Raw genomic sequence first — 144,179 nt, 5'->3', positions numbered from 1 at the left:
GCAGGAGCAAGTCATGAGAGTCTAAGCGGGGGGTTATGGAGGCCAGTGACTGGTCTGTGGCATCCTGCCTAGCTTCCAGCCCGGTCACCGCTGCTGTGACTGAGGAGAGGGACGCCTTGAGCTCCGCCATGTCGCCGGCGCGGCGTTCCTCCATGCGCGCCAGCTGCGAGGCGAGCTCCTCTCTGGTGGGAAGGGCCTGGAGCAGGGACCGTACCTCAGTGAGCAGGGCTGCAGAGGCCGTAGAGTTCAGCGGGTTCTGCTCGGTGGCTGCCGATGGCGTCATGTCGTCTCCCTGTGGGGTGCGGAGGACAGCGGGTAGTGGCTGGCTTAGCTCCGGGAACGCAGGAGCAGTCTTCTGTGTGGTGCGGCGGGTAGCAGGCGCGGCGGCCATCTTGGTGTGCTGTGGGGAGGACGGGGAAACGCTCGGTGCCGCCCAGACAAATTGGTCTATGGAGTGGCAGGTGTGTTCTTGCCCCCAGTGGGCATAACGCTGAGGTGGTGGTGAGGGGTTAAGTCCCGTTAATGTAGCACGGGGCCCGGAGCTGCGGTCAGGCGCGTCTTCACTCGGCCATGCTCAAGCCACGCCCCCCCCCCCCCTCTAACTTACTTTAATGGGGAAGTACAAATCTGCAATAAAATACTCAAGCTATGTATTGTTGCTGATTTTGCTGTGGATCACCTGCAAATCTACTGCATAATTGCAACTATACATAGTTAGTGATATTATTGAAGATTTTATTTAATTATTAAAAGAAGTGAAAATGCCAACCATCCAAAAAGACAGCCGCTCAACAAGAGTGTGTGAACATAACCTAAAAATGTCCAGCAGCTGATAAATAATATTTAGGAAATCCAAAATAAAATCTGTATCATGTGGTACAGATTGTTTTTTCAAAATTCTCTTTTTGCAATTGATCCAACCCATATTAACTAGACACATCTGCCCACACTATACCACCACCACCAAAGGCAACAGTGACTGATGCATAGCGCGCTCCCCTTGACATCTCCAACATAATTTGCAACCATTATTTCTGCTCAGCATGAATAGACTTTCATCAGTAAACAGCACTAAGGGCCCATTGGTCCCTCATCCAGCGTAGGTGAGTGTACAGGATGTGCCGATGATTTCATGCTGCAGATATCAATGTAACTAAATGATAAGACACAGCATCAGATCTGCAGCACACTCTATACCTGTGACAGACATAGAATGGTAAGTGTATATAAGGCCAAATTCAAATATTTACTACATTTTTTTTCAAAATCTTTTTATTGAAAATATTTACAACACAATGTCAAGTTAATAGTCCACATTGATAGTTTAGATGGAGTCACAAACAATGCACAAGGCAAGCCCTGCGAGAAGGACACACAACACCTGAGAGTATACTCCTCGCCACCGAGATAAGGGACATAGAAATTGTCCCTCCTGTTCATATCAGAAACGTTCCAAGCAAACGACATAGATAAATAATAAGTGTTTGTTTTTTTTGTTTTTTTTTAAACATTCATATTAAACTATATCAAAATCCTTACCCCAACTGTAGTCCACCCACCTCCCATATCCTCCCCCCCCCCCCGCCAACCCATCCTCCCCAACCCCCTCTTCCATAGAGCTCCTGCTAACGGTTTTCCCTCCTACCTAGATTATTCTTCAGCGCCTCCTTATTGTACCACTCTGTGTATCTAAAGACCAACATTAGTTCCTCAATTTCATCTGATGTATAATGATGTTCAATAAATGCTCTCCATTTCCGAAAGAAACCTTTTGCGCCCTTTTCTTTATGACGTTCTGTCTCAAGTCTGTCCAAATGTAACAGTTGATTCATGGTATCTTTAATCTCTACTAATGTCAGTACTGAAGACTGTAACCAGTGCCTAAGGAGACACTTCTTTACTACCAGAAGAAACGTGTGGACAATTAGAACTGGGGTATGGTTCAATTCCAACCCTGGTGTGTCTAGCGAAAGAATGTGGAATACGCAATTTGGGCGGTAAATGGCAGAGTAACCTTCCATACCTGTTTGGCATATGCAAATGCTTTCATCCAAACACTTGTCATCTCTGGTAAGGACCAAAGGCCATGTAAAAGATTCGCTCTATCCTCATTGCAGGATTGACAGGCTCTCTGTATATGACAAACCAAAGGTATAAGTCACCCTATGAACAATTCTAAAATACATCTCCCGCCACTGTTCATTCACCATCGCTTTACGTACTCCTTCCCATCCATTATAATGCCCAAGGGGAGATCCTTATTATCCAATTCCCTGGCCCACTTTTGGAACACCTCATCCTTTTCCTTTTTCAGTATCCGCTTTCTCAGTGTAGGGTATAGTGAGGAAATAGAGGCTGCTGTGTGCTTGGAGCTCATAAGATCATCAAAATCACCTGGGGCCTCTGCCGCTGCTTACATTTTTTTTATTTTCCACCAATTATGTTAAAGATAATTTGTTGAGCTCAAAAAATAACAAAAGAATGGAATGGAACAACAGTGGAATGCTACATGATGCATCTGGCATGCTCATCAATCCGAAAACCAGACTGTAGCGCCAGATAATATGAACTGTTTTCTTTTTATTTATTTTATTAAAAGAAACTACAATTTATGGCCTATCTGGGAGATAGGTTATGACATTCTAAGAAAAGGCTGTAGTGTGCCCATACCGCCTAGTGCAGTAATTGCTATACGTGACAACTTTCCAGAAACAAATGGATCTTACACAAAGTGGTTTGCAGATTATGCATCAGGTGATATACCAATGTAAGTACATTTTTAGACAAACATTTAAGTTTAATAAAAATTTTGTTTAACATCTTTTAATATATTTTATGCTTTATATGTAGCATGAAAAGTGTTTTGTTCTTTACAGTTATTTATTTAACCCCTTAAATAAATGTACATTGTTAGCGGCGTTCAGAAGGGGGCTACGCGGCGACCCCGCTCTGAACCGCCACAAACCTGGGTGCTATCTGCAGCCTGGGACTGCAGCAATTAGTGGGCACGGTTTGATTGCTGTGCCCCCTAATTAGCCATTTAAATGCAGCTAATATCAACCAGAACAACGCCCCAAATCGTCCGTCCTAAACGCAAAAGATCCCAAAGAAATGTTTTGCTGGTAATGCGGTCATGTGATTGTCCGCGTCAGACTCATATACATCATGTGACTATACTTTGCCACATCACTTCCGGTATTGTATACCTGTGGTTATGCGTCACTTCCGCCACCATGTGACTTCGATCCGGATCATGTGACCAGTCCATCATGCTGTTTCCATGTACGGGCCGCTCCATCAGTGACATCCACGATGTATCTTGTTACGGTGAGCATAATCACTTGTGGGGGTACCTTCCTATTGCTTTTTGTGGGTATTTAAGAGTGGTTTCCTCCTCCTGCTCTATATTCCTTGATAAAGCGAACGCAAAACGTGCGTAGGGTGAGTAGGTAGAGGGGACATCGTGCATGTACATTTACCAGTAGTAGATATACACATATACATTTTATTTTATTTTTTTATATTTCACTTCATTGATTTTGTTTTTGTGGATTTGCAGTGGCCCTTATTTAATTTAGGCTTGAACCTTTTTGGTCTGATATTGTAGAATTGTTAGCACAATAATATTACACTTTGGATCTTATCCACATTAGTTTAATTGCTTTGTAGCACAGAACTTTATATATTTAAATTATACTTGGTTTCATCTGTCACCTACAGGTATCTGCTTGCTTTGACACACACATACATATATATTTATTATTAATATGTGCAATATACTACTATTTAATTGATTTGTAAATACATGGTATTTATTTTAACTCATGTCCCCTCTCCCCATTTTTTGTGTATGGTACTGTTTCTTCATCTCATTTTTTAATGTATTTTTTAATCATGTAATAATAAAGATTTATTGTGATATATTCTTTATTGTCCAGCAAAACATTTCTTTGGGATCTTTTGGGTGAATTCCTTTTCTCTTTATGCTTATTTAAATGCAGCTGTCAAAGTTGACAACTGCATTTAAATGCCTGTTTTCCTTCCATCAGTGGTGGTCTAGTTGGGGAACCAGCACCCCCCCTGCGCCATGATCACAGAGGAGTGGTCCTAGCTTGTGAGCCGGCTAGGGGTCTGTGCCATAATGGCGCTGATCCCGACTCGGCAATCTATTGCTCTCGGCTGCAGCAGATTGCTCTATACTGCATAGATCTCAATGAGAAGATTGCTCTATACTGTATAGATCTCAATGTGGTTATAGCAGAAATCCCCCAGGGCGAGTGTGAAAAAAAAAAAATGTTTTTTTTTTTTTTAAGTTAATAAAAAAAAATCCCCTCCCCTAATAAAAGTTTAAATCACCCTTCTTTTCCCATTTTATGGATAAAAAATAAAAACAAACAAAAGATATTTGGTATCGCTGCGTGCATAATCACACGAACTATTAAATTATCACATTCCTGATCTTGCACGGTAAACAGTCACATCAAATTCAGAAATATTGTAATAAAAAGTGATTAAAAAGTTGCATATACGCAAACAAGGTACCAGTAGAAAGAACAGGTCATGCTGAAAAGAATGGCACCTCACATAGCCTCATAGACCAAAAATAAAAGCGTTATAAACATGGTCATAGAGCAATATTAAAGGGAACCTGTCACCCCCCGTACCGCGGTGACAGGCTCCCGACCCCCCGTTAGAGACCCCTATACTTACCTCATCCCGCCGGGTCCCGCTTCTGGATTCGGTCGGGTCCCGGAGATCTCAGCCGCTGCAGCCCGGCGCGCGCGCTGAGAGATGAGTCCAACACCCATAGAGAATGACAGGAGAGTCCAGCGCTCCGTCATTCTCTATGAGCGTTGGACTCATCTGTCAGCGCGCGCGCCGGGCTGCAGCGGCTGAGATCTCCGGAACCCGACCGAATCCAGAAGCGGGACCCGGCGGGATGAGGTAAGTATAGGGGTCTCTAACGGGGGGTCGGGAGCCTGTCACCCCGGCACGGGGGGTGACAGGTTCCCTTTAACCCTTTCTGGACAAGGCTAATTTTCATTTTTGAGTTTTCGTTTTTTCCTCCTTGTAAGGCCATAGCAGTTGCATTTTTACACCTACAGACCCACATGAGCCGTTATTTTTTGCATCACTAATTGTACTTTGCAGTGACATGCTGAATTTTTGCATAGAATATGCTGCAAAACCAGAAAAAAATTATATGCGCAGTGAAATTGAAAAAAAATAAATTCTTTGGGGGGCTTTGTTTTTACGCCGTGTCCCCTATGAAAAACTAATGTTCCTAAAGTCGGTACGATTAAAACGATATGTAACATGTATAACTTATTTTATTTGATGGCTTGTAAAAAATTCTAACTATTGTTAACATATACACTACCGTTCAAAAAAGTTTGGGGTCACCCAAACAATTTTGTGTTTTCCATGAAAAGTCACACTTATTCACCACCATACGTTGTGAAATGAATAGAAAATAGAGTCAAGACATTGACAAGATTAGAAATAATGATTTGATTTGAAATAACATTGTTTTAACATCAAACTTTGCTTTCGTCAAAGAATCCTCCTTTTGCAGCAATTACAGCATTGCACACCTTTGGCATTCTAGCTATTAATCTGTTGAGGTAAGGTGGAAAAATTGCATCCCACGCTTCTAGAAGCAGCTCCCACAAGTTCGATTGATTGGATGGTCACTTCTGGCGTACCATACGGTCAAGCTGCTCCCACAACAGCTCAATGGGGTTCAGATCTGGTGACTGCGCTTGCCACTCCATTACCGATAGAATACCGGCTGCCTGCTTCTGCTGTCAATAGTTCTTGCACAATTTGGAGGTGTGTTTAGGGTCATTGTCCTGTTGTAGGATGAAATTGGCTCCAATCAAGCGCTGTCCACTGGGTATGGCATGGCGTTGCAAAATTGAGTGATAGCCTTCCTTATTCAGAATCCCTTTTACCCTGTACAAATCTCCCACCTTACCAGCACCAAAGCAACCCCAGACCATCACATTACCTCCACCATGCTTAACAGATGGCGTCAGGCATTCTTCCAGCATCTTTTCATTTGTTAATGAAGATGCCAGTTGGGGACCTGTGAGGAGTCTGTTTCTCAAACTAGGGACTCTAATGTGCTTATCTTCTTGCTTAGTTCTACTCTGGTTAGAGCCTGTTTGTGCTGTCCTCTGAAGGAAATAGTACACACCTTTGTAGGAAATCTTCAATTTCTTAGCAATTTCTCGCATGATATAGCCATCATTTTTAAGAACAAGAATAGACTGTCGAGTTTCAGATGAAAGTTCTCTTTTTCTGGCCATTTTGAGCGTTTAATTGACCCCACAAATGTGATGCTCCAGAAACACAATCTGCCCAAAGGAAGGTCAGTTTTGAAGCTTCTGTAACGAGCTAGACTGTTTTCAGATGTGTGAACATGATTGCACAAGGGTTTTCTAATCATCAATTAGCCTTCTGAGCCAATGAGCAAACACATTGTACCATTAGAACACTGGAGTGATAGTTGCTGGAAATGGGCCTCTACACCTATGTAGATGTTGCACCAAAAACCAGACATTTGCAGCTAGAATAGTCATTTACCACATTAGCAATGTATAGAGTGTATTTGTTTAAAGTTAGGACTAGTTTAACGTCATCTTTATTGAAAAATACAGTGCTTTTCCTTCAAAAATAAGGACATTTCAATGTGACCCCAAACTTTTGAACGGTAGTGTATATGTTCCTTAAAATAGCTCTATTCCCAGGCGACAACGTCACGGGGGGGACGATCTCCCCACTAGACCACCAGGTATGGGCTGCAGTAAGTCTTCAGATGCAGCTGTCAACTTTGGCCCACTCTGAACTCCCCCTACCGCACGAGGACGTACAGTTAAGTCCTCGTGCGGGAAGGGGTTAAGGAACATTTATTTTTTTAAAAGCAACCAAGTAAAATAAAAATGTTTACACAAGTTACATATCGTTGTAATCGTACTACCTTGAGGAATAAGTATAATAAATCAGTTTTACCCTAGGGCGAACGGTGTAAACAAAACCCCTCCAAATAAAAAAATTGCATTTTATTTTCAATTTCACCAGACATTTAATTTTTTTCTGGTTTAGCAGCATATTTTATGTAAAAATTCAGCCTGTCATTGCAAAGTACAATTAGTGGCGCAAAAGATAAGGGCTCATGTGGGTCTCTAGGTAAAATAATGCAAGGTGTTAAAGAAAAAGATTATTCAAAGACAAATTTAATCAAGAAAATGTCAAACTTATTGGTCATTATTTAGCAGCTTTTTTTTTTTTTTTTACAAATCAATTTCTGATTTGACATGTTTGAATATTTTGCAACATTCGAATGCTTCATACAAGCTAAACATTTTTTATTGTTATTTATGGACTTCTGTATATAGCACTTGTAAAATCCAGAACTTCTTATAATAATATGTAATATAATAGTGCAATAAGAGTCACAGATATTGAAAATGTTCTTTAAAATCTTCTCTAAAAATGCGCAATCATGGCTTCAGGATCCAGCGTTGGCACAGGAGCAACAATGCATGGCAGGGAGTTTCTTCCTGACTGTCAGTCAACCTGCTCTGGATGTCTAACACATTCAACCACTTGATGCATTATTTGCAAAAGGAATTTTTGTGCTGTCAGATAGCCTTGAATAGAGATGAGTAAAGTGCAGAACAAAGTGAATCTTTATTCGCCAGATTCAAAGCGAATTCCCACCGATTCAGTAAGGAAATTCACAAAAAGACAATAAAAGGGCGGCCAAACATGCTGTCAGGAGCATCAATGGGCTGGAGAGCAATTTAGGAACAGAGAGGAGAGGATAGGAGGGCTTATTGTGGGCGATATCAGCACCTCACACTCTATATTAGGTGGTTTGTTAACGGAGGTGGCCAGTCAGCTGTGTGTGAAGGAAAAAGCAGGATGGCAGCAGGCAGTTAGAGCAGAGCAAGGGGAGACAGAGAGGAGAGGAATGGTGGAAATTGGATGATTGATTGGCTGACTGACTTTTTTAGATTGTGATTTTCTGATTTTTTTTACACTTTTACAACAAGATGGTTTAACAAACTCCCCTAATAGTAATAGTCCTAGTATTGTAGCTACTATAGTTTTGCCTGTTTTAATGAAATTCATTAAGATTTGATTAGCGAATGCCAACAAGATTGTGACTGTAAATTCGCCAAGAGAATTTCCCGCTGCTTCTCTAATTTCTAACGTTAACCACTAAGTCACAATGACCTTTAAGGACGGAGCCAGTTTTCATTTTTGCGCTTTCGTTTCTTCCTCCTCATGTTTAAAAGGCCACTGCGCTTGTATATTTCCCCCTACAGACCCACATGAGCACTAATTTTTTGCGACACCAATTATACTTTTTAAATACAGACTTAATTTTTCTATGAAATATGCAGAAAAAAAAACAGGAAAAAAATTATATGTGCAGTGAAATTTGAAAAAAAAACCGTGCAATTCCTTTTATTTTGAAGGGTTTCCTATTTACGCTGTTTGCCCTATGGTAAAACTGACATGCATCTATGTTCCTCAAGTCAGTACGATTACAACAATATGTAACTTGCATAACTTTTATATTATTTGACGGCATTTACAAAATTCAAACCTAGAAAACTAAATGTGTTTAAAATTGCTCTATTCCCATCCTTATAACGCTTTTATTGTTTGGTCTATGGGGCTGTGTGAGAAGTAATTTTTTGCGTCCACGATCTGTTCTTTCTTTTGGTACCTTGTTTGCGCATATGTGACTTTTTGATCACTTTTTATAAAAAAAAAATCTGGATTTAATGTAAACAAAAATGCGCAATTTTGCACTTTGGCTTTTTTGCGCTTACGCCGTTTACTGTGCGAGATCAGGAATGTAATCATTTAATAGTTCGGGCAATTACGCACGCTGCGATAGCAAATATGTTTATTTTTTTATTTATTTTTATTTAATAAATGGTAAAAGGGGGGTGATTCAAGCTTTTAATAGGGGAGGGGAGTTTTTATTAATAAAAACACTTTTTTTTTTTTTTTTTCACCAACAGTAATTAGAAGCCCCCTGGGGGACTTCTATATACACAGCACTGATCTCCCATTGAGATCAATGCTGTGTATATAATAGAGCAATGATCCATCAAATCGGTGCTCTATTATAATGGTCTGCTGCAGACCATCTACATGGATTGCCGAGCCGAGATCAGAGTCATTCCGACGCTGAGCCCTAGCCGGCTCATTACAACGGATCTCCCCTCCGCGATCGCATCACGGGGGAAGATCCCCCACTAGACACCAGTGACAGGAGGCACACATACTATCCAAATGCAGCTGTCAGCTTTGACATGGCTGGGCTGTTATCAGAAACATTGAATTTTTTTTTTGTTTAACAGTTTTGTTTTGAGTGGCAAACAAGTCAGTTTCCCCATTTGGGCTTTATGATCTCACATGTATAAAAAAATTAATTATATATATATATATATATAATTATTTTTTTTATACATGTGAGATCATAAAGCCCAGCGAATGGTACCTGAATGAAAATTATATATATATTTTTTTTTTTTTTTTTTTTTTTTTTCAGATACCATTCGCTGGGCTATATTGCTCTACGGCAGAGAAAGTCCACTAATTGGTTTTCTGACCCTTTTAGATGTGTTTAGAGAAGATTTCCTCTGATCATCTGAAGATCCTGGCAGAGATTGCCTGCAAAACTCTATTTGGTTCCTTTCTGCTTTTTGATTAACCCCTAGACAACCCATGACGTACAGATACGTCATGGCAGCCTGTCACCAGACGACCCATGATGTACTGGTACGTCATAAGCTACTCCATAGCAGTTAGGGGCCAGCTGCAATCAGCATTAATAATAGGCTGCAGTGATCACGCTGGAGCCTGTCATTAATACCGTAAATGCCGCGATTAAGTGTAAGTGACAGGAGCAGCTCAGCTCAATCAGGACCTTCGCAGTCACACAGTCCCGATCGATGTGCCGGATCGGCAGAGGTCTCTTACCTTCCTCATGGTGCAAAAAATGGCACCCCTCCAGCCCCGTAGGCGAAAAACTAAAACCGTTATAACTGTCACAACAGGGCCATTTTTTGAACTGAAAAAAAAAAAAAAAAAGGATTTAATAAAAAAAACACAAAAAAAAACAAAAAAACACACATTTGAGAATCTGTGTAAACCTGCATATGGTTGTGTTCGGACTGACCTATAGAATAATGGTATCATATTACTTTTACCATATAGTGTATTACGTAGACACAGGAACCCCCTAAAAGTTGCATTCTTTTTTCCAATTTCACCAATTTATATTTTCATAAATAATATTTTTGGGGTTCCATCATAAATGTTATGGTAGAATGAAAGGCACCATTACAAAAGTACACCTGTTCCTGAAAAGGCCCTCTAGATAGAAAACTGAAAGTGCTAGTGCTCTTAGAAGAGGAGTAAAAAAAACAAAAGCAAAAAAGTTAAAATTGGCCTTGACCACTGGGTCATTTTTGACCGGGTATTCAAGGGCTTAAAACTACAGTTGTGGAATTGTCTGAGTAAATTTTTACGTGAGTATCTGACACCAGATGTTTTGCCTGCTGAAGTACCATCCAGACAGCTCTTAATTCTTTGTAATTTTTAAAAGGGGCTCTTAGATGAGGCGGTCATTGGCCCTAGAAGTATGCAGACCCAACATGAGTCCTGAGCTCCGATGCTGGACTCTGGATCCATTCAACACCCATGTTCAGATTGGATTGCTTTTTCTATTCCTGGAGAGAACTTACTACCATAGATGGGAAGTGAAATTTTTCTTTAAGAGAAAACTGGGATCTGTCCCAGGGAGGGTCTTTGAGTCCGAGTGGAACTGACCCCACTGAACTGCTAGCATGCAGGATGTCACTGTGCCCAGTAGATCCATGGCTTCTCTAATGGGTACAAACTTTTTCAGTTGTAAAGTTTTTACTCTTACCAGAATAGATTTTACCTTGCAGAAGGTCTTTTTTTAAACCTTGTGAGTGCAGTAACATGTCCAGGATTTTTTTCTGTGGCTGGGGAACAAGTATTTTGTCATTTAATATCCATTTCCAGTCCTGCAGGCAATGGATGGTGCGGGATGAGTAGAAGACAGTAGAAGATGAGGGGCATTTGCTGTAAAAATGTAATCTTCTGGATATGGGATTATCCCTATGTTTTGCACTTGCAGTACCGAACAACTTCCACCATTATTTTAGCAAACAGCCTTCGGGCTGAAGAGATCTCAAACAGGAATGCCGCAAACTGATAAAGGAGTACTCTGCTTCTGTGAAGGATGGCAAAGCACAGAAATTTTTGATGGTCCGGATGTATTGAAAAATGTAAGTATTTCTCAGCGCCGCTGAGATGAGTCCGAAGCCCATAAAGAATGAATGGAGTCGTCATTCTCTATGGGCATCGGACTCATCTCAACGGCGCGCGCGTGCGCACAGCTTCGAGCGCTGATATCTTGGTCCCAGGACCGGCTCCAGGAACGGGACTCATTGGAAAGGGTAAGTATCCAGGGGCTGCACTGGGGGGGTCGGGCGGGCTCTGTGCCTGCATCCCCGGTGACAGGTTCCCTTTAAATGTTTTGATGAATAGGAAATACTTTCTCTTTTTTACGTTTTGGACCCTCAAACATAGTATCCTGCATAGTTTTAGGTTGCTCATTTAACTCCATTACAGCTCTGACCATTTTTAAAAGTGTATCTCTACCCTCAGATGAGGAAAAAAATCCACATCTTCGGAGGCATTTAGAAGAATTTCAGAGACCTCAAACTCATCAGATGAGTAAACCTGAATCAGAGGCTATAATAATTCTCCCTCTTTTTTGCAAGTGGGGGTTCAGAGGCATCCGCAAGATAAGGTTCGTGAGCCAGAGTCTGAGAATCCTTAGTCTAGGATTGACTGGAAGAAATGTTTAAAGGGTACCGATCATATAAACAAACCTCTGACAACATGTCAGAGGTTTGTATCGGTTTGGGTACGAGTGCTGAAAACCCTGCCGATTGTTAGAATAAAATGGCAGGCACGCACAGCAAATGCTCTGCGACTTTATCAGTCTCACTGCTAAATTAGCAGTGGATGAAATTATAATGGAGCCTTATGGAACCTCCGGTAATCGCTGTACCGAAGGTTCCATAGGACTATATTATAATTCAGTCCACCGCTACTTTAGCAGTGAGATGGAGATGAAGAGGCAGAGTGTGTGCTGCTGCACTTGTCTGTCCCTTCATTCTATCAGCAGGGTTCTCAGCACCCGGACCCCGACCGAAACAAACTTCTGACATGTCATTATAACATGTCAGAAGCTTGTTGAAATAATTTATACCCTTTATTATTATTTATTTATTTATAAAGCACCCTTTAAACACACTAGGGAAGGCTAAATCTCTTGATGAATGATACTTCTCATTTCATCAGACAGCCAATTTTTTTGTGAACTAATTTGTTAATGGAGAATTTGCATAGTTGCTTTTTGTAGGAGTCAGACAGTTTAGTATTTATTTGCAGATGGCTGAGTAGGAGACTGCTCCACAGAATCACCCTTGGAGGTAGCCTGCCAGTCCATGGCTGAAGCAGAAAACCTAGGGTTACACGTGCCAGCTACAGCCCGATCATTTTAGTAAGATCGACCTATTAGATAACCAGGCAGTAAGGGCGTTAGCGATGTCCATGCAGCCCTTGCCCAAACACCTGATACCTTACCTTTCCTCACTCTCGATCTTCTCTCCTGAGCTCTGCAGCGGTACCGGCCTGTGACTGGCTGAGCAGCCTGTCAGCTGAATACAGCGATATACGTGTTTATATAGCTGTTCTACTGTTTTACTATATTTTTATTGACAGTAAAGCTTTTTTTTTTTTTTTTTTGCAAATAGGTATATCTAAAATGGCCCTATTGTGACTGTTCTAATGCTTTTATTTTTTCACCTACGGGGCTGTATAGGGCGTAATTTCTTGCACCATGTCGTCTAGTTATTATCATCATATTTGTGTAGATCGGGCCTATTGATCAATTTAATTTTTTTATGTATAAAGTGTAATTTGAAACAAATTTCCTTTATCGTTTTTTGTTCACTGTGTAGGAATAATATTGTTTTATTTTGATAGATTGGACCATTAGGCCCACTATGACATAATAGGTTAATTTTATTTTTATGTGTTTTATTTATAATATGGGAAGAGGGGTAATTTAGACTTTTTTGGGGGGGCTTTGGCATATTTAAAAAAAAAAAAATTTCTGTGATCGGGACCCCCGCTGAGGGGTCCATTTTGGTAAGTTACAGGAGCTGCTCCTGACACTTAACCCCTTAAGGACCGGGCCTAAAATGGCCTTAAGGACGAGGCAAATTTTATGAATTTGACTTGTGTCACTTTAGTCATTAATAACTTTGAGATGCTTTTACCTATCCGGCTGATTCTGAGATTGTTTTCTCGTGACATATTGTACTTCACGTTTCTGGTAAAATGGAGTCGATACTTATAACAAATCTTTATGAAAAAATCCAAAAATTACGTGAAAAATTGTGAAAAAATTGCATTTTTCCAACTTTGAAACTTTTCTGCTTATACAGAAAATGGTTATGCCACATAAATTATATATTAAATAGCATTAGCAACATGTCTACTTAATGTTGGCGGCATTTATTAAACTATCTTTCATTTTTTTTAGACAATAGAAAGCGTAAAATATTAGCAGCAAATTTCCAAATTTTCTGTAAAATTTCAAAATCAGATATTTTTAGGGACCTGTTCAGGTTTAAAGTGTATTTGAGGGGACTATGTTAGAAAGCTCCACAAAGCACCCCATTTTAGAAACTGCACCCCCAAAACTCTGCAAAAGCACATGCAGAAAGTTTTTTAACCCTTTAGTGGAGTCACAGAAATAAAAGCTAAGTATGTAAGAAATTTGAAAATTGTAATTTTTTGTGCAGAGATTTTATTGTAATCCAATATCTTTCATAATTATAAACCTATTACCAGAGAAATGCACCGCAATATTGATTGCCCCGTTTCTGCAGTTTATAGAAATAACCCATATGTGGCCCTAATGCGCTATTTGACGCAACCACAAGCCTCAGATATAAAGGAGCGCCTAGTGAATTTCAATGGCTCCGTTATATTTGGTCATTTTTGACTGTACCACTTCAGGTTGGCAGAGGCTCTGGGGTACCAAAACATAAAAAACACCTCTAAAAGGGACACCATTTAGAAAACTACACCCCTCAAGGAATGTAACTAGGGGTGCGGTGAGCATCTGGACCCCACAGGTGCTTCACAGATTTTCAGAACAATGTGGCGTGAAAAAAGAAAAAAAAAATTTTTTTACACTAAAACGTTCTAGCCTTCAATTTTTCATTTTCACAAAGGGATAAAAGGAATAACAACCCAAAAAAACGTGTAGCGCAGTTTCTCCCGAGTACAGAAATACCCCACATGTGGACATAAAGTGCCAAGCGGGTGCAGGACGAGCCTCCAAAGGGAAGGAGCGCCAATTGGCTTTTGGAAGCTGGATTTCACTGGAATGGATTTCAAGGGCCATGTCGCATTTACAGCTAAAAATCCTTCAAAATCCAAATGGCCCTCCTTCCCTTTGGAGGCTTGCTCTGCGCCCACATGGCGCTTTTATGTCCACATGGGGGTATTTACGGACTCGGGGGAAATTGCTCTACACATTTTATGTTTTTTTCTCTTTTAACCCCTTGTGAATGAAAAATTTAAGGCTAGACCAACATTATAGTGTAAAAAATTTTATATTTCATTTTCACCCCACATTGTTCCACATTTGTGCCCGCCACCAGTGGGGTCCATATGCTCACTACACCCCTTGTTACATTCCCTAAGGGGTGTAGTTTCCATAATGGTGTCACTTGTGGGGGGTTTCAACTGTCTTGGCAACACAGGGGCCTTTTACATGCAACAAGGCTCTCGAAATCCATTCCAGCCTCCAAAAGCCAAATGGCGCTCCTTCCCTTTGGAGGCTTACCCTGCACCCGCATGGCGCTTTATGTCCACATGTGGGTATTTCTGAACTCAGGGGAAATTGCTCTACACATTGTGTTTGTTTTATCTTTTAACCCCTTGTGAAAATGAAAAAATCAAGACAAGATCAATCATTTAGTGTAAAAATTTTACATTAAATGTTGGTCTAGCATTGATTTTTTTTTCCATTTCCACAAGGGGTTAAAAAAGAAAATGAATGCAAAATGTGTAGGGTAATTTCCCCTGAGTAGGATAATACCCCACATGTGGATATAATGTGCCATATGGGAACAGGGCAAGCCACCAAAGGGACAAGCGCCATTTAGAGTCTGGAATGGAGGATGGAGGCCATGTCGCAATTACAAAGCTCCTGTGCTGCCAGGACAGTAGAAACCCCCCACAAGTGACCCCATTCTGGAAACTACACCACATAAGGAATCTAACAAGGGGTGCAGTGAGCATATGGACCCCACATATGGACATTTTTTCATTTTTACAGCACAAATGTGGCCGTCACCAGGGGGACATATCCCCGCTGCCCCCCTTGTTAGATTCCTTATGGGGTGGTTTCCAGAATGGGGTCACTTGTGGGGGGTTTCTACTGTCCTGGCCACACAGAGGCTTTGTAATTGCATCATGGCATCCTCTAATGGGAATGGCGGCCATACCTAGTTGGGGAAAAGGGACAATTCTAATTTATTTGGGGGTATTAGGCCAATTATTAGCTTATAAGGTTGAAAATGACAGGTGTCCATCAAATTCAACCTGTGTTGATCCAGAGGAAGGCAAAAAACCCTTGTAAGGCAGACAGTAGCCTCATCACTGGGAAAAAATTCCTTCCCGACTCCATAATGGCAATCAGAATAATCCCTGGATCAACGTGACCCCTGAAATATTAGGAATAAGGGACAGAATTTAGACAATGTAGAACTCCAATGACGTGTGGTATGCCTTGAAGCGATCCAGTATGCAGAGGCCGGGGTGATCAGGACAGGCGTCACACTGGAAAATGGTGTCCTTCCTGATCCCCCTGTTACGCCACACTCTGCACTTCTTCTGGGGTCTCCCATTCTCCTGTGTGTGGCGGACGTCACCTGGAAAATGTTGCCCTGGTGCGATACGGGGTCCTTCATATCCAGAAGTGCTGGGTCCGCTCCATGGCTGCTAAATATTAGGGCTCTATTACTGCTTCTGATATGTTCGGATCGTGCCGCAAGCTACAGTAGCTCGGGCAGCGAGGGACCAGAAGAGGGGGTGCTGGTATAAAAGTTATCCCCATACAGGTGGTGACCAGCAGTGGGAAGATCAGTTCCCGAACGATCTTCCCACTAACTCCGAGGATGCGGGCTGGATTTGGGTGTCCCTTCCTACATACACTCTAAGGGTACGTGCACACTGCGGAATGGCGAAGGATAACCCTTTGTGCATTCTTCAGCTGGCACCCGCCGGCGGACTGATGCGGGCGCGTGTCTCCATCCGTGTCATAGACTCCATTCTATGCACGGGCGGATTCCGCTCTCCGTCCAATGTGTTCATTCTTTGGACTTTGGACAACGGAATCCGCCCGTGCATAGAATGGAGTCTATGACACAAGCGGAGACGCGCGCCCGCATCAGTCCGCCGGCGGGTGCCAGCTGCGGAATGCACAAAGGGTTATCCTTCGCCATTCCGCAGTGTGCACGTACCCTAAATCTGTAAGTGTACCCTGAGGTACTCTCACAGAGTTTGTAGAATTTCACGCCATACCGTCATCTCTTATTGGGACGGTACTGGCGGAAAAGACGTGTCTGGGGGGGGGAGCGTACGCTACGCTACCCCAAGACACGTCACTGGATGATGAGGATAAGTATGAATGGAGGAAAGAAGGATCCCCCCATTCATCCTCACTGGCTGTTTCGGTGTCGGAGGCAATAATAACGTATGCGTCCGACACCGAAAACACCCTGGGGGCCATCTTTATACGGGGACTAGTATATGGGGTATGTAGATGTGTAGTGGTGTAGTGTAAAACTTTATTTCGTATAGTGTAATACGCCAAGAAAGGAGTTGCTGATAAATGCCGCACTTATGTGCGGTACTTATCAGCAAAACGTGGCTGTAGGATATAGAAAAAAAAAAAAAAACACCCTACGCCAAAAAGGAGGAGTTGCTGATCAGCGGCGCACTTACGTGCGATAGGGTGCGGAAAATAAATTTAAAAAAAAGGAAAAAAATTTGAAAAAAAAAAACAAAACACCTTTCTTCAACCCTATAGCTACTGATGTGTATTATATACACTTATCAGCCGCTAGGTGGCAGTAGGTCCCGAATTCCGGAAATTGCCGATTGGAGCCGAAGCCGGGACTGGCGGAAATACCCGAAGACGCGACGAAGAAGAGGACGTGATCGGGACCCGGAAGAAGCGATCGGGACGCCGGGATCAGGTGAGTATGTGCCAATACCTGCTGGGGACACCTCAGCTACCTAGCTGAGGTGTCCCCAGCAGGTATTTAACACTTTTTGGGGACTTATATCGCCGTGATCGGCTGGTCGGTCCCGGACGGCCGATCGGGACGTGGCACCTTGGCCACCATTACTTTTAACAGTAATGGCGGTCGGTGCCGTCCTCAGACAGCACCGACCGCCATTTTTTTCAGATCGACACTATTGGCTGATCTGAATTAATCAGCCAATAGCGGCGATCGTCAGCACGGGAGGGGTTAACCACCCCCCGTGCCGACAAGCTAGGATGGCCTGCTATACATTATAGCAGGCCATCTTCCCCGATCGCTGCGTGTGTACACACAGCGATCGGGGAAACCGCGGGTGTAAATGTACGCCCGTTTGCGTTAAGGCACGGGTTTTGGGGGCGTACACTTACGCCCGTGGTCGTTAAGGGGTTAAAGGGTTAATGGCGGACAGCTGCTCAGCTCCTAAACTCTCTTCATAGCTCGGTACCCCGGTGGGGTGTACACGCACGCCCGCTTGCATTAAGGCCCAGCCTGCAGGAAAGTAGATGTATGCCCGTGGTCATTAAAGGGTTAATGATATGACTGTAGCATGAACGTTTTATGTTTTGCATAAATTTTACTCCCATCTGTAATATATATATTTTTTATATCTGTCGATATTAAACATCTTTCCTCTTCCTGGTAGACTTAGAGGGAATGTGTCATCAGAAACGACTTAGGCCTCATTGACACTATGCATGCCACGATGACCGGAGGAGGATCGCAGCACACATCCCCAAGAAGTGGAGCGCCACCACCTCCCTGCAGCAGAGATAACAGGAGCGCATAATGTGCACTCCTGTCATCGCATCTAACTGCTCACCTACTCCCCCGATTCTGGCCGGCTTACACACTATCACCAGAAGTGGCATGGACTACGCTGGTTTGTGCTGGCACCAGGAGAAGGCAGTGTAGTCCACGCCACTTCTGGTGAACATGTAAGCCAGCACAGGGGAGTAGGTGAGTAGTTTTCAGATCCGATGACAGAAGGACACATTATGTATCTGTGGTGATAAGGGGAGGCTGCTGTAAAGTGATTCTGTACAGCATCAGGTGACATCAGTAGATAGATAGCACCAGTATAACACAATAGCAGTTGTCAGCAGAGTTCTGTAAAGTTTCACACTCATCTCAAGAGGACAGACTCTGTCTATTGTAATCTATGTCCATGAGTCTTGCTGTAAAGCACTGGTGTTAAACTCAGGCTCTGAAGCGGTTACAAATCTACATTACTCATCATGCCTGGACAGCCATAGAATGCCACAGAATATTGAAAAATAATTAGCTAGAAAAAAAAAATTGTATCTGTTGCTTATCAGTAAAAGAAGATTTAAGTGACACATGCCCTTTAAGCTAAAAGACAACTTGCAGAGCAGAGGATAGGGGACAAGTAAAAATTTGAGGGGGTTAAACCCCCCATATCGGCCCGTGGCTCCATTGTTTTTAATAGAGCAGAGTGTACAGCATATGACCCACGGCTCTATTTATTCCTATGGAGCAGTCGGACAGAGCCGAGTGCTGTACTCTGCTCTCTCTCTGGCGCCTACCTAGAGAATGAAGGAAGCAGAAGGCTCCATAGGTCTGAATAGAGCCACAGGTCACGTGCTGTACCTGCGACTGTATTCAAATCAAAAAGGAGCTGCGAGCCAACATGAAGGTCACCGGGGAGGTCTGGGGAACGGAAGTAAGCCCCCCTGCGATCCCTTACTTGTCCTTTACCTGTGGATAGGGAACAAGTCATTTTATCTTAAAATACCCCTTTAATAACTGACAGATATAGTGTAACCCCCCCCCCCCAAACAAAAAAAGCTCATACTGAAAAGTCATCTGAAATCACAGATACATTTTAAAGTGGGACCGTCATTATAACTTTTAAAATGGAAAACAGTGAATGTGATATGAAGCAAGTTTGCAATTTACATTACTTACATACTTATCTGAAATTCAAGTCCAGTCTCCTGAAGACAGCTTTTTAGTCTTGTGCTGGTTATTACTGTAAACTCGCTCATAGGGCTGGGCGGTATACCGCAAAAATACCGATACCGTCACTGGCGTCGGTTAACCGACCTCAACTTAGCCAGGACGGTATCTGCGGTATTTTTGCTTTTCTATCTCCCTGTTAGAGTGCCCCCTCACTGCGCCCATCCTGTGAGAGCGCCCCCCGCACACACGCACGCCGCCTGGCATTAGCGCTGTACATTATGTGCAGGGGCGCTAATATCAGAGCGGGAGGTGGTGGAGGAGCAGCAGTGTAAGAAGGCCCCGCCCCCCGCAAGTCCCGTCCAAGCGCCCGCCCTCCTTACCCGTCCGGTCCCGTCTGAGGCTCCTCACCTGTCCGATACCACCCCACCCCCAGCGGTCCAGTCCCGTCCGATGCCCCCCACTGGTCCCGTCCTGTCCGAGGCCCCCCACCTCTCCCCTCCGAGGCTCCTCCCCCACACACCCGGCCGGCGAACACTGCCCATGTTTCCTGTGTGTGCAGGGACGCCGGCGTGTCAGAGCTGGAGGAGCAGCATTTGGGGGCGGCTGTCCTGTACTTCCCTAAGTAACAGTACAGGAGTGTAGCATAGGAGGAATGGATGGGCTGCAGCAGGCAGGATAAGTTATAGGAGACATCCTGCTGCAGCCCATTCATTCCTCCTATGCTACAGCCCTGTACTGTTACTAAGGGAACTACATTTCCCTGTATAGTAATACACCCCTGTCCCCCCTCTGTATAGTCATACACCCCTGTCCCCCCCCCCCCCGCTGTATAGTCATACACCCCTGTCCCCCCCCCTGTATAGTCATACACCCCTGTCCGCCCACCCCGCGTGTATAGTCATACACCCCTGTCCGCCCACCCCGCCTGTATAGTCATACACCCCTGTCCGCCCACCCCGCCTGTATAGTCATACACCCCTATCCCCCCTGTATAGTCATACACCCCTATCCCCCCTGTATAGTCATACACCCCTGTCCGTCCCCCCTGTATAGTCATACACCCCTGTCCGTCCCCCCTGTATAGTCATACACCCCTGTCCGTCCCCCCTGTATAGTCATACACCCCTACCTCCCCTGTATAGTCATACACCCCTATCCCCCCTGTATAGTCATATACCCCTATCCCTCCTGTATAGTCATACACCCCTGTCTACCCCCCCCCCCGTATAGTCATACACCCCTATCCGTCCCCTGTATAGTTATACACCCCTGTCCGCCACCCCTGTATAGTTATACACCCCTATCCGTCCCCCGTATAGTCATACACCCCTGTCCACCCCCCCCGTATAGTCATACACCCCTATCCGTCCCCTGTATAGTTATACACCCCTGTCCGCCACCCCTGTATAGTTATACACCCCTATCCGTCCCCCGTATAGTCATACACCCCTGTCCACCCCCCCCGTATAGTCATACACCCCTATCCGTCCCCTGTATAGTTATACACCCCTGTCCGCCACCCCTGTATAGTCATGCTCAGTGAGTTTTTTACTTTTTTGATATTGACAGTTTTTCATAGCAAGTGGGTGTGGTTTGCAAAAAGGGGCGTGTCATAATTATCGTTACCGCGGCTACATGTGCGATTAATCGCGATATTGATTTTGGCCCATATCGCCCAGCCCTACTCGCTCATCTCTAGTAAAAAGCATTATTGCCTAAACTAAGCATTGCTCAATATGCAATCACATAGCATAGTGTAGAACATAAATAAAAAGTTTAATCTGTTCGCCAAAGCTTGAAAAATATTAAACAAGGTGCACAACTTGTGGCCATCAAGCTGTTGCAAAAATATACCGTATTTTCCGGTGTGCAAGATGACTTTTTAACACCAAAAAAAAATCTTTTAAGAAGTCGGGGGTCGTCTTATATGTGAGTATGGTTTCTCCGTAGTGTGTGTGTGTGTGTGTATCAAAAATGGCCGCATCCCCACTGTATGCGGCGACCACTAGTAGTAATAAAAAAAAAAATTAACTCACCTGGGGCACGTTTCCGACGCAGGCAGTGTGGAGTGCACTACCTGCGCCACAGACGGGGATTGCCGAGCGTCTCATTGGAGAGGCTCGGAGACGCTCTGCTGCCGAGATAGATTTGGGAGAATGAGAGAGGCGCCGAAGTTCCCGAAGCCGCTCTCATTCTCCCAAGGCTCTCCCGGCAGCTGAGCGTCTCAGAGTCTGTCTGATGAAATGCTCGGCTGCCTGGGAGAGGTTCGGCGGCAGGAACGGTACTGGAGGCGCGCTGATGCCGGGAATGGGCCCCAGGTGAGTTAAATGTTTGGTTTTTAAAATTTAGCTGCAGTTAACCCCTACCTGACCACAGCAGGGCTGCGGTCAGGCAGAGGTTAACATTTTCCAGCGTATAAGGCGAACCCCTGACAATCTTCTTAAGAGTCAGGGGCCATCTTATACGACGGAAAATACAGTAATTTCCATGAACAACTATTATACCAGAACTTGGGACATTTCACCAAGATTACAGTTTAATCTTTTAGGTTTAGTGTCCAGCAGTAAGAGATCTGGGAGTGCTGTCATTGGTGAGAGTACTTTATAAATTTTGAATGTGCACTCCTAGAGGGTCGTGCCTGGTTAAAGCGACTCTCTACCCACAATCTGACCCCCCCGAACCACTTGTACCTTCAGATAGCTGCTTTTACTCCAAGATCTGTCCTGGGGTCCGTTCGGCAGATGATGCAGTTATTGTCCTAAAAAACTACTTTTAAACTTGCAGCCCTGTACCCAAAGGGAGTATTTGTGCCCTAACTTTGCACCCCCCCCTCTGTCCCTCCTCCCCACCCTCTTCATCATTGCACAGGTGCTTAACGATCCAGCCCATGTGCCGTGCTGACACAGCTGATGAATAGGAGGCAATCTGCCTGGAGCATTCCTAAAGATGAGGAGGGTGGGGAGGAGGGACAGAGAGGTGTGCCAGCCTTATGCATACACAATCTAGGCCACGCCCATTGGGCACGGGGCTGCCAGTTTAAAAGTTGTTTTTTAGGACAATGACTGCATCACCTGCTGAACGGACCACAGGACAGATCTTGGATTAAAAGCAGCTGTCCGAAGGTACAAGTGGTTTGGGGGGGTCAGATTGTGGGTACAGAGTCGCTTTAAAGTCAATAATAGGTAAGGAAATATCAACTGCTCTCAAGACTTATATATGATTATGATTTTGTATTACACTTGGGCAATTTAAAAAGTTCCATATTATATAGATTCGGCATTTAGACATGAAGAGATACCATGGGGCCTGGCGAAGCGTGGTCTGTCTCCATGGTAATTGAGGTGGATGATTTCAGTGGGATACCAACACCCTCGACACCCCCCTACCATTTGGCGGACATGTGGTTTGTGCGGCTATACAGAGGTGACCGCCCCTGCACAGAAGAGCAGCTCTAGTCCCACACATGTCCAACCCCTGGAGCTCACACCCTGATTGCTCCCCTGCCCCCTATTTACTGCAGGAGAACCGCACTCAACTATGCTGCCAAAAGTGGAGTCCGAGGTTCTGGCACTGCCCTAGACAGGGAGCATGGCCATATACATTTTTTTGCTATGGGGGCCCCATGAATCCTAGCTACGCACCTGCCATTAATTGTTCGTATACCATCACTGGACATTTCGGTCCAAGTACCTCCTATTTCAACAAGTTATACTGGGTGAAAAGGAAGATTCTGCTGATCTGTGTGTTAGAATGCAGGAGATGGCCAGAGCTATGGTCAGAGTAAACATAAAAGGAATATATTTTCCTGTCTGATTTAATTTTCTACTTCCATTCCATTTTGACTAAGCTAAAGTGTTTAGAGATATGCTTTACAGCAACCACACGGATAACAGTAAACAATAGTCTGGAGGTAATTTATTGACTTCTATGGGAGAGTGTTGTAAGCAGGCTCTGTGAATAGGTCATTATGCAGGGAGCAGGAGCAGGGGGGGCTATGACCATCATCTATTATGAATAGTATAAATAGGGAATTTTGTAACTGGTTCATTGTAATCCGGTCTGCAATAACAAACAAAAGACTGATGAAAAAAGTTAACTTTACAAAACAAGAAGTGTTACTAAGGCCCCATGCACACACATCAGAAAAGTTATCCAGGAACTCCAGATACATTTTTAGAGACCCACAGGGTTCTGGTAGGCACAGTCACCCTTCAGGAATTTTCCTGAAATGATTCAGTTATAGAAAATAGATAAGAAATTATAGATCCTGTCCTATTTTCATCTGGAATTCTGGCACAGTTGCCAAATAGAAGCATACGGACAACTCCAGATATGAAACACAGGCGAAAAGATACATTTTGTCCTGCAACCCCATTCACACTAAGCTGGAGCATGTTGCTATTTTACATAGTTAATTACATAGTTAATACAGTTGAAAAAAGACACATGTCCATCAAGTTCAACCAAGGAGGGGATGAATACAGGGAAGGGGGAGGGGTGATGGGTTCTATACATATGCATTTATATTATTTTGGTCTAAGAACTTGTCTAGGCCAGTTTTGAAGCCCTCTACTGTTTTTGCTGTGACCAGATCCTGTGGTAGACTGTTCCACAGATTCACAGTTCTCATGGTAAAGAAGGTGTCAGGACCAGTCACACCAAACACACAGAGACAGTAAGCCCTGAGCTCAGCCCCTCCCACTGTCCCTACCTAATTGCCGCAATCTGCCCTAAAATGGCAGCGGACAACTTGGCGGCGATCCCTGGCCTGGATACGTGAAACAGTAGACAAGACAAAACGAACAAACACAATAAGAATGGTCGACAGTCCGGGTCACAACAATCAGGCAACGCAGTACAAAAACACAATCCAAAAAGCACGGTCAATAAATAGGCAATATGATCAGGGGCAGGCAGCAAGCAAGGGAGGTCAAAAGAAACTAAGCAGGAGTCAGGAGAAACCAGAAAACAGAACACACAAGCAGGCAGAGACTAAGTCAATAACCGGCAAGGCACAGGCAGAAGCTGAAATCTTAAATAGGACACCAGGAACCAAGTCCAGAAGATGATAGGAGGGACCAGCTGTCAATCACTGAGGCAAAGGCAGGTTAACCGTTACATGACCAGGGAAGGTTAGAAGCACAGACACGGGTGGGGCAGGGAAAACAATTAGCAGACCAGAAGAAATAAGACACAGTTCAGACAGGGCAAAAACAAGGCAAACAAAACACAGAATAAATGGAAGATTATGGCCAAAATCGCAGTCTTTGGCGCAGAGGTCGACTCTTCGCAGCAGAGGGTGGTACTGATGTCTTTTCAGGCGCGATCATGACAGAAGGCTTGTCGCCTCCGGAGATTGAACCTTTTTTTTCTCCAGGCGGAGGCAGTGCCCCCTTGTCCTTTGAGAAGGTTTTACCTGGAATATCTTTTCCCCATATTTATTGTAGGGGCCATTTATATATTTAAATAAATTAATCATATCTCCCCTTAAAGGTCTCTTCTCCACACTAAACAAATGCAATTCTTTTCATCTCTCCTCATAACTAAGATGCTCCATTCCCCTTATTAGTTTATATGCCCGTCTTTGTACCCTCTCCAGCTCTAGAACGTCCTTTTTATAAATCGGGTTCCAAAACTGGACGGCATACTCCAGATGAGGCCGCACCAAAGCTTTATAAAGCGGTAATATTATATCCCTGTCCCGAGAGTCCATGGCTGTTTTAATGCATGACAATATCCTGCTGGCCTTAGAAGCAGCTGACTGACATTGTGTGCTGTTCTGTAGTCTATTATCTACAAGTACAACCAGATCCTTCTCCATCAGCGACTCTCCCAGAGTAACTCCCCCCAGGACATATGATGCATGCGGCTTATTAGTACCCAGGTGCATAACTTTACATTTATCCACATTGAACCTCATTTACCAAGTGGACGCCCAAACACTCAGTGTGTCTAAGTCATCCTGTAACATCTGCACATCTTCCATAGACTGTACTGTACTACAAAGCTTGGTGTCATCTGCAAAGTAAGAAACATTGCTGTTAATTCCATTCTCAATATCATTAATAAACAAGTTAAACAGAAGGGGGCCCAGTACTGACCCTTGGGGTACACCACTTATTACCGGGGACCATTCGGAGTAGGAATCATTGAACACCACTCTCTGGGTACGATTATTAAGCCAGTTTTCAATCCAGTTACACATTAAACTTTCCAAACCAATAGACTAACTTACCCATCAGATGTCCATGAGGAACGGTGTCAAACGCTTTTGCAAAATCCAGGTACACAATATCCACAGCCGCGCCGCCGTCCAGGCTTCTACTTACCACTTCATAGAAACATATCGGGTTGGTTTGACAGCTTGTCCTTAGTAAAACCATGCTGGTTATCACTTATATTCCTGGATGTAGTCCCTTATAAGCCCCTCAAATAGTTTCCCCACAATGGACGTTAAGCTTACGGGTCTATAGTTACCTGGGGAAGTTTGAGAGCCCTTTTTGAAGATCGGCACTACATTTGCCTTACGCCAGTTCCTCGGCACAATACCAGTAAGCAAAGAATCACTGAATATTTTTATACAAGGGTAGAGAAATTACAGAACTGAGTTCCCTAAGAACTCTGGGGTGTAATCCATCAGGCCCTGGAGCTTTGGTTACATTGAGTTTATTTAATTTATCTTGGACCATATCTATAGTAAACCAGTTCAGTACATTACGTGTTAGCAGCACTGGCCCCACCCACCTCAGTACTGGCCCCACCCACCACAGCTCCATTCTCTTTTGTATATACAGAACTGAAGAACCCATTAAGTAACTCAGCTTTCTTCTGATCCCCAGTTATTAACTCCCCGTCGCCATTATTTAGGGGTCCTACATGCTCTGACCTTGGTTTTTTTGCATTAATATATTTTAAGAATTTTTGGGGGTTTCTTTTGCTATCTATAGCTACCTGCCTTTCATTGTGAATTTTTGCTGCTTTTATTAAATTTTTACAGGTTTTGTTGACTTCTTTGTAATGTTTAAAGGCTACAGCTGACCCCTCTGATTTGTATTTTTTTAATGCCCCTTTTTTCTCATATATAGCCCTTCTAACCTCGGTTGGATTTTAACCGTTTATATTTGTTACCCATAGGATTATATTTGGCAGTACAGTTATTTAACGTGGATTTGAAGATTTTCCATTTATTAGCTGCATCAGTATGTGACAGCAGCCGCTCCCAGTCTATGCCCTGAAGTTTAGCCCTTAACCCAGGAAAATTGGCCCTTTTAAAATTAAGAGTTTTTGCCCTCCCGACATATTTTTCTTTTCTACACTTTAAGCTAAAAGTCACTATATTGTGGTCACTATTACCCAGGTGTTTATGGACAGTGACATCCCCAACCAGCTCAGCGTCGTTAGTGCACTGCTATTCTGATGAAGAGGACCTCTGTTCCTCGAAACGCGTAAATATTGTGCACTTTTAATAAATGTTTTTACTTTATTCAGCCTTGAATTGGAGTCTTTTGGGCAGCGCTAACTTTTATGGATTAGCCATGCACCATTTTTGTACTTAGACTAGCCTTATTCCCACGGGCCCCTACTTGGGAGCATCCTGTTTGGGCTATCCTAGTTGGCTTGCAGCCCTGCACTCTCCACCGAAGTGCCATATCCTGGCATCTTCTGAAGACCTGGTACCCATTTGGGTGATATGCATAAAGCCCAAGGGGCTTGAAGGTGAGCACCCCATCAGCACCTTGCATTTTTAACTGACTTGTTTGTACGGTATCACACGAGGCGCTGCTGCCTGGCTTTTTTCTCTCTCCCTTGTCTAACATTCGCAACAGATGAATCTCCCTATCCACTGCTCTTATCCTCCCCCCACAGGACCCTTCTCCCCCCACCTCAATGTTCTGTCCCCTCTCTAACCTATCCGCCACTATATCACACACTACATTGTCCTCCCTCCACATCCCTAGTTTAAAAACCCCTCCAGCCCTTCTAGTATTCTCTCCCCCAGCACAGCGGACCCCCTTCCATTAAGGTGCAAATTATCTGCGGAAAACAATTTGTACCCCAATGAAAATTCAGCTCCGTGCTCTAAAAACCCAAACCCTTCTTCTCTACACAACGACTTGAGCCATGCATTTAAATCCCTAAGCTCCCACTGTCTTTCCTGCGATGCGCATGGCACAGGCAGTATACAACCTTAGAGGTCATTCCCTTCAACTTAGCACCTAGTTCTCTAAAATTATTTTTAATAGACTTCCACCTACCTTGTATCCTGTCGTTGGTTCCCACATGGACCACGACAGCTGGGTCATCCCCAGCCCCCCCAAGTAATTTGTCCACCCTTTCCACCACATGCCGAACCCTGGCACCAGGGAGACAGCAAACCATTCGGTTGAGGCGGTCTTGGTGACAAATTGTTCTATCCGTCTATCTGATTATAGAATCCCCTACAACCACTAACTGTCTAGGCCTACCTACAATACCATCCCGCCCACTACTAGTTGGACTGTTCCCCCGGCTGTTTCTGACACGGATGCCCTTGCATCATCACCTAATTTTGCTTGGGTATACAGTAGGAGAAGTGGCCTTCCTTTTCTTGGATCCCTTACTGGTCCCTCTAACTACATTAACCCAGCTACTTACTTGGGCCTCCTGATCTATATCACCACCCTCCATCACTACCCCACTAACTTCCTGCTCAGTGAGCTGAAGTTCCCTCTCAAGGTGGCCAAGTTCCCTCAGTGTTGTAATATGCTTCTCCAGATCTCTAACTCGAGCTTCTAGATGGGCAACATGCTCACATCTGTCACAGCGGTACTCATCCTGGAACTATTGCTCCAGTTGTGCGTACACGCGGCAGACTGCGAACTGAATGAAACCTTCCATCTCACTAGCCATCATCCTCAGTGCAACAAAAACAGTGAAAAAGAAAGAGATTTAGCACTTACCAGAACTTGTAACTCCTTTTTCAACTCCACTTATTATCAACCACTTGTCAGCAACCACAGCAGTGAGCAAGCACACACACACAGTGAGCGCTGAGCCTTGATTTAATCACCTGAGATCGATTAACCCCACCCCAGGTGCAGAGCAGACTAGAGAAAAAAAACTGGACCTGTTTAACCCCTTAACGACATCGGGCGTAAATTTACGCCCTCGCGCCCTGGTACTTGGCGCATCAGGGCGTAAATTTACACCCGATGTTTCCCCGATCGCTGCGTGTTCACACACAGCGGTCGGGGAAGATGGCCTGCTATAAATCATAGCAGGCCATCTTAGCTTCACGGCACGGGGGGTGGTTAACACCCCCCGTGCTTACGATCGCCGCTATAGGCTGATCAATTCAGATCAGCCAATAGCGGCGATCGGAACCTTTCCGGGTCATCGGCGACCCGATGACCCGGAAAAAAATGGCGGTCGGTGCTGTCCGAGGACGGCACCGACCGCCATTACTGTAAAAAGTAATGGCGATCGGGCCGGTGGCACGGCGATCAGAGTCCCACAGAATAGTAAATACCTGCCCTGGACCCCTCAGCTAGGTAGCCGAGGGGTCCACAGCAGGTATTTGTACATTACTCACCTGTCCCGGGCTCCTGATCGGCGTCTTCCGGGTTCGCGGCATCCTCGTCTTCGTTCGGGTCTTCGGCTTCTTCCGTGACGTCACGTTCGGCTTCTCTCGGCTATTTTCGGCTCCAGCGTCGGCTCTTTCCGTATTTTGCGCTCTGCTGCCCTCTAGCGGCTGATATGTGTAATACACTTATCAGCAGTTACAGGGATGTTCAGAATGTAGAAATTTTTATTTTTTTTTCAAATTTTTTTTTTCTATTTTCCGCACCCTATCGCCGCTGAGTGTTGATCAGCATCGCACGAAAGTGCGCTGCTAATCAGCAACTCCTCCTTTTTGGCGTAGGGTGTTTTTTTTCTATATTCTACTGCCACGGTCTGCTTATAAGTGCCGCACATAAGTGCGGCATTTATCAGCAACTCCTTTGTTGGCGTAGGTTTTTTTTTTATACTTACTGTAAAAAAACACGTAAAAAACACTACATTACACCACACTACATTGAATAAAGTTTGACACTACACCACTACATACCCCATATACCAATCCCCGTATAAAGATGGCCCCCAGGGTGTTTTCGGCGTCAGAGGGATACGTTATTATTACCTCCGACACCGAAACAGCCAGTGAGGATGAATGGGGGGGATCCTTCTTTCCTCCATTCATCCTCATCATCCTCATCATCCAGTGACGTGTCTGGGGGTAGCGTAGCGTACGCTGCCCCCCAGACACGTCTTTTCCGCCAGTACCGTCCCAATAAGAGATGGCGGTATGGTGTGAAATTCTACAAACTGTGTGACAGTACCTCAGGGTACTCTTACAGATTTAGGGTACGTACACACTGCGGAATGGCGAAGGATAACCCTTTGTGCATTCCGCAGCTGGCACCCACCGGCGGACTGATGGAGGCGCGCGTCTCCCCCTGTGTCATAGACTCCATGTTATGCACGGGCGGATTCCATCATCCATCCAAAGAATGAACACGTTGGACGGAGAGCGGAATCCGCCCGTGCATAGAATGGAGTCTATGACACGGACGGAGACGTGTGCCTGCATCAGTCCGCCGGTGGGTGCCAGCTGTGGAATGCACGAAGGATTATCTGTCGCGATTCCGCAGTGTGCATGTACCCTTAGAGTGTATGTAGGAAGGGACACCCGAATGCAGCCCCCAGATGCCCCCTCCCCCCCCATCCTCGGAGTTAGTGGGGAGATCGTTTGGGAACTGATCTTCCCACTGCTGGATAAAGGTCACCACCTGTACGGGGATAACTTTTATACCAGCACCCCCTCTTCCGGTCCCTCGCTGCCCTGTAGCTTGCGGCACGATCCGAACATATCAGAAGTAGTAATAGCGCCCTAATATTTAGCAGCCATGGAGCGGACCCAGCGCTTCTGGATGTGAAGGACCCCGTATCGCACCAGGACAACATTTTCCAGGTGACGTCCCCCACACTGGAAAACAGGAGACCCCAGAAGAAGTGCAGAGTGTGGCGTAACAGGGGGATCAGGAAGGACACCATTTTCCCGTGTGACACCTGTCCTGATCACCCCGGCCTCTGCATACTGGATCGCTCCAAGGCGCACCACACGTCACTGGGGTTCTACATTATCTAAATTCTGTCCCTTTTTCCTATTTCAGGGGTCACGTTGATCCAGGGATTATTCTGATCGCCATTATGGAGTCGGGAAGGAATTTTTCCCCTGTGATGAGGCTACTGTCGTCTGCCTTACGAGGGGTTTTTGCCTTCCTCTGGATCAACACAGATTGAATTTGATGGACACCTGTCATTTCCAACCTTATAAACTAATAATTGGCCTAATACCCCCAAATAAATTAGAATTGTCCCTTTTCCCCAGCTAAGTAGGTATGGCCGCCATTCCCATTAGAGGATGCCATGATGCAATTACAGAGCCTCTGTGCGGCCAGGACAGTAGAAACCCCCCACAAGTGACCCCATTCTGGAAACTACACCCCATAAGGAATCTAACAAGGGGGGCAGCGGGGATATGGCCCCCTGGTGACGGCCACATTTGGGACGTGAAAATGAAAAAAATTGTATTTTTTATTTTCTCGGCACATGTTCTACGTAAGTGCCCGTCACCAGTGGGGTCCATATGCTCACTGCACCCCTTGTTAGATTCCTTATGGGGTGTAGTTTCCAGAATGGGGTCACTTGTCAGGGGTTTCTACTGTCCTGGCAGCACAGGAGCTTTGTAATTGCGACATGGCCTCCATCCTCCATTCCAGCCTCTAAATGGCGCTCTGTCCCTTTGGTGACTTGCCCTGTGCCCATATGGCAAATTATGCCCACATGTGGGGTATTTTCGTACTCAGGGGACACTACCCTACACGTTTTGTGTTCATTTTCTTTTTTAACCCCTTGTGGAAATGGAAAAAAATCAAGGCTAGACCAACATTTAGTGTAATTTTTGTAAAATTTTTACTCTAAATCATTAATCTTGTCATGTTTTTTCTTTTTCACAAGGGGTTAAAAGATAAAAAAAACATTTAATGTGTAGAGCAATTTCCCCTGAGTACGGAAATACCCCACATGTGGACATAAAGCGCCATGCGGGTGCAGGGTAAGCCTCCAAAGGGAAGGAGCGCCATTTGGTTTTTTGAAGGCTGGATTTGGATGGAATGGATTTCGAGGGGCCATGTTGCATTCAAAAGGCCCCTGTGTTGCCAAGACAGTTGAAACCCCCCACAAGTGACCCCATTATGGAAACTGCACCCCTCAGGGAATGTAACAAGGGGTGTAGTGAGCATATGGACCCCACTGGTGACGGACACAAATGTGGAACAATGTGGCGTGAAAATGAAATATTACATTTTTTACACTATAATGTTGGTTTAGCCTTGAATATATCATTTTCACAAGGGGTTAAAAGAGGAGAAAAAAAACAAAATGTGTAGCGCAATTTCCCCCGAGTCCGTAAATACCCCACATGTGGACATAAAGCGCCATGTGGGCGCAGGGCAAGCCTCCGAAGGGAAGGAGCGCCATTTCGTTTTTGAAGGCTGGATTTGGATGGAATGGATTTTGAGGGGCCATGTTGCATTCAAAAGGCCTCTGTGTTGCCAAGACAGTTGAAACCCCCCACAAGTGACCCCATTATGGAAACTACACCCCTCAGGGAATGTAATAAGGGGTGTAGTGAGCATATGGACCCCACTGGTGACGGGCACAAATGTGGAACAATGTGGCGTGAAAATGAAATATTACATTTTTTACACTATAATGTTGGTTTGGCCTTGAATTTATCATTTTCACAAGGGGTTAAAAGAGAAAAAAACACACAATATGTGTAGAGCAATTTCCCCCGAGTCCGTAAATACCCCACATGTGGACATAAAACGCCATGTGGGTGCAGGGCAAGCCTCCGAAGGGAAGGAGCGCCATTTGGATTTTGGAGGTTGGATTTGGCTAGAATGGATGATGAACGCCATGTCGCATTTACAGAGCCCTCGTGCTGCCAAAACACTGGAAACCCCCCACAAGTGACCCCATTCTGGAAACTGCACCCCTCAAGGAATCTATCAAGGGGGGCAGCAGGGATATGGACCCCTTGATGACGGGCACATTTGTGCCGTGAAAGTGAAAAAATGAAATTTTTCCCTTTCACGTCACATTGTTCCACATTTGTGCCCGTCACCAGTGGGGTCCATATGCTCACTGCACCCCTTGTTAGATTCCTTGAGGGGTGTAGTTTCCAGAATGGAATCACTTGTGGGGGGTTTCCAGTGTCTTGGCAGCACAAGGGCTCTGTAAATGCGACATGGCCCTTGAAATCCTTTTCAGTGAAATTCAGCTTCCAAAAGCCAATTGGCGCTCCTTCCCTTTGGAGGCTCGTCCTGCGCCCCCTTGGCACTCTATCGCCACATGTGGGGTATTTCTGTACTCGGGAGAAACTGCGCTACACATTTTTTGTCTTTTTTTGCCTCTTATCCCTTTAAGAAAATGAAAAATTGAAGGCTAGAACAACGTTTTAGTGTAAAAAATAAATATTGGATTACAATAAAATCTCTGCACAGAAAATTAAAATTTTCAAATTCCTTACACACTTAGCTTTTATTTCTGTGACTCCCCTAAAGGGTTAAAACACTTTCTGGATGTGCTTTTGCAGAGTTTGGGGGGTGCAGTTTCTGAAATGGGGTGCTTTGTGGGGCTTTCTAACATACAGGCCCCTCAAATACACTTTAAATCTGAACAGGTCCCTAAAAATTTCTGATTTTGAAATTTTACTGAAAATTTGGAAATTTGCTGCTAATGTTTTAAGCTTCCTATCGTCTAAAAAAAATGAAAGATAGTTTAATAAATGCCGCCAACATAAAGTAGACATGTTGCTAATGCTATTTAATATATAATTTATGTGGTATAACCACTTTCTGTATACGCAAAGAAGTTTCAAAGTTGGAAAAATGCATTTTTTCACATTTTTTGGGTTTTTTTCATAAAGATTTGTTATGAGTATCGACTCCAATTTACCAGAAATGTAAAGTACAATATGTCACGAGAAAAAAATCTCAGAATCAGCCGGATAGGTAAAAGCATCCCGAAGTTATTAATGACTAAAGTGACACTGGTCATATTCATAAAATTTGTCTCTGTCATTAAGGCCATTTCAGGCTCTGTCCTTAAGGGGTTAAAGGGGTTGGCCACTTTATAGTAAAATTGGTCAGCACAAAGTATTAGTAAGTGTGCTCACTGTATATACTGACAGCAGCTCCCTGTGTACCTCATAGAGCTAATATCAAGCTCCCCTTCACCAGGCTGTGCTGTGCTGCCCTGCTCTGTTTTGTTTCAGTCCACAAAATGGCTGACATGGAGGAGCATGTGACCATGCTCTGTCCCCTGTGTCCTCCATAGACATATACAGGCTCAGTGGCGGACACAGGGGGGCGGGGCATGGTCACATGATCCTCCATGTAAGCAATCTTATGGACCAAAACACCACAGAGCAGGGCAGCCCAGCCTGGAGGAGGGGAGTCTGATATTATATCTATGAGGTACACAGGGAGCTGCTGTCAGTATATACAGTGAGTACACTTACTAATACTGTACACTGAGCAATTTTACTATAAAGTGGCCAACCCCTTTAAGCAGCTATGGTACTAGCTATCTATGCACTGCAGCAATGCACACCACACAATTGCACAAAAACAATATATCAGTCACTCCAATCCCACAGAATCACCAACAACTCCTTTTTCAACTCCACTTATTATCAACCACTTGTCAGCAACCACAGCAGTGAGCATTGTGTGAATATCAGGCAGTGCATGCTTAGAATGGTATATACTGCTTGATAAAAGGGACCATTCCAGTCCAGAAATATGTTGATTGTACATTTAACACTAAAGTGGTTGGCCACTTTATAGTAAAATTGTTCAGTGTACATTATAAGCAACTATATGGAAAAATAGAAAATATAAAGAACACTCACCAATAAATGTCTTTCATATACGTTTGCAAAATCCTTCATCTCATGCTGGGATTTTTTTTTAGCACCATAGTAGTGCTGGTTGCTGTTTCTCCTTTTTTGATGGTTATAAGTAACTGTACTCACCATGTCCCGCCCACCAATGTCCACCACTGGGCCTGTATATGCCTATGGGGGGGGGGGGGGGGAGACAGAGGGCAGGTCATGGTCACAAGCTCCTTCATGTTGGCCATCTTATGGACAGGATCACCACAGAGAAGGGTAGAACAGCCTGGAGGAGGCATCTGGTTTTACTTCTATGAGGTACATAGGGAGCTGCTGTCAGTAAAGGAGGATTCCATTTTACTAGAGGTGAGTAAATTTACAAGAACAATGAAGCAAATCTCTGTTAACTCGGCACTCCACTCAGACTGCTTCCATTCCATTTAAGGCACTGCCATTCCTTCCCAGGTGCTGGGAAAAGCTGGGTCTAGTCCTGGGAAAATGGACTGGAAAGTTTGGTTCATTAAAACCATATAGGTCTCTATACACCTATGCAAGGTCCTTAATATGATCTGGTGAAATATGGGTACAATATGCCCAACTGAAACTATTCTATGACTCAACTCTCAAAAATAAGTGGAAGAAAACAAGCTTAAAGTTTTAACTCACATTTGTTTATACTAACATCAAATTCTAAAAATACAATTGACTTTATTTAGTTTCACAGTAAAATGATACTAAGGAGCAGTTCTAGGAGAAATAGTGTCTGTTTAAAAGTAGGATTCCAGAGCACTGTGATACAGTTGTTATGGGTTAAGAATCTAGAAGCTGTCAGAATGGCTAATGAGAAGCTGGATGGAGGATGCTAGTGGAAATTTCCAGGACTAGTGTCAGCATCTCAGACAGTGGAAATTTCCACTGTCAGGGCCTGCCAAGCATCCTCTGCTGGAATTAGCAGCACAATGCACAGGTTGCAAAACACAGGAGGGAGGCTGGCATTGCAATACTTATCTCTCTAATTCCACATTCACAAACCACTAATCCCTGAAACACAGGTTATATTTTTAACAACTTGAAATTCTTCACATACACTTTAAAGGAGAAGTCCGGCCAAAATTATTTTTTTGATATATTACTTATAGAAAGTTATACAAATTTCTAATGTACATTAATTATGGGAAATGCACATATAGGGCTATTTCCCTTAATTTAGTAGATCACGGAGTGTTAGAATTCTCTCAGAAACAGTGACGTCACGATGAAGGGTGTAATTCCTATGGATTGTCCAGCAGGGGGCGCTTTATATGTAAACGTTTATGGGACTTTATTGTGTCTATGGATGTCTATGTAAACTAATGTAATGTTATGTACAGTGTGCTTTATTGAATGAACACATTTATGGAATACTTTATGGAAAAGTGTCCTTGCTCCCCAAAGTATTCCATATATGTATTTAATCAGTACATTTGCAGGGCACCGAGCAGGGAGGGAGAGATTAGCAGGGAGGGAGAGATGTTCTGGTGCATCTACCTCCCCCCTCCCTCCCTGCTCGGTGCTGCCGTCGCCACCTATACGCAGTACTATTCCCCCCATCATCTGCTCATAGTGTGATCAGATGATGAGGGAATAGTACAAGGGCCAATCATCATTAGTACGCCCGCCGATCCGCCGCACTGAGATGCATACACTGAACTACTACTCCCATCACCTGCTCATAGTATGAGCAGGTGATGAGTAGTAGCTGGGTTATGCCTATCACTTGCCTGATGCCGCCGCTGATGCCCCCCTGCGCTCGCCCCTCCTTCTCCCTGCCTGGCCCAGTGCTTCCTGGTGTCTGCACTGACTATCCTTTCCCACACGTGGTGGCCGGGGACACCAGGAAGCACCGGGAGCCGGTATGTGAGAGCGATGGCCAGGCGGGGAGTCAGCCGGGATAGGGGGAAGTTTGCCGGACCCGGAAGAAGGAGGAGGGGGGAGCGCAGGGGGCATAATCGTTCCTGTGTGATGAGCGGCTCCCCCTACACCTGGCGGCATCAGGCAAGTGATAGGCATAACCCAGCTACTACTCCCATCATCTGCTCATACTATGAGCAGGTGATGGGAGTAGTATTTCAGTGTATATAGCGGGCGTATCAATGATGGAGATCGGCCCTGGTACTATTCCCCCATCATCTGCTCACACTATGAGCAGATGATGGGGGGAATAGTACTGCGTATGGGTGGCGGCGGCAGCGCCAAGCAGGGAGGGAAGGGGGAGGTAGATGCACCGGCATATCTCTCCCTCCCTGCTCGGTGCCCTGCAAATGTACTGATTGAATACATATATGGAATATTTTGGGGAGCAAGGAAACTTGCTCCCCAAAGTATTCCATAGATGTATTCATTCAATAAAGCACACTGTACATAACATTACTTTAGTTTACATAGACATCCATAGACACAATAAAGTCCCGTAGAGAATTATAACACTCCATGATCTACTAAATTAAGGGAAATAGCCCTATATGTGCATTTCCCATAATTAATGTACATTAGAAATTTGTATAACTTTCCATAAGTAACATATCAAAAAATTATTTTGGCCAGACTTCTTTAATATTAGACTTACACAAATCTAGCCTGCATCAGGGAATTCATCCGTGACCTTAGGCTCAATAAGGAAAGGCTGTTACTATTTTAGGTAAACTAAATGGTTTTTAGGGACGTTAAAATATATATATAAACTTTGATTTGCATAGAACATAAAAAACACACTCCTTTTGATCCCCACCCCCTAGGCACTAGTTGTACAATATTTGTACAATCTTATGACTGCATGTTATAGGGCAGGAGGAGGTAAGCAAATTTGAATACATTTGTGGGGGAGAAATAAGTTGACAGCACCATATGGGGGCTTTTTTTTTTTTGAAGTACCCGTTGTACTTTTATGTTGTTAAAAAAAAAATAAAAGCATTCAAGGTATAGTGGAACCAATGTCTTATGTATGTATTAGACTTGGGTAAAAAAGAAAAAAAGAATCTACAAGCTATAAGGGTTAAAGGAGACCTTTCACCCCGGCGCCCGGGGCAGAGCCCGTCCGACCCCCGCATACTTACCCCTTCCTGCAAATCCCGCTCCAGAAGCCGGTCCCACCGCGGAGAAATTGCCGCCCGACAGTCTGCACGCGGTATGTAAATGACCAGAGATGATTCAGACGTTCATAGGAAATCACTAGAGCAGTGATTTCCTATGGACGTTGGGACTTATCTCTGGTCATTTACATATAGCACGTGCAGTCTGTCGGGCAGCAATTTCTCTGCGGCGTGACCGGCTTCTGGAGCAGGACAGTATCGGGGGCTCTACCCAGGGGTTGGGCGCCAGGGTGAAAGGTCTCCTCTAAAGGGGTATCCCCAGATCATCAGCCAGCAGCTATTCTGACAGAGGAAACAAGTGCAAGACTTGTGAATGAGTGTCTTAGACACAGGATTGGGCCCACTCTCTCCTGGAGGCCACCTGAGTTATTCATCTAAGTCCAATGTAGGCCAGTCCAAGCTTGTATTTCTGCCAGCATCGATATAACACAATGCTACCAGATTAGACTGCTTGGTCAACTCTATTCCTTTTAATGTCTACGCTGACAGTCTAAAGGCCCTATTCCACGGGCTGTCCAGAAGAGCCAACGAGCGATCTCAGCGCTCGTTTTCTCCTCGTTCCCGCTCGCTGCTGCCGCTATTCAACGCGGCTGCAGCGAGTGGGTGAGTGCGGGAGGGGCGGCGGGGAGCTGCGGGGGGGGGGGGCTGCCTGGGTGATCGCTGATTGTCCGGGCAGCCCATGGGATAAAGCAGCGTCTGCTGCCGACGCTCCTATTCAACGAAGCGACGGCAGAGGATCGCTGCTATAATCAGTCGTTTGTTTTTCAACATGTTGAAAAACAAGCGACTGCAACGATCAGCCGACATGAACGATGTCGGCTGATCGTTGCACTCTATTCCACGGGACGATTATCGTCCGTAGCGGCCGATATCGGCCGAATACGGACGATAATCGTTCCGTGGAATAGGGCCTTAAGTCTGAGCATTGTTAGTGGGTTGTATCTAGTACTGCAGCTAAAACCCAAATCAAGGGAATTAGTGCCCTTTTATACAGGCTGATAGGGCAAATGAGTGTTCCTTGGAACCAGCAATCAGCTGATTGCAATGACTGCTTGGTATTATCATTGGGTACACATCGCCCTGTGTAAACAGGATGCCCCAGTGAAACTACTTATGAGTATGGCACAGCATCTATTTTATGAGGCCTGTTTAGAAGTGGACCTTTAAATTGTTTTATCTTCTACAATGAGTTTAGGAAAGTAATGTAACCCACCATAGGTGTTGCTCCGTAAAGAAAACTAAAGACAACCTGTGAGATATTATAGAACTACACTAATAAGCAACTGTCAGAGACTCTTGGTTCTCTACTTTTCTTCTACTAGAAACTGCTCCTATAATGGATTACATTATTTTCCAGTAGACACACATTCTTAGATGGTAATTTTCCAATTTAACCCTTTGAGGACCAGGCCCAAAATGACCCAGTGGACCGCGCAAATTTTGATCTTTGCGCTTTCGTTTTTCCCTCCTCCCCTTCTAAGAGCTCTAGCACTTTCAGTTTTCTATCTACAGGGCCATGTAATGGCTTGTTTGTTACAGGAATAGGTGTACTTTGTAATGGAGTCTTTCATTTTACCATAACATGTATGACGGAATCCCAAATACATTTATGAAGATATAAATAGGTGAAATCGTAAAAAAGAATGCAATATGGTAACGTTTGGGGGGGTTCCTGTGTCTACGTAATGCACTATATGGTAAAAGCGACATTATACTATTATTTTATAGGTCAGTCCGAACACAACCATATGCAGGTTACACAGATTCTCTAATGTTATATATATATTTTTTAATGAAATCCTTTTTTTTTTGGCAATATTAATAAATTGGGCCTATTGTGACGCTTAAAAAAGTTTTTTTTTTTTACCTATGGGGCTGTATGGGGTGTCATTTTTTCCGCCATGATCTCTAGTTTTTAATACCATATTTGTGAAGATGGGACGTTTTGATCACTTTTTATAAATTTTTTTATATATAACGTAACATAAAATCTGTAATCCGCGCACTGACGCGCAATGACGCTTGTTACATTTTAATATATCGGACAATTACGCACGCTACGGTATATTATATGTTTTTTTATTTTTATATGTTTTATTTATATAATGGGAAATGGGGGTGATTTCAACTTTTATTGGGGGAGGGGTTTTGGGGTTGTGTGTTAGTGATTTTAACATTTTTTATGCATGTTAAAGGACAACTCCGGCGAAAATTTTTTTTGGCTTATTTAACACACATTACAAAGTTATATAACTTTGTAATGTGGTTAAATACCCGGTCTGGCCCCCTTCCCCCACTTTCCGACCCCCCACCCCGGAAGTTAAAGAATATATACATTACCTATTACGGTCGTCACGGTCCTCTTCTCTGGTGTCGAGTGACGTCAGAGCTAGGGGGCGGTCCGGGTCTTCTTCCTCTTCGGCGTCTTCATTGAGAGTGAACGGGAGAGAAAAGGCTGCTGGTGCACATGCGCACCAGCAGTCTTTTCATTGGCTGGAGCGCATCACATGGCTTCCAGCTTGCTCAGCCCTGATTGGCTGAGCTTGCTGGAAGCCATGTGATGCGCTCCAGCCAATGAAAAGGCTGCCGGTGCGCAAGCGCGCTGGCAGCCTTTTCTCTCTCATGGACCCGGAAGCAGGAGACATCGCTGGACAGCGGACGCAGGTGACGGTGAGGCGGACGGCGGGCGAATGGAGTGGCGATCGTCACCGGAGGGATGGTGAGTAGTGTGTCTGTGGTTTTTTTTTTGGGGGGGGGGGGGTCCCGCCGGAGTTGTCCTTTAAGGCCCTTTTGGGGGACTTATACATTCGTTACTTTTATTATTCACACTGATCACTGCTATGCCATAGGCATAGCACTGATCAGTGTTGTCGGCGCTCTGCTCATTGAGCCTGCCTGTGCAGGCTCAGTGAACCGAGCGCCGATTGGACCGCACAAAGGCAGGAGAGAGACCTCTGGTGGTCCGTTTTAACGATCGGGACCCCCGCAGTCACACTGCGGGGGTCACGATCGGTAAGTGACAGGGGACTCCCCCTGTCACTTACACTTAAACGCAGCGGCGTTTTTAAGGGGTTAATGTTACGCTGCAGCGTGTCATTAACGGTGAGGTGCCGGCTGCTGATTGCAGCTGTCCCCCACCTGTTATGACGTACGTACCAGTACGTCCTAGGTTGTCTAGGGGTTAAATACAGTAGCAGAAACAGCATGTGTGAACTAACTAATTCAGAAGTGATTCACAAATCTTCATTATACTTCTGTTCATTTCAATCTATATTACATTATACTTCTGTTCATTTCAATCTATATTACAAACAAATCAAAACCATACAGGAGTTAATCAGTATAGAATACTAGACTTATTTTTGAGTGTTAACCTACTCGTACAATGTGTTCACGTCACAAAATTAGGGCAAGAGATTAAGCATTAATACACTATATATCCCGGATTAGGAGTACAGCACCAAAGCTAGATTATATGATTTGATAGGCACATGCACATTTCAGTATAAGACCCAACATGACGAGGCAGATCTAAGTATTGCCTAAAACCATAACATGATATGAAGGTATTGCTTTCCTGCTGAAAGGCAGATGAGATAGATACAATCAAACAGAGGCCAGTCGGTCCATTGCAGAGGTGCCAGTAGGTTATGTTACATGGAATTTTTTTTTTCACTCCCCCTCACGAGAAGAGAAGCAAAGAGATTACAGCAGTGTTTACTATTATAGGAGACCAATAAATAAGGAATTGTGATGTGTCACTGATAACCTTGAATATGCTGGGACAAAATATATCCACCTGGACAGGACACCATCTTCACCTATGTATGTTTTGATTTGTCGCTCTTTGCTTTTATTCATAATCCTTAGGTAATGTTTATTGTTAGGTCTGAATGGAAAAAGAGATTATATATATATATATATATATATATATATATATATATATATATATATATATATATATATATATATATATATATATATATATATATATATACACACACACACATAGATATATGTATACACACACACACACATATGTATACACACACACACACACATATGTATACACATAGATAGATATATATATTATATATATATATATCTATCTATCTCCTGTTAAAGAAATTCTCTGCTTTGTAAAAGTAAACATAAGAGGAGATGCAATCACATTCAACAGCCTGGCATAGGCTGAATAGATATGCAAGAAAGAAGGACATATTACCAACAGGCACATTGCCAAACCTTTTCAATAGGTTCTCACTCCCTCAAGCTTGACAGAGAGGCTTGAATATCCTGTATCCCAGATCTATTCAAGCCATGGTCTTTATTTTTCAGTCTGCTACACAACTTGCAAATTATCTCTTGTTAAAGGAAAAAAGAAGCCAACTAGTGCAAGGCTCCTGTAATCTAAAAGAACTGACACAGAAGCCTCAGCACATGTCTAAGGGAACATGATCGGTTTTCATATGCCTGTCAACATAAAAACAGCAAATCTGACGATCAAAAAGTGACAGATTACCTACAAAACGTACCCACTTCCTTTAACCAAACCTGCAAGATCTTTTACAAACGGGTTCTATGTGGAATGTCTTTTTTCCCCACTTGAAACAAAGGCCTGATACTAAACCTAGAAGAGGCAGTGTCAACGTCATGAGCTGTGCTCTGTATTCCAGCCTCATGCAAATAAATGCACACACAAACATAGAAAATTGAAAACAGTGGAACTTTTTCTTACTTCTTAAAACATGCCAGCAAAGCTCCCACTTGGTGCTCCTACAGAACGCATGAGTTTCAATACATTTATGCTTCTGTATTAGGGTAGCTTCACACGTACCAGATCCGCATCAGATTTCACAATGCGAGTTTGCAGCGAAATCTGCTGCGGATCCTGTAGTGTGAAGCTGAAAGCTCCCATACACGCTGACCCTTTAACCCCCCCCGCCCGCAGCCCCGAGCATACATTACCTGCTTGGCGCCGCATCTGTGTGAAGCTCCCGGCTCCTCTTGCTCCTCATCAGCCAAGCAATGCACGGCAGCACTGATTGGCTGATGAGGAGCGAGGAAGTTGGGAGCGTCACACACAGGCACGGCGCCGAGCAGGTAATCTATGCTCAGGGCTGCGGGCGGCCGGTGGGGAGGGGGTTAAAGAGGCTGGGTCCCATACATGCAGCGTATGGGACCAATTCAGCTTAAGGGTGCCTTCACACCTACCGTATCGCATTAGAAAATCCGCTGCGGATCTGCAGCAGATTTAACTAAATGAATGAACACAACATCAAATCCGCACTTACAAATCTGCTGCGGATCCGCAGCGGATTTGACAGTGCGTATTTAATGCTGTGTTCATTCATTTAGTTAAATCTGCTGCGGATCCGCAGTGGATTTTCTACTGCGATACGGTAGGTGTGAAGGCACCCTAACACTACAGGATCAGCAGCGGATTTCACTGCAAACTCGCAGCGTGAAATCCGCTGCGGATCCGGTACGTGTGACGCTACCCTTATGGTCATAAATACTGGTCTGATCGCATACCTAAAGACAGCTGTCAGATTGGTTCAGCAGACAGGCTTGCAGAAGTAATATGCCATGTCTAAAATAACATTGCAATATTACACAGCACCACTCATATACTCTAAAGCAGCGCTTTAGAGGCGCGGGTCACAGGTTGGTGAGGCGCAGGACTGTAGCCAAAGAGCAGGCTGTGAGCAGTGGGGCAGCGTCATACTTGTAAGCTCTGACTGATGCCCGCCCGGCTCTGTTAAGAGTCCGCATCACTGTTCCTCCGTGCATATTCATGTAAGCACACTCTCGGGCCGGCGGCTGCACTTCCTGACCGGCCTGAGAGTGCACACATGAATATGCACGGAGGAACGGAGGCCTGACAGCTGGGAGCTTCCCTGAGAAGAGGGGGGATTTGTTAAGGTAGCCTGAACCTCGGCCAGCAGTAAAGGTTAATCTTCCTGGTGGCCGAGGTTCAGGATGTCTGTTCCACCTTAAAGAGTCACTGTCGTATTTTTTTTTTCAGAAAAAAATTGTCCAGGCGATTTTAAGAAACTTTGTAATTGGGTTTATTAGCCAAATCTGCCATTATCTGCATGTAAAAAGCCTTTTCCCAGGTCCCCCCCCCCCCCTCCTTCCTCTTTTTCATCCACTCCAAAAAATCTGAAAATTGTGACTTGTTGCACGAGTCGTACCCTGTCTGCTCTAGGGAGAGGGGAGGGTGGAGGAGGAAGGAGGGAGTTAGCCGGCAGCAGATAACAGAGGATTACAGGCTGGGTGACAGCTGTAATCTGAGCTCAGACAGGTCACTGGTGATGGTCAGAAGAGATAATTTGAGGGATTTGTAGATTAACTCTTTGTTGTCCTGTTTTGGTCTTTTCTTTAGCTCTCTCCATAGGAGAACAATGAAGACAGGGGGGAGAGCTTCAAACTGCTTTTCATGATAAAAATGCATTTTTCGGATAATAAACCCAATTACAAAGTTTCTTAAAATCGCCAGGACTATTGATTTCTGCAAAAAAAAATTTCACGACACGACTTTAAGCTCTCAAATTCCCCCTCCCCTCAGCTCTGACAAGCCTCAAGCTTCTCAGGTTCGGTGGTGAGAGCAGGGGATGTGTGCAGACACACACACCTCACACATCCCTGCCCCCTGCCCCCTGCTTCCACATCCCTGCCCTCTGCCCACATCCCTGCCCTCTGCTGTCTGCTTCCACATCCCTGCCCTCTGCCCCCACATCTCTGCCCTCTGCTCCCTGCCCCCACATCCCTGACCCTGATAATCTTAAAAGATTATCAGGGTCAGGGATGTGGGGGAAGGGCTTCACTTCTGGCTTCGGCGTCCACCAATGGTGAGGCCCGAGCAACACTGTGGTTTGGTTGGTGAGGCTCGAACTGAAAAAGTTTGAGAAGCACTGCTCTAAAGTATATAAATGGTTGTTTGGGGAGGATGAAATATAGAATAGAATGGGAAATGTTAGAAACATTACTGTATTGATTCAGATGTAGATTATTAATAAATTACCTGCCATAGCAAACAAGAGAAAGCAAATAATATCTTACAGAATATTTGTGCAAGAGGTTTGCAAATATTTAAAAGGTAATGTGTCATGTTAGCCATAGTTTATAACAACTTTTGGTGTTTTTTTTTTTTTGGGGGGGGGGGGGGGGGGGGGATGCTTGACTTTTTTTTTCTAGCACAAATTTTACCATCTTTATGTTAACCCTTTCCCCAGTCAGCGATTTTTAACTTGTTTATAATTTTGAGAGTCTTAACTTTTTCCATATACAGAGCTGTAAGGCGGCTTGTTTTTTTACGGGACTAGAGCTTTTTATGTCCTGCAAAACAGAAAAAAAAATAATTGTGGGGTGAAAACAGAAACCAAACTAGCAGTTCTCCCAAATTCAAAAGACTTTGCAGTACAAATGATATGTTATCTTAGGGCTATGTTCACACACTAAAATTACGAACGCCATTTTAATTTAAAATAAAGACCATTGTATTGGGTCTTTAAAAAAGCCACACCCTAAAGGGTGTGAATAAGCGGCCACGGCAACTTGAAAAATGTGCTCAGTGGTCGTCAATGCAATGACAGGAACTAAAGTATGTTAAACATTCATTATTTGATTCTCAAAATAACAGCTATGGTTTCAGACTTATAATACAACTACACTGATCTCTTATAATGATCAGTGTAGTAAACATTATACAGCACTGATTGATTAGCTCAGTGTTGTATTGCTCTGGGCTGCTGCAGCCCAGATCTATGGATTACCAAGCCAGGATCGGCACCAGTGCAACATTGAGGCCCAGCAAGGTAAGATGAAGGGATTTCCCCCCCACCAGGGATTCCCCCCCCCACACACACACAAAAGACACCAGGGATGGCTATTTGGAGCCATTTAAATGCAGCTGTCAGTCTTGACAGCTGCATTTAACCCCTTAAGGACCGCGGGCGTTTATTCACGCCCTGCAGTGGTTAAGGGAGTTCAGAGCGGGGCCGCGCGGCGACCCCGCTCTGAACCGCCGCGGTACCGCATGTACCAGGACCGTGACTATTAGCAAAAGAGGAGCCTGTGGAGCCTCATTGAAGAGTCTCAAAACACAGGACTAGCCAGATATCCCTCCGGGAAGGACCCAGCCAAGGGGCAGCTCCTGTTAGGAAACCACCAAAACCACCATATTAAGTGGCCCTATAAGTCAATGTAATGACAAGGGATAAACCAAGGCTAGGTTACCATCCACATACAGCTGTTTCGGGGTGTTGCCCCTCATCAGTGTGGAGCAGGATTATGGCTAGGTGGGAGCAATGCCTAGTAGAGCCATAAGAATAAGAGAAACAGATGGCTGAACTCAGGGAGACCAGCCAAACGACAACACTGCGGGCTGCTAGTGAAAGCGCATTGAGCGCTTTCACTAGCAGCCGGCAGTGTTGTTATTTGGCTGGTCTCCCTGAGTTCAGCAATCTGTTTCTCTTTCCGCGACTATTAGCGGCCATGGTCAGATTGGGGGCCCGCTAAACAGATGCAGCTGTCAAAGTTGACAGCTGCAGCTGATTACTAGTTGCAGCCGATCCCTGGTGTGTGTCTCTCCCAGCAGCCGGAAGCAATCCAGTGCCTATCTCATTGATCTATGCTGTATAACTTCACAGCATAGATCTCAATGAGAGATCAAAGTGCTTATACTAGAAGTCCCCCAGGGGGCTTCTAGTATTAGTAAAAAAAAGTGTTATTAATAAAAAGCCCACTCCTCTGATAAAAGTTTAAATCACCCCCCTTTTCCCATGTTATAAATAAATAAATATAACATATTTGATATCGCCGCATGCGTAATCGCCCGAACTATTAATTTATCACATTCCCAATTTCGCACGGTAAACTGCATAAGTGCAGATAGAAAGTACATATAATGGCGCAAAAAAGGACACCTCACACAGCCCCATAGACCAAAGGATAAAAGCGCTATAAGCATGGGAATGGAGCGATTTTAAGGAACATATTTTTGTTAACAATAGTTTGAATTTTTTTACAAGCCATTACATAATAGAAAAGTTATACATGTTACATATCGTTGTAATCGTAACGACTTGATGGACATATATAACAAAATCAGTTTTACCCCAAGGGGCAAACGGCGTGAAAACAAATACCCCCCAAATAAACAGAATGTGTTTTTTTCTCCAATTTCACCACACATTTCTTTTTTTCTGCTTTTGCCTGTCATTGCGAAGTACAATTAGTGGCACAAAAAATAAGGGCTCATGTGGGTTTCTAGGTGAAAAATTGCAAGTGCTATGGCCTTTAAAAGCACAAGGAGGAAAAAACGAAAACCGCAAAAAATTGGCCTGGTCCTTAAGGGGTTAAATGGCTAATTAGCGGGTGCGGCAAAAAAAATAAAAAAATAAAAAGTGATCAAAAATGTCTGATCTACATAAATAGGATAAATAAAAAAAATAACAAAAACTAGAGATCATGGCACAAAAAAAGGCCATCCCATACAGCTCCGTAGGAAAAAATAAAACTGTTAGAAGAGTCACAATAGAGCAATTTTAACCCCTTGCCTCCACAACCTGTTTTGGCCTTAAAGGGGTTATCCAGAGAAAATATTTTTCTTTCAAATCAACTGATATGAGAAAGTTATATAAAATTTGTAATTTACTTCTGTTAAAGCAACTCTGTACCCACAATCTGACCCCCCCACCCAAACCGCTTGTACCTTCGGATAGCTGCTTTTAACACAAGATCTGTCCTGGGGTCCGTTCAGCAGATGATGCAGTTAATGTCATAAAAAAACTTTTAAACTGGCAGCCCTGTGCCCTTTGGCCGTGGCTTTCATTGTGTATGCATTAGGCTGGCACAACCTCTCTGTCCCTCCTCCCCACCCTCCTCATCATTAGGAATGCTCCAGGCAGATTGCCTCCTATTCATCAGCTGTGAGAGGACGGCACATGGGCTGGATCGTTAAGGCACTTGTGTAGTTTTCACTGCAGGGGAATAGGAAAAATGGTTAAGAGGGTGGGGAGGAGGGACGTAGAGGTAGTGCCAGTCTAATGTATACACAAACTAAGCCTTGGGCTGCCAGTTTAAAAGTTGTTTTTTTACGTCAATAACTGCAGCACCTGCTGAACGGACCACAGGACAAATCTTGGATGAAAAGCAGCTATCCAAAAGGTACAAGTGGTTTGGGGGGGAGGGGGGTGGGGTCAGAATGTGGGTACAGAGTCACTTTAAAAAATGTCAAGTCTTCCCATAGAAAACCTTTTCTGCTCTGGACATTTCCTGTCTCGGCCAGAGATGTCAGTAGAGAGCACCGTTTCAGACTGAAAATAACACATTTCCTGCAGGACATATAGTAGCCAAGTAGTATGGGAAGACTTGAGATTTTTTTAATAGAAGTAAATTATAAATCTATATAACTTTCTGATATCAGTTGATTTGGGGGGAAAAAAGGTTTTAGCTGGACAACCCCTTTAACCCTTAAAGGACCGGGCCAATTTAAATTTTTGTGTTTTTCCCTCCTTGTGCTTAAAAGGCCATAGCACTTTTTCAACTAGAAACCCACATGACCCCTTATTTTTTGCGCCACTAATTGTACTTTGCAATGACAGGCTGAATTTTTGCATAAAGTGCACTGCGAAACCAGAAAAAAAAATTCAAAGTGTCGTTATGATTACAACGATATGTAACATGTATAACTTTCGTTGTATCTGATGGCCTGTAAAAAATTCAAACCATTGTTAACAAATATATGTTCCTAAAAACTGTAATTTTTGGCGCCATCAATGTTCTATCGATACCTTGATTGCGCATATGCGACTTTTTGATCGCTTTTTATTACAATTTTTCTGGATTTGATGCGACCAAAAATGCACAATTTTGCACTTTGGGATTTTTTTGCGCTTACCCCATTTATCGTGCGAGATCAGGAATTTGATTAATTAATTGTTTGGGCGATTACGCACGGGGAGATACCAAACATTTTTAATTATTTATTTTTATTTATAACATGGGAAAAGGGGGGTGATTCAAACTTTTATTAGGGGAGGGGGCTTTTTTATTAACAATAACACTTTTATTTGTACTTTTACACTTATACTAGAAGCCTTCCTGGGGGGCCTTCTAGAATAAGTGCACTGATCTCTCATACAGATCTATGCTGAGATAGGCACATCGATTGCTTCCGGCTGCTGCAGCCGGAAGCAATCGAGTGCTGAGTCGGGATCAGCGCCATTACGGCGCTGACCCTGGACGGGGTAAGATGTGTGGATCGCTCCTCCGGGACGTTGTCCTCCCCACTAGACACCAGGGAAAGGCTGCATCAAGTATTTGGATGCAGCTGTCAACCGTGCCCGCTAATAGCCGCGGTCCCGGGCTACAAGCGGCACCCGGGAACGTGGCCCCACTCTGAACGCATGGAGGCGGCCCTGGACGTACGGGTATGTCCAGGGTCACCTAGGGGTTAATGCCTAGGGCATATTTTTCAAATCTGACCTGTTTCACTTTATGTTGTAATAACTCTGCAATGCCTTTAACTATCGCAGTTATTCTGAGATTTTTTCATGACATATTCCTCTTTATGTTTGTGGTATACTTTGGTTGATACAGTTTTTTTTCTAAAGAAACACATTAGAAAAATTTACATTTCTCTATATTCAAAATTCTTTTTCTAAAAAAAGATAGTCATGCCACTTGAACTAATCATTACTGCAACATCTACAACAGGTCTACTTTATGTTGACGTCATTTGGTAAAAGCCCTTATACTTTTTACAGGGTTTTGAAATTTTGCAGCAAATTTTTAGGTAAATGTAAAATTTTTTATTTTTATTAGGGACCAGTTCAGTAGAATTGTGGGGCCCGTATGTGAGCTACCCCCATAAATCCCTCCAGTGTAAAAACGGCACCCCTCAAAGTATTCAAAGTAACATTTCATTAGTTTATTAACCCTTAAGATATTTCGCAGAAATCTTAAAATTTCATTTTTCTAGGAGTTATTGCATTTTAATCCATGCTTTTTTATCTTTTTCTTAGCTTTTAATATTTTATTAAATATATTTTGGTAACCTTATTTTTATAAATAAATCAGGCAGGATAATTAATAAAAGGTGTTAATATATAGGGTCAATACAGATGTGGCAATACCAAACGTGTATTTTATTTATAGGAGATCATTTATAATGGGGAATGTATATATTTGTGTATTTGTGTGGAGAGATTTTTTTACTTTTATTTTTCAGGTGATCCCATATATAATACAATACAGTACAGATCAATCTGTGCTGTAATGCATTATAACTGTATAAGCTGTCAGTTTCTCTCTGACAGCTCATACCTACGATCAGGCCAGTTTCTCACTGCCAGCTCATACATATGATCCGGCCAGCAACCCAGACGAACTGGTCAGCATCTGGATTGCTATGGTTACCCTCCTCCCTGCATCACAGCGTCTATGGGGTTAACTGGCTTCTCTCCAGACAGTGGTGGCGGGAGGAGGCAATGTGCAGCAGCCTCCCCCACTGCTGGATCGCGGCTAGGGACAGCATGACGTCCAGGAATGTCTTAATGCAGTAACTCACTGCTTTTTATCACGTCCTGGAGGTCATGTAAAAAAAAAAAAAAAAAAAAAAAAAAAAGGAAAACAAGTTGTCAAAACATGCATATGGACTCGCGTATAAAATTATGTCAGGCCCCCTTCACACGTCCGGAAAAACCATCCGGATTTCCTATCAGGAAATCCGGACGGATTTCCGGACCCATAGACTTTAATTGGTCACGGACACCCTTCCGGATTTTTCCGGAAGGGTGTCCGTTCCGGAAAATATATCCGGAAAAAATAGGACATGTCCTATTTTTGTCCGGAATTCCGTCCCGGACGCCCCCATAGAAGGCTATGGGGGCGCCGGAATCACGGGCACTTTCCTGATGTACATCAGGAAAGTGCCCGTGATTCCGGATGATTGACAGCCCGCCGGCACCCCCGCTGCCCGAACGCCGCACCGCCACCACCCAAGGGATCCCTGCACCCGGACATCAGCTGCTGTCGCCCGGTAGCGCCGCATCGCTTCACCCCGCCGCCGCCGCCCGTTGACCCCGCGCCGTATCGCATCACGCCGCCGCCCGCTGACCCCGCCGCCGCATCGCATCACCCCGCCGCATTGCATCATCCCGCCGCCGCCGCACGATGACCGCGCCGCATCGCATCACCCCGCCGCCACCCCGACCTCTGTTCCTCCCTCTCCGAGTCCGCAGCAGCTTGCACCCGCCCGCCCGGGACTCCCACCAGCTGCCGCCGCTGTTCTTCCGCCGGCGACAGGTGAGATACACAGCCCTGTCCCCCCCAATACTAAAACTCCCACCATGTCCTGCTAACAGGCCATGATGGGAGTTGTACTTCTGCAGCCTGTGGCCATCCAGGTTGCAGAAGTACAACTCTCATCACGCCCCTGTTGGAAACACTTTTTTTTTTACTCATCAGGAAATCCTGAAGGTTTTTCCTGATGGTAAAAACGGATTACTGTCAGGAAATCCTGATACTTTCCTGATGACTTTTGAGGTCTCCTGATCAGGATTTCCTGACAGTGAAAACTGACACGGACGTGTGAATGGGGCCTCAGTTTTACTGTAAAGCGCATTACATAGACACAGGTAAGCCCCAAAAGTTACAGAACTACGCCCCCCCCCCCCAATTTTAGCCCATAAATAATATTTTGGGGCTTTCGTCAGGTTATGGTAGCACTAGAAAATACACCAGATTGAAAGCCGCTAAAAGGACACTGCGGTCATTTAGGCCATTTTGGGCTTGGTCAAGAAGGGCTTAATAGTCGGGACGATTCTGCACACAATGATACTAAATAAGTTTGGGTTTTTTGTAAAGGAAGGGACTTTTGTACTTGTAAAAACTCTCTCTACACGCACAGCGCTAGTGAAGTATTAAACATGTCATTAGTTTTCTAAATATATATTTCGTAAGGTACTATTGACAAACTTACCAGTTGTCGGTAACTTAATTTATTGTCAAAACCTTCACAACCTTATTGTTGCAAACCAAACCAGAATTTCTACACTACTGAAGGTTCTAGTGGGCACTGTTGGGACCATAATCAAGAAGTGGAGGGATCATATCATCATCAAGTGACCACAACAAGGTGCTTCCTGCAAGCACCTGGTTCATAGAAAGCACCACAGTTTATAGACAGAGCCACCAAACCCTCTTGGAGAATGCCATACCTGTACCCTTGTTTTCCAGGCAGCCTTAGGGCTACATCCAACTTCTTCAGCCACCTTTAATCAAATGCAGAGTGTGTTCGGGTTGAACAAACGTAGCATGCTTGAGATTTGCTAGACTGCATCACAGAGTAAACTCATCTAAACTAGAAATGAGATTCACTCAATTTGTTCAATACTTATTGCACCCACTGTGTATGTGTGTGTCTTTGTCTATTTATCTATTTTACACTTTGAAGAAGGGGTTATCCAGGACTAGAAAAAACACAGCTACTTTCTTACAAAAACAGCAATACACATATCCTCAGGTTGTATGGGGTATTACAGCTCTATTCACTACAATGGAATTGAGCTGCAGTACCACACCCAAACTAAGGACCAAAGTGGTGCAGTCTCAGAAAAACATGGCTGCTTTCTTTCAAAGCCTGGCTACCCGTTTAGGTCCCCCCCAGAGAGCATTTATCTGTAATTGCAGTGCATTGATTGCAGTGTAATCAGCCTGCCCAAAGCAGACTGTACAAGTAGATTCACAGGCAAACCATTCTGAGAGTATTCTGGTTTTACATAAATTATTTTTTGTTTTAAAGCCCCATATAAAAGGAGCAATCTATAGAAAACGTTGCCGCGATATACTAAAGAGTGTTCCTGATGGGCCCATAGACTCCGATGGACTGACACAAATAGTGATTATGTTGTCTTTTTTTTTTTGAACACGTTAATTTTGTGGGACTCAATAGGGTAGAAGGCGGCTATGAGGACTTGCAAAATTAACATATATGTTTGCAAAACAGACTGATCGTAGTCAATAGTTGATTACATTGGTCCATTAAAGTTTATAAGCCTAAAAGGAGTACACTACGGTATATGCAGCAACCTTTATTGACACACTGTGGGCATAGGGCAAAACCATGATGAGAACTGTGTAACTAAGTGTTATGTACTTCAGCTTGGCATAATACCAAATCCCATTCCTAGCATTGCCTATGATGATCACCTAGAGTTAGATGATGGGTGTCCATTCTGGACATTTACAAAGTATTTCACTGATGATTCCAGTACAAAAAAAAAGTGACTTAAGCCTATGCGCAAGATATTAAACTACTTGCTACATGTATTGTAATATTAGCTTCAGTAATTCCTTTCTGGATACTGTCCAATAGCTATCATTCAGCTTGTGGCAAAGGTTTTCTGGCCTTATATTGTGATGCTTGTGAAAGGACTACAATATTCCTTGGGAAGGACACAATGCACTGTATATTTTAGCAAGAAAATATCTTGTTAAAAAGGGCTGCGTCTTATATTCAGAAAACAGGGCAGCCCGACAATGTCAGACTGCCCTGACTCCTTCCCTAATGGTCCGGAAGGCTGGATGAGCTGTGCAGTCCTCTTCTTTCTCCTGTCAGTACTGATCAGTGAGATCAGTGCCCTGCAGGACAGAAATCTGGAGGGGATATGCACAGCAACTTACCAAACTAAAGGCCCTTTGGTGATGTCAAAAACATGTGACTAATCACATGACTGACATCCCGGAAGGTCCTGCACTTATGTATCATAACTACATTACCTGTACAATAGTGGTGGTATTGCTGTATTATATGTATATAAATCTATATACATGGTGTCTGCTAGCAATACCATTGTAAATTACTTTTACACTATATCTGCAGTAATACTGCAGGTAAACACAATCTGTATTTAAATTTGTCTGTCCGTGTGCGTTTTGCAGGACTGTTTTTCTATGGTGGTGTAGCAGAGGTGTGTGTGTGCATATATGTGTATTGATACAACATTGTGTATGATGCAGTTACATAGTTACATAAGTCAATACAGTTGAAAAAAGACATGTCCATCAAGTTCAACCAAGGAGGGGATGGATACAGGGAAGGGGGAGGGGTGATAGGTTCTATACATATGCATTTATATTATTTTGGTCTAAGAACTTGTCTAGGCCGGTTTTGAAGCCCTCTACCGTTTTTGCTGTGACCAGATCTGGTAGACTGTTCCACAGATTCACAGTTCTCATGGTAAAGGCGGCTTGTCGCCTCTGGAAATTGAACCTTTTTTCTCTCCAGGCGGAGGCAGTGCCCCCTTGTCCTTTGAGAGGGTTTTACCTGGAACATGTTTTCCCCATATTTTTTGTAGGGGCCATTTATACATTTAAATAAATTAATCATATCTCCCCTTAAACGTCTCTTCTCCAGACTAAACAAATTTAATTCTTTTGATCTCTCCTCATAACTAAGATGCTCCATTCCCCTTATTAGTTTAGTTGCCCGTCTTTGTACCCTCTCCAGCTCTAGAACGTCCTTTTTATGAATCGGGTTCCAAAACTAGACAGCATACTCCAGATGAGGCCGCACCAAAGCTTTATAAACTGGTAATATTATATCCCTGTCCCGAGAGTCCATGCCTGTTTTAATGCAATAATCCTGCTGGCCTTAGAAGCTGCTGACTGACATTGTGTACTGTTCTGTAGTCTATTATCTACAAGTACAACCAGATCCTTCTCCATCAGCGACTCTCCCAGAGTAACTCCCCCCAGGACATATGATGCATGTGGGTTATTAGTACCCAGGTGCATAACTTTACATTTATCCACATTGAACCTCATTTGCCAAGTGGACGCCCAAACACTCAAGTGTGTCTAGGTCATCCTGTAACATCTGCACATCCTCCATAGACTGTACTACAAAGCTTGGTGTCATCTGCAAAGATAGAAACATTGCTGTTAATTCCATTCTCAATATCATTAATAAACAAGTTAAACAGAAGAGGGCCCAGTACTGACCCTTGGGGTACACCACTTATTTCCGGGGACCATTCGGAGTAGGAATCATTGACCACCACTCTCTGGGTACGATTATTAAGCCAGTTTTCAATCCAGTTACACATTAAACTTTCCAAACAGATAGACTTTAACTTACCCATCAGACCTCCATGAGGAACTGTGTCAAACGCTTTTGCAAAATCCAGTTACACGATATCCACAGCCGCACCGCTGTCCAGGCTTCTACTGACCTCTTCGTAGAAACATATCAGGTTGGTTTGACAGCTTCTGTCCTTAGTATTATAAGTGATAACCAGCATGGTTTTACTATTAGCCACTACATATTCCTGGATGTAGTCCCTTATAAGCCCCTCAAATAGTTTCCCCACAATGGACGTTAAGCTTACAGGTCTATAGTTACCTGGGGAAGTTTGAGAGCCCTTTCTGAAAATCGGCATTACATTTGCCTTACGCCAGTCCCTCGGCACAATACCAGTAAGCAAAGAATCACTGAATATTTCATACAAGGGTAGAGAAATTACAGAACTGAGTTCCCTAAGAACTCTGGGGTGTAATCCATCAGGCCCTGGAGCTTTGGTTACATTGAGTTTATTTAATTTATCTTGGACCATATCTATAGTAAACCAGTTCAGTACATTACATGGCCCCACCCACCTCAGTACTAGCCACACCCACCACAGCTCCATCCTCTTCTTTTGTATATACAGAACTGAAGAAGCCATTAAGTAACTCAGCTTTCTCCTGATCCGCAGTTATTAACTCCCCGTCGCCATTATTTAGGGGTCCTACATGCTCTGTCCTTGGTTTTTTTGCATTTATTTGAAGAATTTTTTGGGGTTTCTTTTGCTATCTATGGCTACCTGTCTTTCATTGTGAATTTTTGCTGCTTTTATTACATTTTTACAGGTTTTGTTGACTTCTTTGTAATGTTTAAAGGCTACAGCTGACCCCTCTGATTTGTATTTTTTGAATGCCCCTTTTTTCTTATTTATAGCCCCTCTAACCTCGGTTGTAAGCCATGTGGGATTTGATTTTAACCGTTTATATTTGTTACCCATAGGAATATATTTGGCAGTACAGTTATTTAATGTGGACTTGAAGATTTCCCATTTATTAGCTGCATCAGTATGTGACAGCAGCCGCTCCCAGTCTATGCCCTGAAGTTCAGCCCTTAACCCAGGAAAATTGGCCCTTTTAAAATTAAGAGTTTTTGCCCTACCAATATGTTTTTCTTTTCTACACTTTTAGCTAAAAGTCACTATATTGTGGTCACTATTACCCAGGTGTTCATGGACAGTGACATCCCCAACCAGCTCAGCGTTGTTAGAAATAACCAGATCCAACAAGGCATCACTTCTAGTTGGCTCCTCCACAAACTGGCCCAGAAAATTATCCTGCAGTAGGTTAAGAAATTCCCTCCCCTTTGTGGTTTTGATGTAGCAGAGCTGAATGTGTATTGTGTATGCAGCAGCTGTGTATGTATAGGTAAAAGGCACTGTCATTTTAATTAACGTTGTCCCCCTTCACTGCATTATCCCCTTCATGACTTTAGACCACCAGTGAAGTTTAATTAGTATGAAATATTTTTTCCCGTCTTCAGTGGTCTATATCTGGGGTGCGTCTATAAAGCGAACAATACGGTATATAGCACTGGAATGAGTTTACAAGATATGTATGCATCTATACACAATGTAAGAACTACTTACATGAAGGATTCTCTGTGTTGCCCTCGAGTCAAACTCACATTTGTAAGTTGCAGCATACATTCAACATTATTAATTGATTTATTATTGGATTCCAGCAATAATTCAGGAAATAAAAATAGCATATCTTCTTTTGGCATTTTTATATTTCTTATTAGTCCAACCAATGTTAAAAGGGACAAAGAAAAGGGAAGAGGACATGGGACAAAATATTTATATATTAAAATTGTACTTAAACTGCATTTATGGAAAATGCGCCTAAACCAAGAGCAGTTTCCACTACTTGGTTTGGCAAGAGAGACTTGCATGAATTCAACCAAAGGGCTGACTGTTCCTTACGGTAAATACTTTCACTGGTGCTGGCCGGAGAAAAGGTATCACCAGAAAAGAGATTTCAAAGAGAAAAAAAAAAGAAAGAAAATACAGTCATGTTCCCAGGTGCAAATTTTCTGCTACCTGGATATGGTCATTAATGCCAAGACTGAAACTGCTGTTGGTCATACTGTGCAATGAGTTTCTTTATGTGAGCCAGTTTATTATGAAGGTATTCGCATCTGTTCTTCTCTTCACTGTATTTTGGATTTGACTGTAAAAAAAGCAAACAATTGCAAGATTAGCATGAAGCCGAGAGAATGGGTTTATCAATAAATCACTACGCCTCATGGAAAATAACATTTCATTTGTGGTTTCATGTAAAATTTCAGGTCATGTTCCTCATTATGTGAACACCCTGGCTAAACACCCATGGAAAACTACAATTCACAACATTCCCTGGAAACCGGACTGCAACAGTAAGATAGCTATAGGTAGGACACCGGTGATGCAGATTAATTCTAAGTACTATATTATTTCGGGCGCACATTAGTTGTAAATAGTGTGCATCAGAAACAATGAATACTTTGAATATTAAACTATAACTTGACACAACACAATGTTGTATAATGTGAGTGGCCCTTGTACTGTAGAAGTATTGATGTTGCATGAACTCACTAGCCTCAGCAGTCATGTGCAGGCCAGTGAGTACATGCTGTACAGGGTTTTCTTTTTCTCTTTCCATGCACTGTTCTTGTGAAATAGATTAAAAAAAAAAAAAAATCCCTTTAAAGGGTTCATTCACACGTACAGGATCCGCAGCTTATTTGATGGTGCAGATATAATGGTGTGTTAAGTTATTCACATCTAATCTGCTGCGGATCCACAGCAGAAATCCGCTGAGATTTAGTGCGTGTGAAGCTATCCTAAATGTGTTCTGGCCAATCATACTAGGCAAGTGAACAAAAAGCATTTTCACCCAGCCAGAAAATTGTAGTATGAAATTGTGTTAATATATATATTATGATATAAAGATTACTTACTTTCTTAATTTTACGGTACTCCTGAAGAATTTGATCATGGATAGTCTGAGAAATAAAAAAAATAAAAAAACATGATGACATGAGAATATACTGAGGAGCAGCAAAGAAATGCATACTACATATTACAAGTAGACTGCTGACCTCTAGTGGTAACAATTAAGACATGAGCAAATTCACATTAGTAACGGAAAAAACAACGATTAGTTACGCTCGGCCATCACCTTGTTAGACTTCTGTTCTTGAAATCTGATATCAGGCAGATAGGCAAGCATAACGAATCACTTTGTTTCGTTACTACTGTAAATTCGTTAATCTCTAGTCACAATCTATTTTGCTAGCAAAAAAAAACTTTAGAAGTTGCACAATGCTTTAGGATAGATTTACATATTGTATTTAATCAGTATTTTTATGAAACACCAGGGGTAGGCGCTAAACACACAAAGACTATAATGTAAAGATTTTTGTGTTGTTGTACTCTTGGTTTTGGCTCAGTAAAAATAATGCAAATTTCGGCCATGAATTATAAATTAATCTCTATTTTAATTCCATAGAGGTAATCCATAGCTTTTTCTAGTAGAATCTTCAACTATAACGAGTTTAATAAAATTAGTAATTTTTTCACACAGATTTTTCCAAAGCAAGTGAATAGGATATAAACAGAAGCCTAAATGTGTGAACACTGCCTTACTGTGGCATACCATCTTTAGAGCACAAATTGTCATACGAAGAATAATTATATAATCAGGTTGCTGAAAATGTGCAGAGGTTGTCATAACTCAAACTCAAAACACAGGAGCTATGAACTAACGATAAACCAGGAAAGCATCTGCAGGAAAAATGGATTCACTACAGCTTGTAAATATAGTGATTTAGGGAATACATGCATAAGCTAGCTAGATAATAGTAAGCTAAATCTGCCACAAGTTTTTCATACATGGAAATCATATCAGCATGGCCCTACTTGAGTCTCCAGGTCCCTGTTCACTGACAGCCAGATCAGCCAATCACTGGATTCAGCAGGACAGCGCTCTGATTGGCAGAGTAGGCTGTGAGTGTGCAGGGACTCAGAGACTCAAGCAGAAGCGCAACAAGGGAGCATTGGCTGCTTATTAGCTTCACCAGCTCAGCAGCTATTTAGTTAAATAAGGCGGTCACTACATTCTCGCAGTGGAATGAAAATGTGCTGGGCCATAGACTATAATGGTAGAGAGTAAGAAAGCAGATTTCAATGTGAAACACGCAGTGTTTCAAACTTGCTGCACCTATGCATTCAGGATGCCTTCACAAGTATCATCAGTTGACCTAGTGCCAGTACTGATGAATTTAATAGGCCACAGCAAATGAGTGAGAATCAGCAAGATCCTGCTTCACGTTGGCCGTTCTATAAGGGCCCTACCACTATAGTGAATAAGCCCAAGTATTAGGCCTTATTCACACGTTCAACATGGCCTAAGCTAACTAAACTAACAAAAAACATTTTATAGTTACCCTTTAACATTGCTTGCTTTCTCCTACAGCTCACTGGCAACCTGTGTGCTGTAGACCAGCGTTTCTCAAACTTTTCAAGACAAGTACCCCCATGCAACGAGATGCTTCAGCTAAGTACCCCCAAGGATGCCATCCATTATAAACATTGCTTTAGGGTAGATTCACACGTACGTTTCACAGCGAAATCCGCTTCAATACTCTATAATGTTATGACCTATGGCTCTGCATTCTCGCAAAGGATTTTGATTCCAATGCAAGAATGTAGCCACTGCCTATTTAACTAGTTAGCTGCCTGGCCTTGAACAGATCATGCTTATCTGCCTGCACTCCCACCTGCTTCTCAGTCTCACAGGTCACTGATGGGCTGCTCAGCCAATCAGTGGCTTAAATGGGACAGTGCACTTAGCAGGCCATCAGAGAGTCAGGAGCCAGAGAATGCAGGTGGGAGCGTAACCAGGTAAGCATGTTATGTCCCTTCCAGCTAGGTAGGCCCCTGGAGCAAGATATTTCCTTTGCAGCCAAATATACCCCTTTCAGCTAGGTATGCCTCTTGCAGCCAGGTATGGCCCATGGAGCCAGATAAGCTATTTGTAGCTAAGTATGGCCCCTGAAGTCAGATATGTTTCTAAATGCCATGTATGTCCCCTGTAGCCGGATATGTCTCGTCCATGCCATGTATGTCCCCTGTAGCCGGATATGTCTCGTCCATGCCATGTATGTCCCCTGTAGCCGGATATGTCTCGTCCATGCCATGTATGTCCCCTGTAGCTGGATAGGTCTCGTCAAGCCGGATTTGTACCCTGCAGCTGGATATGCCTCTTACTGCCAGATCTGTCCCATGGAGCTAAACATGTCCCCCTGCAGCAAGATAACTCCCCCTTCGTAGCCACATACCTCCCCCTATGTAGCCAGATACCTCCCCATGTTGTCAAGATGCCTCCTTATAGGTAGCCAGATACCACCACCCTTGCGGCCAAATATGTTCTCATACAGCCAGATATCTTTCCATGTAGCAAGATACCTCTCCATGTTTTCTTCTCCATCCAGCCCAGACCACCATGATGAATTCTTGCAGATAAAATTCTCTTGCCAGAGAATCTGCCAAAAATATTTTAGGCTCCTGACCTTTCCTTTAACTTCCTTCCCTTTTTCCCACCTATAGGCTTCCATACAGTAGTAATTCTGCTTTTTGGTGACACACACAGTAAAGTGAGTAGGTATGTGGGTTTCCCCCATATGTAGGATGCCCTGTATAGTAGTAATACCCCCTTTATGACCCCCCATATAGTAATTATGCCTCCTGCTTTGGCTCCATATAGTAATAATGTCCCCTGCTGTGCCCCCATAGTAATAACGCCCCCTTCCCTGCTCTGCCCCCATAATACTGTCCTAATGGCAAAGCCCACCATTCCACCCCCCACAAAAAAAATCATCATACTCACCTAATCTGTGCATGGAGCGGGTCTTCTTCTCTTCTCCAGCCTCTGAGCCATGGGAAAATCACGCCCAGGGGGGAAAGAGAAGAAACGTAGGGGAGAGAGGAAGTGAAGGGGGAGAGGAAGAAAGAGGAGGTAAAGGGGGTAGGAGAGTTGAAGGCGTAGAGGAGGTGAAGGGAGGAGAGGAAGTGAGGGGGGGGGGGGGGAAGGAAAGAGAAGGTGATGGGGAAAGGAAGAGAGGAGGTAAGGGGAGGGGGAGAAGAGATGAGGTAAGGGGAGGGGGAGAAGAGAGGAGGTGAGGGTGAGAGAGGAGGTAAAGGGGGAAAGGGATGTGCTATTCTGAGAGGGGTCCCCCCCCCCCCCCCACACACACACACACCTCCCGGTACCCTACCAACCCATACAGCAGGTTGAGAAACCCTGCTGTAGATAATGAAAACAGTACTGGTCATTTAAAGTGATTGGTCCCATCCTGCGGACACCTGACACTTATTTGCATAAATAAAAGAAGCAAATTGCTCACCTCACGAGCAACAGTTACCAAATCTAAAAGGTATGCCTTAAAGGGGAAGTCCAGGCAAAATAATTTTAAGATATGTTATTGCCCAACAAAAGTTATATAAGTTACTAATAGACACTTATTATGGGAAACACACCTATAGTGCATTTCCCCTGCACTTACTACAGCATGGCCTGTTCAGGTCTCTGTAAAGTTAGTGATGTCACGTCACATAAACTGCCAACTCCTGCTGCAGCGGTGGGACAGACTGGAACAGCAGAAGCCGGCAGTTTATGTGACGTGACATCACCAACTTTACAGAGACCTGAACACATAGTGCATTTTCCCAGCACTTACTACAGCATTATAGGTGCATTTCCCATAATAAGTGTCTATTAGTAATTTTCCTAACTTTTTGGGGTAATAACATATCTTAAAATTATTTTGCCCGGACTTCCCCTTTAACCACTACCTGGAGCTGTGATTAGTTACACTATGGGAAACCCGCAGAAAGATTAACTTAAGGACACAAGAGGGTTACGATTAGAAAACCTACACCTTATTCCGCATATCCAAGTCTATTTTTTCACTGTCTTCCTGTAAAAGGGCACCCATAGGCGGATACTGGCACTGCAGCAGTGCCTGTGTCATCCGTGGCGGGACCCGGCAGCCTGGCACCCGCCACAACTGTCAGAAGCAGAGCCACGCTAAAATACTTTGTTCTATTCTCCCTCTGGTCCTCATCGGAGCCAGATGGTAGCCATAGCAATGGAGGCATCTCAGACCTCAGATGTCCTTGTCAAAGAAGACAATTAGGCTCTGCTGGCACAGTGTAAAAGACCTACTACATAAAGCGATTACTGGCCATTATGGCCGATAATCGCTTGGGCAATGGATATAAGGACCGTGCGGGCAGCCCCTCCCGCGGCTTTTTGCTTGCTGACTGTGTGTGTAATAGCACATGCAGCGAGCAGGGACCGAGGGGGAAGAGAGCTCTAACCTGACAGGTCTGGTCGCTTCCCCTTTATTATTCATGCTGTGTAATACAACGTTTACTCTTCCGTATTCATTGACAAAATGAAAAGTTCTGGGGTAAATCTGCACATTTAAAAAAAATTTTATATATATTTTACTGCCTAATACAAATACATCATACAACATCTGTGGGGACTAAATATCTGCCAAAAATGTCTATAAATTTGGGGAGTGTTATTTCCTAAATAGAGTCTATTTTGGGTGTGTTTCTTTGCAAACTTGAAAAGGTCCCTGCAAAATACCATATGAAAAAAAAGAGGTCCCAAAATCCACACGGAGCTCAGTCATAATTGATGCCTGTGGTTGAGTCAATTAGCATTCTAGTATCACATATGGGATATTTATAAAAAAAAAAATAATTATTGAAAGTTTCTGTCAATACTTTGTGTTATAGAAAAGAATAGATAAAAATGGAATATCTGCAAAAACTGAAATTCCACCTCCATTTTGCCTTAATTTCTGTCAAACACCTAAAAGGTTAACACATTTTCTAAATTACATTTGAATACTTTGAGGGGTGTAGATTTTAAAATGGGGTGAGTCATGGGGGTTTTTAACATAAAGGTGATTTAAAATCACTTCCAAACATAACCGACCCCTACCTAAATCTGATTTCGAGATTTTCTTGAAAATTGCTGCTAAAGTTTAAAAGCGTACCTGTCACCAAGTATGCTGGACTCAGCGTGGCATTCAATCAGTTTGCCACAGAAAGTTCGGATATCCATGGAGACGACCACATCGGGTCAATATTAACGCTATGATCCAATTGGGATTGCGACAGTTACATCGCAGCGTGTTCACCTCCATGGTTACTTAAACCTCTGGTAGCAAATGGATTGCACACCATGCTGGGTCCAGCATATTTTTTGAAAGGCACCATTTAAAAGCTTCTAACATACTACAAACGTAAAAGGGTGTTTAACAAATGATGCAAAAGAGGAGCCCGTGGAGCCTCATTGAAGAGTCTCAAAACACAGGACTAGCCAGATATCCCTCCGGCACCTAGGACTTTACTGCATTGAGCGCTTTCACTAGCAGCCGGCAGTGTTGTCGTTTGGCTGGTCTCTCTGGGGGAGATTTATCAAAGGGTGTAAAATTTAGACTGGTGCAAACTACCCACAGCAACAGCTCAGCTTTCCTTCCAGCACTGCCTAAAGCTGAGCTGTAATTGGTTGCTGTGGGTAGTTTGTACCAGTGTAAATTTTACACCCTTTGATAAATCTCCCCCCGAGTTCAGCAATCTGTTTCTCTTATGGCTCTACTAGGCATTGCTCCACCTAGCCAGAATCCTGCTCCACACTGATGAGGGGCAACACCCCGAAACAGCTGTATGTGGATGGTTACCTGGCCTTTGTTTTTTCCCTTGTCATTACATTGACTTATAGGGCCACTTAATATGGTGGTTTTGGTGGTTTCCTAACAGGAGCTGCCCCTTGGCTGGGTCCTTCCCGGAGGGATATCTGGCTAGTCCTGTGTTTTGAGACTCTTCAATGAGGCTCCACGGGCTACTCTTTTACATATTCATGTTTCCCAGGGGGCAATGCACCTAGGACTTCACTGCATTGAGCGCTTTCACTAGCAGCCGGCAGTGTTGTCGTTTGGCTGGTCTCCCTGAGTTCAGCAATCTGTTTCTCTTTTAACAAATGATGGCATCATAAAGTAGACATATTGTTATTTTTATTTTTTTAACAAGCAGAGACTTTCAAATACTGATTTTTCTATACTTTCACAATTTTTACAAATAAAAGTATAGTGTCAAGAAAAAAAAGTTAAGATCATATATAGAAACACATCAGGGTTGCATAATGGAGTTTGGTCCTGACACTAACTTTCATGTCAAATAACTTTGAATATGTTAAGTAACAGAAATCAATAGTAAAAGCAATATGGAACTCTGTAACAAGTTTTATTAGGCAAAATAGTTTTCTTCTGTACTCACAAGGCTCCAGCCTCCACCCCTCACTTTTTATTTGTTGCAGAGAAGCAAAGTAAAGATGGGTTTGCGGTGACCATTACAACCTATAGGAAGGGGGATGTATGACCAGGGAAAGGAGAGAACCAGCCCATGCAGTTTGCAGTATAGGAGCCAGCATAGCTCAACATCCAGCAATCTTACCTCACCAATTTCCCAGACCAGCAATGAGCAGTCTGACCTGTCAATCTAGCATTTTCTGTGGTCAAAAAGTCTCCAAGCTGCACGGGCTGTTTTTTTTCCTGCTCACTCACCCCCCTTGGCCCCTACCCCTTCTATAGGTTATAATGCACACAGAAAATCAGTCTTCACTTCTCTATAATGTAGACAACTTTGTCTTTGATAATGAACAGATACGACTTTGTCAGTACAGAAGAAAGCTCTTTCATCTAATAAAATCTATTAAAAAGTTTCATATAACTGATTTCTGCAAATTTGTTTGAAATGACTTGAGTCCGATCATTTGGCATTTGAATACCATGGCTAAAGAAGTTCCTATAACCACCTTTTCCTGGACTCCCTAGGGCTGCATCAAATTTATTAAGCCACTGGTATCCAAATGCTGAATGAGTGAACATGCAAGTTGCACTCGCTTATTAAAAAAAAAAAAAGTTTGGATCAGCTTGTCAGATATCTGACAGATTTTAAAAGATTTTTTTACCTGACAGATAATCTCTGAGCGTAAAAAAACCCTAAGTGTATGGGGTCGTCTAAAGGCCCTATTCCACAGGCTAATAGCGCTCGTTTGCTCCTCGTTCCCTGCTTGCTGCCGCTACTATTCTACGCGGCAGCAGCGAGCGGTTGAGTCCAGGGGGTGCCGTGGGGAGGTGCGGGGGAGGGCTCCCCGGACGACCTAGTGATCACCTGGGCAGTCCCAGCCAGTGATTAGCTGAGCGTTCTGACAGCTCAGTCAGGGTGCTCTGGAGTTGATGCTACGCCACGGGACCCGGGGAGGAAAAGCCCTGTTAGGTAATGCATGCTGCTTCTCAAATTGTCGGTTGCCCGCGGCGCACCACTATTCCACAAAGCAATGGGTGACTGATGATTTTAGGTTTGGGCCTAAAAAACAGATCAGCCGATGACACGATCGGCTGATCGTTTTCTCTATACCACGGAGCGATAATCGGCCGAATAGGGCCGATTCGGACGACTATCGCTCCGTGGAATAGGCCCCTTACTCTATAGCTGCAGCTTCTTGAGCAATATAAATACCACCCTACAATGTTTCCTGTCAGCTATGCCATGTGATGTTTACCTTGTACTCCTCAGAGCCCGGGCACAGCTGTTTCAGCTGGGAGTCTAGCTGTGTAAATCTGCTTGTTATCCTCTCTATCCTTGCATGTAAATCTCTGTATTCATTATATTCCGCATTGAAGTCATTCTTGTAACTCTGACGCTGCTCCTGTGATGCGATTGCTGCATATTTCCTAAGGAATTACAGATAAAATGAGTTTATCAAGACATAATCTACTAAAGATACAATTGTCAAAGGTTGTTTGTATACTCACAGAACATAATCTGGCATCTCTGATGTAGATGTTGGAATACTGGAATTACTGCATGTCCCATTTAAATCTAGATACGGGGCGGAAAGTTTTTCTTATTAGCCAGGTAATAACCAGCACCTGCTTAATATGATATGGCAAAACATGACTTTACATTAAAAAAAAAAAAAAAGTGTACAAGACATTTCAAACACCGCAAAAACCTGTAAGAAAACTGAACACAATGACACTTTTCTTTTACACTAGCACTTATGTTGTGCAAAATAAAAAATTATTTTTTTCTTTAACTAGCATTTAGATGTAAGTATTCAGACCATTAGCTTTGACATATTTAGCTCCAAGGCCTCTCCCATTTCACAAATCTGGAGGAGAATACGAAACAATTACTGCTGCACTGAAAGTTCCCAAGAATGCAGTGTCCTCCAGATTTATGAAACAGAAGTTTGTAACAACCAGGACTCTTCCTAGAGCTGGTCCCAACAAAGTAATCAGTAAGAGGGCTTCTGTATAGGAACGGACCAAAAACCCAATCGTTAACCCAGGCTAAGCTTCAAAGATCCTACGTACATGCAGAAAGTTAATCTTTCCTGCAGCACTATCAATCTTGGCTTTATGGCAGAGTCACCAGGCCTCCTCTCCATAAAAGACAAACAAAAGCTTACCTGAAGTTTGCAAGCTTAAAGTGTCACTGTCATTTTGTTTTTTTGCAGAAATTAATAGTACAGATGATTTAAAGAAACTTTGTAATTGGGTTTATTAGCCGAAAAATGCATTTTTATCATGAAAAAGCAGTTTGAAGCTCTCCCCCCTGTCTTCATTGTTCTCCTATGGAGAGAGCTAAATAAAAGACCAAAACAGGACAACAAAAAGTTAATCTACAAATACCTCACCCTCTATCTCCTCTGACAGTCAGCACTGACCTCTCTGAGCTGTGATTACAGCTGTCACCCAGCTCTGTGCCTGTAATCCCTTTGTTTTCTGCTTTCTGCTGTCGGCTAACTCCCTCCTCCCCCCTTCCTTCTCTATAGACCAGACTGGGTACGTCTGACGCAAGTCACAATTTCCTGATTTTTTGCAGTGGATGGAAAAGAGGAGGGAGGGGGGGGGGCCTGGGAAAAGGCTTTTTAAATGCAGATAAATGGCATATTTGGCTAATAAACCCAATTACAAAGTTTCTTAAAATCACCTAGACTATTTTTGCAAAAAAAAAATACGACAGTGACTCATTTAAAGATTGCGCGCCCGCAGCCCGGCCCGCCTGCAGCCCTGCCCCCCGGTCCACAGCCCGGCCCCACGGTCAACCGCTGCCCCGAATTCTTGGCTCCCCTCTTCCGCCAATCAGTGCTGCCGTGCATTGATTGGCTGAAGAGGGGAGCCGGAAATTTCAAACGGCTCCTCTTCAGCCAATCAGTACTGAAGAGGAGCACTGATTGGCTGAAGAGGAGCAGTTTGAAATTCCCCGCTCCCCTCTTCAGCCAATCAATGCACTGAAGAGGGGAGCCGGGGATTTCGAACACCTGCTATGCGGAGCAGGTAAAGTATGCTCGTGGCCAGGGCGGCGGGGGCGATCGGATCGGCGATGATCGGGGCGGGGGTGGTGATCGGGGAGGCGTAGGGGGCTGCTGTTAACCGTGGGGCCGGGCTGCGGATGAGCGGGCTGCGGGCGGCCGAACTTTCGCGCGACGACTGTTTACACAGAACGATCTGCGAATTTTTGACGAACGACGATTTAAGAACAAGTTAAAAGATCAAAATGAACGATTTCTTGCTTGTCGTTCGATAGTTAGCTGCGTTTACACATACGATTATCGTTCGAATTCGATCGTTATCGTGCAAATTCGCACGATAATCGTTTTATGTAAACGCAGCATTATGCATGGTAATAAATTAATCTAACAGTATGCAACATTGTGTTTGAATGTCTGGGGCTTTCAAGTGTCTACTGGGTGCACCTGAACCTAAGTAGTTTCCTGGCTTATTGGCTGCAAACACTCTGCCTTGCTTTTGAGTGATAACAGTCCCTTGCATGTGTTCTGCTGATTACTGATTGATACTTTCATTCTGATCACTTACCATATTATATACTGCAAATACATAAGCTGTCAACCATACTTACCAAGCACTACTTGAGGAGAGCCACTGATGAAGTCAGTATGTTTTGATTCAGTGCGCTTTTCCTTGGCTCGATCTCGTTCTTTGTGCTTTCGTGATTTCTTTTTGGGCTTTGCACGTGTTGGGTTACAGTTCTGTTTGGCCTCATTGGGACAGTCTGTCTTTAGAGGGTGGCCAAGCCTCTCAGAGGCTTCTAGGCCCTCACAGTCTTTGTGTTGTGTATCAGTGCTGGAATCTGAAAGCGGTTCATGGGGTGGTGGTAAGTAGGAACTTGAGCTGACTGGATCCACAATTGGAGGCAACGTTGGGGGAGCTGGTGAATCCTTTCCATTGGAAGAATTTAGCTTACCATTAAAGGTAGACTGTGATCTGTGTGTAAAACGGGAAATACGTGGCTTCTTGTTGGCTAAAGGGTCAATGAATTCTGGGTTTTGTTGAAGTCGTTTCTGGGAAAAAAAATAGAAAAAGTGTTTGACACATTCTTAATGTAACTGAAACAGGAACAGATCACTAGGACTATTTAAAAAGAAGACAACAAACACTACACTGGTTCATCAGCTAATCGGATCTCTCTTGAAAGCATTTAAATCATCGTCATTGGTCGCCTGTTGCCCTGTGTAAATGAGTGATGTGCAGCCAAGAATTTAATTAAAGGAGCTATTCATAAGATAACTCTGATTGGCAAGGTGCGGACACAGTTCCCATGCCATTTTCATTTGAAGGGGAGCCGAGCTGCAGTTACACATTTCTACCACTACACAGTGAACAAAGAAACTGCTCACTGTATAGTGCGGTGCAGGTGCCGAACAGTGACTCATTAAAGGGGTGTTCAAGGCACGACAGACTAAAGAGCCAAATGAATGATCCGGAGTTTGTTCAATCAACTAAGCCATGTGAAGGCTCAGCATTATTCCTATACAGCTATCAGCTTGGGTAAAAGGGCATTTAGTTAGCTACAAGTCATTTAATGTGAAAGGAAGAAAACTACGCTAGCATTCTGGTTGTACAGCAGTCAGGCAGCCACTAGATGGCACTGTTATACAATAGCCACACAACTAAACCTCTAGGGGGAAATCAAGTGACATTACATATATGTTGCAAAAGTAGCAGCTAAACGCAACTAACCATTCATAGTTGGATGCAGACAGTGCTATGGTGGATATAAAACTAGGATCTAATTCAGAATTTCCAGTTAAAATAGATGACGTTTTAGACCCTGAAGAGTTATCCTTCAATTAAATTATAAAGTAAACCTTATATTATTCACAAATCTAACCTGATAGCTCCCTACTGCGCAGGAGACGCTGAGGAGTATGTCTCTCACCTTTATCCTCTGTGCTGTTCCAGTACAGTTAGTTGTGTGCTCCACGGTCCGGTAAAGACCCTCAAGAGCACTGGGGCACCCATTAGGAGCACTGGCCACCCCGATAGCACCGATTTAGCCCGCTCAATTGATTATAACTAGAGAGGGGGGGGGGGGGGGGGGTAGCGCTTTGGGAGCGAGCAATGCTCCTAATGGTCTAACCGGCCCGTGAAGCAAACTTCTAAATGCACGGGAACAGTGTTGAGTAGGAAGGTAAGAGACATACCTTGCTTCTTGGTGTCTCCTGTGCAATAGGGGGCTATCAGCAGGTTAGATTTGGCTCACCTAGTTATGGTTCTCCTTTAAGAATACGGCTGAAGTGAACAGAGTCTTAGGTATGTGTCAAAGATAAGCTTTTACTTCAGTGTCTAGTTAAAAGCACAGTAATTGGGTAATCATGATCGTGACCAGCCCAACACATAATAATTACTGCATTTCCAGTGAATGTAAACAGCTGTTCATAGTTACGAAAGGTGAAGGAGCCAGGCTGAGCAGAAGGTTGAATCAAACTTGTCTGGAGCCAAGGCCTGTAATCCCAGGATGATTCACATCCTGCAGTCACTTACAGCTACAAGCAATGAAGCTGTAAGTGATACTGGGAGCTTACTACTGTTTGAATACCTTCATCCCCCACACAAAGACTAGTGTGTACACCAACAATACATGCAGCTTAAGCCAAGCAAACATTAAAAGGAGAAGTCCGGCCAAAATTATTTTTTGATATGTTATTACTTATGGAAAGTTAAACAAATTTCTAATGTACATTAATTATGGGAAATGCACATATAGGGCTATTTCCCTTAATTTAGTAGAACATGAAGTGTTAGAATTCTCTCAGAAACAGTGACGTCACGACCCAGGGTGTGATTCCTATGGATTGTCCATTGTAGAAGTCTATGGGACTTTATTGTGTCTATGGAAGCCTACGTAGACTAATGTTATGTACAGTGTGCTTTATTGAATGAATACATTTATGGAATACTTTGGGGAGCAAGTGTCCTTGCTCTCCAAAGTATTCCATATATGTATTCAATCAGTACATTTGCAGGGCACCGAGCAGGGAGAGAGAGATGTGCCGGTGCATCTATCTCCCCCCTCCCTCCCTGCTTGGTGCCGCTACCACCTGTACGCAGTACTATTCCCCCCCCATCATCTGCTCATAGTATGAGCAGATGATGGGGGAATAGTACCAGGGCCGATCCACCGCACTGAGCTATATACACTGAACTACTACTCCCATCACCTGCTCATAGTATGAGCAGGCGATGGGAGTAGTAGCTGGGTTATGCTTATCACTTGCCTGATGCCGCCAGACGCAGGGGGAGCCGCTCATCACATAGGAGCCATCATGCCCCCTGCGCTCCCCCTCCTCCTTCTTCCGGGTCCGGCTAACTTCCCCCTATCCCGGCTGACTCCCCGCATGGCCGCCGCTCTCACATACCGGCTCCCGATGCTTCCTGGTGTCCCCGGCCGGCACGTGTGGCAGAGGATGGTCAGTGCAGACACCAGGAAGCACTGGGCCAGACATGACGTCAGCCAGGATAGGGGGAAGTTTGCCGGACCCGGAAGGAGGAGGGGGGAGTGCAGGGGGCATGATCGCTCCTGTGTGATGAGTGGCTCCCCCTGCGTCTGGCGGCATCAGCATCAGGCAAGTGATAGGCATAACCCAGCTACTACTCCCATCACCTGCTCATACTATGAGCAGGTGATGGGAGTAGTAGTTCAGTGTATATAGCTCAGTTCGGCGGTCGGGCGGCGGGAGTGTGGGGATCGGCGGGTGTACCAATGATGGAGATCGGCCCTGGTACTATTCCCCCCATCATCTGCTCACACTATAAGCAGATGATGGGGGAATAGTACTGCGTACAGGTGGCGGCGGCAGCACCGAGCAGGGAGGGAGAGCGGAGGTAAATGCACCGGCACATCTCTCCCTCCCTGCTTGGTGCCCTGCAAATGTACTGATTGAATACATATATGGAATACTTTGGAGAGCAAGGACACTTGCTTCCCAAAGTATTCCATAAATGTATTCATTCAATAAAGCACACTGTACATAGCATTACATTAGTTTACATAGACATCCATAGACACAATAAAGTCCCATAGACTTCTACATATAGAGCGCCCCCTGCTGGACACTCCATAGGAATTACACTGTTCGTCGTGACGTCACTGTTTCTGAGAGAATTCTAACACTCCATGATCTACTAAATTAAGGGAAATAGCCCTATATGTGCATTTCCCATAATTAATGTACATTAGAAACTTGTATAACTTTCCATAAGTAATAACATATCAAAGAATAATTTTGGCCGAACTTCTCCTTTATAAGCTCATTTCTGTAGCTTGTAATAAGCCAATGAGATACCTTGAATAAAAAGGTACTCAGCGATACAACCTGTGATTTACCATGGCACTGCCAGAATAGTAGAAAAAAGTGCCGAGTACATATCCATACCAGAGTAATAGCTACTTTTGTCTTGTTGTCCAGTAAAGCAGCTCTTTCATTCATTCACACATCTGCAATATATATTCCATGCACAGACTGTATACTGTGGACCAGACCTCAGAACTTCCGACATCATTATTCATTGTGATGCTGGAAGCTCTGAAACAGGTTAAAGATTCTACTCTAATGACAAAGCATGCGATTCAATGCAGAAGCAATGACACCATATGAAACTATATAACACCTTACCTGAGGACAAGGAGTAGAGGAATTCACATTATCTTTGGGAGGACTCAAAGGAGCACTATCTCCTCCTGATCCAGGATTCTGTGGTTGGCAGAGCTTCCTATGGAAACAAACAATAGCTGATGAACTCAATGAAGGGTTGTGTCACAAAAAGACTGTTCCCAATTGGAACAGACACAGACCAGAAGGTGCACCTCAATCAGATGTGCAAAGCAATTACTTAAAGGAAAACTCCAGTGAAAAGCTTTTTCCCAGTAACTGAAACACGTTACAAAGTTATATAATTTTGTAATATGCTTCAATCACCTATCTGCCCCCCTTCCCTATCTCCCCCCCCCCTCAAACCTCAACCAGGAAGTGAAGTTAACTCATACATATCTGATGACTTGTTACCAGGCTGCTCTGTGGCAGCAATTTTGTGACAATGATGTCATCAAGAGGGAGGCTGGTATAAGCCCTGTCAAGCCAGCCTCCCTTGTCAGATGACTCGGCTCGCTTAGCTCTGATTGGCTGAGCAAGCTGTAAGCCATCTAACAGTTCTACAGAGTCAGTAAACGAATCTCCTTCTCTTTCCCCAGAAGTTACAGGGACCTCCCTCCTCCCCACCTCTAGAGACGAGCGAACCTTTCGGACTTTTGGTCCGGAAGCAGTTTGCTCGATCGTGATGCCAGTGATCCCGGGTGCATAGTTGCGAATCCGGGAATATGCGGCCAGGATATTCCAAGGAATCGATATGGAATTCCCTGTAATATCCTGGCCGCATATTCCCGACATCGCAACTATGCACCCGCGATCACGGGCATCACGATCGAGCGAACTGCTTTCGGACCAAAAGTCAGACGGTCCGCGCATCTTTACCCCCCTCTCCCAGTTCCCAGTACTGTCAGTGAGTAAATGAATCCTGTTATCTCCTCTTTCCTCCATGCAGATATTCACTGTCTGAGCTCTGGGAGAGAAAAGTGCTTGAGTCATTTGCTCTTTCCTCTGTCACTGCTGCCTGTCTCCCCCTCCTCTCTCCCTCAGCCATGCAGCTCTGAGCTAATAGCGGTCAGGTTTCACTGTGTGTGTGTGTGTGTGTGTGTGTGTGTGTGTGTGTGTTTGTTGGGGAAGGGGTGGGGTGGTTGGACACAGACATCACAGTAGAAAAAGTGCATCATGGGAAAGCCCACACCAGGAAGTAAAGAAGAAATGAATAGAGCAACTGGAGTTTCAGGGACCTGCAAGCAGCGGGAAATTCAAATGGAGAAAGACTCAGGAGGGATGGTTAGTGTGAAAACCATGTTTATGATTGATTTTGTTTTTTCTAATCAGCACGGGAGTTGTCCTTTAATATATTTATCCAATATAGTCTACAAAAAAGTTTAAAAGCACATTTTTTTTTACAAACATAAGAAATTAACCACAAGATAAATTCTTAGATTTCAAGGCAGAAACAGGAGCTTATTCTTACTAAATCATCACTAAATGTCTGAAAATCTATTATGTTGATCCTCATCTCAACCCCGAGACTAAAGGCCCTATAACACCATTATTACCGGATTACCGGACGTTCAGTCCAATAATAGTTTTGTGTAACAGGACATGTTAAAAGGCCACAATCGGTTGGCATGCATGACAGTCTGCTGCACATTGCAACCTGCATGCAATAGAAGCAGCTGAGGAGGGGGAAGTGAGCAATGTGCTGACAGGTCAGCGATCGCTTACCCTGAATTATTGTGCCATGTAATATGGCCTTAAATATCCACGGCACTGGGAGGTATGAATTGTACCAAATGTGCCCCCTGGAGACCTTTGGTACAGTATCCAAGCCTTGTTAGGCTACAAACCCTGCTGTCTGACAACTAAACAAGTACCAGAAAAAAATTAAGTTACACAAGGCACAAGATACAATGGATCTGGGAAGCCGAACACATCCAAGACCTGAGCAAAGGGGCATGAGACATCATAATGTCACAAATATACAAATACTAGAAAATGTACCCGGCGCTGCCCGGGTATAAAGTGTCAGTGTGTTAATTAGATTTGTTCTAAGGTGCCCAGGAGGCCAAGCTAAAGGTATTGTTTCATCTGAGTTAATCAGTGGAATTAGTGTATACCTGTAGTGCATAGTTGGAGGGGTTCTGTATACCCACAATGTATAGTTTTTAGGGGTCTCCCATATCTGTAGTGCATAGTTGGGGGGGCTGTATACCTATAGTGCATAGTTGGGGGGGGGGTCCTGTATACCTGTAGTGTGTAGTTGGGGGGGGTGTATACCTGTAGTGTATAGTTGAGGGAGGTCCTGTATACCTGCAGTGTACAGTTGGTGAAGGTCCTGTATACCTGTACTGTATAGTTCGGGGGTCCTGTATACCTGTACTATATAGTTGGTGCTGTATACCTGTAATGTATAGTTGGTGGAGGTCTTGTATACCTGTAGTTTATAGTTTGAGGGTCCTGGATACCTGTAGTGTATAATTGGTGGAGGTCTTGTATACCTGTAGTATATAGTTCGGGGGTCCTGTATACCTGTAGTGAATAGTTTGAGGGTCCTGTATAACTATAGTATAGAGTTGGTGGAGGTCCTGTATACCTGTAGTGTATAGTTTGGGGTCCTATATACCTGTAGTATATAGCTGGTGGACTTCCTGTATACCTGTAGTATATAGCTTTGGGGTCCTGTATACTTGCAGTATAGAGTTGGTGAAGGTGCTGTATACCTGTATTATAGAGTTAGTGTAGGTCTTGTATACCTGTAGGGTATAAATTTGAGGTCCTGTATACCTGTAGTGTATAGTTTTGGGTCCTGTATACCTGTAGTATATAGTTGGAGGAGGTCCTGTATACCTGAAGTATATAGTTGGTGGAGGTCCTGTATACCTGTAGTGTATAGTTTTGGGGTCCTTTATACCTGTAGTGTAAAGTTTTGGGTCCTGTATACCTGTAGTATATAGTTTTGTGGAGGTCCCGTGCACCTGTAGTGTATAGTTTTGGGGTCCTGTATACCTGTAGTGTCCTGTATACCTGCAGGGTTGTATTTACCCGTATGGCAGTGTTATTCAGTCACAGTGTGTCGGTATTGGTCATGTCTGGTATGGCGGTGTTATCCAGTCACAGTACGGCGGTATTGGTCAGGTCTGGTGTGGCGGTGTTATCCAGTCACGGTAGGGTGGTATTGGTCAGGTCTGGTATAGCGGTGTTATCCAGTCACAGTATGGCAGTATTGGTCAGGTCTGATATGATGGTGTTATCCAGTCACAGTATGGCGGTATTGGTCAGGTCTGGTGTGGCGGTGTTACCCAGTCACAGTTTGCCGGTATTGGTCAGGTCAGGTGTGGCAGTGTTATCCAGTCACAGTATGGCGATATTGGTCAGGTCTGGTATGACCGTGTTATCCAGCACAGTATAGCGGTATTGGTCAGGTCTGGTATGACAGTGTTATCCAGTCACAGTTTGGTGGTATTGGTCAGGTCTGGTATGGCAGTGTTACCCAGTCACAGTTTGGTGGTATTGGTCAGGTCTGGTGTGGCAGTGTTACCCAGTCACAGTTTGGTATACCTGTAGTGCCCTGTATATACATGTACTGTATAGATGGAGTAGGGGCTCCTGTATATACATGTACTGTATAGATGGAGTAGGGGGTCCTGTATATACATGTACTGTATAGATGGAGTAGGGGGTCCTGTATACATATCCTGTATAGTTGGAGTCTACCAGTTATTTCTGTGGATGTTGTGAGGCAGCTTCCCTAGCAACCATTGCTCCCTGTGAAAATGTAAGCAGTAATCCTATTGGTTGCTAAGGCTCCAACTGCCGTGTCTGCTGCAGCTAATTATATCACCTGTGTTTGCAGTGAGGAGATTTTCCCATTCATCTCTATGGGGCGCCTCTCTTTCCCCTCCCCTCCTGTACATCTGGCGGGGACGGGACCTTCGCAATAACCTTCCCGGGCACCCAATGTATCTGTGTGCCAAATTTGGGGTCAAACGGTTCAGGCGTTTGGAAGTCTATAGAGGACAGACAGACAGAAGGACAGACAGACAGACTTTGATTTTTATGATATAGACTAGAAAATGTACCCGGCGCTGCCCGGGTATAAAGTGTCAGTGTGTTAATTAGATTTGTTCTAAGGTGCCCAGGAGGCCAAGCTAAAAAGGTATTGTTTCATCTGCGTTAATCAGTGGAATTAGTGTATACCTGTAGTGCATAGTTGGAGGGGTTCTGTATACCCACAATGTATAGTTTTTAGGGGTCTCGCATATCTGTAGTGCATAGTTGGGGGGGCTGTATACCTATAGTGTATAGTTGAGGGAGGTCCTGTATACCTGCAGTGTACAGTTGGTGAAGGTCCTCTATACCTGTACTGTATAGTTTGGGGGTCCTGTATACCTGTAGTATATAGTTGGTGCTGTATACCTGTAATGTATAGTTGGTGGAGGTCTTGTAGACCTGTAGTATATAGTTTGGGGGTCCTGTAATCCCTGTAGTAAATAGTTTGAGGGTCCTGTATAACTATAATATAGAGTTGGTGGGGGTCCTGTATACCTGTAGTGTATAGTTTTTGGTCCTATATACCTGGAGTTCCTGTATACCTGTAGTATATTTGGGGTCCTCTATACTTGTAGTATAGAGTTGGTGAAGGTGCTGTATACCTGTATTATAGAGTTGGCGTAGGTCCTGTATACCTGTAGTGTATGGTTTTGAGGTCCTGTATACCTGTAGTGTATAGTTTGGGGTCCTATATACCTGTAGTATATAGTTGGTGGAGTTCCTGTATACCTGAAGTATATAGTTGGTGGAGGTCCTGTATACCTGTAGTATATAGTTTTGGGGTCCTGTATAACTGTAGTGTAAAGTTTGGGGTCCTGTATACCTGTAGTATATAGTTTTGTGGAGGTCCCGTGCACTTGTAGTGTATAGTTTTGGGGTCCTGTATACCTGTAGTGTCCTGTATACCTGCAGGGTTGTATTTACCCGTATGGCAGTGTTATTCAGTCACAGTGTGTCGGTATTGGTCATGTCTGGTATGGGGGTGTTATCCAGTCACAGTATGGCGGTATTGGTCAGGTCTGGTGTGGCGGTGTTATCCAGTCACGGTATGGTGGTATTGTTCAGGTCTGGTATAGCGGTGTTATCCAGTCACAGTATGGCAGTATTGGTCAGGTCTGATATGATGGTGTTATCCAGTCACAGTATGGTGGTATTGGTCAGGACTGGTGTGGGGGTGTTACCCAGTCACAGTTTGCCGGTATTGGTCAGGTCTGGTATGGCAGTGTTATCCAGTCACAGTATGGCGGTATTGGTCAGGTCTGGTATGACAGTGTTATCCAGCACAGTATGGCGGTATTGGTCAGGTCTGGTGTAGCAGTGTTACCCAGTCACAGTTTGGTATACCTGTTGTGCCCTGTATATACATGTACTGTATGGATGGAGTAGGGGGACCTGTATATACATGTCCTGTATAGATGGAGTAGGGGGTCCTGTATATACATGTACTGTATAGATGGAGTAGGGGGTCCTGTATATACATGTACTGTATAGATGGAGTAGGGGGTCTACCACTTATTACTGTGGATGTTGTGAGGCAGCTTCCCTAGCAACCATTGCTCCCTGTGAAAATGAAAGCAGTAATCCTATTGGTTGCTAAGGCTCCAACTGCCGTGTCTGCTGCAGCTAATTATATCACCTGTGTTTGCAGTGAGGAGATTTTCCCATTCATCTCTATGGGGCGCCTCTCTTTCCCCTCCCCCTCCCCTCCTGTACATCTGGCGGGGACGGGATATTGTGTATCTTAGGGTGGTATTACACGGAACGATTATCATTAGAAAAATCATTAAATCATTCGGATTTGAACGATAACCATTTAGTGTAATAGACAACGATTAAACAACCAACGAGAAATCGTTGGTCGTTTAATAGAATTTGGACCTATTTTAATTGTTCATTGTTTGCAAATCTTTTGAATGTAATAAGACGTCGTTCGGTCGTTCGCAGTAGCGGCAAACGCAGTGGTGTGTGAGCCGTTTTCTCCATCCCCCCCCCCCCCCGTCCTCCCCCCTTCCTTCCGAGACGGCACATGTAAACAGCTTCTTGGCCAGCTGATTCTGCACTCTATAAAGGCCCAGAGGGTTAAGTCGAGGTCAAAATGCTGAGGACCTCAAGAGTGATTAACCCTCCTGGCATTATAGAGTGCAGATACAGCAGTCCAAGGAGCTACTTACATGAGCAGCTTTGAAAGGGAATTTGGGGGGGGGGGCATGGGGGAATTGAAAGAATGGCTCACAGTTTCCGATGTCTTCATGTCTTCAGCAGGAAGCAGCAGCTCAGAACTGGGGGAAGGAGACTAGAAAGATGACAAGCATGGAACGAATTGTTGCGTCTTCAGGAGAGTGTATTATTCAACATGTATTTTACCTGAGTGGGATACCATCATCCTCTTCTAATCCAAAGGTGTCACAGTGAGCCTTACATGTATTGTATTTTAATTTAATGCAACCACCCTCATTTTTTTTTTATATTTTAATATGGTTTTTACTATATCAAAACAAGAAAATACCATTATATGTCACAAAAAGAAGCTCAAGTTTAGTACTTTGGTATTTAAGATATAAAATTTACCGGACAAGAATCCTTTTTAGCAGCTGCTGGTCTCCCTCAGAGTAACCAGGCCAATCCTTCTGCAGCTCCTTATACAGACAGTCTTTCAAGGTGTAAGTGCAGTCTTTGGCACTCAGAATAGCTACCTAATAGGAGGGAAAAATGCATTAAAAATGGAGCCAAGTTAAGACTCTCTCATAGATAAATGTTATCTCATATATAAAGTCAACTTATTTTGCTCTACATTTGTACACAGGGAATCTCTTATTTAATACATTATAATTCCTAGTTTCTAAAGCTGGTGCTCTGCTAGTTCTTTTAGGACTGCCTTTACTAGTAGTATGAATGTGTCTGGTATTTGAACATCATGTATCAGAATATCGTGAGAGAAAAGTGCTTGCTAAAAACATTTTTTTGTTTGCCACTTCAGTGATTAGAGGGAAGTTAACAGAAGCCATGATTTAATTTAATAAAATAATTTATTTTACATGTAAAGTGTCACTGTAGTTTAATTTTTTTTTTTTTTTGCAGAACTCAACAGAACTTGCAATTTTAAGAAACTTTGTAATTGGGTTTATTAGCCGAAAAATGCATTTTTATAATGAAAAAGCAGTTTGAAGCTCTCCACCCTGTCTTCATTGTTCTCTATAGAGAGGGGAGGGGTGGAGGGAGATGAGGCACCAAATTAAGACAACAAAGAGTTAATTTACAGCTACATCACTGGGCTATCGCCTCTGACAGTCAGCACTGCCCTCTGAATACCGACTTTCACACAGCTCCCACTGTGAAATCCTGTGTTCTCTGCTCTGCTGGCGACTAATCTCCCTCCTCCCCTCTCCATAGAACAGACAAGGTGACTGTGTAAAAGATTTCCTGATAATGAGCAGTGAATAAGAGAGAGGAGGGAGGGCGACCTAGGGAAAGGCTTTTTGAATGCAAATAATGGCATATTTGCCTTATAAACCCAATTACAAAGTTTTTTTTTTTTTTTAAATAGCCTGGACTATTGATTTCTGCAAAAAAAAAATTAAAAAATTTAAACAGTGACACTTTAAGTACCGGTATGTTGTTTCCATTGTGTACATTACACTCATTCTTTATGTCTCAACAGTAAATTGTTAAAGATTAGCAATTGCTACACAGTAAAAAGTAGTAGCCTGTAACTTTTGATCTTCTGCAATGCCAGAAGAACAGATTCAAAAATACTCAAGGTTTCATTAGAAGACGGAATCATAGATTCTGGGAAAAATTCTGGATAAACCACAGTATGCAGTGCTATTTGGTAAAATGTCTGAAACCATGTTAAACCCAATGGGTCAACAAATTATAGGTATTAGGCATTATAAAATCCCATCACTGCTGTCATTTTTGTTCTGCTCCTATAAATGAGTTTGATGCAGATGTGAACAAACCCCAAGTCAGTCATTCCTATTTACAAAAAAAAAAAATAAATAAATATAAACAAAAAAATACAACAGCAAATTATAAAATTTCCCAGCCGTCTATCTGAAGAAAAGCACTACTGTCTATAATGTTTTTGAAAGCCAAGACTTGACAAGTTACATATACAAACATGTGTTGTCAGATTTCTATCATTAACCTAAACATAACCCTGTTCCCACAGGAAGATGAGTTGTAAAGTCTGCTCTAAAAACGCGATCAGTCTACAGTCACTATGGTCAATTATCGGCCGCAGGAGCGTTTCTAGCAACGCTCCTGGACGATGATCGCCTGTGTAAAAGACCCCTAAGATCTATTAACAGACACTAGAGTTCAGTGACAGACAGCAGTTTGGCTTGCGGATCAGAACACTACACAAGAGTTTCAATAATCTAAGTAGATATAATAAAACATATATAACACAGTTTTCTCCCAGGGCAAACGGCGTAAAAACAAGAACCCTCCAAATAAAAAAAAAAGTGTCTTGTTTTTTTTTTCAATTTCACCACACTTTGAATTTTTTTCTGGTTTCGCAGTGTACTTTATGCAAAAATTCAGCCTGTCATTGCAAAGTACAATTAGTGACGCAAAAAATAAGGCCTCATGTGGGTTTCTAGGTGGAAAAATGCAAGTGCTATGGCCTTTTAAGCACAAGGAGGAAAAAACTAAAACGCAAAAAGTGAAATTGGCATGGTCCTCTAAGGGTTAAATTTAAAAAAAAATTAGGCTAATAACACTGAATAGGTAAAACAGGCCAAATAAAAAGACAGAATAGAACATAGCAGGGAAGAAATAACATGAGACCAGGGAAAGACACATCAATAGTCAGGGGCATTTAATCCAAGTAACATACAAAACCAGAAGCCCATACCAAGGGGTTGTATTAGACAGCCCAATCACTATAGTAAACGAGTGATGATCTGCAAGATCAGTGCTCGTTCACCAGGCATATTACATGGCTTGATTTTTGTGAATCAAAGGCTATTACACATAGCGATAGACAGTCGTCGGCCGCTGATTTTTGGTCAGGACCTAAAGCCATGATCAGTCGATGATCCTTGTTATTGGCTGATCTTTGTCTTTATTACACTGAGTGATAACCTGCCAAATCGGCCTGATTGCCAGATTATCGTTCCGTGTAACAGGGCCTTAAGTCAAAGAGGGCAAGGTTATTAATGAGCAATACACTTAAAGGGGTATTCCAGGGAAAATCAATAATTTAGCAAAGGAAAGGGTTAACCAAGGTTAACCCTTTCCTAATATACTTACCTGTCCTTTAATGGCCCCCCAAGGAGATCTCCGGTCCGGTCACGTGATCTTCCAGCTTGTGGCTCGGATCCTCTTCTCCTTCCGGTTCGGTGACGTCACCACCCGGCCGGAGTCCGCTCTCCGTCTCATTAGCAGCAGAGCACTGAACTCTGACTGGCTTGGTAGCGTGTAGCCAATCAGGGTTCAGTGCTCTGTATCCCCACCACGCTTCAGAGTGGGGGTCCCCTGAGGCTGCAGTAAATTATCAGGGGTCGTCGGGCTCAGTGCCGGTCACCAGTTACATGGGCCGGCACTGCACTACAGCAGGTGATTGCAGGGTCTGGCGTCAATCATCACTCCGCAGAACCCCCCCCCCCACCTTGTCAGCGATGCCGACCGAGTCCCGGGAGGGGATGTGGCGGGCGGCATTACTTCATTCATAGTTACCAGACACCCGGCTGCCCGCCGCATCCCTTCCCCCCAGGGACTCAGGGTCGGCATCTGTTTATCGGCTGCTGATCCCCCCGGCCCCCCCTCCCTGTGTACACTACAATACCTTGTACAGCATGTGCAAGTTCTAACTGGAGAGCAGTAAACACTGCAATACTTTCTTAAGTTTTATTATTTTTGAGAGTAAGGGCAGATCCTTCATCTGCATTATACCAATGGATGCCCATCATCAACAGTCACACTATATAGAAATGTGCCAACACTAAACTCTAGTAATACTGTAGGTCATAATTTCGAAACATTCAGTGTAAAAATTTATAGTTTCAGTATAGAGATATGTTTAAAAGCTGAAAAGCTTTGACAGAAGGCAGACACAAAAACAGGACTATAAAACAAGTACCAACGTTTAATACATTACTATAAGTTGGTACACACTGACCTGTTGCAGGAGGCCATCCAGGGTATCCTTGTCCTGCATGGAGAGACCATCTTTCTGCAGGCGTAGAATAAGTTCAGGCTTCTTGTATGGTTTAAGAGCCAGTAAGTGCATGACCCTATCTTTAAGAGGTCGCTGTGCCAGTACACTGGAGCTCTTCCTTATTGCACTGGCCAGGTTGACAGGGGTTGGCCTCTTTCGAGATGGGACAGCATCTGGAACACCTGGTGCAGGTTTTCGGACTTGAACCTTTTTGACTGGAAGGAGAAACAAACAATTAAAGAATATTCTAGGCAAATGAGGGTTACATGGATTGCACATAAAAAAATAACATTTAGAAGAGACGTTAAAGCAAATGTAACTGATGGTACATTCCCTTTAAGTGTTGGCCGGCCCGCCCTCAGTGGGAGGGAACCCCTCCCCCTCTGTGACGTGGCTCCATTAGAATCAATGCTCTGTAAACTGGCAGTGTGCGCAGAAACCAGGCTGCGTTCAAAAAAAGGACCATGGCACCGGTACCGTTCTATTCATATGCAACACTTAAAAGTGAATGTACCTTATGGTACATTCGCTTTAATCTTGCCAGAAAATGGGCAAGGGTGAAACTACTATTCCATTACTAGGAAACCAGAATAATGTAAAGGTTAAGAAACAACGTGAAGTAATGCAAGGTCTACGCACCACACATCAAAACTGCATGTGATTTACTGCGAATCGCCACAGTTCTACAGCGGAGTTTTCGACTGTACAAATGTTATACAGAAAACATCTTTTAACATGTTTCCCCTGTTAAAGTGCGCAGCAAAATCACAGTGATTTGAGTTAAAGATAGTTTTGCCATGATTGGCTGCTGCATGTAAAACCAGCCTAATGGTTATTAAAATAGTCACAGCAGATTTCTGCGGCAAAAGTTATTATGGAAAACAGAAGTTTACCCTTAGTGTTTGTCATTTGTTAAAACTTTTGACATGTCATCCGGACATATCATAAGTGTACATCACCAGGTGAAGCACGTCTCTTTTATTCAGCTAAGGTGGCCAGACGGGTAGTAAAGCTCCCAGCCACGTGCTTCACCTGGATATATAACTGTAGTCCTTCACACTACACAGGGCTGAAAGCCGTAAACTGTTCATCCTGTACTTTTGGCACTGGGTTACTGCAGCTGAGCTCTCATTCACTTCAATGGGAGCCTAACTACAAATTACCTGGCAACACCACTATACAACAAACAGGGCAGGGATTCTAGTGCAGATTAGATAATGCTAAAAAACACTTCTTTGAGCCTTTTATGAGCTTTTAAGAGGACACAAAAACAAACAAAAAAAAAGGGTGCGTTGAATGCTGCAGATATCAATGTAACTAAAACTGAACTGAAATCTGCACCATAAAATAACTAATGTAATAACCAGGTACATGAAGCATCAAATATGGCCGAACTGACTTTAGGTCGCCAAACATCTTATATTTTTGTCAGCTGTACCCATCACATGCAACAGACTCGGTCATTAGTATATGGTGATAAGATGCATAGGGCTCCCCTGAGCGACTACAAACAGATGATGTCGGTGGACATAGGGATCGAGCGAGCTCTTTGGCTGCAGCTTTAACCCTCACCAGAGACAACACAGACATGCTCTCCATGCTGAACATTCCTGTGTGTGGGGAGGATTGAGGCTGGACAGGAGGAATAACGGCTGAACAATCGTTAGTCCGTCAGTTATTAAAGACTGTGTAAGGACACCTTTGGTATGAATGAACAATGTAGTTGAGGGAGTATCATCCCAGATAAAATAAAATGATATAGATCTAGATATATCTATATATCTCTATATATCTATATCTATCTCACTTACAATACTTTACAGCTGCTTAGGTCCGTTTAAGGAAAGGTATGCTATAAAGGTAATGCATGAACTATGAACTATCGATGAACGATGAACTGACAGGTTTACTTTAGAAGAACATGTCAACATATGGATTTCCTCTTTTTTAGAGAAACGTAATTACTGCTATATAAATACTCACATTCTCCCTATTGCTAGGCCTAAAACAGCAGAAGCAATGAGGTAATAGCTGATCACATAGGAACACTCTGTTGCACTAAAGTCAAAATGAAGCCCTGATTTGACAAAGCATTTTTGCAACCAAAAAACTGGACTTCCTGTCAGCCGTCTAGCTATTACATGCTCACTCCCTTACTACCTGCTTGGTAACCATCCAGTTCCCTGGGCCCAAGAAATGTAGTGTAGCAAAGTACTACACACAGCACTAATGTAGGCAAATAGCCAAGCGGTGCTGCTGTCCAGTGATGTCATCTGGCATGTGCTTACAGCTTCAGGATACTTGCAGGGTGAGGTCATACTACTAGAATCTTGGAAAGCTGATTACTTCTCACAAATCCCATAAACATGTCATAGATGTGAGCTCATCTAGCCGTGTGCACAACACAAGTAGACTAGATAAGAGTGTGTGACAATTCCATCCACCATGAAAAACTCTTCATCTAGTCAGTACAGGCACCTTTACTCAATTACTTGCACACACTGACTGCTTTGGGTAGTAAGGACATATAGACTAATAAGGAAATAGAGGAGAAGTCCAACAAAAATTTCTATTTCTAAATATTGTATTGCGCCCCCCCCCCCCCCCCCAAAGTTATATAAATCACCAATATACATTTATGGGAAATGCTTATAAAGTGCTTTTTTTTTTCCTGCACTTCCTACTGCAGCAAGGCTTCACTTCCTGGATAAAATGGTGATGTCACGACCCGACTCCCAACGGAGCTGTGCGTGCTGAGGCTGCTGGAGAGGATGATGGCAGAGGGATGCTCCGTATCCCTCCAGTGCTCCGTGTCCCTCAGTGTCACCCTGCCATCATCCTCTCCAGCAGCAACAGCCCACACAGCCCTGGGAGACCGGTCGTGACATCACCATTTTATAAAGAAAGTGAAGCCTTAATACAGTAGTAAGTGCAGGGAAAAACCCCTTTATTGGTGATTTGTATAACTTTTGGGGGGCAATACAAAAATTAAATAAAAATTTTCGTCAGACATCTTTAAAATGGGTTATCTTACAAAGCTGAATTGGTCTAAATCAGTCATATCAAACTCTGGCCCGCGTGCCAAATCTGGCCTGTGGTGCCATTATTTTTGGCCCACTAGACAATTCAGAGTTTCAATTACATCTGGCCCACCATGGCTTCTATTTGAGAGATTATGGGGGAGGGCTGGCTACTGTATGAGACAATGGGGGAGGCCTAGCTATTATATGAGACTACTGGGAAGGGCTGGGTCCTATATAAGACTATTGAGGAGGGCTGGCTCCTATATGAGACTACTAGGTAGGGCTGGCTACTATATAAAAGACTATGGGGAGGGCTGGTTACTATGAGGCTATTGGGGAGGGCTGGCTACTATATGATACTATTGGGAGGGCTGGTTACTATATAGGACACTTCAGGGGCTGGATACTATTAAGGCACTATTGGGAGGGCTGGCTAATGTGGGGTAATTTTGGTTGGGTTGACTAAAAAAAAAAAATGGGACAATATTGGGGGGGGTTGGCTATTACATGAGTTGGGGTTTACAGTAGTTTTGCAGTAGTTTGTCTTCCAACATTGTTGAAAGACAAACGAATCATACGGCAACAATCTGCTGCCGTCGCTCAGTGGAATAGAAGCGGCGGCAGCAGACTGCTGCTATATACTACAGGTTGCCTGGACGATCAAGCGATCACCCGGGCAGCCCCCCCCCCCTCAACTCACCCTCCAGCTGCCGCCGTGCGTAATAGCGTCAGGAGCAAGTGGGGTACGATAGTCGCTCTGTGTAATAGGGGCTTTACTAATTCCCTACACGCCTGCACTGTTTTCAAAACCTGTGTCCCTTTGTTACAACCCACTAAGGTGGGCCAGGAATGCTAAGGGCCCTATTACACCAAAAGATGTCTGACAGATTTTTTCAAAGTCAGGAACGGACTATAAACAGAACAGGTCATAAAGACGGAGATTTCTACTCTTTTTAAATCCATTCCTGGCTTTGGCTGAAAAAATCTGCAAGATAATCTGTCAGACATCTTTTGGTGTAATAGGGCCTTAAGTTCAACTGTAATCTTCAGAAAGTACTGGCAGTTGGTCTTCACTGAGCCTGAAAGCAAGGGGGATTGTGAGGAAGTGTGTGCACTGTTGCAAGGCAAATAGCATAGTAGCTGACCCTGTAAGCACATAAAGAATAAAATTGTTGAAACCAAACTGGTTTGGACACAGCATTAACATAACTTTTTGGCCTGACACACACAACTTTTTGGCCTGACACACACACACACAACACACACCTGGGTAGCCAACCATAACATTTAGCAGGGGAAGATATATGGGAAAATTCATCTAATGTTTTGTGTAGGTTTTAGTGTTAAATTGTCAAAAATAATTGAGCAATTGCTTATTTGCTAACACATTTGTGACTACAACACTGAAGTTCACAGAGTTGTGTAAAGATTTTCACCTTTTCTACACTCGTTTTCTGGTTAAAGCGTTGGTAAAAGGAGTGGCCCCGCACACATTTAAAGCCCCTTCACTAAACAAACTCATATATACGTTCCTACAGCATCGGGCATGTGCAATTGGAACGTATATATACGCGCATTATGGACGTGAAGGGGTTAAAGGACAACTCCGACTGGGCGATTTTTAGTAAAAGTGTTAGGGAGGGGGAGGCTGAAAGACATAACGTGCTCTCAACTCCACAGCTCCTGCAATGATGCTGCGTACCGCCGTTCTGGTCCACCAGCTGTTTCCCAGTTAGAGTGGGGACCCAGGCCTGACACATTTTCCAGGTCCTCCCTCTAACCAGAAAGTGGTGTACGGCATCAGCACTGGAGCCGGGGAGGTGAGAGCACATTATTTCTTCCAGATTCCCCTTCCCTGACACTTACAAAAAAAATGTAATATTTTTTTAGAAAAGACAGACCACCTTTGAAGTTCATTGTGGTAGCATTTAATTGACTTACATTAGACCAGACCTGAGCTCAAACCCCACCAAACCCCTCCTTTAGATGAAGTACCGACTGCTAGTGAGAATTTAAGTCAGTGGATACAGACACACAAATGCTCAAAATCTAGTAAGAAGGAAACTGCACTACTACATCCAGGATAGGTGGGAAGCCTGCAGTCAATAACTGAGATGGCAAACAGTTAGGATATGCTAAGATAATCATACCTCCACACCGACTACCCATTTTAATAACTATAGCACTTCTGCTTTTGTTCTCCTCCTCAGCTTGGGCCATGCTCTGCCGTGCCTTCTGATAGGAGTCGTCTGTAGCACATACAGTGATTTTATCCTGGATGCTGCCTAGACAGTCGAGCTTGATATTTCCATTGCTAAAAGTGTAAAAAAAAAAAAAAGTTAACAGACATACATGACATGTCACACAAAATGAGAATGGTGTGGTTACAAAGTTTATTTTGTAGCTCAGTCTCAGGGAGGTAAATCACCGAAATTATTTCTGTATCAACACGCGACCAGTGGGATGAGAAAACCTGACCTTTTCTGAGTTGTTTCAAATGCAAGTTACACTTAACTCATAACAGCCTATACCCATTACCTATATATCTAAATAAACCAAGATTAACAAAAAAAGGTGAAACATTTTCAAAGAGGTTTCTGCTCACAGAAAAGCTTATTTGTTCATGTAGCATTATAGAAGCACTGAAGAAAATGGCTGATTTACAGCATCAATACGGTGGGCCAAATGTTTCCATCTGATGTTTGCTTACAGTTCAAGCTGCAGAGAAAGTTATTTATATAAGACACGGGGGGTTAGAAGACTCCCAAGTGCAGATCCTGGTAAACAAGTTGTTAGCAACACTACTTAAAATGAGCACTATGGGACCTTCCACTAATCTACAAGGGGCATAGAGCGCAGCATAAGGCCCACCAAATACAGCTGCTACCATACGGAGAGGACATGACCTAACTTGTCTCTTCTTCATGACACAGCATGCCAAGTAAAAACTTTAAAGCGTAACTATAAAATATTTTGACCATCTAGTTTTAGTTAGTTAAGGCCGTGTTAAGAATTTTTGTAATATACAATAATAATCTAAATTGGACCGGTTTTTTTTCGTATACATGTAGCCGAATGTGCTCTCAGCCCTGTGTGTGCCACTGTATTATTTCTTCATTCCAGCTGGCCACGCCCCCCTGGAAATCCGTACTCTGGTTGAGCTCTGTACGGATTCTCAGACAGCAAGGACATGTCAGGCAGCTCTCACACTGTAATTCATACCCCCAAACCCACTGTTATATGTACTGTAGGGCAGGGCTGTTTTGGTTAGGGGGCAGTGATAGCAGCAACAGTGTGCACATTGATTATACATGTTATTCCCATAAAGCTCTGATGGGCTCTGCTGTGTTTTGATAGGCAGCAGGTGTCAGGTGCATTGTACCCACAGACCCCCAGCTTCCCACTCGTACCTTTAGTGTGGAGCTGACAACACTGCATCACCACTGAGCAGGAAGTAGTGGAGGCTGAGGCTCGGGGACAGGCTGTCAGCAGAGGTGGGTGATGGCCCCAATATTACTGATGTACAGCCCCCATGCACACTGCCAGAGTACCCCACCCGTGGCAGGAGCAGGGGGCGGGGCTTGTCGGGACATTAATTTGCCCCACAAAAACAAATTAATATCCTGATAGGCCCACCAGAGCCTTATGGGAATAACATGTATAACCAATGTGCACACTGTTGCTGCTATCACTGCCCCCTAACCCAAACAGCCCTGCCCTACTGTACATATGGGTTTTGGGGAATGAATTACATGGGTGGGTACTCTGGCAGAATGCAAAGGGGCTGTACATCCTGTAGTATTAACTCTTTCTGCCAGTTAGAGGTCAACCAGCTTTCCCAGCTCCCTAAAGCAAGGATAATAGAGGTCAACCGAGATTTCCCAGCTCCCTAAAGCAAGGATAATAGAGGTCACCGAGATTTCCCAGAACCCTAAAGCCAGAATAGGTCACCCAGCTTTCCCAGCTCCCTATAGCCAGTATAATAGAGGTCACCCAGCTTTCCCAGCTCCCTATAGCCAGTATAATAGAGGTCACCCAGCGTTCCCAGCATCTTTTACTAAGTATAATGGAGGTCACCCTATCATCCTTGTGCTGCCTAATAGATATTAGACAGTTATGTAAGAGATAGATAGTCACCTGCTGAGGTTTTTGCTCAGACTCGCTCGCTACCCCCTAGGGTGAACCCCTAGCTACACCCCTGGGTCTGGTGTAAGGTTGCCCTTATCCCACCATCATACAGCTACATGTGTGCAGCCATTATTCTCCGCTATCACTATGCAGCCATCTTTGTAGTGATATATACACATCCCTGCTCGTCTTGTAGAACTGTGTCAGTCATAGTGCCTGACTATACCAGTGTTTCTACAATTCCCATCACGTCCTGCCATATAAAGGCTAGCAGGGCATGCTGGGAGCTAGTTATGGAGAGGCATAGGTTGGAGAACCCTAGAGTATATAAAGAAGTCATCCTAGCTAGTTGTCATCCCAGATCACCCATCTTCCATCAACTGATACTCCACCAGCAACCCACTGATTCATAGAAGAGCTAGCTGTGGTGTGAGGTAGAGGGAGGCCACGCCCACTTTCTCTCAGACGGGAGAAAAATTAATTTATTTGTTTGAGCCACACAACTGGGAATATCTCAGCAACCGCACAAGATATCCACTCAAGTTAGGGCTCTTTTTAAAGGGTAACACATGGGCTTTTTTATTTGTGGAATTCCATTTTTTGGTCACTTACATTACAGTTGCGCTTTAAACTCAGCTGGTTAAAGCGGGTACTGTGTTTAGGGGTTTGAAAAAATGTGTTTCCCCCCGAAACGGTTAGTAACCCTTAAACTAAATGTAAAACATTTTCTCAAAAAAAACTGTTGCTGTTGATATTATGTTTTTGTTATTTGTGAACGAATGGTACTAATAATTACCGTTAAAGGACAACTCTGGTGCTGCTACAAAAAAAAAAACTGAACCGAAGCTCCAGTTGGTGGCTTCATTTATTCTTTACTTCGTGGTTTGGCTTTCCCATGATGCACTTTGTCTCTTGTGATGTCTAACTGACTCTGTAGAACTGTTAGATGGCTTACAGCTTGGTCAGCCAATCAGAGCTTAGAAACCAGAGTCATCTGACAAAGTTCAGTTTCCTTCTTGATGATGTCACTGTCACCAAATATGCAAAAGAAGAGCCTGTGGAGCCTCATCCAAGGGGTGGCTCCTGTAAGGAAACCACCAAAACCACCACATTAAGTGGCCCTATAAGTCAATGTAATGACAAGGAAAAAAACAAGGCCAGGCAACCATCCACATACAGCTGTTTTCGGGGTGTTGCCAACCTAGCCAGAATCCTGCTCCACACTGATGAGGGGCAACACCCCGAAACAGCTGTATGTGGATGGTTGCCTGGCCTTGGTTTTTTCCTTGTCATTACATTGACTTATAGGGCCACTTAATATGGTGGTTTTCTTACAGGAGCCACCCTTTAGCTGGGTCCTTCCTGGAGGGATATCTGGCTAGTCCTGTGTTTCAAGACTCTTTTATGAGGCTCCACAGGCTCTTCTTTTGCATGTTCATGTTTCCCAGGGGGCAACGCACCTAGGATTTCACTGCTTTGAGCGCGTTCATTAGCAGCCGGCGGTGTTGTCGTTTGGCTGGTCTCCCTGAGATCAGCGATCTGTTTCTCTACTGTCCAACAAATGGCTTCCACAGAGCAGCCTGGGGGTCAACAGGTAAGAATGAGTTTAATTCACTTCCTGGTGGGGGGTTGAGGGGCAGATAGGCAAAGTATATTATAAAGTTGTATAACTTTGTAATGTGCTTCAATTACTGGGAAAAAGATGTTTCCCACAACATTCCTTGTAAAATTTAGGTTCATTTTTTGCAAGGTTATAACTTCTTGTTATGCTCAAAATTACAATTTGAAAATTCCAAATATTGAAACAACAAGCGATCATTGGATCTGAGGACAACACCAGGACTACGAAGTTGTCTGTATTTCTAAAGTAGGACACAAATACATAATGGTAGCAGAGTGGGGATATCTCACCTCTGAACATACTGCTGAATGCAATCAAAGCTACCTTGAGGGCTGTCCCTTCCAACGTTTGATAGATAGAATGTGAAAGTTCGCACTTCCGTAGGGCAGTCTGGTCGAGGGATGGTAATTTGCTGTGAAGGAATAAACAATGCTTCAGAATGTATGACATTATGGTGAACAGTAAAAGAAATACCATGGCTATGTATATTTTACATAAGGAATGGTCTAAATATTTTTAGAATTTAAATTTACAAAATGAAATAGAACCATGACATTTCACACACACCAATCTGAAACATGGTTGTGGTAAGTAAATAACTTCACATTGTGTTTTAAATACATTTATTTTTCAATTTAAAGCCCACAATCTGACCCCCCCAAACCACTTGTACCTTCGGATAGCTGCTTATAATCAAAGATCTGTCCTGGGGTTCGTTCGGCAGGTGATGCAGTTATTGTCCTAAAAAACAACTTTTAAACTTGCACCCATGTGCCGTGCTGACACAGCTGATGAATAGGAGACAATCTGCCTGGAGCATTCCTAATAATGAAGAGGGCGGGGAGGAGGGACAGAGAGGGTGTGCCAGCCTAATGCATACACAATCTAGGCCACGCCCATTGGACACAGAGGTGCAAGTGTAAAAGTTTTATTAGGACAATAACTGCATCACCTGCCAATTGTACCCCTGGAAAAGATCTTGGCTTAAAAGCAGCTATCTGAAGGTACAAGCGGTTTGGGGGGGGGGGGGGCAGATTGTGGGTACAGAGTCACTTCAAGATGAGTGAACAAAGCTATTAGGTGTAACATTTAGCATTGGGTACATTTAGAACATTGGGTTCAATGATAAAGCCCACTGGCAATTTTTTTCAACTCTCTGATATTACATTCGTTTTACTTTAACTATAACTATAATGGAGTGCTCTATTTTGATAAAAAAATATATATATATATATATATATAAAAATCAGCCAGAGAAAGATTTCTGGTTTTATAATTGCTACTTTTGTGGTGCATAATCAATGAATCATTTTTTATCTTCCACAATCATTACTGGTAAGTTTTTCTCTTCTGAGACTATTTAAAAAAAACAAAGAAATAATGAAAGGTTGTTTTTTTTTTTTTTTATCGTTTAATTTTTTATGATCCTCCTAATGTCTCCCATTGGTGAAACTAAACAGTCAGCCATGAGCTGGCAGTTCAGCTGTGGTTTCTAGTCGACATCTGTTTTGATGGCTCGCACCAGGAGCCAGGATGTTGTTGTACATACTGGTGCGGTAAGAGATAAAATTTTAGGGGACACAGACAGTTTTTCAAATGTGACGTGTCACTTTATGCATTAACTTTTGAATGCTTTTACCAATCCGTGTAATTCCAAGACTTTTTTTAAATTACATATTCTACTTTATGTTAGTGGTGGATACTTTTAGAATTGTTTTGTGGAAAAAAAAAGTTGCACCTCTAAATTTAAAAGTCTCTGCCAATAAGATAGTAATACAACATTCATATGTATAACATGTCTACTTTATATTGGCAGCATTTGGTGGACATGCTTTTAAGAGTATATACATTTTTTTGTGGCAATTTGGAAAATGTTTATGAAAATTTCAAACTCAACATGTTTTAGGGACGAGTTCAGCTTTGGACTATATTTTAGAGGCCTGTATACTAGAAACCCCAATAAATAACCCCCATTTTGAAATCTTCCCCCTTTCAAGTATTCAAATTGACATTCATATAAAAAAAATTTTTAACCCTTAAAGGGAATGTGTCGCAAAGTAAAAAAAAAAAATTGAAAGTGTTAAAACTGTTATTTTTTTGTTAATTTATATGTTTTTCATTTTTTTTTTTTTCATGTAAGGAAATATGAAAAATTAACAATCTAATTTTCCATATTTCCCAGTGATGGCCATCAGGGGGAGCTCCACCAGGAAACTGCTGGTAAAAGCAGCCTGAAAGCCGGCTGCTGAAAAAAAGAGGCAGTCTCTGCTCAACTTCTGTGACATCAGCACCTCCTTCCTCTTTTCACAGGCAAACAAAGAGGGGAAAGGTGATATTATGTGTACTGTTGGGCAGTGCCATTTTGTTGTTGTCTGCACAGCAGGAAAGATACAAGTATGTCCCTAGCCTTTAATAATACACCTCAACCTGCTGCAGAACCACATACAGGTCGCCTGCCCACACTCTCCTCCCGCACTTCTCACCGCCCATCCCCCACATGCACATAGTATTGTTGTTACACTCATACAGACAGCTCATGCCTGTACACTTGGGATCAGCAAATGTACAGCAGTAGCGAAACCCTTCACTATGCTCAGCTGTCAGCCCGCTGCATTAGAGCTCCGCTCCAAGTGTCTGGAAAATTTGGTTACAGCTCTGGAGAACTTCTCCCAGGACTGTATCCAGCTTTTCCAAACACCTGGAGCGGAGCTCAAATGCAGCCGGCTGACGGCCGAGCATAGCGAAGGGTTTCGCTACTGCTGTACATTTGGTCATCCTTAATGTACACTCACACAGGCAGCTCGTACATGCACTCTCACACAGGCAGCTCGTACATGCTCTCTCACACAGGCAGCTCGTACATGCTCTCTCACACAGGCAGCTCGTACATGCACTCTCACACAGGCAGCTCGTACATGCACTCTCACACAGGCAGCTCGTACATGCACTCTCACACAGGCAGCTCGTACATGCACTCTCACACAGGCAGCTCGTACATGCACTCTCACACAGGCAGCTCGTACATGCACTCTCACACAGGCAGCTCGTACATGCACTCTCACACAGGCAGCTCGTACATGCACTCTCACACAGGCAGCTCGTACATGCACTCTCACACAGGCAGCTCGTACATGCACTCTCACACAGGCAGCTCGTACATGCACTCTCACACAGGCAGCTCGTACATGCACTCTCACACAGGCAGCTCGTACATGCACTCTCACACAGGCAGCTCGTACATGCACTCTCACACAGGCAGCTCGTACATGCACTCTCACACAGGCAGCTCGTACATGCACTCTCACACAGGCAGCTCGTACATGCACTCTCACACAGGCAGCTCGTACATGCACTCTCACACAGGCAGCTCGTACATGCACTCTCACACAGGCAGCTCGTACATGCACTCTCACACAGGCAGCTCGTACATGCACTCTCACACAGGCAGCTCGTACATGCACTCTCACACAGGCAGCTCGTACATGCACTCTCACACAGGCAGCTCGTACATGCACTCTCACACAGGCAGCTCGTACATGCACTCTCACACAGGCAGCTCGTACATGCACTCTCACACAGGCAGCTCGTACATGCACTCTCACACAGGCAGCTCGTACATGCACTCTCACACAGGCAGCTCGTACATGCACTCTCACACAGGCAGCTCGTACATGCACTCTCACACAGGCAGCTCGTACATGCACTCTCATACATTAGTAGTAGTAGGGGGCTGGGTGTAGTGGTAGCAGTAGGGGGCTGGGTGTAGTAGTAGGAGGAGGAGGAGGCTGGGTGTAGTAGTAGTGGTAGCAGTAGGAGGCTGGGTGAAGTAGTAGCAGTAGGAGGATGGGTGTAATAGTAGCAGTAGGGGGCTGGGTGTAGTGGCAGCAGTAGGGGCTGGGTGTAGTGGGAGCAGTAGGGGGTGGGAGGATGGGTGTAGTAGTAGTAGTAGTAGCAATAGGGGGCTGGGTGTAGTAGCAGCAGTAGGAGGTTGGGTGTAGTAGTGGTAGCAGTAGGAGGCTGGGTGTAGTGGTAGCAGTAGGGGGTGGGAGGATGGGTGTAGTAGTAGTGGTAGCAGTAGGAGGCTGGGTGTAGTAGTAGTGGTAGCAGTAGGAGGCAGGGTGTAGTAGTAGTAACAGTAGGAGGCAGGGTATAGTGGTAGCAGTAGGGGGTGGGAGGCTGGGTGTAGTAGTAGTGGTCGCAGTAGGAGGCTGGGTGTAGTGGTAGCAGTAGGGGGTGGAAGGATGGGTGTAGTAGTAGTGGTAGCAGTAGGAGGCTGGGTGTAGTGGTAGCAGTAGGGGGTGGGAGGATGGGTGTAGTAGTAGTAGTGCTAGCAGTAGGAGGCTGGGTGTAGTGGTAGCAGTAGGGGGTGGGAGGATGGGTGGTGTAGTAGTAGTAGTAGTGGTAGCAGTAGGGGGTGGGAGGATGGGTGTAGTAGTAGTAGTGGTAGCAGTAGGAGGCTGGGAGTAGTAGTGGTAGCAGTAGGAGGCTGGATGAAGTAGTGTAGTGTAGTGGTAGCAGTAGGGGGGATGGGTGTAGTAGTAGCAGTGGGACTGGGAGCAGTAACATCGTAAGGCACAGTGTGGGGGAGGGGCGGGGAGCCCTGTCAGCTCCTTACATCCTCTCCTGTGGAGCTCTGTGTCTCTCTCCTGCCTCTCATTCTCCTCCTGACGATCTTCCTGCCGGGAGGTAAGGACCTTCACTGACAGATCTTCTCCCAGCTAGGGCTGCACGGGGGAGGGGGCGGTCACTATTCATGTGTGAAGGGTCTTATCTGCGGCGCGCGGGAAGGAGGGGGAGCTGGTGTTTGGCTTGTGATGTTGAAGCCCGCACACTTTACTTTCATAAAGGTGCGGGCTTCACAAACATGGCATGCAGCCCTCCCACACTGTCAGGATGCTATGTGCTGAGAATGCCTGTGCGCATGCGCAGCACACAGTGACGGAGCCTCCAGTGCAAGTGAACCAGACGGACTCCGTCGGTTCACTTCAATGATCTGGAGGTGCCGTATAGTGTCTGTGTGTGTGTCGTGAAATGACGTCACACACAGACACTATAAACATGGCAGCCCCCTGTGCAAAACTAAATGTTATGAATACTACTCAAGCACTATGTTAAAAAAATAAAAAAAATCCAACACACTTATTTGTTCTTAGTACTATTCATTTAAAAAATTTCAAAAACATGACACTGTCCCTTTAAGGCATTTCAGAGGAATAATTGCAAAGTATGGGTACATTCACACTACAGAATCCACCCCGTGCAATGGACTCCATTCTATGGTTGGGCAGATTCCGCTGTCCGCCTAAAGAATTGACATGTCAATTTTTTTGGGCGGACAGCGAAACTGCCTGGCCATAGAATGGAGTCTATGGCATGGGCAGAGATGTGCGCAGGTGCGAGTGTCGGAATCCACGGCGGGTTATCCGCACAGATTTCATAGTGTGAATGCACCCTAAGGGCTCATGCACACTGAGCAAAAGGCGAGGAATTGAAGAAGAATCTGCTCTTAAATTCTGCTTGAAATTCCTCCCGTAAAAGAATAACCAGGGCAATGTCTCATTGTGTTCAATGGGATTTCCACTCTGTTGTTCACACTGCAGAATTTCAGAGCAGAACTTTCTGCCGCAGATTTGCTTTCTGCCCAAAGAAGTGACACGTCACTTCTTTGGGCAGATTCTGCTAGAGGAATCCTATAGAAGTCAATGGGGCTTGAATTCTGCTTGAATTCTACTTGCATTCTGCTTGAAATCTGCTGAAATTCAGCTTCTATTCTGCTATTCTCCTCATCTTTTGCTCAGTGTGCATAAGGCCTAAGGGCTCATGTACACTGAGCAATAGATAAGGAATTGAAGAGGAAAGATTTTCTGCGGAATTTGAGCTAAATTCAAGCAGAATGCAAGCAGAATTCTAAGCAGAATTCAAGACCCATTGACTTCCCTCTAGTGGAATCCGCCCAAAGAAGAGACATGTCACTTCTTTGGGTGGAAAGCGGATCTGCATCTGAAAATTCTGTTTGGAAATTCTACAGTGTAAACAAGAGCGGAAATCCCATTAAACACATAAGGACATTGGTCTGTTCATATTTTACAGAAGCAATTTCAAGCAGAGCGGATTCCTCTCCAATTCCTCATCTATTGCTCAGTTTGCATGAGCCCTAAGGGTGGGTTCACACTATGGAATCCGCACTGATAAGCTCTGCGCTGCTCCGCTGCAGCCACTGATTGGCTGAGTGGGGCATTCAGACAACAGGAGCCCCCGAAGCAAGCCGGAGTACGGAGCAGGTACAGTATGCTCTGGCCAACGGGGGGGTTAAGGGAGCTGTCACTTACATACTCGCAGCGTGATCTCAATCTTCTCATTCAAAATGACTGACAAGGGATCTGCAGCAGATTTCAACGCGAATTCGCTACGTGTGAATCTGGCCTTAGGGTAGCTTCATACGTAACGAGTTTGCAGCTGATTTCACACTGCATATCACAGCAAATCAGCCGTGATACTCGTTACCTCAGAGCCTATAGCCCTGCATTCTCGCAACAGATTTGAATCTGCTGCAAGAATGTAGTGGCAACCTTCCTTAACTACTTCTATGTCGGCCTCCCAAAAAACAACACCTTATGCACAATACAGTCTGCTTCTCCAGCTCCCAGGTCAGCCAATCAGTGTGCTATTCCACCGCCGCCAGTGATTGGTTCAGCGGACTGTCAGTGACCCAGGACCCAAAGAAGAAGACAGGAGAGCACCAGAGGAACTGGAATGGCTAAGCATAGTGTCTATTATTTTTACCGGCCCAGCATAGAAGTAGTTTAGGATTGTTGCCACTACAAATCTGCTGTGAGAATGCAGGGCTATAGATTCTAAAAGTCACAGGTATGGCAGCGGATTTGCTGTGATATGTGCAGCGCGAAATCTGCAAACTCATTACATGTGGCTCTACCCTTAAAGCAAGCTTCCCCCCCCCCCCAAAAAAAAAAGAAAACATCCCAGATTTTCAATACAGCTCAACAACCCCCCCCCCCCCATTCTATTGCTTTTGGCTGCAGAAACCAAAAGCAATAGAACACTGACCTTATCAATCTATGCTGTATAACTATACTACATAGATCTCAGTGAGGGATCAGTGTGCACATACTAGGAGTCCCCCGGGGGGGATTCTAGTATATGTGTTTAAAAAAAACAAAAAAACAAAAAAAAAAAAAGTGTTAATAAAAAGCCCCCTCCCCTAATAAAAGTTTGAATCACCCCCCTTTCCCCATGTTATAAGTAAACATGTTTTGTATCGCTGCGTGCGTAATCGCCGAAAATATTAAATTATCACATTCCAGATCTCGTACGGTTAAAAAAAAAACAAAGTGCTAAATTGCGTAATTTTGCTCGCATCAAATCAAGAAAAATTGTAATAAAAAGCGATCAAAAAGTCGGAAGTCAATGGAAAAACAGATTGCAAAAACGTAGTGTGAACGACCAAAATTATGTAACAATATCAAGACAAAATTCTATAATTTTTCACACAAAATCAACACATACATCACAGAGGAAAACCACAAGGGGCAGGACATGCTGGTTCCTTGTAAATAGTTGTGTCAAATTAAATATCAAAAGTGTAAAACCTAAAGCTGCACTACCGTGATAGAAATACTGTCTGCTGCTGTCTACTTCCTAAGTAATTTAAATACAAGAAGGTGTTTGAAAATGTAGATATCTATAAATATTAGATTTGGAGGTTTCCATGAAAACAGTGCACCGGAAAAATGAAAGTGACAAATAAAGGGTTTACAAAGGGTAAACCGGACCATACAGTCATACACTGGTCAACTTATCCAGAACACTAACTAGACTATGAAAAATTTAACTGATTCAAGGTTGGGGAGAAAAAAAAAAAATTTAAACTGAATCTTACCCCTTGGTTACCTTGAAATCGAATAGCTGGCTTCAGGCTTATGGAGTCCTGAAAGGCAAAAGGTAGAGATTAGCAATATAAAGTTGACAAAAAATAAGTCCACGTTAAAAATAGCAGCTCTGCTCTAATGCTCTTTATGCAGGCAAAAGTTAAAGTGCTAAAATTCTAGCTGCCTGCAGCTACCCCAAACCATTGGAGTAAGGGTGGGTTTACACTAAGGAATACGGGCAGATAATCCCCCACAGATTCCGTCGCTCGCCCCCGCATGCATCTCTGCCCGTGCCATAGACTCCATTCTATGGTCGGGCAAATTCCGATGTCCACCAAAAAAAACTGACCGGTCATTTCTTTTGGCGGAATCGGTGGAATCCATCAGACCATAGAATGTGGGTATTCCAGCTTCTCCCCACATTCTAAAAACACACCAATTTTACAGGAAGTTATTAACCTATCCCATTGGGAACACAGAGACGGAGCACAATCTCAGTAGAGGGCGGTAAAATATGTTGGTGCTATTTAAGAAAAAGCAAATAAGACACTATCCTTAGTGGTGGATGCAAGCAGCCAACTGGAACAGCTGTTTGAAGAGGTGATCACTTCTATCATGCCTGGGGATTAGAAAGTCTTACCTGCTTTTTCAAAAATACTACCACACCTGTCCCCAGGTTGTGTATGGCATTGCAGCAGAGTTCCATTATAGTTAATACAACACACAACCTGAGAATATGAACGGTGATATTTTGTGGAGAAAGTAGCCATGCTCTTCTAAACCTGGACAATTCCTTTCCTTTTTGGATTTATTTTATGATAGACTCATCAATGAACACTTTTTACTTTATACAGTTAATGTAGTCTCAACCTGTCCAAAGGAACATACTAGAACCAGATCCCAAATATTGATTATTAACAGAATATATGCAAGTATGATATCTGTGACCTCTGACCTACATAAATACAGGTGGATGATCTGTACCGCCAGCATGACAATACTGAAAATATGTTGCCTCTGCAAGTGCTATAAAGCACTCTCTGTACACGGAATTCCCAAGAGACCACTGTAGAGGCCATCTGCTTAGAAAGCCACCTGCTGAGAGTTCCACAGTAAAGGCTTAGAAAGATTTACTGTAATACTTTAGCCATAATTTATAGGAGACAATCAGAACCAGTGGTGTACCAGGTACAGAAAGTGAATCACTAGAAACTAAAAAGTGGAAGACACCATAGATTCTTCACATGTACCTGGAAAGGGTGACAAAGCCCAAATTTTACCACAGAACAGCTTGTAGAACAGAAAAATGAATGAGAGCATGCAATGCACTCTGCTATACCTAAGAGTTACACAAGGCGACTGCACAGTAGTGGTAAAGCACTAGTTATACTTCTTTGCCACTAAACTTTAAGTATGTCTTTAAACCTATTTCCCATTGCAATTATTGAAGCTAAAGTCAGAAACAGACTATAAACAGAGAACAGGTCATAGAGAAAAGACTGAGATCTCTACAGTTTTCAAATCCATTCCTGGCTTTTCCAGCAACTGCAACCAAAATCTGCACACACTATTAGGCCCCCTTCACATATATCAGGCAGTCCCGGCTCTATTTATCTCCAGAGCTTTGCTACTGACAATTGAACTAATCCTATTCCTTTGAACGGTAAAGTTTTTCATATTCGGCACTTTAAATCTAGATGCCAGACAGGGGAAAGCATCTTGCAGCTTTTTGCCAACCGTCCTGTCCAACTGATATGAAGAAAAAGTAAATAAAATAAAAAATAGAAAGCCTGATGGCAAAAATACATTAGCTGTCATCAGCTTATAGTAAAATGAAGTAGCCGGACCACCTGACATACAGGTATATGAACCCAGCCTTAGGCTATATTCATGAACAGTATAATAGGTATAAAACCTGGTTGTATTTTAAGTGCGCTACATTTAAAGTCTATAAGAAAATGTCAATCTATGCACACACTAATAGAAACACACATTTCTTTTACAATTTGTGCATTTATTAAAAGGTTTTATTTATGCAATTTTGTCTGAACATAACTGCAACAACCAAACAAGAAAAAAAGTACAGGCATCAAATTACATAGTAAAAGGCCAGTTGACAAATCTCAGTCAGCATATTTAGGGTAAAGAGACATGAATCTGAAGTATAGTTATCTATACCACTATAAGTATCTCGAATTTGGTAGCCCTACTCAGGGTAGTTAAGGCCTAGCAGGAAGGACTACAGGACAACAGCAGTAACCCAATGCCTAAGGCCCCATATAGGAGGCCTTGATAACAGCCAGCTATTGCAACCAAATCTTATCAAACTTTCTTGAACAGTTCCTCTTTTGATAGAGAACCCTATATAAGAGGATTTATGAAATAACCAAGGACTTCCATTGCAATAAGGAAGGAGTATCAGGAGATTTCCATGCCATGATCACCACCTTTCTGGCACAAAATAGCACAATACAAAAAAAAAAACCAAAAAAACACAACAACAGGCGCTGGTAAGTGCCAAATACTATAGTATCTATTACACCAACTATTATAACTATATAGTATCTATAACTATATAGTACCTATTACACCTATGTAATTGTTACATGTTAACCCTATATTGTGCCATGAACAAAGCTCTGAAGGATATACCAGTAAGTTAAGAGCAATGAGGAAGAACAGTAGTCTTACATTGTAACGTTAGCCACATTAAAGGGCATGGGAGTGGGAAGATAAGCAAAGTTTAGGCAGGTAAAAACGTAATCTATCCTACATCTATTTAGTCAACCTGCTCCTTCTAAGAGCCATAGCACTTTTACTTTTCCACCTACAGGGCTGGTTGGGGTGTCATTCTTTTGCGCCATAATCACTAGGTTTTTTTTTAATATAATATTGGTATAACAGAAAATTTTTGATCGTTTTATTATTTTTCTGATATTTAATAAAGTCCGCAATCGTGGTGTGTCCCCCCCTCCCCGTTTACACCGTTCACCGCACGAGAAAATTTATGTTATATTTTAATAGATCGGACAATTCCGCACGCTACCATATGTAATATGTTTATTTTTTTAAACATTTTTATAATGGGCAATGGTGTATTTTAAACGTTTATTTGGAGGAGGGTTTTTTTTAATCCTTTTAAAAACTTTTTTTTTCCCGTAAAACATGCAATCATTAAATTGCATGTACTGATCTATGCTATACCATAGCATAGATCAGTGTTATCGGCAATCTATGCACAGAGCCTGCCTTAGAACAGACTCTATGCACAGATCCCAGAAACGACAGGACAGAGGTAAGAGGCTTACCCCCACCCGTCGGTACATGCGAAGCTTGTTCTGTCACAGAGTACCTTAAACGCCGCTATCACTACAGACTGCGGCGTTTAAGGAGTTAATGAGACGCAGCAGCGGGATTGTAGCTGCCTCTCATTACCTCCGGCCCGGCACACACTGATGTGTGCGGGCCAGCTCTCACTGCAGTGGTCCCGCACACATCAGTAAGCCCCTGAAGTCAGAAATGTATATATACGTATTACTGACGGGAAGGGTTTAAAAAAAAAACAAAAACAAAAAAAAAACAGCAATCGCCCCACACCCGTTTACACAGTTCACCATGCGGGAACAATAATGTTATATTGTCATAGATCGAACAATTCCGCACACAACGATATATATTTATATATATAATAGGCAAGGAGCAATATTAAACTTATTTGGGGGGGGGTTTATAAGGGTTTTTTTAATACTTTTAAAAACTTTTTTTTACACTTTAAAACATGCAATCAATCGATAATGCTTCTCAAAATTTATAAAACAAGGTTTTTACTATTTTCTCAACACAATTTTATTCTCAGAAGTCCATTTTGCCATCACCTTGTGATGAATCTGAATTCCTGGCATATAGGTTAGTCATTCAGATGTGCTCAATGCATTCCTCACCTTCCAGTCTAGTGAGGCAAGCGTCTGACAGCAAACAACTCGCAGAAAGGCTCCAGGAATTTTCCACTACTGTCTGTAAAGAATTACTCATCATTTGTGTGTTGCTGACGTCAGTTAATGTTCGAAAGATGAAGACCTTACATGTTGAGCAAAAAGCTTCTGTCTGTAAGAAACTTTGATAAGAGTAGAGACAGAAAAAAAAAATAAGGGAAGAGGTGGAGTTGCAGTGACATTGGACAGTTAATTACTGTTGGACAAACTAGCTTATTGTCAGACAACTCACTTAAGGGCCCTGTCTTGGGGCAGAATAAAAAATATATATGTCTGAGGGTGGTCTAGAAGTAATACTGGCCTTTCCTGAGCTCTGAAACAAGTGCCCACCCAGCCAGTCACCGACTAAACTTTTGGCTGTAGTTCTCTAACAGCTGAAGGGCCTGAGTTTAACACCTATGACTTAGAGCCCTATTCCACGGGACAATTATTGTTCGCATAATCGTTAATGATAAATGATCCAAACAACCGCTATTACGAAAGACCTGAAATCGTTCATCCAATTACATAGAAAGATAATAGTTACTTATGATCGTTCTTGCGGTCGTCTTGTTGTTGCTATTGCATTCGTCACTACTGCAAACGACCGAACAACATCTTATTCAATCCGAACGAGTTGCGAACGAGCAATGATAAAAATAGGTCCAGGTCTTATTGAACAATCAACGATTTCTCGTTCGGTCGTTAGTAGTTAACTGCTATTCAAATGAACGATTATCGTTTAGATTCAAACGATTTAACGATAATCTGAACGATAATCGTCCAGTGGAATAGGGCCCTTAGAAGACGAGTCTCAAGCAGGATAAGCGGGTGTTACAGCTTGCTGCACTTCAGGAGCTTGGAAAATGCTCTTTGACTCCTTTTATATTAAAAAGTTTTTTTTGTACAATCTGAAAGCACAGACTGATCTACAAAAGGTAACATGTCTCCTGGCTCGAACGGCTATCCAATTTTACCAGTTTGAAACGTGACGGATTCCCATTAAAGTGACACGATTGCCTCAGTTATTGGCTTTGCTTTAGCATCCATTGAACCCTCTTTCCCTGCCTCATGACAGGTAGAGTGTGGATAACACTACTGGGCAGAGGCAGGGAGACTGGGCTCAATGGACGCCAAGTCCTGCCTTAGTGACACTGTCTGTAACTGATGGGAACAATAACAGCACACAAGAAATCTGGGGTGACAGTATCACTAAGACTTGGACATTAAATTCCATCTATAGGGCCTGTAAGAGGAATCTTATCTGTCTGGATCATGGGTCACGTATGGTTCCCAGCTGCACAATAAAAATCTATTGTGCAGCTCCCTGAACATACCAGCCGCTTCTGCATGAGTAGCTTTACATTGAGGGTAAAAAGGTGTTTTATTCAAGCACGCAAGGGTGGCAGAGGGGCAGGAAGTAGTAATCTAGTCATGACTCTCTGCCTGTCTGCCTGTCAATCATCCCCACAGAGTGCGCTGACAGGCAGAGAGTCCCAGTTAGTTAGACTAGGAGTTACGATCTCATCCTGACTCGGCTGATGGATTGCCAGCTTATCCAGTGACTGGGGCCAAGTTATAACAGATCCAGCTATCCACAGGCACTTGGTCCGGGGTACAAAGACCCCTTAAATCTGTAAACCCACTTTATTTTTAATGAATAAAAGTTAATTTAAAATGTAATATCTGACCTTATATATTAAAATTACTGAGTGACCCAACCTAGTGGATTCCCGGTGGGGTGTAACCAAGGCAACACGTTTTAAGAAGTGCTTGTACATTTTAAATGTAATTAAACATAATGCATCAGTATAGATCTAGTTTTCTTCATGACACAACCAGTATGTTTGGTATCTGCAAGTTAGCAATGACAAAAACATAAAACATTTGCAAATGTGGTTACCCCAAAACCAATGTCTACAGCTCCTGCATAAGTTCACTAGTAAAGCGCTGGCTCAAAATAATCTAATGACAGTTTAGCTTGTGTAGAAAATGCCCTCATAACTTGTCTGGAGACATGGCCCAAGACGGACTGTCTACACCACATGACAGGAAAATGAATGCCAGTCCTCTCCAGAGCTAGGATTTCCAGAGATAGGAGAATAAGTCCTATGTAAAGAGTTACAGGAATGGAGACATACCATTAACAAACAAATATGAGGTTCCTAGCCCACCATCAGACAAACTGTGACCACTAAGGGGGAGATTTATCAAGCAGTCTCAGCAGGAAGGTCCTTTCCTGCCCATAACAACCAATCACAGCTTAGCTTTCAATTACACACAGGCCATGATAAAATAAAAGCTGAGCTCTGACTGGTTGCAATGAGCAACAAAGAACGCTAAATAAATCAAGTGTTTCCTCACTATCTGCTACACTTTATATGAGTACTCTACAGACTTGTGTATGCTCGGGGACAGGGCTGCAACTGGAAAGCATAGTGTGGCAGCTTTCTGCGCTGTCATCTACCAGGGCTAAGTAGATGGGGAGAAGCATGCACACACATACTGTAGCTGTATATGCTGCTCTGCAAAGACAGACATATGTTGGAAACCCCATCCCCCAGTTTCCAGCAATTGGTTTTACAATAACATGTCTGAGTCATGCCATAATCTAGCAGTACAATTTCTGGCTCAGGGTTTGGCTCAATTCCTAGACCGACAGAATAAAAAAATGTGATGAATAAAAACAGTGCTTTTTATCTCAGGACGCAACAAGAACTGTACAACAAAAGAGGGAAAAAGTGCCCAATGCCTCAGATAAATGCTAAACACCAGTTTGCTGCAGGATTAGAAGAAATCCACGAGTTGTACTTTACCTAAAACTCTTTTCACACTTATGAGTGCTTCAGTTAAATGAAGTTTCTGGAAAATGCTCCCAACTTTTGAGCTGTGTTTAGAGAGGTTCTTGTGACGTGTTGTCCCATACGAAACACCCTCTAAGCGTGCAATTGGCTGCCTGTGTGCACAACACATAAAAAAGCCGAGACTATGCTCTGGTCTCTTTTCAGAATGTAAAAATCTTTTGCCCTTTTCTTAAGATTTCTGTGGAGAGGAGCAAAACTTGAGTTTTCTTACAATTTTAGCACTGAAGCAAAAAAATAAAATAAAAAAAAAATCCAGGGACTATGCTTTCTTTCTTTATTTTCACAGTATCCTGGACCAAAAATAAAAGCAGTGTGCTCTTTTTGGGGGGTTGCCATAAGATCCCACCTCAAAACAACAAAACAAATGGAAAAAAACACACGAATACCACGCAGTTACTTACTGGATGCCTCGCTATACAACAGTTATCCCCTCATTTTAGAGAAGATTATACCTCCTACAGTCACTGATTGGCTGAGCGGGCAATCCATCAGCGGGCATCAGGCATTACCCCCATCCTGAAACGCAAACTCTGAAAAAAATATCTTCCGGCAGGGGTCCCAGAGCCTGTGATGCGGCGATTTGGGGGCAAAGGGAGAGGTAAGTAATGATTGGATAAAAGGAAACGTATTCCAGCAGTCCAATAAAATCCGGTATTTATTGTGTTAATTCCATAAAATTGTTACATACAAAAAAACATAGAAAAATGCAAGACGCGTTTCGTCCCACTCTGAGCCTTGATCACAGCATATAACAAAGTTGTGTACAGACAGACTTATAAGCATGAGAAATTACACACCTTCCCCTGCAAACAATTACATCACATGACACAGGGTAAGCCAACCTTCCACTGAGGAGGGCGGAGCAAGATAAATGCCCAAAACATACATATAAAACAGAACTCATGAGAAAATTAAAAAACAAGATCCAAAAAAACATGATGCAGAGAGCACACTATAATGTGTAATGCTATGTTATTCCAATAGTTGTGCTTCACTCCCATCATGTATCATAACAGAGAATTATGTCCCAGAAACTACACAGTATACTGTAATGATCTCACAAAATTAATAAATATAGTATTACTTGTGAAGAGGAGGGTAAACAAATATATTATTATCATAACACAATTATAAACGGAGGGAAAAAATATATATTGAAAATGAATAAATAAATGTATAATAAATCCAATCTATAATTCATTCCATTTGGCAATCTGGTTTGTAATTTCAAAATCCAGAATACCTCTCGGTTTAATAAACTATGTTGTGTGTTGCCTCCTCTGACGTTTTGAAATATTTTTTCTATTCCAAAAAACCTGAGTGTGTGAACTTGTCCTTGATGTTCATTAATGAAACGTCTGGCTGCACCTGTTTTGTATCGTATGTCATGAATGTGTTCTGCGGCACACTTTTTAAACTTAAAAAATCCCGGGGCACACCACCAACCAAAATGGCACAAAATGACACTAAAACAGTACATATTATACATATAGTTAATAATATACATTCTAAATGTATTTATACTCACTCAGTGTGAAACCTGGGCCTGTATACTTCTCTTCCACCATACTTCTCTTCCACCATACTTCTCTTCCACCATACTTCTCTTCCACCATACTTCTCTTCCACCATACTTCTCTTCCACCATACTTCTCTTCCACCATACTTCTCTTCCACCATACTTCTCTTCCACCATACTTCTCTTCCACCATACTTCTCTTCCACCATACTTCTCTTCCACCATACTTCTCTTCCACCATACTTCTCTTCCACCATACTTCTCTTCCACCATACTTCTCTTCCACCATACTTCTCTTCCACCATACTTCTCTTCCACCATACTTCTCTTCCACCATACTTCTCTTCCACCATACTTCTCTTCCACCATACTTCTCTTCCACCATACTTCTCTTCCACCATACTTCTCTTCCACCATACTTCTCTTCCACCATACTTCTCTTCCACCATACTTCTCTTCCACCATACTTCTCTTCCACCATACTTCTCTTCCACCATACTTCTCTTCCACCATACTTCTCTTCCACCATACTTCTCTTCCACCATACTTCTCTTCCACCATACTTCTCTTCCACCATACTTCTCTTCCACCATACTTCTCTTCCACCATACTTCTCTTCCACCATACTTCTCTTCCACCATACTTCTCTTCCACCATACTTCTCTTCCACCATACTTCTCTTCCACCATACTTCTCTTCCACCATACTTCTCTTCCACCATACTTCTCTTCCACCATACTTCTCTTCCACCATACTTCTCTTCCACCATACTTCTCTTCCACCATACTTCTCTTCCACCATACTTCTCTTCCACCATACTTCTCTTCCACCATACTTCTCTTCCACCATACTTCTCTTCCACCATACTTCTCTTCCACCATACTTCTCTTCCACCATACTTCTCTTCCACCATACTTCTCTTCCACCATACTTCTCTTCCACCATACTTCTCTTCCACCATACTTCTCTTCCACCATACTTCTCTTCCACCATACTTCTCTTCCACCATACTTCTCTTCCACCATCCCCATGTTTCTCTCCCCCCTGCTTCTCTCCCCTGTTTCTCCCCCATCCCCATGTTTCTCTCCCCTATCCCCATGTTTCTCTCCCCCATCCCCATGTTTCTCTCCCCCATCCCCATGTTTCTCTCCCCCATCCCCATGTTTCTCTCCCCCATGCTTCTCTCCCATGCTTCTCTACCCCATCCCCAGGTTTCTCTCCCCCCTGATTCTCTCCCCTGTTTCTCTCCCCCATCCCCAGGTTTCTCTCCCCCCCTGTTTCTCCCCCATGCTTCTCTCCCCCATCCCCAGGTTTCTCTCCCCCATGGTTTTCTCCTGTTTCTCTCCCCCTTCCTCCTCACCTCCTCCCACATGGTCGCCGCTCTCCGCCTCACATACTGGCCACCCGTAGGGCCCAGACATGCTGCACCCTGCTCCCAGTCTCCACTGATTGGATAGGAGGAGCACGTCCGGGCGCTACAGGCGGCCAGTAGGTGAGGCGGACAGCAGCAGTGGGGCGATCTGCAGGGGCACCATAGTTTGGGGAACTTTCCTTGCGGCACACCCGAGCATGTGTCGCGGCACACTGGTTGAAAATCACTGCACTAAACAACTCCTTTGCTATTACAATTAATGAATGATTGTATGGAATATGATGTTTGTTGTTTGGAATCACTAAAGGTTTGAGTTTTGTGTGTGAACTGGCACATATTACATCTAGCTCCATTACAAGGAAAAAATCCTGTGTTAACCAAGTGGTGTTGGATTTGTTTTGTTTCAGTACAGTAGGTGAAACTATATTACCAATGGAAACACCTTTTTTGCCACAATTCTGCAATTGTCCTGCAGAACAGTGCGTAAAAACTGGTTTTTATACAAAGTGGGTAAATATTTTTGGATTATGTGTTTAATGGCTGGGAATTGTTTACTATAAGCTGTGGAGAAGCTGTGGGTGAGAACCTTTGATCTGCAAAAAAAACTGAGCTTCAAATAACAAATCAGTACTCCACTGATTAAAATGATAAATTCATTTAAAGTGGAAATGTATAGGTTACATCTTTTCATATGAAAACACAATGCTGAAATCGCAAGATCATGAGGAATGTGTGAATACAACCCTATCACATCACAGGTTAACCAGTGCATACCCTCTTTCCACTGAAAATTCTTTAAGGAGGTTAGCGCCTGTTTACTATCCCGCAAGTATGCCTGACAGGATTGAGCCATTGGTTGCAGTAATCCATCTATCCACACACTAAGGCTGCATTCCCACGTTCCGTGATACGGACGTGGAATGCATGTACCGGAGTCCCCCCGTGCCCGGACAGCATCTGTAATTAGATGCTGGGAGCGGGGGAGACTGTTCATAAGCGCCATGCAGTAATGAATCAGCGTGGCGCTTATGAATACAGTCTCCCCCTCTCCCAGTATCTAATTACAGATGCTGTCCGGGCGCGGGGGGACTCCGGTACATGCATTCCACGTCCGTGATCAGTCAGGATCGCGGAACGTGGGAATGCAGCCTTAGTTTTTCTTGGAGAGACCCAATGCTAGAGATGATGGGGTGCAGACTGGGGGGAAAATTACCTTTGTGAATCTTTGGTAACCCGTGAAATACGGGCACCAACGAATGTTCTAATGTGAAATTATTTTTTTTTTTTTTCAGTTTCAGAAAAAAAAAATCCCCATCTGCACCCCATCATCCAGCAGAGAGTCTAATGCTTTTTTAGAAACACCAAAAAAAATCACAAGAAAGCCTGTGGTATGTACAAATATCATTAAGGATTTCAAAGGCTTGTTTTAAATATAATTCCCTAACCACTGAGCCTCCTTTATCTGCTTGTTTAATAACTAAGCAGGTATTTTTACTTAAATCATGGTGGTCCTGGACCATTACTTTTGCTTGTAAGTAATGATTGTTTATTATGTTCCCCCCTGCTGGCTGCCATTTTTTAAATTGCCGGACTCCTCCTTTAACCCCAAGCTGTCCATGGCAACGATCAGGTGTCAGGAGGTGCCCTGAAGAATAGTGCTTCTTTCCAGGCAGTTACACCCTCAGACTTCACTGTCTAGAGGGTTTGGAGGGAGATCTTCTCCCTCCGCCAATCCTTAGAGGTCTGCAAGCGAGCGCAGAAGCTCTGAGATTGTCAAGGCCAGTGCTTCTGGGTTGCTGGCTTAGTAACAGATCAGGCTCCTGCACAGAGGAAGGAGCCTGATCATATGAGCTGTCAGTGTGTAACTGACAGCTTACATACTGTACATAATGCATTACCAGGGCTGTGGAGTTGGGAGTCGAAGTCGGAGCTAGTTTTGGCTGCAGTCGGAGCCGGAGCTAGCTTTGGCTGGAGTCTGAGTTGGAAAAAAATGTACCGACTCTGACTCCAGCTTTAAAAAAAAAAAAAAAAAAAAAATGTATAATTGAATTTTGATATGAATTTTACAAGTTTGGTTCATGAACATATATTACATAAGGGCGGTCATGGAAAAGTTATCGGTCACTATTTGGCAGTTTGTTTCTGAGCTGAAAGAGTCCATTGTGTGTGTGTGTGTGTACGCCCTATGGCTGCAGTAGGCTGTGTGTATGTGCTATGACTACAGCAGGCTGTGTGTGTGTGTACACTATGGCTGCAGCAGGCTGTGTGTATGTGTGCTATGGCCGCAGCAGGCTGTGTGTGTGTGTGCTATGGCCGCAGCAGGCTGTGTGTGCGCGTGCTATGGCTGCAGCAAGCTGTGTGTGTGCTGCAGCAGGCTGTGTGTGTGTGTGCTATTGGGCTTTTTCCACGGGCCGTCTAGAGGAGCAACGAGCGCTCTCAGCGCTCGTTTGCTCCTCGTTCCCCGCTCGCTGTCGCTATTCAACGCGGCTGCAGCGAGCGGGTGAGTGCGGGAGGGGCGGCGGGGAGCGTCTGCTGTCTATGCTCTTATTCAACGGAGCGAGGGCAGAAGATCGTTGCTGTATCAGTCGCTTGTTTTTCAACATGTTGAAAAACAAGCGACTGCAACGATCATCTTTGCACTCTTTTCCACGGGACGATTATCGTCCGTAGCGGCCGATAATCATTCCGTGGAATAGGGCCTTATGGCTGCAGCAGGCTGTCTGTGTGTGTGTGTGTGTGTGTGTTTGCTATTGCGTGCCCCCACAGTGACCTTCTATATCACTGTGTGACCCCTCTCTATATCACTATGGCTGACCTTTATATCACAGGGATCTGGCATGGTTAGCAGTGTTTCTTGTATGGTGAATATTTAGTTAGAAACATAGAAGACTGTCAGCAGGAAAAGATCACCTGCTCCATCTAGTCTAGTTGTGAGTTGTTCAGGACATGGAGGCTGGAGACTGGCTGCATCCACTGCACACACAGGAGAAGCTGCTTTATATCTTTCCTTATTCCCTCAGAAGTCGCCCCAGGATAATGTAGGACATTAGGGAAAAGCTGCTGAGCCAGTGTGATAAATAACTCCCCTGGTCTGGCCATTTATGAAGGAGCAGGAGTCGGTCCTGATAAAATTCATGAGTCGGAGCTGCGGCTTAACGACTCCACAGCCCTGTGCATTACAGCACAGATCATGTGCTGTAATGCACAGGGCTGTGGAGTCGTTAAGCCGCAGCTCCGACTCATGAATAAATGCACCACTGATTGGTTGCTATGAGTAACAAATTTTTTTAATTATGTCAGTAGTCTAGACCTTTTAAACGTGAAGATACTCAACTGAAAAGGAGAGCCGATTGGAGAGATCTTTATACAGCACAACTAATGGAGGCCGGGCCGCATGAACAACCACTGTATTGTCCATGCGACCATTTAACCGTATTGCTATCAGTCACAAGTCCCCTGTTTAAAAAGGGAGATGTATAGGTGATAGCGATAGATTTTAAAGCCCACACAAAAGATGTGACCAACTGGTTTCCAGCTCCTCAGCTGACCACTGTCACTTTTACACAGGATGATTATTGGCCAAAGGAGTGTTTTTGTCAGAACTCTCCCCCTATAGCAGGTCCTATGAGAATGAATTGGTAGAGGATTAAAACTTTCTCCCTACTGAAAAACACTCATGCTCAAATGAGCCAAGCATTCATGTATATGGTAATAGCTGTCAGCCGAGCAATCATCTAAATTGCATTGGAACCCGTGTGAGATTGCCTTCAATAATCTCAGTTACCAACTATTACCCGGACAGCAGCATTAAAACCATGTTGGTGGTGTATCATCTGTGGGATAGTTTGCAAATAGGCTACGTGATTGCGGGAAGCTAATCCGTGGCTGCTGCTGCGAGTTATTGTTAGGCAGTAGCAACAGAGTGAAAATCTGATGGGCCAATGTAATACTTTATTATATTGATGAGCAGGCAAGCAAGTCTCCAAGGAGGAAATATAAATAAATATAATAAAAAAATACATAAAAAGATGTGGTATTGCCATGTTTGCTGTTGTTGAAAGGAACATGTAATTAACCCCTTTCCTAGTCACACACTTTTACTATGGTCGACTCCCAAGTGGTATAACCTTTTTATTTCTCCATCGACATAGACATGCGAGGTTATTTTTTGGTACCATTTTGCAATACCTAACATAGTAACATACTTAAAGGGGTTGGCCATTTTATAGTAAAATAGCTCCGTATACAGCAGTAGTAAGTGTAATCACTTTTTATACTGACAGCAGCTCCCTGTGCACCTCATAGAGGCAATATCAGACTCCCCTCCTCCAGGCTGGGCTGCCCTGCTCTGTGATGTTTCTGTCCATAAGATTGCTGACATGGAGGAGCATGTGACCATGCCCCACCCCCCAGTGTCCACCACTGAGCCTGTATATGCCTATGGTGGACACTGGGGGGCAGGGCATGGTCACATGCTCCTCCATGTCAGCAATCTTCTAGACCAGGGGTCCTCAACTGGCGGACCGCGGTCCGAACCCGGACCACGGAGGCCAGCTCTCCGGACCCCTGGTCAGACCTCCTAACCGCCCCGGATCCGGTCCGCCCCGGATCCGGTCCGTCCCGCTCCCCACCACACTGCCTCCCGCCCCATAGGCGTACTGTCCTTAGATGTCAGTACGCCTGTGGGGCTGGGGGCAGTGTCGGTCCGGCCCCCGGCTGATACGTGCTCTGTAGGGATGTCCCGGGGATTCCCCAGCAGAGCGCGCACCACAGACCTCAGTGTACGCCGCCGGCCTGTCTTTCCCGGAAGTGCAGGCCGGCGGCGTACGCTGAGGTCACTGATGCGCGCTCTGCTGGGGAATCCCCGGGACATCCCTACAGAGCGCGTATCAGCCGGGGGCCGGACCGACGGGAAGAGAAGATAGCCGCAGCGGGGAACGAGGTGCTAGGTGAGTTTTTTTTTTTTTTTTCTCTGTCTGGGGGGCATCTACAAGGGGAGAGCGCACAGGTGGACTATATACTACAGGGGGGACCTCACAGGGGGCTATATACTACTGGGGGGAGCGCACAGGGGGTTATATACTACAGGGGGGACCTCACAGGGGCTATATACTACAGGGGGAAAGCACAAGGGGCTATATACTACTGGGGGGAGAGCACAGGGGCACTATATACTACTGGGGGGAGCTCACAGGGGGGCTATATACTACAGGGGGACAGCGCATGGGGGGCTATATACTACAGGGGGAGCTCACAGGGGGCTATATACTACAGGGGGGAGCTCACAGGGGGGCTATATACTACTTGGGGGGAGCTCACGGGGGCTATATACTACTTGGGGGGAGCTCACGGGGGCTATATACTACTGGGGGGAGCTCACAGGGGGCTATATACTACAGGGAGAGAGCACAGGGGGGCTATATACTACTGGGGGGAGCTCACAGGGGGCTATATACTACTGGGGGACAGCGCACAGGGGGCTATATACTACTGGGGGACAGCGCACAGGGGGCTATATACTACAGGGGGAGAGCGCACAGGGAGCTATATACTACAGGGGGAGAGCGCACAGGGAGGCTATATACTACTGGGGGAGCTCAAAGGGGGGCTATATTCTACAGGGGGAGAGCGCACGGGGAGGCTATATACACTACTGGGGGGAGCTCACAGGGGGCTATATACTACAGGGGGAGAGCGCACAGGGGGGCTATATACTACTGAAGGAGAGCGCTATACACTACTGGGGGAGCAACAGGGGGGCTATATACTACCAGGGCAGTCACCCCCTTTGTACCTAATATCAAAGGCCTGGTGAGAGAGAAAAAAATGCCAATTTTCCCGCTAATAAACAGCAATTCTGTATATAAATAGTTGAACGTTTGTGACAAAGTAACAAAACACGTTTCCTACTGATGTTCAGCTCGGACATTCACCTGACAATAGACCCCGGTAAGTGGACCTTCACTAAAAGTTGTTGAGTACCCCTGTTCTAGACTGAAACACTACAGAGCAGGACAGCACAGCCTTGAAGAGGGGAGTCTGATTTTGCCTCTATGAGGTACACAGGGGGCTGCTGTCAGTATATACAGCGATTACACTTACTAATACTGTACACAGAACAATTTTACTATAAAAAAGTGGCCAACCCAAGGCTAAAACCCCTATGAGGCAGACGACAATCCCCTCACGACAGGGAGAAACCTCCCTCACGACTCCAAAGGCAATAAGAGTAATCTCTGGATCAACGTATCACCAGAAATCTAATGTCCATAACTTGTAATATTATATTTGCAAGAAAAGCATCCAGGCCTCCCTTGAACTTATTTAATGAATCAGCCATGACATCATCATGTGGAAGAGTTTAATAGTCTCACTGCTCTAACAGTAAAGAATCAGCATCTGTGCTGATGGCAAAATCTTCTTTCCTCTAGACGTAGAGGATGCCCCCTTGTCATGGTTACAGACCTCCTAAGATCTCTGTACTGTCCATTCATACATTTGTACATTGTGATCAGATCGCCCCTAAGACGTCTTTTTTCTAGCGTAAATAACCCCAAGCTTGATAACCTGTCTTGGTACTGTAACCCACCCATTCCCTTAATGACCTTTGTTGCCCTCCTCTGCACCCGCTCCAGTTCAGCTGTGTCCTTCTTATATACCGGTGCCCAAAACTACACAGTATTCCTTATGTGGTCTGACCAGTGATTTATGAAGAGGCAAAACTATGTTCTCATCTTTAGCATCTATACCTCTTTTGATGCATCCCATTATTTTATTAGCCTTGGCAGCTGCTGCCTGGCACTGATCACTAAAGATGAGTTTACTGTCCACCAATACCCCCAGGTCCTTTTCAGAAAAAGTTTTAACCAGTGTTTTATTATTTAGCACATAACTGTACTTATTATTTCTATGGCCCAAATGCATAACCTTACATTTATCCACATTAAACTTCATTTGCCATTTCTCCGCCCAAGCCTCCAGCTTCTCCAAATCCATCTGTAATATATTATCCTCCTCTGTGGTGATTACTTTACCCAGGTTAGTATCATCTGCAAAAAGTGGAGATTCTACTCTGTAGCCCCTCTACAAGGTCATTAAAGAGCACCCGTCACCCCCCGTGCCAGGGTGACAGGCGCCAACCCCCCGCTAGAGCCCCCTATACTTACTTCATCACGCCGGGTCCCGCTTCTTGATCTGGTCCGGTGACGGAGATTTCAGCACCCGAAGCCCGGCGCACGCGCTCCTGAGATGAGTCCGATGCCCATAGAGAATGAACAGGGAGTCCGATGCTCTATTCATTCTCTATGAGCGTCGGACTCATCTCAGGAGCGCACGCACAGGCTTCGGGCGCTGAAATCTCCGTCACCGGACCGGATCAAGAAGCGGGACCCTGTCACCTCGGCACAGGGGGTGACAGGTTCCATTTAATAAAAATATTAAAAGAAGTGGACCAAACACTGACCCTTTCGGTACCCCACTAGTAACTAAAACCCAATCTGAATAGGTTTCATTAATGACCACCCTCTATTTTCTATCACTCAACCAATTACTTACCCATTTGCACAAGTTTTCCCCTAGTCCCAGCATCCTCATTTTATAGAACAACCTGTGGCACAGCATCAAATGCCTTTAAAAAGTCCAGATACACAACATCCACAGCCTTCCCCAGGTCCAGTCTATAACTCACCTCCTCATAGAAGCCGATCAGAATAGTCGGACAGGATCGATCCCTCATAAATCCATGCTGGTGCTGCGTTATAAGATTATTTTCATTAAGATACTCCAGTATAGCATCCCTTACTAACCCCTCAAATACTTTACCCACTATAGATGTTAGAAGTACGGGCCTATAGTTTCCAGGATCACTCAATGCCCCCTTCTTGAAAATTAGTATGATTTTTGACTTTTTGTTAAAATTTTTTACAGTTTTTGGGGGAGACTGATTAACAAAATACAACAATTGTAGTGGTTTTTACCTTTACTATATTTACTGCATGGGATAAATAATAATTTTTAATTAGAGATGAGCGAACCTAGAGCATGCTCGAGTCTATCCGAACCCGAGCATTCGGCATAGCGGTGGCTGCTGAACTTGGATAAAGCCCTAAGGCTATGTGGAAAACATATTCAGGTATTAATGTTTTCCAGAAAGCTTAAGAGCTTTATCCAACTTCAGCAGCCCCCGCTACGCCAAATGCTCGGGTTAGGTTGGACTCGAGCATGCTCGAGGTTCGCTCATCTCTAGTTGTTAATGGTCGTAACTAGTTGTTAATGGTCGTAACTGAAACGGCAATGCCTAATATGTGTAGTTTATTGCTTATATTTTATTTAGAAGGAATGAAAAGGGAAAAAATAATGGACTGACTCCGACTCCTTCATAAATGGCCGGTCATATACCAATATACCAGGGGAGTTATTTATAACACTGGCTCAGCAGCTTCTCCCTAATGTTCTACATGATCCAATATATATATAAAAAAAAAAAAAAAAAAATTTTTTAAAGCTGAGGTCGGAACATTTTTTCCCCATCTCCAGCCCAAACTAGCTCTGACTCCAACTGCACAGCCCTGGTTTATTTTATGTACTTTTTCTTGTCCCGCAAGTGGACTTCTCTAGTGATGATCAAGTTACTATTGTAACTACGTTCACACAGAGCAAAAGGGTCTGATTACGCGAGGAAATATTTCCGCCTGAAATCAACTGACACTGAATTCCAAGCAATATGTAAGCGGAATCCCTGCGTATTTCAGCGTGGAATATTCGAGAAATCCGTGCTGATTGCGCATGCATTCAGCGAGTATTCGGTGAGTAATAGAGGGAGGTGCCAACAAAAATTTTGCAGACTTTGGAGACTAGACTATATGGTACCTGAATTTTCTAGAACAGATCACCTCAGAGCTGGCAGAGGAGAAGGAGCTGAGCAGAGAGAAGCTAAGCAGAAATGGCAAAACATCACAGCTTTACAATTGATGGAGATTCACAGGTATGTATGTATGTATGTATGTATGTATGCATGCATGTTTTTTTTGGGAAACTTTTGCTGTGGTCATATGCTGTGTCCACGCTGAAACAGAAAATCAGAGCCCCATTGATTTGTATAGGCTTCCGCTAGCGGAAGAACGAACATGTTCATTCTTCTGGCGGAGAGCGGATTAGCCGCGGAACGTTCAGCGAGGAAATTCCACCGTGTGAACTGCAGAGCAGAATTTCCATTCAACACAATGGAAATTAGCTCTGCACCTATTTTAACTTCAGCGCGCAAATTCAGCTGCTTTTGCTCTGTGTGAACGAGCCCATACACTGCACTAGCTATCTAGCACAGTGTATTATAAGCCTGAATTAACCAGTCAGTGACATAGCTGGATAAACAGGCATTCAAGAAAAAAAAAATAAGGCATAAAAAATACCCATTATAATGCTACAAAAAAAAAAAAAAAACACAACACAGATCATGGTACAAAAATTAAGCCCCAACACAGTTCCCTAGGTGGAGAAATACAAAAATTTAGATGGGTCTGAACAGGACAATTCTAGAGATATAATTTTTTTAACCTTTAAATGACATATGACAAATGTATGCCAATATGCCGTTAAAAGGGTTACAGAAGGAGATTAAAGCCCGATCGCACAATGCTGCTCTGGCTATGGCGATTTCGCCACCTGCAATGCAATCCCAAGCGGGTTGGGTGATTCATTATACTTACCATCCGGGGCCTCATCAATGCTCAGACACTGTCCCCAGCTTTGCAAATGCTTCAGGCTCACTTCTGGAACATTAAATCTTAAGGCCCCATTCACACGTCCGTGTCAGTTTTTACTGTCAGGAAATCCTGATCAGGAGGCCTTAAATGTCATCAGGATTTCCTGACAGTAATCCGTTTTTACCTTCAGGAAACCATCAGGAAACCATCAGGAAAAACCTTCAGGATTTCCTGATGAGAAGAAAAATAGGACATGTATTTCTGCAAACTGGATGGTCACAGCTTGCAGAATTACAACTCCCATCATGCTTGGCTGACAGGTCATGATGGAAGTTGTACTTCTGCAGTCTGTGGTCACCCAGGTTGCAGTACATGATGGGAGTTGTACCTCTGCAGCCTGTGGCCATCCAGGTTGCAGAAGTACAACTCCCATCATGACCTGTCAGCAGGGGCATGGTGCGTGGGTGCCGCGGGGGGTACCTGCGGATGAAGAGGCAGCAGGAGGCCGGGGCAGAGGCGGAAGGTGAGTGGAACTCCGGACGCTTTCCTGATGTGCATCAGGAAAGCGTCCGGGGCCCGGGCGCTCCCATAGACTCCTATGGGGGCGTCCGGGCCGGATTTCCGGACGAAAATAAAACCGGTTCTAAAAAATCCGGTACTATTTTCCGGAACAGACAGCCTTCCGGAAAATTCCGGAAGGGTGTCCGTGTCCAATGGAAGTCTAGGCGTCCGGAAATCCGTCCGGATTTCCTGATAGGAAATCCGGGTGGTTTCTCCGGACGTGTGAAGGGGGCCTAAGAGCTATCAAATTACCTCCAAATTACTACTTTAAAAAATTTCATTGAAAAAGAAAATCCTTCCCATAGTAAGAGTTTAAAGCTCCTCTTTTTCTCATTTAATAAATAAAAAACATATTAGCTATAGCCATGTGAGGAATCGAGCAAAGTATTACATTATCACATTCCTGACCTTGCACGGTAAACGGTATAAGCTAAACGCTTATAAAGAGTAAACGCTGCCATTAAGAATTATAGGAAATCTGTCAGCTGTAATTCAACTTTCCAAACTACTGACACTGTTAGATAGCCGTTAGAAGATCAGGTTTGGAACATGGTACCTTTCATATATCTGCTTGTGATTCCAGAACATTGAAAAATGGTATAACTATATAGTAAGAAGAATCAAATAGGCATATTTGGATATATGAAAGGTACCACGTGTCTCCATGTCTTAACAGATGTTTAACAGTGTCATTAGTTTGAAATATGAATGGCACCTGACAGATTCCCTTTAAGGGCAGCTTCACACACAATGCTGCCATCCGTTGTGTATGAAGCTGCTCTAAAGCAGCATGTTCACATTCTTAGAGCAGTTATGCAGCTTACTTAAGGGACATGTTCACCTTTGAGGAGGTTCCCACTGCAGCTGCTCTGTAGTAACCTTTAATATTGCCAGCACACTGGCTCCCTTGACAATGTTGGCAGTCATTAAAGAGCAGCTACAACTATGATCATGCAGGAATAGCCACAACAGGTTGTTGGAATACTGACGGAAGCTGTGTGAGCAAAGTGAACAACCCTTCAAACACAAGCAAATATTGAGTCATCCAAAGGTGTTAACCTAAGGCTATAACTTATCCTATCCACAGTTCCCCACTGATCAAGACAATGACTGCCCCTGCAGTGGCAGTCAAACATGCACGCTGCCACTATATACTCTGCACGGAACTGACAGTGAAGTACTCTACAGTTGCAAAGAGTAAATGGAGTAGGAAACAAAATGCACTGCTGCCACTACAACAAGGAAGGACAAGGGACCCTATTCTCATAATTGGTGGTGGGGTATCAACAGGCGAATATCCCCCCCCCCCCCCCCCCTTCCTTCTCAATCAGATACTTATTTCCAGCACCTGGCAGTTGGTCGGCAATAGTTCCAGGTGTTGCAATCCTGTGATTCTCAGGATAGAGGATGATCTCAAAGGTAGGACCCTAAACAATCATATAGTGGTGGCATATCCTAAAGATGTAAGACAGGTACAACACTTTAAAGTCCTATTTAAATTTTTCAGGAAAAAAATAAAAAATAAAAAAATCAAATCTACAATTCGAGTAAACATAAAAATTCATTGACCGAGCAAATTTTCGTTTTCGCACTTATGTTTTTTTTTTTCTCTACATGGTCGACCACTTAAGGACCGATGACGTACCTGTATGTCATCACTCCCTTAACCCCTTAAGGACGGGGCCCATTTTCGTTTTTGCGTTTTCGGTTTTTCCTCCTTGTGTTTAAAAGGCCATAGCACTTGCATTTTTCCACCTAGAAACCCACATGAGCCCTTATTTTTTGCGTCACTAATTGTACTTTGCAATGACAGGCTGAATTTTTGCCTTAAGTACACTACGAAACCAGAAAAAAAATTCAAAGTGTGGTGAAATTGAAAAAAAAAAACGCATTTCTTTTATTTGGGGGAACTGTGTTTTTAAGCCATTCGCCCTGGGGTAAAACTGACTTGTTATGTATGTTCCTCAAGTCGTTACGATTAAAACGATATATAACATGTATAACTTATATTGTATCTGATGGCCTGTAAAAAATTCAAACCATTGTTAACAAATATACGTTCCTTAAAAGCGCTCCATTCCCAGGCTTATAACGCTTTTATCCTTTGGTCTATGGGGCTGTGTCAGGTGTAATTTTTTGTGCCATGATGTGTTCTTTCTATCGGTACCTTGATTTAGCATATACGACTTTTTGATCGCTTTTTATAAAAAAATTTTCTGGATTTGATGCGACCAAAAATGCGCAATTTTGCACTTTGGGATTTTTTTGCACTGACGCCGTTTACCGTACGAGATCAGGAATGTGATTAATTAAATAGTTCGGGTGATTAAGCACACGGCGATACCAAACATGTTTATTTATTTATTTACTTTTATTTAAAACCTGGGAAAAGGGGGGTGATTCAGACTTTATTGGGGGAGGGGGCTTTTTACTATAAACACCACTTTTTTTTTTTTTTTTACACTTATACTAGAAGCCCCCATGGGGGACTTCTAGTATATATACTTTGATCTCTCATTGAGATCTCTGCAGCATAGATATGCTGCAGAGATCAATGAGATAGGCACTCGTTTACTTCCGGCTGCTGCAGCCGGAAGTAAACGAGTGCCAAGCCGGGGACGGCGCAATCTTGGACGAGTCCCCGGCCAGCATCAGTAACGGAGATCGCTCCTCTGGGACAACGTCCCGGAGGAGCGATCTCCCCCACTAGACACCAGGGAAAGGTTGCCTCCGGTAATCGGAGGCAGCTGTCAACTTTGACAGCTGCCTCCGATTAGCTAATTAGCGGGCACGGCGATCAGACCGTGCCTGCTAATAGCGGCGGTCCCGGGCTACACGCGGCACCCAGGACCGCGGCACTTCAAAGCGGGCCGCGGCAGGACCGCGGCGCTTCAAAGCGGGGCCGCCGCGCGGCCCCGCTTTGAAGTGCTAATGAGGACATATGACGTACTGGTTCGTCATATGTCCTTAAGAGGTTAAAGGAGAAGTACGGCAAACATTTTTATTAAAGTATTGTATTGCCCCCCAAAAGTTATACAAATTACTAATATACATTTATTACGGGAAATGTACATAAAGTGCTTTTTCCCTGCACTTGCTACCATATCAAGGCTTCACTTCCTGGATAAAATGGTGATGTCACAACCCGACTCCCAGAGCTGTGCGGGCTGTAGCTGCTGGAGAGAATGATGGCAGGGGGACACTGAGGGACACAGGGTACTGGAGGGACACTGAGCATCCCTCTGCCATCCTCCTCTCCAGCAGCCACAGCACGCACAGCTCTGGGAGTCGGGTCGTGACATCACCATTTTATCCAGGAAGTGAAGCCTTGATGCAGTAGTAAGTGCAGGGAAAAAAGCGCTTTATGTGCATTTCCCATAATAAGTGTATATTGGTGATTTGTATAACTTTTGGGGGGGAATACAATACTTTTATAAAAATTTTCACCGGACTTCTCCTTTAAGGGGGTTGAGAAAGGGTTTCTGAACCACTGCAGGACTGGACTATTAGCAGACTGCCACTCTTGTGCCAGGGCACAGCTCGACTCTCCATTGCGCTGGACTCCAGCAGCCCATAGTAATGAAGCACTGATCTCATGGACCAATGCAATATGTATATACTGCACTGATCTCTATGAGAGAAGTGCAGTTGTATTAGAGGTTTTCCAGGGGGACTTCAAATTACTGTGAGAAAAAAAAAAAAAAAGATTAATAAAAATCTCCTCTAAGAATTTAAAATCACCCCCTTTTCCCATTTTATTAATAAAAATAAATAAAATAATAAACATTTTAAACATTTAGTAATCGCTGCATGCGTAATTGCCTGATCTATTAAAATATCACTTGAGGATAACATTGTCAGTTTTTTTGTACAAGGTAAATGGCATAAAAACAGAACCCCAGAAATGGGGTTCTAATTTTATGGTGCAAATAATTTTTCCCCAGTTTCTTAGCATATGTTATTGAAAAATTATGACCTGTAGTTGCAAAGTACAATTGGTGTCACAAAAAATAAGGGCTCATGTGAGTCTGTAGGTTAAGAAAATGGCAGCGCTATGGCCTTTTAAACATAAGGAGGAAAAAACAAAAGCACAAAAGCGAAAACTGCCTGGTCTTCAAAGGGTTAAAAAGGGCACGGTCACAAAACTAAACACAGGAAGTGACCTTAGCAGTCATAGTCCTTTGCACGAAAAATGTATGAGTGTGTGTGGGGCATATGCGCTACTATCAGCAGCATGGTGACTCTGGGATTTTCACGGTAGCCTTGCAGCCATGGGTTCACATCCCAGTTTTGACAGAGATAAGTTAACGTATAGAAACGCCAACGTTTCTATATATTACAGGATATTTTACTTTAATGCAAGCAGATGTATAATTCCCATTATGCCCCAGCAGCTGTAGTGTAGTAGTAAGGAAACACAAGAAAATGTCTGAATGATCTGCTAATCATGCGCCCGCTACGTCATACTCATGTGACCAATGGGAAGATGCACTAAAGTATTCATGTTTGTATTTATCTCAGACTGTCAGGACACAGGTCATGTATATGTGGGCTTATAATAAAGGGGGCGATTGCCATTAAACCCATCCTGAGCCTCCAGCAAACGGATGGTTAATCCGGATGCCTGGAAGGTGGGCCAGTCATATGATGTCAGACTCATTACACATGGTCTGTAAGCTAGGCACTATCACTGGTAATTATATTCAGCTGTGAATTCATTGGTTCGGGGTAAATAAAACACTGGCATATCCTACTTGATTGCCCTTGAGATAGCAAGGGATACGAAATGTACGTATGGCAAGTGAGGTGGCGTGGTAGTGGGAGCGATCTTGCTCATCAGCACTGGGATGGCATATACCGGGGACTGCTGGGATTTGTTGCCCACAGCTTTGGGAAATCATACATAATTGCACTCTCTCGCTGTATATCCCGTGAGCATTTTGGACTGTTTATATGCGTTTACCCAGCAAGTGCCCAGTGCCTGACTTATAATTGTATATTCATTTGATTGTGTATGTCCCCCACCACGAAGGGGTTACTGTTGCATTTCTTCACCCCACATGTTAATTGATTTTATATTGTGCGTCATTAATAAAGATTTAAATGTTTTTTCTCTAATTTTGGCATTTGAGTAAAATTTGTTTTCTTTATGGTGCGTTCACACCTACAGGATCTGCAGCTGATTTTCTGCAGCAGATTTCATTTAAATAACTGAAAACAGCATCGAATCTGCTGCAGATCCTGTAGGTGTGAACGCACCCTTAAAAAAAAAAAAAAAAAAAAAAAAACTTTCATTTTTTTCTTTGGATATCTATGCCAGCTATGACAAAGCGGCTGATAAGAACTGGAAGACTTGAGGTTAATAGCAGTAAATTACAAGTCTCTGGCACTTTCTGACACCAGTTGATCTGAAAGAATTTTTTTTTTTTTTTGCTGGAGTTGCCCTTTAACACCTTAACGTCCGCGGCCGTATATTTACGCTCTGCGGGTTCAGCCTGTCATTGCAAAGTAAAATTAGTGGCGCAAACAATAAGAGCTCATGTGGGTTTCTAGGTGAAAAAATGCAACTGCTATGGCCTTTTAAGCACAAGGAGGAAAAAAACAGAAGTGCAAACATTTTAATTGGCTCTGTCTTTAAGGGGTTAATGGTTAAAGGGGAACTCCAGATAGTGAAAAAATTCTATTAAAAGTTATATAGATGTCGCTATATAATGTATTAACATATCGGTGCGGTTCTGCCACACTGGTCGTTGATTCACAGCCAAGAAGTGAAGAAAAATGTCCTCTGTGCTAATCCACATTGTCTTCTGCTCCCCCCCCTTTGGAGACAAAGATTACATGCCTCTGTCCTAGGGTAACTATTACATGAATCGATTTATCAACGATTAACAATAAATGAACTCAAACGACCACTATGGCGAACGAACTGAAATCGTTCACTCAATTACACAGAACGATGAACGTTACTTATAATTGTTATTGCGTTTGTCCTGTCGTCGCTACTGCAAACGACCTCTTATTACACGTGAATGATTTGCAAATGATCAACAATAAAAATAGGTCCAAATTTTATCAACCAACCAAAATTTCTCGTTTGTTGTTTAATCATTGTCTGCTATTAAACTAAACGATTATCGTTCAACGATATCCGAACGATTTAACGATTTTTCAAACGATAACCATTCTGTGTAATACCACCCTTAAGGCCCTATTAGTAGGCAACGATCGGCAGACATCGTTCATGTCGACTAATCGTTGAAGTTGTTGTCTTTCAACATGTTGAAAAACAAACGACTTAGGCCCCATTCACACGTCCGTGTCAGTTTTTACTGTCAGGAAATCCTGATCAGGAGGCCTTAAATGTCATCAGGAAAGTATCAGGATTTCCTGACAGTAATCCGTTTTTACCTTCAGGAAACCATCAGGAAAAACCTTCAGGATTTCCTGATGAGAAGAAAGATAGGACACGATCAGAGATGTATTTCTGCAAACTGGATGGTCACAGCTTGCAGAAGTACAACTCCCATCATGCCCGGCTGACAGGTCATGATGGAAGTTGTACTTCTGCAGTCTGTGGTCACCCAGGTTGCAGGACATGATTGGAGTTGTACTTCTGCAACCTGGATGGCCACAGGCTGCAGAAGTACAACTCCCATCATGACTTGTCAGCAGGGGCATGGTGGGTGGTTGGGGGGTTGTGCCGCGAGTGGCCGTGGCCTGCAGAAGAGGCGGCTGACGAACAGGCAGCAGGAGGCCGGGGCAGACTGGGGGCAGCGGCGGAAGGTGGTCCGGGTAAATGGAAGTCCGGACGCTTTCCTGATGTGCATCAGGAAAGCGTCCGGGGCCGGGGTGCTCCCAAAGACTTCTATGGGGGCGTCCGGGCCGGATTTCCAGACGAAAATAGGACCGGTTCTAAAAAATCCGGTCCTATTTTCCGGAACGGACACCATTCCGGAAAAATCCGGAAGGGTGTCTGTGTCCAATGAAAGTCTATGCGTCCGGAAATCCGTCCTAGGTGATTTTTCCGGACGTGTGAAGAGGGCCTTATATAGCAGCGATCTGGTGCCGCTGCTCCGTGTAATAGGAGTGGCGGCAGCAGACTGCAGCTATATCCTATGGGCTGCCCGGACGATCAGCGATCACCCGGGCAGCCCCCTGCAGTTTTCCCCGGTCCTCCCCGCACTCAACCGCGTGGAATAGCGGCAGCAGCGAGCGGGGAACGAGGAGCAAACAAGCGCTAATAGCGCTCATCTGCTCCTCAGAGTCGGGCCGTGTAATAGGGCCTTTACATTGAGTTTGTTTACCCCTTTCAAGCAAAAGTCAGTAAATTTACTGACCTGCTTCAGATGCTCACTGTTTACACAAACGGTGACCGGGAGCTGCAACTAAACTTTCAGCTGATAGCTGACAGTTTAGTGTAACTGCCACTGGACCCCCAAAGGGGGTCCAGCATCGGCAATTGCCGGCATTGGTGGACCAGTAACAGTAATTGGTGTTGTAAAAAACACATAGAATTACATTGGAATCTCTGGAAAGAAAATGCTAATTTTAACTTTTCACTCTTACTTTGCAGTTATTCCTGTGAAATGCCCAAAGGGTTAAATAACTGAATAAATGTAAATTTAAATTCTTGAAAGAGTGAAGATTTCAAAATGGGTTGAATTGTGGGTTTTTTTAGTATACAGGCCTCTAAAATATACTCCAAAACTGAACTGGGGTTCGGAATTGGGTTTGGAATTTTCACGAACATTTTGAAAATTGCTACTAAACATTTACGACCTCTAACATCCCAAATAAGTAAAAGCATGCTCACCAAATGCTTTTAAAATAAAGTAGACATGTTATAGATATGAATTCATAAATAATGAATGTAGTATTACTATATTCCTTATTGGCAGAGAATTTCAAATGGAGAGAAATGCGCTTTTTTTTCCATTTTTCACAACATTTTGGAGTTATTCACAAAAAAAAATTCTAAAGCTATCAACTCAAATTTACCACTAACAAAGTAGAATATGTAACAAAAAAAAACAATCTTTGAATCAGAAGGATTGGTAAAAGCATTCCCAAGTTATTGATGAATAAAGTGACACAGGTCATATTCATAAAATTTGCCGTGGTCCTGAAAGGGTTACTGAGCACAGGCTGATTATGATGAGACAGGGCCTGATGGCACAGGAGGCTTGGCTGGATCTTGTCTCCCACCCCAGAGTGATTCACCATCTCTGACCAGTCTCTCCGGCCTACATCTGAGCAGGTAAGGAGTGACAGAAGCAGCTGCTGCAACTTCACTGATTCTGCAAAAGTTTACAGCGAAGTTAGGGCTATGTTTACACATTATCCCATGTAAGATAATATCAGATAAAGTCCTTATTGTGGCGCTCAACTTCAAAGATAAAACATGCTTGTTCATAATACCTTGTGGAGCTGAGAAGTAAACAAATGTAACCAAGTTCAAGAAGTGTTTTTCTTACTGTACTCCAATATCTGCATTACAGCCTTACAGGTAGAAAATACACAGTGCTGTGCTGTGTGGTGTTACAGCTAGAGAGTACAGCGTGGTGTTACAGCTAGAGAGTACAGCGTGGTGTTACAGCTAGAGAGTACAGCGTGGTGTTACAGCTAGAGAGTACAGCGTGGTGTTACAGCTAGAGAGTACAGCGTGGTGTTACAGCTAGAGAGTACAGCGTGGTGTTACAGCTAGAGAGTACAGCGTGGTGTTACAGCTAGAGAGTACAGCGTGGTGTTACAGCTAGAGAGTACAGCGTGGTGTTACAGCTAGAGAGTACAGCGTGGTGTTACAGCTAGAGAGTACAGCGTGGTGTTACAGCTAGAGAGTACAGCGTGGTGTTACAGCTAGAGAGTACAGCGTGGTGTTACAGCTAGAGAGTACAGCGTGGTGTTACAGCTAGAGAGTACAGCGTGGTGTTACAGCTAGAGAGTACAGCGTGGTGTTACAGCTAGAGAGTACAGCGTGGTGTTACAGCTAGAGAGTACAGCGTGGTGTTACAGCTAGAGAGTACAGCGTGGTGTTACAGCTAGAGAGTACAGCGTGGTGTTACAGCTAGAGAGTACAGCGTGGTGTTACAGCTAGAGTACAGCGTGGTGTTACAGCTAGAGAGTACAGCGTGCTGTGTGGTGTTACAGCTAGAGAGTACAGCGTGCTGTGTGGTGTTACAGCTAGAGAGTACAGCGTGCTGTGTGGTGTTACAGCTAGAGAGTACAGCGTGCTGTGTGGTGTTACAGCTAGAGAGTACAGCGTGCTGTGTGGTGTTACAGCTAGAGAGTACAGCGTGCTGTGTGGTGTTACAGCTAGAGAGTACAGCGTGCTGTGTGGTGTTACAGCTAGAGAGTACAGCGTGCTGTGTGGTGTTACAGCTAGAGAGTACAGCGTGCTGTTATAGGTAGTAACTGTGTGCTGTGCGGATGGGACCACAATGAAATCATAAATTACTGCAAATAATTCAGTAACACAATGAAACTGCAATGTGTGAACACAGCCTAGATGTTCTGCAACAGCTTTGGGCGAGGAATAGGCAGGGTGGACGACTGATGAACAGCTGAGGAAAAGCAATGCATTCTGGAACCTGTAGTACTGTGTATAGCTGCTCAACCAGAAAGTACAGCCACAAAATAAAGAGCGAAGACCCCCAAAAGAAATGGATTTTTGGTTTCAAAAGCACTGCAGAGATTTCACTGCATAACGAGAACCATTAATTCTTATTTTTTTTTTCCATATGAGGGCTACGCCCTTCAATCCACCTATTTTTATTAGCAGTAAAACTTTTTTTTTGCAAATAGGTATATTTAAAATGGCCCTATTGTAACTCCTATAGCGCATTTATTTTTTCCACCTACAGGGTCATGCGGTGCATCAATTTTTGCGCCATGATCTCTAGTTTTTATTAGTAACTTTTTTTTTAGCTCAAACATATTGATCGTTTTTTATTAATTTTTGTTATACATAAAATGTCATTAAAATAAGCTTTTTTTTCCCACGCCGCTCACTGTGCGGGAATAATATTGTTTTATTTTAATATATCGGCCGATTACGCGCGCTACTGTATATGTTAATTAACTTTTATTTTTATGTGTATGTATAAAATAGGAAGGGGGAGTGGGGGAGGGGCTTTGGGGCATTTTGTAAACTATTATTATTATTTTATTTATTTTTTTTTTACACACTTTAAGTTCCCTTACATTATTACAATAGATCAGTAACACTGATCAGTGCTTTGCTATGGCATAGCAGTGATCAGTGTTATCGGAGATCTTCTGATATAGCCTGCCTGTGGCAGACTATCAGAAGAGTGAAGACCTGACTGCACGGAGGAAGGTAACAGACCTCCGGCAGTCAGGTCATGTGATCGGGACCCCCACAGACACGCTGCGGGGATCCCAATTGCTAAGTGACCGGAGATTCTCTGGTCACATACTTAAACGTTGCGTTTAATGGATTAATGGCGAGCAATCGCAGCAGCCCGCCATTGAGGGTGAGGGCCTGGCAGCAGATAGCAGCTGGTCTTCACCTGCTATGGGGCGAGCTCAGCCCGCTCCATAGCCCGGGACCCTGGCAGGACGTACATTTACGCCCTCCTGCGTTAAGGCCAATGGCGGATTATAATGTAGGCGGTTTGGGCGGCCGCCCGGGGCCCGAGGCTCCGGGGGGGCCCATGCCTTGCCGCCCACATTATAATGCCGCCCGGGAGGCCCCCTTCCCCCCGCCACTGCACTCTTGTGACCGCAAGCATTGTTTCGCTTGCGGTCACAAGAGTCTCCGGCTGCCTCCGTCTGATGCGCGGCTGCCGGGGGTGTCCCGTCCTCTCCCCGGCAGCGCGCGCATCACACAGCTCCTAGTGCCGCCTGGGGCCCTGACTTCCGGTACTGAGAGCGCACGTACCGGAAGTCAGGGCCCCAGGCGGCACTAGGAGCTGTGTGATGCGCGCGCTGCCGGGGAGAGGACGGGACACCCCCGGCAGCCGCGCATCAGACGGAGACTGCAGAAGGAGAGAGGATCGACGGGGGAACGCAGGGTAGGTGAGTTGTATTTTGTTATTTTTGTGTTATTTACTCACTGGGGGGGCATCTATAGAGGGGGGAAAAGAGGGGGACCATCTATAGAGGGGGGAAAAGAGGGGGACCATCTATAGAGGGGGGAAAAGAGGGGGACCATCTATAGAGGGGGGAAAAGAGGGGGACCATCTATAGAGGGGGGAAAAGAGGGGGACCATCTATAGAGGGGGGAAAAGAGGGGGACCATCTATAGAGGGGGGAAAAGAGGGGGACCATCTATAGAGGGGGGAAAAGAGGGGGACCATCTATAGAGGGGGGAAAAGAGGGGGACCATCTATAGAGGGGGGAAAAGAGGGGGACCATCTATAGAGGGGGGAAAAGAGGGGGACCATCTATAGAGGGGGGAAAAGAGGGGGACCATCTATAGAGGGGGGAAAAGAGGGGGACCATCTATAGAGGGGGGAAAAGAGGGGGACCATCTATAGAGGGGGGAAAAGAGGGGGACCATCTATAGAGGGGTGAAAAGAGGGGGACCATCTATAGAGGGGTGAAAAGAGGGGGACCATCTATAGAGGGGTGAAAAGAGGGGGACCAGCTATAGAGGGGGGAAAAGAGGGGGACCAGCTATAAGGGGGGAGAGGGAAGAGGGGGACCATCTATAAGGGGGGAAAGAGGGGGACCAGCTATAAAGGGGGACTATCTCCTATAGGATTAGCACCCTCCTCTCCTGACATCCTCTGTGCTGCTAGGACCTCCCCTATAGATCAACACCCTCCTCTCCTGACATCCTCTGTGCTGCTCGGTCCTCTCCTATAAGATCAGCACCCTCTTCTCCTGACATCCTCTGTGCTGCTTGGACCTCTCCTATAAGATCAGCACCCTCCTCTCCTGACATCCTCTGTGCTGCTGTGACATTGGGGGGGGCAACATCAGGGGACCAGGTGAGGTGGCGATATGTTTATTGGGGGCAGTGGAGGTGGGGTGGGCAATGCTTACTGGGGGTAGCAGCAAGGGACCAAACATTATGTTTATTGGGGCCAGCAGGGAGGGGAGGCAGGCAGTGTTTATTGGGGGCAGTGTTTATTGGGGACAGTGGGGGGGGGGGGGGGGGACGCAGTAGCAGATTATAATGTGGGCGAATTGACTGGGGGGGGGGGGCCCGGGTGGACAGCCCGGGGCCCAGAGTACATTTAATCCGCCACTGGTTAAGGCACAGGCAGTGGGGGCGTAAATGTATGCCAATGGTCGTTAAGGGGTTATCCAGTGCTACAGAAACATGGCCACTTTTCCCTCTACTCGTCTCTAGTTTAGGTTTCGTTTGCATTTAAAGAGGACCTGTCCCCCCCGTGCCAGGGTGACAGGCTCCCGACCCCCTGTTGGATCCCCCTATACTTACCTCATTGCGCACTTACAGGAGAGTCAGATGCTCATAGAGAATGAATGGGGAGTCCGATGCTCCATCATTCTCTATGGGCATCGGACTCTCCTGTGAGCGCGTGCGCCGGGATTCGGGCGCTGAAATCTCAGTCACTCGACCGGCTCAGGAAGCGGGACCCAGCGCGATGAGGTAAGTATAGGGGGATCTAACAGGGAGTCGGGAGCCTTTCACCCCGGGACGGCGTTTCCTTTAAGCTCCATTTACTTCAATGGAACGGACTTTCAAAACCCCACCCAAACTGGAGACAAGAGTGGGGCAAACGTGGCCATGTTTTTGTAGCTCTAAATAACCCCCCTTTAACTTCCTCTAAATGTTAACGCCCCCTTCCAGGAGAGAATTTGGCTTGGCATATAATTCCCAATCCTGTTTTAGGGTAGCTTCACACGAACCGTATCACAGCGGACTTGATGGTGCAGATTTGATCTAAATAACTAAACACAGCATCAAATCTGATGCGGATCCTGTACCTGTGAACACCCCCTAAAAGGGTCAAATAATAATTTAAAGGGAAAGCGAGCCAGTCAGACTCCTTCATGTATGTCAATGACAGGGAAAACTGTAAGAAATGGGAGTACCAACAGGGTTAAATCCAATCAGGATGTGGAAGCTATAGACCCTGAGGCAAGCACAGGATGTTGGTCAGCTATAACTTTTTTTCTGGAAGTCCCGCTCAGCCTATCAGTGCGCTGCCCTGCCGCAACCACCGAAGTCACTTACACACTCTGCCAGTGCCGGGTTGGGTACCACAGTAGTATAGGTTGCTAAATGTATTACCTTGATTTCCTCTCAGAAATAGCACAGCAAAGGTGAATTGTCCAAAATGACTGAAAAAGGACCCACAAACATTAAAGGTGTTATCCAGTGCAACAAAAACATGGCCACTTTCTTTCAAAGACAACACGACTCTTGTCTACAGTTCAGGTGTGGTTTGCAATAAAGTGACTGTACCATCAGGCCTGGGCTGAAGCACTGGAGGCGGGCTGATCCACCGCCCCTCTATGACACTGCTCCATTAGAATCAATGGAGGTGTATTATAGAGGGGCGAGGGTTTCCTCCCACTGGGGGTTGGTCACCCCGCCTCCAGTGCTTCAGCCCAGGCCTGATGGTACAGTCCCTTTAAAGTGTAAAGTGGTGGTGTCTCTGGAAGATAGTGGCCATGTTTTTGTAGCGCTAGATAACACCTTTAAAGTGACTGTACCACCAGGCCCAGGCTGAAGCACTGGAGGTGGCAGACCCACCCTTAGTGGGAGGAAACCTCCGCACCTCTATGATAGGGTTCCATTGATTCTAAGTCACGTGATTGAGTCACGTCATGGAGGGGCTGGGGTTTCTTCCCACTGGGAGTGGGTCGGCCCACCTCCAGTGGTTCAGCCTGGACCTGGTGGTACAGTCACTTTAAAAGGGATTGCCTTCAAGAAAAAAAAAATATATAAATATATATAACATCTGTACTGGATGAGCATGTTGATGTAGACATTACAAAACAGCCTCTTGCTTATAGTCACTTGGCAATGAGAACATCCATAACACACAAATAGAAAATAACCTATATAGGAGTAAGAAAGGGTAGAAATCTGCTTCTAACTTCTGGGTCCACAAGTTTCTGACTCATGGAACTTTTGCAGCTCTGAATACATGTACTGCATTAGACCACCCAACACACTTGGTATGATGTTAAAAAAAAAAAAAATCAACACTTCCCTTAGGCCTTACTGACATGTTCTGCCCACAAGTTTCACAACCAGTCAAAAGAGGTATGCGGGCATACAGCACGGCATGCTCCTAGCAGACCCATTGAGTTTAATAAGCCAAATAAAGTCTACAGTGACTATGTTTGGTTAATTTCCTACACATACCGCACAACACACCATCCCGTAAGACACAGGTTACGGTCAGTCAAAGGACAACAGACTATTAAACTTTAGGGGCCAACCAGAAGTACATATTGGTATACCAACAATGTGCCACTGGCATATGAGGAAGGAGTCTTCAGACCTATCATGACGCATGGCTGAACAATGGCAGGATCAGAAAGTAAGCCAATATATCATGAAGTGTAAAGGAAGCTGAACTGAAAGAAGAGATACCTTAGATTAGTGTTCCCCATCTAGGGCAAAACTACAACTCCCATTGCTATGGGTGAATTCCCCACTAGTTACATATGGACAACACCATGGCTAATGCAGAATAACCTCCACAATGCCCTTTAGGCCAAGTTCACACTATGTAAAAAAAAAAAAAGGCTCAAAGTGGAACACTTAGCACTCCCAAGTGGGGTGACTCCATATAGGGCCAGAGGGCAGCACCTGGCAGGGGCCAGGCCACACAGCCTCCATGTCAGGCCACTGATCCTGCTGAGGAGAGAAGTTGTAGTTAGGGCTAGGTGGCCACCACAATGGGGTGCCAGGCCATGCAGAGTGTGGACAGGCTGTGCCCGGGGAGGGGGTGGATATGGGATTACAACAGCTCCTTATAAGGAGGTCACCCAACTCCTGCACTCACTTCCCAGGGACTAAGGCACCAGCTTCCTGGCCAAAGTGACATCGCCCATAGGGTCCCACACACCGGTCAGTCCCCCCACACATCCGTGCCCCCCTCCTCCGTGCCCGGCAGGAAGTGTAAGAGCTCGGACCCCAGGAGAGCCCCCCCAACAGGAGGTCACCCCAGTCCTGGCCGCCCCCTAGATACCTGCCCCGTGTACCTGGCTGTTCTGGTAGGTTTCGAAGGCTCGTAGGGCGCTGTCGGTCAGCTTCACGTGGAAGACTGACACCCTTCCGCCGACCCTTCCGCAGGACAGCCCGTAACTCCGTTCCTCCTGCAGCGCCGCCATCTTAACAACACCATTCCCCACAGTAGCGACTATTTCCCATCCCCTAGAAGGACCTGACGTCACATATCACGTGCCCGTGATCACATGACCGCTGTGTAGCGACGCTGAGATTTAAATGGCGTGCGTTGTGTAAGGAGCCGACGGCTGCTGATGTGCTGGACCCCGGTGTATGGGGAGGACGCGGTGCCGGGCTGTATGGTGCGGGGTTCTGTGGTCGGGGTCCATTTTTAACATGGTTGAGGTGCATAAGCCAATAATCAGCCTTGATAGTAAGGCTACAGACTGGTAAAGCCATGACTTATCGTGTGATGTATTGCTGATACGCATAGGTATATATATATTTTTCAATAATAGGATGTGACATATCCAAACATGTAGGGGCGCGGGCCATGATGGCGTCAGTGGCCGGAATGTAGTCCGTCATTATGGATAGGATACCAGTGTAAATATATAACACCATAGCGATGATAAGTCCTCGCAAAAACTCTAGAGAAAAAAAAAAAGGTACAAACATAGGGCTGTGCGTAAACAAAGGATATTTATTGGCTACTGTTAGTTTGTACAATCACTAGCAGTCAGCAAAGCAAAGTGTGATAGCCACGTCTCCTAACCTTGGACACAACCGGCACACTACCGGACTCCTATATGGACCATAGACTCAGACTCACATATCTGGGGACATAGATCGGTATTAGCCACTGCTAAACGGTTTTTTGACAGTCCCAGCCCCTACCTCGTGGGACAGTGAGTACTGCCGTCTGAACCCGTGTCCATTCTTTGAATCTATGCTGCATAAATATGTGTTTTTTACACTAATTGCATAAACATAAAATGCTGTTTATACTCACTACCCAAATACTCCTGATGATGTCATGATCACAGTTGACTGAAACGTGTCGAGTAAGGGTGTATGTGGCAGCGCTTTTGCATATAACTCTTTAAAGCCGTGTGGAGGCTGTAGTGACCGACTGTGGTCATACTTTGGTGACCGACAGAGGTCAGGACTGACCTAGAGGTCAGGATTGACCTACAGACAACTACTAATCTTGGACAAAATTGATTTGTCACTAGTTGTTGCGACAATGATGACTGGATGACACATAGATCATTGTTAACCCTAGTTGTCATAGATAAAGACCAAGTGGACGGTTGTGACGATTAGGACACATAAAAACAAAGTGGACGAAGAGAGATCTATGTCCCATTGTATACACTCACCGGCCACTTTATTAGGTACACCATGCTAGTAACGGGTTGGACCCCCTTTTGCCTTCAGAACTGCCTCAATTCTTCGTGGCATAGATACAACAAGGTGCTGGAAGCATTCCTCAGAGATTTTGGTCCATATTGACTTGATGGCATCACACAGTTGCCGCAGATTTGTCGGCTGCACATCCATGATGCGAATCTCCCGTTCCACCACATCCCAAAGATGCTTTATTGGATTGAGATCTGGTGACTGTGGAGGCCATTTGAGTACAGTGAACTCATTGTCATGTTCAAGAAACCAGTCTGAGATGATTCTAGCTTTATGACATGGCGCATTATCCTGCTGAAAGTAGCCATCAGATGTTGGGTACATTGTGGTCATAAAGGGATGGACATGGTCAGCAACAATACTCAGTTAGGCTGTGGCGCTGCAACGATGCTCAATTGGTACCAAGGGGCCCAAAGAGTGCCAAGAAAATATTCCCTACACCATGACACCACCACCACCAGCCTGAACTGTTGATACAAGGCAGGATGGATCCATGCTTTCATGTTGTTGACGCCAAATTCTGACCCTACCATCCAAATGTCGCAGCAGAAATCGAGACTCATCAGACCAGGCAACGTTTTTCCAATCTTCTACTGTCCAATTTCGATGAGCTTGTGCAAATTGTAGCCTCAGTTTCCTGCTCTTAGCTGAAAGGAGTGGCACCCGGTGTGGTCTTCTGCTGCTGTAGCCCATCTGCCTCAAAGTTGGACGTACTGTGCGTTCAGAGATGCTCTTCTGCCTACCTTGGTTGTAACGGTTGGCTATTTGAGTCACTGTTGCCTTTCTATCAGCTCGAACCAGTCTGCCCATTCTCCTCTGACCTCTGGCATCAACAAGGCATTTCCGCCCACAGAACTGCCGCTCACTGGATGTTTTTTCTTTTTCGCACCATTCTCTGTAAACCCTAGAGATGGTTGTGCGTGAAAATCCCAGTAGATCAGCAGTTTCTGAAATACTCAGACCAGCCCTTCTGGCACCAACAACCATGCCACATTCAAAGGCACTCAAATCGCCTTTCTTCCCCATACTGATGCTCGGTTTGAACTGCAGGAGATTGTCTTGACCTTGTCTACATGCCTAAATGCACTGTGTTGCCGCCATATGATTGGCTGATTAGAAATTAAGTGGTAACGTGCAGTTGGACAGGTGTACCTAATAAAGTGGCCGGTAAGTGTATATTTGTATATAACTCTTTTGTGGAGACTAAATACACTGCTTTGCTGACTGCTAGTGATTGTACAAACTAACAGTAGCCAATAAATATCCTTTATTTACGCACAGCCCTATGTTTGTACCTGTTTTTTTTTTTTTTCTATAGTCAGTCATTATGTTTGGGTCGGTGACCTGCACTATTGGCTCCAAACTGGTGCTGAATGAACTCCGCAAACATTGCGGTCTGTCCGAACCCTCGGCATTTGGCTCCTGATGGCTGGAGAAGTTGGATGCAGGCCTAGGACTGCCGGGAAAACATGGATATGGCCTATGAGTGTTCCAGGACTCCAAAGAGCTGCGTCCAGCCATGAGGAGTCAAGTGCCCAGGGGGCAGATAAACCTTCAGCGCTGGGCAGTAGTCCGATCCCTAACACATGAGCCCCTAGGGTACGTTCACACTGCGGAATATGCACAGAGACAAGTCAGTTCTTCGGGTGCATGGCAGAATCCGCTGGGAAATATCATTGAGTCTATAGGATGGGCAGAACTACAAGCGGAGGCCATCCGGCGGAATAAACTTGAAGTCTCTGCGTGTATTCCACAATGTGAACGTACCCTTAAAGGGAAACCATCAGCAGGGGGCAGGTTAGTGCTCCAAACTAGATTACCACACATAGCACTGCATTAACCCTTAGAGGACAGGGCAAATTTCAATTTTTGTGTTTTCGTTTTTTCCTCCTTATGCTTAAAGTGACTGTACCACCAGGCCCAGGCTGAAGCACTGGAGGCAGGCCGACCCACCCTTAGTGGGAGGAAACCCTAGCCCCTCTATAAGAGGGTTCCATTGATTCTAATGGAGTCACGTCATGGAGGGGATGGAGTTTCTTCCCACTAAGGGTGGTTCAGCCCGCCTCCAGTGCTTCAGCCTGGGCCTGGTGGTACAGTCACTTTAAAAGGCCATAGCAGTTGCATTTTTCCACCTAGAAACCCACATGAGCCCTTAATTTTTGCGCCACTAATTGTACTTTGCAATGACAGGCTGAAGTTGTTCATAAAGTACACTCCGGAAGTAAGAAAAATTAAATGTGTGGTGAAATTGAAAAAATAAAACACTTTATTTGGAGGGTTTTTGTTTTTATGCCATTTGCCCTAGGGTAAAACTGACTTGTCATATATCATCAGAAAAAGAAGTATGCCGGGGCACTCACCAGTAAACGTGCTGTAATCTTTAGTGAGCACCACCAGATCTGTGTAATCACCATCAGCATAACTCCTATATTCCTAAGTATGAACCAGACCATATGGAGGTGGTAGTGCCGGTAGCTGCTTCTTGTCATATATGTTCCTCAAGTCATTACGATTACAACGATATGTAACTTGTATAACTTTTATTTTATCTGATGGCTTGTAAAAAAATTCAAACCATTGTTAACAAATATATGGTCCTTAAAATCGCTCTATTCCCATGCTTATAGCGCTTTTATCCTTTGGTCTATGGGGCTGTGTGAGGTGTCATTCTTTGCGCCATGATGTGTACTTTCTATCGGTACCTTGATTGCGCATATGCGACTTTTTGATCGTTTTTTATTACAATTTTTCTGGATTTGATGCGACCAAAAATGCATAATTTTGCACTTTGGGGGATTTTTTTTGCGCTTACGCCATTTACAGTGTGAGATCAGGAATGTGATAAATTAATATTTTGGTCGATTACGCACGCGGCGATACCCAACATGTTTGTTTGTTTATTTATTTACTTTTAGAACATGGGAAAAGTTCAAACTTTTATTAGAGGAGGGGGCTTTTTTTTTTTTTCTTATAAAAACACTTTTTTTTTTTTTACACTTATACTAGAAGCCCCCCTGGGGGACTTCTAGTATATCCACATTGATCTCTCATTGCGATCTATGCAGTATAGTTATACTGCATAGATCCATGAGATCGGCACTCGATTGCTTTCGGCTGCTGCAGCCGAAAACAACAGAGTCCCTCAGCTGTTCCTCTTAGTTGTCCATCCTGCCCATTCCCCACCCAAATATGTTGCATAACATCTAGGCTGTGTTCACACATTGCAGTTTCATTGTGTTACTGAATTATTTGCAGTACTTTATCATTTCATTGTGGTCCCACCCACATAGCACACTGTATTCTCTACCTGTAACACCACACAGCACGCAGTATTCTCTACCTGTAACACCACCCAACACACTTTTTTCTTTACCTGTAAAACCACACAGCATGCTGTATTCTCTACCTGTAACACCACACAGCACGCTCTATTCTCTACCTTTAACACCACACAGTGCTGTATTCTCTACCTATAACACCACACAGCACGCTGTATTCTCTACCTGTAACACCACACAGCACCCTGTACTCTCTAGCTGTAACACCACACAGCACACTGTATTCTCTACCTGTAACACCACACAGCACGCTGTATTGTACACCTGTAACACCACCCAACACACTTTTTTCTTTACCTGTAACACCACACAGCACACTGTATTCTCTACCTGTAACACCACACAGCACACTGTATTCTCTACCTGTAACACCACACAGCATGCTGTATTCTCTACCTGTAACACCACACAGCACGCTGTATTCTCTACCTGTAACACCACACAGCGCATTGTATTATCTGCCTGTAACACCACACAGCACGCGGTATTATCTGCCTGTAACACCACACAGCACGCGGTATTATCTGCCTGTAACACCACACAGCACGCTGTATTATCTGCCTGTAACACCACACAGCACGCTGTATTAACTGCCTGTAACACCACACAGCACGCTGTATTCTCTGCCTGTAACACCACACAGCACACTGTATTCTCTACCTGTAACACCACACAGCACTCTGTATTCTCTACCTGTAACACCACACAGCACACTGTATTCTCTACCTGTAACACCACACAGCATGCTGTATTCTCTACCTGTAACACCACACAGCACGCTGTATTCTCTACCTGTAACACCACACAGCGCATTGTATTATCTGCCTGTAACACCACACAGCACGCGGTATTATCTGCCTGTAACACCACACAGCACGCGGTATTATCTGCCTGTAACACCACACAGCACGCTGTATTATCTGCCTGTAACACCACACAGCACGCTGTATTAACTGCCTGTAACACCACACAGCACGCTGTATTCTCTGCCTGTAACACCACACAGCACACTGTATTCTCTACCTGTAACACCTCACAGCACACTGTATTCTCTACCTGTAACACCACACAGCACACTGTTACAACCTGTAACAATGATATTGCAATAGAATTTTTTTTTCTTTTCATCTCCACACACATTATGATCAAGCATCTTTTATCTTTGACGTTTAGCCCCACAATAAGGACTTTATCTGATATTATCTTACATGGGATACAGAGATCCCTCAACTTACAATGGCCTTAGGATACAATATTTTCAACTTACAATGGTCCTTTCTGGACCATCGTAACTTGAGCCCAGACTCAACATACAATGCTACAGACAGTCAGAATCTTTGGCACATGTAAATAACTATTGATGATGATCAACCAATAAAACTGGCCATTTTACTGGTAAAACCCTAGTATTACTGAAATGCATGCACTGGTTGGCTGTCTAGTAGTGATTCTCCAGAGTTTAGTGTGATACTACATGTCCTGTACTGCATAGAATTTTGGTCTCAACATACAATGGTCGCCCTCTAACCAATTAATATCATATGTTGAGGGACCACTATATACTGTTTATGCCTTGTTTTTTGTCCAGGTGGGATTGGCAGTGCCGGCTCTGATCCTCTGTGCTGTTTAGCATCATTTATTTGTGTTACTGCATAATTTTTGTTAAGAAGTTGTAGTACTGCAATGAAACTGCAACATGTGTGAACAGAGCCCTAATGTCACTGCAGAGTTTTGTACAAACTCAAATTTTGCAAATCTTGATTTTTAAAATAAATTTTTGTACGATTCTCGATTTAAATCTCGTTTTTTTTTTTGTTTTTTTTTTTGCTAAGTAAACAGAGCATTTTTCTCCCTGCAGCGTCAGATTCTATTTCAATGATATTTCAGACATCAACTGTATTGCTTCCCAGTGTAACAGAGCCCCCCCCCCGTGCCCCATTTAAGTAGTTTTCCCAAATATGCGACACTCTGTTCCCCTATATAGGAGATCTTGTTTTGTACCACAGGTATAGATGAGAGTAGAAGTAGTAGTAGTAGTAGTACAGGTACATATGAGGGGTGTAGTAGTGGAGGTATAGTGGATAAGGGGTGTAGCAGTACTGGTAAAAATGAGGGGTGTAGTGGGTAGTACAGGAAAAGATGAGGGGTGTAATAGTACAGGTACAGATAAGGGGTGTAGTAGTACAGGTATAGATGAGGGGTGACTGGGGTAAAACTGAAGAGAACTGAGGGGGAATGGGATAAAACTGAAGGGGACTGGAGGGACACTGAAGGGGAGTGGGGTGACTGGGGAGGGAATCAATGATTAAAAACACTGATGATCAAGCCCCCAGCACAAAGAACGGTGACTGGGGGGTGGGGCACTGAAGGGGACTGGGTTGACTGAGGGGGACTAGGGCAGCTGGGGGTAATTGGAGCAGGAGGGTACATACACCTCCTCCTCTCACCTCCACACACACGTTCCCCTCCCGGCCAGACATGAAGGTCCCTGGTCTCTGAAGGAGGCCACAGGACTACATAATAAGGTAATCGCGTCGCTGCGGGTCCTTGAGCGGGTCCTCTGCACTGAACCCTACGATCCGGCTGTACAGCTCCAGGACCTGCAGCGACGCAATCACCTTATCCTGTAGCCCCTGCGGCCTCCTCCAGAGACCGGGGACCTCCATGTCTTGCCGAGAGGGGAGGGGGACGCTCAGTGGAAGGGGCAGGGCAGCGGCAGTGCTGTTAAGCGGCTGGAAGCAGCCGGCACCGCACAACACCTCTCTAGCCTGCCCACCCAACATCTTGCCCCCACCCACCCCCCCCTCTCCAGCTTGCCTGTGTTGCACCCCATGCCACTCCGCCCCTCTACGGCTTGCCTGCTGGCCCGACACCGCGACCCCTCTTCCTCCCCCACTCCTCTCCGGCTTACCCGCACCCTCCTTCTCTGGACTGCCCGCGCGCCTGACACTGCGCAGCCCAAAATTATTTTTTGTGAAATTCGAATTTGCGATTTTCACAAAAAGTCAAATCGAATTGATTCGATTAATCGCCCAGCCCTACCACATAATGACCACAGAAAATTTTAAATATTTTTTTTTTAATGAAATGTGGCCAGAAATTTACAAATTTAAACAAGTTTAAAAAATAGGCTCTAGTCCTTAAAGGGGTGTTCCACCCAAGAGTTAAAAATGAAATGCTCTCAAATATAGATGAATAAATTTACAGTAATAAAGTGAAGCACTTCATTATCCCATCTGCTCATCAGCCTGCTTCCTTTTATAGCCAGTCTATAGCCAAGATGGCGCCGTGCGGGAATGCGTTGTACCTCAGAACCAACTTCCAAGTATCTGCCTCATCTTCTAGTATTTGCCCATCGCTGGCTCAATCTGCTTCTGCCTTACACTGTAAACACTGTAAGTAGAATGGGAACAGCACTCTGGATAAAGATGCAAGATGGTGCCAGCTGTGTGCACCCTTGTGACCACTGATGCAGAGTAGATAAGCAAGTAAAATCACTGTGGCACTCCAGTAGACTTAAGATAAACGTGTTTTTTTATTCCATAGACGTGAGGTTTCAGTTTAACATTAGGACCTTTATCAAGTAATGCAAATACATGTGTTCACTCTAAGTAGTTATATGTGCAGCACATCAGGTATTAATCAATACAAAATAGTCATCAAGTGTATACAAAAAATGTCACAATCACCATCGCACTTGGGGAATTAAGTGCATAAATATAGATTACATACATGCAATACAATAAAAGTGTGTATCATAATTGATACAAGAAAAATACAAAACTAGTCCATCAATAACCCAATGAGAGCAGGTGGAGTATCCACACCAAAGTGACGTAGGCAAGCCAAAATAACTGAGATACAATAGCACAAGTCCCGCTCTGAAACAGCTCAGCTCGCTTGGTGTTTGTCAACAGAGCTATTGGGCATGCGGCACTGGTGAAACAATCGTAGGGATGAGCCGACCCCCATCTTTGACTTAGAAAAGATCAATAGGTTAATAGCCTGTCACTGCGATCATGAATAAAACAAAGTGTGATAGGGAACAATATGCCGGTGGATATCTCTATTATTATAGCACCACAGACACATTGGAGTGTTAACCCCTTTATTGCACGACCTCCCAATACACCATTAGCACTCATATTGCAGAGTCTGCTGTCCAGGCTACTAGCATCCAAATGTTTGACAATTTCCAGCACTAGACTTTACCATAGGACATGGTTACATCGAATAGGTCATATTGTGGGCTCCCAATCCAGTTGCCCAGATGACCAAGGTAATCTCCAAGGTCACTCCGATGCTAAAAACATTCTGCATGTGCAGAATCGCACAGGAAGCAGCACGTCTGTGACAGGACATCTTCCCTGCACATGCATGGTAAATAGAGGCCTTACTATGCATATATGAATATGCATAGTGGACGGGAGGGGGTGCTCCGGACAGACAGACGATTAGCATATCGGCAATTAGGGAAAATCGCCACAATTCAGAATCAAAGAAAAGAATTAACAGCGATGCAGTGAGAAGGTAAACAGCTTCTGGGACATATCAGCAGGTTCATTGGGCATAACCTGCTGACAGTGCTGCTTTAACTCTCCAGAGGGGAAACCGCACCAATAACACACTGGAAAAACACATAGTGAGAATGGAGCTGTAAAATGAAAAACATTGATAGTAGTCATGTAAACAAAAGAAAAAGATGTAGCAAAAGTGGCCTTTGTCAACTCCTGTGTTGATGTCCCTCTGCTTTCAACAAGAATTGCTGGAGAATCTACAAGACAAAATACAGAAATAAAAGCATATAGTCATCACAACTAAATCTGCTAGGTATAAAAATTGACACATGTATATGCAGCTCCAACTATATCATTTAGCAATGTTAGAGCAAAAAAAGTTTAACGCCAAATGTGTCAGTGAAAGAACACCAAAATCCATTTGTCTACAGATTCAACAAACATGGTCGAGCAAGAAAAAGAAGGACCTGATAGTGGAGACAGAGTGGCGGTAAATATATCATCCTTTAATCTTTCTGACGTACATATGAAAGTGTTAAAAAAAAAAAAAAAAAAAAGACTTTCTTTCTGTCCAGGAAATATTACTGACTAGTTCAATCTGGAAATAGACTTGTGGCAGTTTTTTCGCCATATTAGAGGATGTACCACCAGGTACATGCTCTTTAACCTGAACCCACGGATCAAACGGCGCCGGCACGGTGAAGCCGGTCCCGCGGTCCGTTTTCCTCGGGCCCCCCCCAGTGGGGGGGAATTCCCACCCCTCTATGAAGCGGCTCCCTTAGAATGAATGGAGCCGCGTCATACAGGGGAGGGAATTCCCCCCCACTGGGGGCGGCCCGGCCGGCCTCCAATGCTTGAGCACCGGCCGGTTCCGGTGCATAGAACGGCGCCGTGCACGGGAATCGGGCCTCGGTCCCAAAAACGGTCCGTGCCGGCGCCGTTTGATCCGTGGGTTCAAGTTAAAGAAAATGTACCTGGAATGTACCTGGTAGTTATGTGTCTGGAGTAATACTACTGATCTTGTTCCCTGTAGGACCAAGTCTAATACTGAGGTTACTCTAAAGGATTTAGGTCTGTTTACTAAATCTGACTTTGTACCTGTTCAGACTGTGCATGCCATTAAAACAAGCATAAATGTTATCAAGAAGGACAATGAACAACTTAGAAATGAATGACCAGCAGACTTTATTGGTCACCCCAAAATGACCACCATAGAGGTGGAGGCTTTACGTGAATTGCATGAGTCAGGTAGGGGCTCA

General features: G+C 44.1%; 1 protein-coding gene and 1 non-coding gene across 2 annotated transcripts; one reads left to right on the top strand and one right to left on the bottom strand.

Moving 5' to 3' along the window:
- Window positions 1–56,355: 56,355 nt before the first annotated feature.
- On the bottom strand, window positions 56,356–133,844 carry ELL (elongation factor for RNA polymerase II). Its single transcript, XM_069964508.1, has 12 exons — window positions 133,679–133,844; window positions 98,549–98,596; window positions 90,942–91,063; window positions 87,053–87,216; window positions 81,841–82,094; window positions 78,285–78,409; window positions 71,691–71,787; window positions 67,634–68,075; window positions 65,521–65,587; window positions 65,268–65,439; window positions 57,583–57,627; window positions 56,356–56,813 (listed from the first exon to the last, which is right to left on the bottom strand). Exons 1-12 carry the CDS (start codon window positions 133,805–133,807, stop codon window positions 56,697–56,699), a joined length of 1,782 nt encoding a protein of 593 aa, XP_069820609.1. The 5' UTR covers window positions 133,808–133,844; the 3' UTR covers window positions 56,356–56,696.
- LOC138787703 (U5 spliceosomal RNA) lies at window positions 105,497–105,613 on the top strand. Its single transcript, XR_011362440.1, has one exon. It is a non-coding gene; the product is annotated as a U5 spliceosomal RNA (small nuclear RNA).
- Window positions 133,845–144,179: the final 10,335 nt, after the last annotated feature.

This window comes from Dendropsophus ebraccatus, chromosome 3, assembly GCF_027789765.1.
Source record: "Dendropsophus ebraccatus isolate aDenEbr1 chromosome 3, aDenEbr1.pat, whole genome shotgun sequence".
NCBI classification, from domain to species: Eukaryota; Metazoa; Chordata; class Amphibia; order Anura; family Hylidae; genus Dendropsophus; species Dendropsophus ebraccatus.
This window is presented reverse-complemented; position numbering and strand designations above follow the sequence as displayed.

Bases quoted from the DNA above. Each gene is read 5' to 3' on its own strand.
- ELL (XM_069964508.1), bottom strand. From the start codon at position 133,807: ATGGCGGCGCTGCAGGAGGAACGGAGTTACGGGCTGTCCTGCGGAAGG. The intron at 91,064-98,548 runs GTAAGATTCAGT...ATTCCTTCACAG, and splicing joins GATTTCAAGGTAACCAAGGG to CAAATTACCATCCCTCGACC. The intron at 68,076-71,690 runs GTAAGGTGTTAT...TTTTTTTCCCAG, and splicing joins CCTCTACTCCTTGTCCTCAG to AAACGACTTCAACAAAACCC.